At 49.5% G+C, this 102,266-nt stretch overlaps 1 protein-coding gene across 2 annotated transcripts; it reads left to right on the top strand.

Annotated features, from left to right (window-relative positions):
* The first annotated feature begins 35,017 nt into the window (after window positions 1–35,017).
* On the top strand, window positions 35,018–91,878 carry CASQ2 (calsequestrin 2). Of its 2 annotated transcripts, XM_024570440.4 has the most exons (11): window positions 35,018–35,407; window positions 56,126–56,210; window positions 59,282–59,382; window positions 60,819–60,930; window positions 63,553–63,626; window positions 69,050–69,180; window positions 70,678–70,723; window positions 77,342–77,396; window positions 86,666–86,766; window positions 88,651–88,725; window positions 90,538–91,878. In XM_024570440.4, the coding sequence occupies exons 1-11, from the start codon at window positions 35,174–35,176 to the stop codon at window positions 90,742–90,744; spliced, it is 1,221 nt and encodes a 406-aa protein (XP_024426208.1). In that variant the 5' UTR covers window positions 35,018–35,173; the 3' UTR covers window positions 90,745–91,878. The 2 variants fall into 2 exon arrangements, with proteins under 2 accessions (XP_024426208.1, XP_045059826.1); XM_045203891.3 differs by lacking the exons at window positions 86,666–86,766; window positions 88,651–88,725; window positions 90,538–91,878 and adding an exon at window positions 79,211–80,477.
* Window positions 91,879–102,266: the final 10,388 nt, after the last annotated feature.

The following is a 102,266-nucleotide window of genomic DNA, read 5'->3' as shown; positions in this document are numbered from 1 at the left end:
GATGGGATGGGTGTATAGCTTTTAAAACTATGATTGAAAAAGCTGCAAGGAGATTTTTGTCTTGTGAAAGTTAGAGATGATATATCCATAGACACATACCACTCTTTTAGCCTGGAGAAGCTCTTGGAATAGACATTTAGATACGTACCAGAAAAACAAGCCCACAGTTGGGAAGATTCTAGAGACATTGTAGTCAGAAGCAGAGGAATGTGAGCGAATGGACAAACGTTGTCTAGGTTTCAGGCAGAGGTGCATCTCTGAAGACCATGCTTATTTTGGAAAACTTGTATCCTAAAGAGATTTCAGCTCTGCTGTGCTGGTTTACGGGAACCTGTGTGTGTGTGTGTGTGTGTGTGTGTGTGTGTTTTCTTGGTCAATTAGTTGCATCAGGATCTTTTCCTGAAGGTCTTTGTTCAACTCCGGGCAGAGCTTTGAGGGGCGGCTGCCCAGATGCTTGCAGAGATGAGGAAAGGATGTTTCCTCCACTTTTCCACAACACTCAGCACATCTCTGGCACTTTAAGGGCCGGTGGTGACCAGAGGCATCCTGGAATTGACCTTGGCTCCCCGGCAGAGGAAGGCCACCACCTAGAGAATGGGTAGTACTGCTCTTTCCTGAGGCCTTATGAGCAGCAGACACCAAGGGGGCGGGGCACAAGAGGAAAAGATGGCAGGGCCACGTGGTGGTTTGTGAGCTCCCATAGGGCAACTCCTGAGGGCACTGTCCAAAATATGGGGTTGGGGAAGAGAAGGACTTGGAGAGGTGAGGAAGGTGGATGCAGGTGGGGGCACAAGTAGGAACTTCAGCTGATTGGTAGTAATATAATTTTATTTGTATCCACAGGTTGAGAAAGCTGGCAATTTAGAGTGTACATAGTTCTAAGAAGTGGCAGGGAAGGGATGTTAAAGGAGGGGACTCCCACATGGCATTCACTCTCAGGACCCTCCATGGCTTGTGGCCTTTGCTTAGTGACAGCTGGGCTGGCTCACTGGGCACTCCAGCACCGGGGACCGGGTTTTGCTGCTTCAGAAGTTCTCTTTCCATTTCCCTCCCATCCTGGACTCCCTTCCTCAGGTACAAAGGCAGAGGCAAGTACGTATATGTATATGCAACATATACATTCCTTATAAACTTGAGGAAATTACTTACAGTCTATGGTTTTTCAAAAATTTTTCTGAAGACTAGGGATTAGTAGCTAAAGCGTTAACGCTTGGCCTGTGGTGATGATGATGGAGGTGATGATGATGAAGGTGACGATGACAGTGATGACTTAAGGAGACTGTAATACTCCCAGGAAAAGGCATGAGTGGATAAGACAGCTCTGCTGAAACATCCTCCTGTTTGCAGCCCAGCCTGTCCTGTGCACTTAGCTTGCAGCCTCCCTCACTCGGCCCGGAGAGACAGTCCGCCTAGCCCCTTGCTTTCAGCGGTGGGCGCTGAGCCACATCTGAGGCTGGGCGGGACCCTGGAGACCACCTTTTATTTTGTGGTGAAAGAGCTAAGACTTGAGAGTTTCAGTAACTCTTCAACTCGGTCACCTGGGTTTTCAACCACTGGTGCCAAAACGTTGAAGGAAACTCAGCAACGGCGGAGGCACCACAGCCTTCTGATTTTAAATTTGGCAAAGGTCAAGCCCTCTTCACTTCTTCTGTCAATGGTTAGTCTTGAATGCAAGTGGCCCCGATGCATCCTTGTTAATTGGACTTTGCAGGGACCTTCCTTAACTCTGAATTAGGGAATGTAGGGACCACTTAGAATGAATTAATATGTTGCCCTGACTGGCGTGGCTCAGTTGGTTGGGTGTCTTCCCACAAAGCCAAAGGTCGTCGATTCGACTGGTCAGGGCACATGCCTAGGTTGCTGGTTTGGTCTCTGGCTGGGGTGCATACAGGAGGCAACCAGTTGGTGTTTTTCTTCCTCTTTCTCCCTTCCTTCCCCTCCCTCTAAAAAATAGATATTTTTTTAAAAGAAAGAATTAATATTTTAACCAGATGTTTTCATTTGTTTCATTCACTGCTGTATATATTTCTGTTCTCTTTCCTAAAACACCATGAGATATGAAAAGCAGAGTTTAAACAAAAACACCAAAACATGGAGGGTTCTTGGGGTGGGGATGGGGCAGAGAGTTGGCCAGTAGAAGAGAAACGCAGTCGGGACCTCTGATTTTGCAGACTATCACAGAACTGTTCTTTGGATAACTCAGAAGGAAGAGTCCAAGGAACTGGAGGGTGGGATTTAGGAATTCTGGTGGGAGACATCATTAGGCTGATGGCGCCTAAGAGCTGAGAGTTTGCGCAATTGAATGTGACTATAACTGGAGAATCAAGAAAAATACTGTTTTAAGGTATGGTGTCTTGACCTCAGCCCAACTGAAGTTTGGGAGCAGATACTTCTTGTCCTGGGGCCGTCTGCGCTGTGCAGGGCAGGGTGTTTGGTGCCGACCCATTGGCCTGTATGCACGAGCAGATACTCCACAGTCCCGATGACCAAAGGTATCGCGACACCGATAAACGTCCCCAGGGAGCAAAACGGTCCACAGTGAGAACCGCCGCTTTAAAGTACGGTGTGCGCGCTGGTGTGCAGACTCACATCAATGGAGGCAGTTTCTTCTTTATTCCGAAATACCACAGGCATCTCCATTGGTTAGGGCTCCTCCTACTGGGCATGTTGTTACTAACCCTTCAGCCTCCAAAAGCCAAGCTCTTGCCCCTTGTGCTGGGGTATTCCAGCAACCACTTTGAAAGAACCGTTCCATGTGAGAATCGTTAAGGTCAAAGACTTCTTAAAAGAAGGAAAAAATTCAGTGCAAGCTTCAGTGAACACTCCACTCAAAAAGTGGGTTGTTAGGGTTCAAAAGAGCAAAGAGTCCCATGAGAAATTGTTGCCTGGAATATTCCTTGCTTCCCTCCCAAAGCAGGTACTTCTCTCTGCCCCTGAGTAGGTTGCTGCCTGTGAGTTTTTGTCTCTCGTCCTGAGAGCTATTTCCCTGGTTCAAAGATTGAGAAAGCCCTCTTCCTACTTCCTCTGGGCCCCCGTGGGGCCTGGGAATTCCAGTCAGGGCTTAGATACTCTGTCTCTGAGGTGGCACCAGGCCCCATCGTGACAGAATTACTAGAAGGAATACCTTCAATGCTACCAAGCTTTTGAAAGCCCTGGGCACCTCCAGGAAGAATGTAACTGAAGACTCAGTCTCTGACAGGTGCCCACCGATCTCAGGAGGTGTTAGGGGCAGAGTTCACTCACTCAGTAACAGTTGTTGGGTATATGCCAGCTACTGGGTTAGGTGCTGAAGGCAGAGAGAGAGAGGATCTTGCCCTGAGAAAGTTGGTGAATAAGGTGGCGTGACTGGGAAGCGCAGGATGCTGCAGGGGCACGTCTAAGAGTGCACACGAGGGTTGCCAATGACGGTTAAAACCTCCCTCTAGAGGTTGAGGGAGGACTTCCTAATGGGTGTCCCGGTTAATATCACCTGAGCACAAGCATCGGCCCTCACATCTCTGAAAGTGAAACGCCAGTCTTTGCGGTCCTCCCACTGTGGCGGAGTAGAAAGCACGCAGCACCATTTATGGAGCATTGCTGCAAAAAAAAAAAGTACTGAATCTGTAAGTCTCTGACTTAGCTACCCATTTACAGGAAATACAGGGGTTAAAGGAACATGTTAAATGACAGCAAGAGGGTGCACTCTGACCAATTCGGAGTGAGGGAAATTCTTACAGAGGGAGTAACTTTGTTTCTTTAACGACTAAATGGAATGAAATAGTGAAAAATAATAGGAGGAGATTAAAGGAAAGTTAAGGCACACATCAAACAATGTAATTTGTAGACTTTGATTCAAACAAATCAACCATAAAAAAGACATTGTGGGAACAATGATCTGAAACGAACATGAACTAGATATTAGGTGACATTAAAGGCTTATTATTAACTTTGTGGGGAATACTAACGGTATTGCGGTTCTGCTAGTCTTAAAAGAAGAGAGTGATTATGTTAGAGATAGACACGGGAGAGCTCACAGATTCGAGGATAGGCTGTTGGGCTAGCTAAACTATTTCAGATATACTTACCTACTACATGCTTAACTTGAAAAAGAAAAACTAAACTGTAGGGACCAGATCTTTTTTTCTTTTTTTTTTAGATTTTATTTCTCTCTAGAGAGAGAAGAGGGGAAGGAGAAAGAGAGGGAGAGAGGAACATCAATTGGTTGCCTCTCACACACCCCCAGCTGGGGACCTGGCCTGCAACCCTGGCCTGCACCCCGACCGGGAATCAAATTGGCAACCTTTTGATTTGCAGGCTGGTGCTCAATACACCCAGCCACACTAACCAGGGGTAGGGACCAGATTTTTATTACTCACCATTAACATACAAGAGGGCCGGCCCTCATTTACTCTAGGAGTTGGGTAGAAGGCATGTCTATGGAAACCAGGTTTCAGTGATGCAGGGGAGGTCTTCCAGAGGGGACGCAGAGAACCAGGTAGGATGTGTTGAGAGACTTTGCTACTCAAGGAGTGGTCCGTGGCCCACTGGCCTCTGCTGGGCTATCATAAACACAAAGTCTCAGGCCCACCTCAGACCCAGTGAATTAGAAACTGCCGTTTAACGAGACCCCCGGTGATGCAGATGCACGTTACCATTCGAAACCCACCGGCCCAAGTGCACGCTCATCTTTTAATAAAGTTGCTTCATTAGCCATCTCTGAAAGCTCCTAGTGACCAAATCCAAGATTTCATGCAGAATCCCCCAAGAGCACACATTTGTGTATTAATCTGTTGCAACACCTACACTGGTTGCCTTACTAATGGCTGATCCACCATTTATTCCTGGCCCCCAGCCACACAACATCCTCCCTGCCATGCTTCCTAATTGGTAATCTGCCACCCATGACCTTGACCAGATGGTGTACTGCCTTGGGACCCCTGGCCTCATCAGCTGATTCCACACTCAGCCAGAACCATATTACAAAAGGAGGCTAGTGCCTGGAGCATCCGCCGAGATGAATGGGCCCCCAAAGCTTGTGGCATGCAATTAAAGGGAAAGAACTCTATTAAGTATTTTTATGAGAGGCCACGGCCCTTTACAGATAGGGGTCACCAGCCTTGCTATTAATCTAGGCTTGCTCTGTCCTCCAAACAGAAAACACTTTACATACGAAGAGATAGGAGGAGGGCACAGGGCAGCGGTGGCGTGTTTCAAACCCATTCAGATAAGTGGGACTTTCTTCCCCCAAGACTGCGAGGCAGGATGGTCTCCATTAGTGTTATCTCCCCTCTTGGGCAGAGCCAGAGCCTACGTCTTCTTTGTGATTGACTTTTGTGCAGGCACAGGGCTGTTTAATGATATTAATTCTGGTGATTGCTTTGATGAATAGGGTCTGAGGAATTTCACACTTGACATCCAAGTTGAGATGAAGCATGTGGCAACCGTACCACAGCCTCCTTTATGAAGTGTCTCAAAAGAAATCCTTTCCATATTTCTGAATAGTTGCCATCACATCTGCCCAACACCTTCAGGTCTGACTCCTTTCCGTTTTGCGTCAGCTGCCGGGGGTGGGGGGCGGTCACAAAGGCAGAGCTGAGCGGTGGGACTCTGGGGGTGGTAGCAGTCTAGGATGTGGGCTCTGAAGCCAGTTGCTTGAGTTTAACCCCAAGTTTGCTATCCAGCAGCTGTGCAACGTGGAAATGACTTGCCCTCTCTATGCCTCAGTTTCCCACATGTGAAATGGGGTTGATAATGACTTCTACCTCATAGTCTTGCTGTGAGGATTAGGTGAGGTAACATATGCAAAGCACTCAGAACACAGCCTGGAACAGGGTGAGTGCTCATGGATGTTATTTATTATCACCTGAGCAAATCACTTACAAATTTGTTCCGAAACAAATTCTCCGACAACTGGGTCTCCTACAATTCAGTTCAATTCAATTCTGCCACTAGCTACTCAGAGTCAGCACAGATACCCCTTCCCCCCGCCCCAAATTAAAGGTGAGGCCCTTCAGGCAAGACTTTAGGTCATTAGTGTCATATCCCACAAGGTAAAGGGCAAGGTCCCCAAGGCTTCCCTTACTTCAGATGCCAATCATAAGTAACATCCCCAGGATACCTGCACTTCTCCCTGAGTGTGCTACAAATTTGGGGATGTCCATGACCCTCCCCTTCAGGCCTGATAATTCACTAGAGTGACTAAAGGCTACCACCCGGGAACCACTAGGTGAAAGAGGTGCCTCGGGGAGGTCTCTGGGGAAAGGCACAGCGGGGAGGTCTCTGGGGAAAGGCACAGCGGTGAAAGAGGCGCCTCGGGGAGGTCTCCAGGGAAAGGCACAGCGTGTCCTCACGCTCCCTGGCTGTGCCACCCTCTCAGCACCTCCGTCTCTCCACCAACCAGGAAGCTCTCTGGAGCTCTGTTGCTCAGGTTCGATCTGAGGTTTCATCACGTGGATAGGATGGATTAAATGAGCTCAGTCTCCAGCCCTGCTCTGCTCCCCAGAGGTCAGAGGGTGGGGTTGAAAGTTCCAACCCTCTAATCATACTCACCTGCTATGTTTTTCTGACGTGCTCAGCCTCTCTTTCCCTTGAAACCATTTAAGGGCCCAGCAAGCTGATTATGCTAATCACCTCATTAGCATAAACTCAGGTGTGGTCAAAGGGACTGTGTTGATAATAAAAGACAGTATTCTGGCTCAGGAAAGCCCAAGGAATTTTGAAACTCTGGGCCAGGAACCAGGGACAGAGACCAGCTGTATCTTTATAATAGCGCACTAAACAAATATTCTGAGCTCTTACGTTGGGCCAGGTACCCTGCCGGGCTTTGGGGAATAATCTGTATTTTCAGTGGTTCTCATTAAACCACAAGCCTGGAAGACAGTGCCGTACTCAGGCCACAGGTCCGGACCACTGCCCTTTCTTCAGCACAGCGACCACGGTGGAGAACCCTGTCTTGGGGGTTTGAGGGCTACCACCTCTGTGAGCTGCAGGGTGCCTTAGAGCTCGCTCCACCCCTTTACGGGTGAGGAAAGCAAGAGGCAATCGGTCAAAAGTTATATTCAGCCAGTGACACGTGTCATGACTGCCAACCTGGAGCCCTTGCCACCTTCCATGAGCACAAGTCAGAGACAGCGGCACCTGTGCCAAAGGTGAGAGGTAGACAGTTCCCGCCCTTTGGCCCAAGGGCCTGGTCATCTGTCTTTCTCTGGCCACTTCTATATATAATGGCCCTCAGAGTGGGCTTGGAAGATGTACAGGACATTCCAGGGAGAGCTGGTGGTCTAGGGAATAAACTATAAGAACACATTCCCGAGGGGAGAACCAAGATGGCGGCGTAGGTAGACATACTGCGCCTCCTCGCACAACCAGAACTGACAGAGAATCGAACAGCAAGGGGGACCAACACCAAGAAAATAGAAAATAACCATTCATCCAGACTGGTTGGAGGGGCAGAGACGGGCACCGGGGTGGAGAGGACTCGCGTGGCTGTGGCGGGACTGAGACTGGCGGAGTGTGGGACAAAAGGCGCAGGCAGTCCGAGCACTAGCAGACCCTGCGGCCCCACATCTGCACAGATAAACCGAGAGGGCCGGACTCAGAGTGGCGGAGAGTGGGGCAGGCAGAGCAGCGGGTAGCACCCCGCGGCACCAAATTCGCCCACAGATAAACCTGACGAACGGCGGGCAACGAAGCAGACCGTGCAACCCAGGGCTCCAGCTCCGGGAAATAAAGCCTCAAACCTCTGATTGAAAGTGCCCCGGGGGGTTGGGGCAGCAGCAGGAGAGACTCCCAGCCTCACAGGAGAGGTCGTTGGAGAGACCCACAGGGGCCTAGAGTGTGCACAGGCCCACCCACTCGGGAACCAGCACCAGAGGGGCCCAGTTTGATTGTGGGTAGCTGAGTGAAGGATTGAAATCCGGAGGAGAGTGAGGCAGGCGCCATTGCTCCCACTCGGCCCCTCCCCCTCGTACAGCGTCACAGCTCAGCGACCAGCGTTACCCCGCCCTGGTGAACACCTAAGGCTCCGCCCCTTAAAGTAACAGAAGCGCCAAGACAAAAAAAAAAAATGGCCCAAATGACAGAACACTTCAAAGCTCCAGAAAAAATACAACTAAGCGACGAAGAGATAGCCAACCTATCGGATGCACAGTTCAAAGCACTGGTTATCAATATGCTCACAGACTTGGTTGAATCTATTCGAAAAACAGATGAAAAAATGAAGCCTATGCTAAGAGAAACAAAGGAAAATGTACAGGGAACCAATAGTGATGAGAAGGAAACTGGGACTCAAATCAATGGTGTGGACCAGAAGGAAGAAACAAACATCCAAACAGAAAAGAATGAAGAAACAAGAACTTGGAAAAATGAGGAGAGGCTTAGGAACCTCCCGGACGCCTTGAAACGTTCCAACATCCAAATTATAGGGGTGCCAGAAGGAGAAGAGGAAGAACAAAAAATTGAAAACTTATTTGAACAAATAATGAAGGAGAACTTCCCTAATCTGGCAAAGGAAATAGACTTCCAGGAAGTCCAGGAAGCTCAGAGAGTCCCAAAGAAGCTGGACCCAAGGAGGAACACACCAAGGCACATCATAATTACATTACCCAAGATTAAACGCAAGGACCTACATCCAAGATTACTGTATCCAGCAAAGCTATCACTTAGAATGGAAGGGAAGATCAAGTGCTTCTCAGATAAGGTCAAGTTAAAGAAGTTCATCATCACCAAGCCCTTATTATATGAAATGTTAAAGGGAGTTACCTAAGAAAAAGAAGATCAAAAATTGGAACAGTAAAAATGACAGCAAACTCACAGTTATTAACAGCCACACATAAAACAAAAACGAGAGCAAACTAGGCAAACAACTAGAACATGAGGGTTGTCATTAAGGGAGTGGGAGGGGGAGAGAGGGGGAAATGTACAGAGAATAAGCAGCATAGATGATAGGTGGAAAATAGACAGGGGGAGGGTAAAAATAGTGTAGGAAATGTAGAAGCCAAAGAACTTATAAGTATGACCTATGGACATGAACTATAGGGGGGGAATGTGGGAGGGAGGGGGGTGGGCAGGATGGAGTGGAGTGGGGGGGGAAATGGGACAACTGTAATAGCATAATCAATAAATATATTAAAAAAAAAAAAAAAAAAGAACACATTCCCTTCTCCCCTCCCCTCCACCTAAGTCGGTCAGCTCTCCTACCACCTTCCACCCCTGCAGGAAGGGCCCTAAGACCTCGGCAAGTCCTCTGTACTCACTGTTTGACGGGGGGCGGCCCACTATGTACAACGCACCCTGCTAGCATAGAGCTGAGGAAGACTTGGTTTTGTATGACACCGACATACATAACTGGAATGCAAGAAAAAATGTGTACCAAAGGCAGAGTGAGCTGTGAGCGCGCAGGGGCCGGCAGATTAGTCGTGGCGAGGGGTCCTAGAGCTACCGCGTTCCCAGGCACCGAGGCTTCGGCTGCTCTGAAGGCCACGGAGGACCAAGACCAAGAAACTAAAATATGTGGAGGGCCTGCCCTGCTGTGCAAATACATGTTGTTTTATTTACCTTCAAGCCCCTAAATTAGAGGTTTTGAAGCAATTTTGATAGTGCCTCCTAGTTTAGAAAACATTTTGACTATCTCATAAGTGCATCATATTTAGTTGTTATACAATGTGAACACGTACTGATACATTGTGTGAAACACGCAAAACATAGCAAGACAGTGAAAATGACAAAGGTGGGTGATTGCATTTTCCAAAGATGACCATATCAACATAACTGGCTCCTCCCAAGTTTTTTGCAATGTGTCAGTGACGCTCCTTGGCTGAAGGGTGATGTCTATGTTCCCTCCCCTTGAACCTGGACAGAACCCTGTGACAACCCAGCTACACGAGGCCATGAAAGGAGGTACTGCTCTGCTCGGTGCTTTTTCTCCTGGCACACGTGCCCTGGGAGCCCTGAGCTGACACTTAGCATAGATGGCTCTCATGGGGAGGAGCTGACCGTCAGCATCCACTGTGTGACTTTAGATGACCCTGCTCCTGGCCTTCGAGCTAATCCCACGTGGCACAGGGAGAAGCTATGCCTAGTGACTGTGCCCAAATTGTAAAACAGGGAGCAGACCCAATGTCGTCATTGTTCTGAGTCACTAAATTTGGGATGACTTGTTCTGTAGCCATAGCAACTAGAAAAGTGAGAAATATGAAGTACAAAATATTTCTAAAATTAGTTCACTTCATTAGTGGTACAAAACCCTTTATACTCTTTTAATATTATAACTCAGTGTGATATTTTTAGTGAGAGCGGTGTAGTTGGGCACCCTTCATTAAAAAACTAACAAACAAACTCGGTTTAACATTTTACAGTGCAGCGATTCAAAGTTGTGTTCCACGCCCAGTTAATTTCCCCACTCGATTGTTCAAATTGAGATGTAATTGACATATAACATTATATTAGTATCAGGTGTACAACATAATGAGTTGATATTTGTGTGTATTGCGTCTAGTTAACATCCATCCCCATACATCGTTACAAATATCTTCTTGTGATGAGGACTTTTAAGTTCTACTCTCTTCGCAACTTTCAAATACACAATGTAGCATTATGAACTACGGTCATCATGCTGTATAGCTCCTCCCCAGAACTTATGTATGTTGTAACTGGAAGTGGGTACCTTCTGAGCCCCCAGTTAGATTTTCATAGAGGACTTTGCGAAAATATGATGTACGCACCCTGTAGATGGGACTCTGTGGTTAGTGATCATCTCAGTCTTTCGGCGGCTTGTTATCAGAGCTAATCATGTCCTGTTTGCTCTTACCCCATCCTGTGGCTGGCAGAGAGTCGTGGTCTGGCTCTGCCATCCTCCTGTTGGCTTTGGCCTGCCGGTTCATTACAGGAATCTCTGTATGCCACTCGCTCACTCCGTGAGGCAGAGTTCTGCTGCATCACACACAGACAGAAACCACTACGCTGCCGTGATCTGCTCGCGTCCTCTCTGTTCAGAGCCCCCTCCTCACCCTCGGGACAGGTATCCAAGCCCCGTGCCTGGCAGACCACACCCTCTGCTCCCTCACGTGCGCCTGGGCACCAGCTTCCCCATCACCTGCAGCCTCTGTTCAGTCTCCCATGATGGACGGTCGTGGGATAAATCAGTACATTTGAATTTGCCAAAGGCATGAAAGACAGCAGCTCTTTCAAAAGCATTTGCCCTGGGTTGATGACAGTAGAGAGAGAGGGTCCCATTGGCTTATATGACAACCTTCTTACACAAAACAATGGCAACCACCAACAGAACACTCCCTAATGGTGCCCGAAGCTGCAGGGTTGAGGGCAGAGGCAGGGGAGTCCTTGTCCTCGCCTAGGAGTCTGTACCAACCGCAGCCCATCAGTCTCTGGTGACTTAGCGCCGACAGTAAAACGACAGTCACCCCACAATTAGCCTCAGCCACCTTCCCTTTATACGCACTCCTTTGCCGCTTTATTATCCTTTAAGTACGGTTCTGATGATCCCCCAGAGCAAGGTTTTTCATCTGTTGCACAATTTCAGTTTTCAGATGGGCATCCATCTGAACTCCTCTGTTCTGAAAAGTCGGTGTATTTATATTCCTCTGTCCCTTCGGGGACAGGGGAGAGGCACAGAGTAGGCAAATGCATTCTGCTCACCAGCTACTAATGCTGTGGATTACATCCCCTGTGGATTAGAAGGGGTGTGTTTTTCATTCTGGGCCAACACTGACCGAAGTGCCTGGAGGATAAAAACTCATTTTAGAATTAGCCCAAGCAAAAATAAATAATGAGGAAAGAAGATGCATTGTAAGGAAGAATCATATGATGCAGGTGAAAGCCAGATGATACGATTTTGATCAGTCCCCACTTCGGACTGTCTTCTCCCTGCTTTCTTTCTCTTCGTTTGCACACACAATTGGATGTTGACTACACGACGAGAAGGAACACGTGGGGAAATATGAGAGAAAAACACGTGTGAGAAAATGATCGAGATTTGCTAAATTTGTGCTATTCTAAATTTGAAGGCACCCCTCCCTGCTCAGGAAAACTTTTCCCATTTCCAGAGCCTGTGCCCCCTTAGACTTCAGGATGATTCACCTGTCACAGGTAGCTGATGGGCCTTGTAGGGGACGAGCTCTCGGACCCTGGGATGACATTTCTTAACATGTGTGTTTTCTTTTTCACTTCCTTTCTCCTTTTCATCCTTTGGAAAATATTTTGAGGGTGTGGTCTTCCCCTTTTCCCAAATGGGTCATGACCTGAACATCGTGACTCCTTGGCTATCTGTGGCTCTCTTCTGGGTCCATCTCTTGTCCCAGAGTTAACTCAAGAGGAGACGATAGAATTCATTTTCTACACTTTGAAAAGAACGATAAGGCTGTCCATACACTATGACCGATTTATTCACATGTATGATTTGTAATTCAAATAAAAGAAAGTTCATCGTCGCGGCAAGCTCACTCTCCCCTTCGTGGTGAGAGTGTCCTATAGCTCAGGCCTGAATTAAGCGGAGCAACATCCAGAAAGTCTTTTCTCCTGCCACCTAGGTAAGCAGCCCCAGGCATTCAAGCCAAGCTTGTACAATAACCCCTCGAGGGGGCCCCACAGGTACTCCAGGAGCATCTCTGAGAGCCCGCCAACCCAAGGAACTGCTTCGGCCAAGTTCTTCTGACCTTCCAGACAGTGGCTTGTCTAGCTTCTGTTGACAAGCCATTGACCCGAGGGGCAGAGGGCAACCTGTTTTCTTGTCCACCCCCAGAAATTACAATATTTTCATGGACTCTCCTTAGGAAGAGAGGGAAGTGCCTTCTTTTGTGATAATGCTAATTACCAGGACCTTGAATTTCATGTCGAGTAAGTAAAAATTAGTCTCCCCATTACTTAGTTCTCATTTTTGGATCTAGACTTACAAATGAAGTTGTTGGAAAAAAATTAGTCTTTGGGCCTCATGCTTTATTTTTTTTTAAATAATGTTTTAAAAATAACGGAACCCACATTGGCCCGACTCCCCTTTGTCTGAGTAAAAACCTGCGCACAGTGTAAAGGGGTTGCATATGCCCGAATGTTGCCCAAGGACATGGGTTATTATTCCTCCCCCCTTGACCAGCAGGGTCTCCTCTCTCTTTCCCTTTCAGCCTTTTGTTTGAACAGATGGGATTGGGGAAGCCAGGGAAAGAAAGCCATTCTGTTCTCATTAACTCTCCCCACGCACACACACACAAACCTGGGCTTTGGGGACCCTGGAGAGGGACCGCTCCCACCCCTCTGCCGCCGAGACCTGGTGTACTCAGGTACAAAGAAAGCCCGAGAAGCCAACCAGTAGAATCACGCTTAGAAATGTTTTCATAAATACCCTCTCAAAACGCGTGCCTATATGAGGCACAACACAAGCAAGTAGTGTGTGCATAGAATAAAATCAATCTATCCTACACGCTACACATGCTATGCCATTTTCAGAAATCTTTTATCATGTATAATGATATCTTAAGAGGGCAAATAATACATTTGTGATGAAAGGGAAAGGTATTCTTTTCCCTTTTATAGGTAAGATTCTTTTCTCGTTTATAATATCTTTTCTCTAAGCAAAGGAGTTAAAGTATATTGAGCATGGCTGGGATCCTATTATTTCATGCTCTTTTATTTCATTGTAATGTAAAAATTCTTAACAAGTTTTCCAGTTTGGATGGTCTTGGTTGTGAAACCCACTCTTGACCAAGAAAAATGTCACAAAAATGTAAAAATATGGTCCAAATAGTGAAGGCTCTCTCTTTAGGGGGTTCTTAGAATTAGTATAAGACTTTTTAAAAAGATATTTTGAGAGAAAGTGAAAGGCTTTACAGCACTAGACGTGGGTGTGTCTCCCCAGTGAGCGAGTTCTGGGAAGTGCTGTCTTTTGTTCTAGAGACTGGATTAGGAAGTGGTCTGGGCTGTTTGTTTGACGCATTTGCTTTTAAGTCTCCGTTGTCCTCATTACTATGATGAGGGTACCCAGGCAAAGGCAAACACAGCCTGAAAAGATGTCTTCTCAGGGCCAGATGCCGCCACCTGAGCTTTTGCTTCCACGAGCCCCAAGTCTCGGGAGGGCGAGGCGAAGGAGGAAGCTCTGCCAGGAGCAGATGTGTTTTTATTCCATAGCACAGCCACACATTCAGAACGCGGTCCCAGAGGAGGGACACGCGACTTCTATTCTTCCAGGACGTCTGGAAGTGGGGAACATGCGGAATAAAAACGAAATGGCTAAAACTGTGGAGACAGTAAAAAGATCGGGCTTTGGGGGATCTTTGAGGAGAGGGTGGGATGAATGGGCAGGGCCCAGAGGGTTTCAGGGCAACGAAACATTCTCTCAGCTACCGTAATGGTCGATACATGTTATTCTGCATTTGTCAAAACCCACAGGATGTAAGCCACTGAAAGTAAGCCCTCATGTGACGTACTTTGGATGATGGCGCTGTGTCAATGTACACTCAGCAACTGTAACAAATGCTCCGGTCTGGTGGGGAGGTTGTGGTGCAGAGGGTTACATGGGAAGTCTCTGTACTTGCCCCTCAATTTTGCTGTGAACTTCATACTGCTCTGAAAAATAAAGTCTAGTTTAAAAAAGAAGGAGGAAAGTCTACTTAAAAAAAAATGGATCTCTGTGGCATCTCTCTTGATGGATCCTCAAACACGGGGGGATATTTATGACAAAAGGCAAAAGCATTCCTAGGTGATAAATAATCCTTTCCAATCCTGTCCAATTTTCCTGGCAGTTTGTTGTAAACATAAATTATTCAGTTTGGTTTTCTTTTTAATACCCAAAGCACAACAAGAAATTTAAGCACAACAAGATCCAAGCCTGAGTTTGTGATCAAAAAGAGAAATTGAGTGAAACTGAGTGAAACTTTCACTTTTTTAAAAAAGATTTTATTTATTTATTTTTAGAGAGAGGGGAAGGGAGGGAGAAAGAGAAAGAGAGAAACACCAATGCAAGAGAGAGAAACCCTGAAGCTGAAACCCAGGTATGTGCCCAGACTGGGAATTGAACCCTCGACCCTGGCTTTGTGGAACAACACCCAGCCAACTAAACCACACGGGTAAGGGCGAACATGTTGCTCTTTATTAGCAAGTGTTAGTTCATGAACACAGTATTCCAAAGAACTGGCAGAAATAAAACATTTCATCAACTAGCCAGATCACACCCAAAATATGCTGATATTTAGTATCCTGTTTGGGGAAAAAAATAGACTGTTGTATACCATAATTGTTTCCTGCTGTATAGGAAAAAAATCCCCAAAACATAAATTTGAACTTTAACTAGAAAATCTGGGGATGTCTCTCAACATTTTCATTTTCACAACCGGTTCGGACTGACCAGGAGGAAGGGGATGGCCATACACTGGCCACAAAACTGCAGAAACAAAGGCCAGTGATAAAAGGCAGCCAGTCCCGGTGGGGACTGTCCGGCAGGGCGCCGCCGGGCCGGCCCTGGGTTTAGTCCTGTTTAGTACTTTTATTAACCAATCTGAAGGGGGAGGGGAGACCGCATAGAAATGAAACCTGAAGATGGCTGCTCATTACAGGGGAGGATTGGCAGAGCCGGGAAGAGCTGGCATGAAACCCAGAAGTTCACTTGGAAAGGTGGTTAGAAAGGACAAAGGAGCTGGAAGGCAGGGAAATGGCAAACCCCAGGGCGACGACAGCTCCGGGAAAGGCATCCCCGGCAGGCGTTTCCAGCACAGGCTGGCAGTGGCCACCGACCCAAGCAAGCTTTACCCTTGCTTGTTGGGGAACGCCTACACCACGCCGTCTTTGGGCTGCAAGGCCCAGGTCTATGTGACTGCCTTCAGATTGCTGGGTTTAGCTGTAGGAAGACGAGGGAGTTTACGTTGGGATCTCTGCCTTTGAACCGCAGGTGCCCACGCCGAGGGGTCATGGAGGTTGAAAGGCCAGTCCTGCTCATGGGCAGCCCTGTCCTCAGGGCCTGTCACGCTGTGTGGCTTGGTTCCTTAGCACAGCCAGCCTGCAGCCCGCCAGCCTGGCCTCCCCTTCCCAGTGGCCCACTCGTTGGTTCAAGTGCTGGCCCTGGACGTTCTACAAGTGTGCATTCAGCCTTCCTTGTTTGCTCGACAGAAAAGCCATCGTCACCTGATCAGACCCCCCTTTGCTCCTAATCCCCCATGGCTCCGGGCCGCCTGTAGACACCACCTTCCTGAGCCCAGGATCTGGCTGTGTCCTAAGGACTGGATAAGTCGCCGCTCAGTCACAGGAATCAGACTGGCTGCCAACTGCACGACTCACCAAGTGCCGTCGTTTAAGGCACTTTCAACTCCCTAATGGGGACGATGAGAATATCTGTCTCATTGCGTTGTTCTGCGGGCCGAATGAGGTAAGTGTACAGGAAGAGCTTTTCTCGTGTCTGGTGCTCCGTGAGTGCTCAGGGGTGCCAGCCGCCGCTTTTCGTCTGTCAGGATTATTCACAATCTACCCCTAACACCACCTATAGGAGGGTCTTCTCAAAGCTACCATCCTTGTTTTATTTGTGGTGTGTGTTCTACCTCCCAGAAATTGACATGTCCAAGAAAATATTTAATCTATATAACTATTTCATGTAAATATTTCATGACATTTTCGTTTCACGGCTCGACAACCTGCTCCAAGGCGGAACAGAGGCTGCTGTTTGGAACTTTGCCTGCCTCGCAGTGGCCTGGCCTGTCCAATGACACCCTGTGGCCTCTGATCTCAGCCCACTTTCCAGCCTCGCCTTTCACGCCTCGCCTTCCCTAGGCATCCTGCTAACCTGCCCCCAAGCACATCTGATCACTTTCTTTTTTCCAGTCCTCCATGGACATGGTGGCTCATGCTGTGCCCACCCCTCGCCCACCTTGGGTTTCCAGGTCTGTGTGTTATACTGTTCCCTCTGTCTTTCTATAACTTTCTCACTTGGCGGGGAAAAACCCTGGGTCATTCTCTTTAAGGTCCAAACAAGATGGCACCTCTTCTGGGAAGTGCTCCCAGAACTACGCTGCTCCACCCTTCTCGGAGAAAACGTCTGTTCTTCTGGGTTCCCGCTGTTATACCTCCTAGAATCCTACTTATCTGTCTCCTTCTCTGTTGTGAGAGTTTCTGGGCACAGAACTGTCTCTGAGTCAACCTCCACCCCAAGTTCTTGGCACCGACATCCTCAATAAGCATTTCCCAAGTGTCGTAATTAAACTTGATAAACTCATGAACGGAAGTTGTTCTCGCCAGAGAAAGGAAAAAAAACGCAGGCCATCCAAGGATCGCCTAGGGAAGTGGCAGATCTGAGGCCCGGAGAGACGGCAGTCAGGTCTGCACAGGAGGACACCCCTGCTAGAGAAAGTGGGCACCAGCAGCTTTGAAACTGCCCACAGGAAGGGCAGGGAGTGAGACTCCAAACTGCAGCTTCACAGCGGAAGCTGCGTGCCTCCCCCAGCGTGGGCGGCTGCGGTCTGTCCTGGGACCCGCACGAAGACTGTGTAATCAGGCTCAGCTGGTAATCTGGGAGCTGCCACACAGACGCATGACTGAATTACCTCCCTGTCCCAGACAGAGTGGCCTTCTTGATGAGGGTGAGAGCCAGTGACGGTGGAACAAACAAAGGAAAGTGCCAGCTGCTCCCAACACCTGGCCAGGGGACAGCTCCCAATCCGTCCTTAGTTGCTCGCTGACCCTCTAAAGCCACATTGCTTAATGAGGACCCGGCGTCTCAGACCGAAGGTATTCATTTGATGCCAAAGTCATCATTAGGGAAGGAAAACAAGGCATGACTGCAGGGCCACAGAAGGCAGAACCAATTTCCTGTCAATGGCTCTCACGCTTGCCAGTGGCAGGCTAAGGAAACTTGGGTGGGACAATGTGCCTCAGTTTCCCTCTTTATTCATTGACGGGGTGCCCCCTAATATCCAAGCAGCAGATGATCAGATCTTTTTGTGATAGAAGATTCTATTTCTGTTCCTGCCTGTGTGGCACTGGGGGACCGAAAGGGACCTTGCAGTTACAGTCAGAAGCATACGAGTTCATGAGCTGTGGGGTAAAAAGCATCTCAGAAAGGAAAGAAATCCCAGGAAATCAAATAATTACCTAGGAGAGAGGCACTTCTGGGAGAGGAACAGAGATAAGAGCCTGCTCTGTTTCACCTGATGTTTGGGAAGGGCGCTTCGTGCTCGGTGTGTGCTGGACACTGAGGATGCCGGGCTGAGCAGAAGCACCCGGAAGCTTGTCCTTGCTCCAGGAAGATCACAGTCTGGGAGGCGAACAGATGCTAAACAAATCTGCCCACGAGTCAATGTGAAATTGCACCCCCAAGTGCTGTGAAGAAGCAAAGCGTTATGGGAGTGGTTAGAGTGGGGCTTAATTCAGCTGGGACAAGTCGCCAAGAGCTGAGAGCTGCAGGGTATGAGGCATGCACCCCATCAGGAAGGGAAGGATCAGCATTCCAAGCTGCTGGAACAGCATGGGCAAAAAAGGCCCCTGCAACTGTGGGAGATAGTTGGCCTTACTCGTTGCCACATCAACCATTGGTTCACGCACTGTATGCTGTAGGTCTTCAGTACGGCGGGAAGTTGTGGAAAGCAAGGCTGCATTCTTCTATGGAGGTGGCGATGAGCCAGGGGTTCTTCCTGAGTAGGATGGTGAACTTCCCCTCTTCCCGGGGCTGGAGGGAGGTCCTGGGTTTCACTCGGAGGTCTAGCTAATAGGAACAAGGTCAAGACGTCCTGATGCAGCTCTTGGGTAGCAGATGGTAGGATGGGCAGGATTGCTCCAAGGAAGGGATTTTAGACGGGGGCCTGTGACTTTGCGTCATCTGCACCAGTCACCTATTGTCACAATGGTGCTGCAGACGACGTCAGCCCTGCACTGGGCTTCTGTGTGCGTGCTCATGGTCTGTGGTTTTCCTGAAGCTCAGCTGATCTAGAATGGCCTACTGGGAGGCTCTGGGGCCTCAGGGCAGGGCCCCTGCTTCAGGTTGGGTTCAGGCTGGTTCCAGGGGTCACGCTAGGGGTCCAGGCTGAAGACAGAGTGCCACCCAAGACATGTCCTCATGACAGACCCCTGGATGTAGAAGGAAGACTGTGCAAGCAACTTATGGCCTGTGTTCATGTCATGTTCATTACCATTCCAAGGGTCAAAGCAAGTCACATGGCTCAGGCCAACATCAGTAAGACAGGGGTGTATCCCACCCACAGTGGGGAGAGGTAGGAATGAGTATATGCTGAGCAATAATCCAAATTCTTACACCATTCTTAAGACGAGCATGTGGTTATCTTAGGATCAGAAACCAGTGTTCTGAAAAGTCACTATTATACTGTCCACTCTATTTCCACTTTGCTCTCCCTTAGTATTTAGTTAAATTCTTTTTGAAAGTGTCAGATCGTCTCATCCATGCTGCGAAGACCAAGGGAAACAGCTCTGTCCCTCCTCGAGCCTGAGTTTTCAATGGAAACTAGTGTTCCCTGGGGTGAGACTCCCAAGTGGGAGGCGAGTCTCGGGCACACGGTTTCTAAGAGTCCAGGTTCGGAGGCCCCTCCCCTGGCATGGCTTCTCCTTTCGGCACTCTTCTCTGCTTGCTCCTTGGAGGATTCCGGGGTTGGATCTCATAAGAACACAGTCTGTCTGCAGTTGCCTGATGTGTCAGACCAGAGCATTACAAAGGCAGCGTGCTGTCCACCCTCTACCAAGATGTTCCTGGTTGGGTTGCCACCAGCAAGACAAGACGCGGCGTGCACGGCCAGGAGTGCTCGCCATCAAGCCTGGGCTCCCACGCCAGGGCCAGACCTGTCTTCTTGCCCCACCGAGGCGAGCGAGTGTCACCAGTGCTCTGACTTCAGCAAGTGAATGTTGGAGAGTCACTCCCACTCCCACGCTGTTCCTGAGACAAGATGCTAGAGGTGAGCAGGCTCTGCCACTAAAAGTCAGTCCCCGTCCTCTTCCGTGTGGCAGAGGTCGTCCAGACCCTCTCCCCGGTTCTCGCTTGCAGCCAGTGGTCCCATCCTCAAATGTGCTGAAGTCACTCGGGGGTCTTGGTAACATGCAGATTAGGATTCGCTGGCCCTGAGAGTCCACATTTCTGCTGAGTTCCCAGGTGATGCTGATACTGCTGGTCCACCAGTCACACTCTTATGGAAACCAAGTTCTGTTCCTTCCAGGAAACTTCCCTGCAGAGGGAGACACTGCCACGTTAGGCACATCAAAATGTTAAAGTACAGCGGACCTTTGCTGGGCTTTGGTGAGGACCAGCTGGCTGCTGCGTATGGTTTCAAGTCAGATCAGAGGCAGCAGGGAGAAGTTAGAGAAACGCTGATTTGTGTTCAGTCCCCCACAAACCTGTAACAAGAGTCATCCAGCAATGAAAGGGGCTCTTCCTGACAGACCGAACTTCCTGCTAGTGAAGATGCTGGAGAGGGGGCTAGGCAACCACTGATCAAAAGGGGCAGGAGGGCTTCGGCTGGGGGTAGAATGCAACTGGAGGACCACAGTCTGGTGGCACGCGTGGTTTCTCTGCTAGGCGTGATTGTTTCTCGTTTGTGATTTATGATCATTGCAGTAAAATGCTCAGAAATGAGCAATGCGATCAAGCAGTGCAGTCAAAGGGAACAAATTCTAACCACCCCCGATAGACTCATATTCCTAGGCAATCGCATGCTTCTCAGAAATGGGCAGGGCAGACGTGAGACTCAGTGTTTGCACACTGGCCTCAGAGCGCCAGCTTTGGAAAAAATCACGTGGAGTATTGTGGGAATAAGGCCTGAGAGCCTCAGCAAGTCAGACAGAGAGAGTCCCACCAGGGCCCCAGGGCCTGTGGGCTCCAGGGCCGGGCCTGCCACTTCCGGGCTGCGTGCCTGGGATGAGCCACGGCCCTCCCTCCCCCTATGGGGAATGAAGGAGTTGGACCAGATCCATTTGCTTTGTTTTCTTTTCTTTTCAAGTAGGAAGGCCTCTTGTCAAATTTAACCTAACGTGGAACCCAGTATAAAATGCAAAGCTGCTCTCACTGGGGCAGGGAGCCTGGGACTTTCTGCAGACCCCTGAACACCCCTTGGGGCACCTCCGTGGAGGCCAACAGCCGTGGTGACACAGTTTGCAAAGGACAACAGACCACTGGCTTCGATGACCTCAGAGGTCCCTCCTGTTCAAGGCCTTGGGGTGGCGGTCACCTCACCTGCACAAGTGTCCCTGAGACCGGGTAGAAGGTTGGAATAACCCCCCCCAGAGGGAGGACACTTGGCTGTCTGCAAAGGTGTGGGCCCTTCCCTTCTGCTCTTCTACATGCAAATTCGGGTTTTTAGGGATAAAGAAAGTTGGTTAAAATCCTGAGCATGGTATACTGTTCACAAATCTTCAGTTGCAAGGGACACGAAACAAACCTGGTGAAAGTTTAGCAAAAAGGGAGAATTTATCGGCCTATGCAGCTGACCTCAGACAGGACACGTGACCTGAGACCCCTGGAACCAAAGACTCACACACCTTGTCCTGACTTTTCTCTCAGGGCTGCCTCAGTGATTCAGATCTTTGCTCAGTTACTCCCCGGGTTGTCTGTCTTACTATTGGGTTGTCTGTCTTACTATTGGGTTGTCTTACTATTGGGTTCTCAAGTTACTTACGTAATCTGGATGCAAGTTATCTATTAGACGTGTATTTCTCAAATATGTTTTCCCAGTCTGCGGCTTTCGGTTTCTTAACTTTTTTTTTCTTTGAATAGCAAAAGTTTTTAATTTTAATAAAGTCCCATTTATCAACATTCTTCCTTTTATAGATCTTTCTTTTTGTGTTCCACCTAAGAAATCTTTGTTCATCTGAAAGTCACACATATTTTCTGCCACATCACTGAAACTAATTTTTAGCTCTCATATTTAAATCTACGAGACATTGTTATTAATTTTTATATATGGTAGGAAGTAAGGCCTGAGGTCCACTTTTGTGCATATGAATATCCAATTCTCCTAACATTATATATATTTTAAAGGACTTTTTTTTTTTTTTAGTATTTTAGGCTCACAGCACAGTTGAGAGGAAGGTACAGAGAGTCCCATATATTCCCCGCCCCCACCCCTGCACAGCCTCCCTAATTATCAACGCCCCCCACCAGTTGGTACATTTGTAACAACGGGGGGGACTTACATGCGCATATTGTGATCCCCTCAAGTCTGCAGTTCACGCTAGGGTTCACTTCTGGTGCCGTACAGCCTGTGGGTTTGCACAGACGTACAACACCTGTCCACCGCTACCCTAAAAATTCTCTGTGCTCCCCCTATTCACCCCTCCCTCTCCCCCTCCCCAACACCTGATGCTTTTCTTGCCTTTTCCAAAGTCTAATTGGCTTTTAATCCCATCTAGTGGGTTTGCTAGTGGGGACAGACTCTCGTCGCTTGGATACTTAGACATTTTGACTAGCCCTACCCTGTATTTAATGAGGCCCTGTGGCTTCCTGGAATAACCCAGCAAAGAGGAGGGAGTTGGAAAGAGAGACATGGATCGTCTAGCTTATTAGTTGTGTCGCCTTGGGAAGTCACTCGACTTCTCCGAGCTTAAGGCTCCGCATCCATAAAACTGGAGTAAGTGACAACAATATTAACTGAATGGGCAGGAGTTGCTTGGAGAAGCAAGCAGGTGAAGGAGGTATTTGCGGCCACGAGGCCCCTCCATCAAGTTCTACAGCCTCGCCGCTTGGAGAGCTGGTTTTGGTTATGAGTCAGAGGGAGGATTAGCAGTCCCTTGGTCCCCGAGAGGATGGCACAGGAACGCTTCTGGACATTGCAAAGCCAGGCCGTGTGCTGTACAACACAGTGGCTATTCCTGGACACGGCTGCGTTGATGACCTGAAGGCCGCCCGCAGGTCTGGGGGCACCACTGCCCCAACCCCAACAGTGTCAGCCCCACGCCCCACTTTGGCCCGTGTGGCATGTGCTCCTCAGGCTAGAGAACTCAGCGACAGGACAAAACCTCCCAGGAGCTGGGGCACCTGAGCACCACCAGGCTGGTCATGTGCTGAGGACAGGTAACGAGGGAGTTTCAGAGAGGACCCAGCACATGGGACCGGCAGGAAGAGTGACCACAGCACCCTATGAAAGCCTCGCCCCAGGGCAGGTGAAAGAACCAGCTGTGAATACTGTCCCTGAGCAATGAAGGGTAGGCGTCCTCGGGGTCTAAACGTACCCCGCAGCCCTCACGGGCAAGGAGCTGGAAGGGGCAACAGGCTGCATGGGCCAGTGCCGCCCCCCCAAACAAAGGATGGAGCTGGGTCACATACCCTGCAGGCTCGGGGGGCAGGAGTGCTACTCAGGTCCCAAAGACCAAACCCCGGTAGCACCCAGACAGAATCTCAGTCAGTGCACCCTGTGCTCTGTTTCAGTCTCGCCCAGTGTCCTTCAGCCTCACACCAGCGAGTCTTTGGGATCCAGCAGTTCCTATGTGGGAGCTGTTGGGCACTAGAAAGCTTGGTGCATCACCAGCTTCGGTCCACTAGGTGCCAGTAACACCCAACGCCCTCCGCAGGAGTCGTGACAATCAAAACGCTTCCAGGCAGCACCAAGGGTCTCCTAGGGTGTCGAATCGCCCTGGCTTGAGAACCATTGATCTAGCCTTGGGGTCTCAAGCCTCAGGAAAGCTGAGTGCTCATCATCATTTTCTGAGATCAGAGTTTGGTGTGAAATCCAGGGACCTCTACTGAAAATACAACACTTGCTGTATTTATTTTAGCTGTGAGGCCAAAAGCCATTATTTACGTACAAAATCACCCAAGCAGTTAACAGCAGCGTCCAGCGTGGTGGTTTGTTACACGTGCCCCGGAGCAAGAATCCCAGCTGCTGTGACCCAGCTTCCCCTCTTACTGGTATAGTCGTGGCCTTGGGCACGGGAACTTCGTGCCTCTGCATCTTGGTTTCTTTACCCGTAAACTGTGGACAATCACAGGGACTGCCTCCCTGGATGTCTGAGGACGGACAGTGTGTTCACTTTGCATGTAAAGTGCCCAGCACAGCACTTGGCAAGTGCTGAGCCCTGGAGGTATCCATTGTAGCACCACTGGGGGACTTGGTGGGGGGTGGGGGGGTGTGACCGTGGTGCAAACTCATGACATAATTATGACACTAAGCCTTCGTTTCAATTTTGGGTTTTTGTGACTACTTATAACACTAACTTAAAAAATATCTTGCCACGTAAAATAAAACTGCCTGAGCTCCTCCAATTAAACTCATGCACGCAGCCCTTTGCAGAGCAGGGGTAGGCCAGCTCCCGGCCCAGACACGCAGGCCATCACTCAGCTGCCGCACGGGCTTGGCTCTGACGGGGGGAGGGGTTCAGGCGTCTTTATTCTCAGCCGTCACGTTTTCTAATGTGCGCCGAGGGCACACGATTGTACGAACACAAGAAATCCAAGGAACATCGGTGCTGAAACCCCACGTTAAAAGGTAGCACTATAAAAATTAATTCTGCAAATGCAAGTAACTTCCTAAGTTTAATTTATCAACCCAAATCCTAATGTGCATATGCAGATATATCCTAAGTCAGAATCCAAAAAGTACTGTTATGATTATAGTGAATTTGGCTTTACATTTATAAGAATAAAGAGACCACCCACAGCCACGTTGTGTTATTTGTCTCCGAGTGCTTACAAATGGCCTGCTGCCCACCCAGGTGGACACTGGGGCTACTTCCCCACGTCCCTCTGACTTTTGGTAATGACCTGAGTGTCCTTTGGCATCCCACCCCTTCCTGGTGGCCCAGGGCTGTGGGGGAAGCTGACCCCACCAGAGCCTCATTAAGTTGGTGTAAGTGTGCCCCTGGACTCAAGTGCCCAGAGGTGATGCCCATGACCTGATTTAGCTTAAGGACTGGAGAACATGGCTGCTGGGGTTTTCTGGGGCAAAATACACACACTTTCTTCCCAGACGTAGAAGAGAAGCCATGGAGTCCAAGAGTAGTTTGCTGTCACCCACGGACAACCAGGCCCTGTCCACAGGGTGATGAGGGCCTGAGACAAGAGGAGGCAGGGCGGAGAGATAAAAACAGAAAAGACCCTGACTGTCGAGCAGATGAACCACCCTCCCCCCACAGCCCTCCCGCCTCCACTCGCAGAAGCTAAGCTGCTGACGCTGGTTCACGTTACTCGCATGCTGCCATAATCTTACTGCGGTACCTTCAGCGTTCTAATTATTTAGAAATAAACTTTTGTTGAGAAAGTACAATCTATAAGAATGACCACCATCATATCATAAAATTAGATTTTGTCCATATTTGCTTGTATCATCTGTAGCTAAATTTCAATTTTCTAAGACTTCTGCTTACAGCCAAAATTGAGTAATGGACCAAGTTACCCTGAAACAACCCAAAAGATCCAAAGAAACACTTGAAATGGCAGTTTTTTAAGACCCCGCACACCAGGCAATGAAAGAGGGTGGTCCCCGAGAGACAGGAAACAAACAGGGTGATTTCCACAACTGCCCCAGCCAGCTGCCCCCAGGGCTTCTGGGCGCGGTGCAGGGAGGGGCAGCCACCGAGCAGCCTTCAGGTTGAGGAGGTGCTGAGGGCCCAGGGAGACCAAAGAGACCCAAGTTCCCAGGGCCGTAGCATCCGAGAAGAGAGCTGAACACCGGGCAGAATCCCAGTGAGCGCGCATGTATAAGGAAACTACACGAGACTGGGGGAAAACTCCAGAAAGATCAGACTAGAGGGAACAGAAGCCATCGATAATTAATTTTGGACAAAGTTGTGAAGACAATTAAGTGGAGGGTGGTCTTTTCGAGAAATGGTGCTAAAGCAACTGGACACCCTCTGCAAAACAAAACACAACAAATCTGGTCCTTACTTCGCCCCATATTACAAGATTAACTTGAATGAATCTCAGACCTAAATTTAACGTTCATGGCAGCTTTATGTGTAAAAACAGCCCACCTGTCCACCAATGAAAGTGGGTGAACACGCTGGGTCTATCGATACAACGTAATTCTACGCAGCAGTCAAAACAAATGAACTGAGTACTAATATACTCAGTGACATGACTGAATCTCAAGAAATAATTATGGTGAGTGAAAGAAGCCAGACCTCCTCCCAAGAGGAGATAGTATATGAGTCCACTTACACGGAATTCTAGAAAATGAGAAGTAGCCTATAGCGGAAGGACAGAGAAGAGCGGGGACTTGGTGTGAGTCAGAGGGGAGTGTTGGGGTGGGGTGGGGGCTACAAAGGACACAGACCGTGTGGGCTGTGGAGTAGTCACGACCTTGATGGTTTCCTGGGTGCATGCACGTGTCAAAATTATCAGACTTTATACCTTAAATCTGTGTAATCTATTATGTGGTGATTACACCTCAATTTAAAGACAAATTCAAAAAAGAAAAAATTCAGTTTTTATTTTCTTATATAGTGGGTGGGGCAAAAGTAGGTTTACAGTGGTGAGTATGCAAAACACGGAGTTTATTCTTGTTCTGTTATTGATTAAGTTTCGTATTCTTTTCCACATGAACAACCATAAACCAACACGGGCCCCGCCCTGCATGTGTTCCCCAACCAGATGCCACTGAAACATTTGTCAACAGCTCAGTCTTTCTCTTGAAAACGATTTTCATTCAACTAAACAGAATGAGTCGTTTACAAACTGACAAATTACAACTCACTTTATTCCATATGTCATTACTATTATTAGGAATGATACTGAAACAAACTTTAGAATAGAGTCTGCAATAACGTATCCATCTAGAAATGCTTGAAAATCATTCCTTTTTAAACACATTATGCAAGAATAACAACTTTTTTAATTCTTAAGAAGACATATTGAGAGAGTATATAAAGGTAAGTCAAAAACAATTAAGGAATGCTGGCTCAGTCTATTTCTCTTATTTTAGAGGTCTAGGCAGGTGGAGTGACTGGCCCACCGAGATGCCTGTCCCAGCTCCTTACCCGGATAGGATTCAGAGAACCATCGAGGTAACAGAGTCTGGTCACCTGTGCTGGGCTAACCTGCTCTGCCATCCGGTTATTGCCGGCGATGGGGCTGGGAGAAGGCTCTGGTAACCTATCCAGAGAAAACAGCCGAGGCCATAGGAGAGCCAGCCTTTCTTCATTATGGGAGTCAGTGCTCCCCAGTGTCCCTCAGTATCAGTTAAGTATTGCTGCTGTAACAAACCACCGCAGACTCAGTGGATAAAACAGCACACATTTACTATTTTGCAGTTATGGAGTCTGAAAGTTGCAAATGGTTCAGCAAGGCCGAGCCCCTTCTGGAAGTCCTAGGGGAACATTGGTTCCTGGCCTGGACCACCTTTCAGGCTGCCCACACACCTGGCTGGTGGCTGGTGGCCCCGTCTCATTCAAGCTTTCTCTCTCTTTGACCATCCTGCCTCTCTCTCCAAGGGCCCTGTGATCACATGGGGCCCACCAGGAGGCTAGGCTCCCCATCTCAGGGTCCTTACTCCTTCATTCAATCACATCTGCAAAGCCCCCTTTGCTGTGTGAGGTGACACTTTCACAGGTTTGGGGATGGGACCTGGACACCTTCGGGGAGCGAGAGCATCGTTCTATCAACCACACTCTCTGTTTGGACCCTCCATATAACCTCTTGGTCCGAGTGTTTCTGTTTGTTTACTGCTTTCCCTAAGAAGTCTACACTTCTTCTCTAGATCCAGGACAAATCAACCCCAAACTTTCCACTTATCTGCTCTTCTGCACATTTTCTTCTGAACTAAATTCCTCACTTCTTTTTCTTCCAACCGTTCCTCTTGCTCTTTCCTGTCCAAATATCTGGTTTCCCTTTTTTTTCTTAACCTGTAAAGTCTGGGTAATCTAAGTTTTCCCTGTTTTATTTTTCCCTGAAGGAAACAGAGAAGGCCACCCCTCCCTACACAGAGTAGCCTGGGGTCGTGACAACCCAGAATGACCCTGGTCTGTGTGACTTACCAGCTGTGTGACAGGCAGATGACTTGACTTCACTGAATCTGTTTCATCATCTGCGACCTGGAAGGAATAATAGGATTTTTTAAAAGAGAGAATCTTTTTTTTAAAAAAAATTGATTTGAGAGAGAGAGAGAAATATTGATTTTTTTCTTTTTATCATTGCAGATGCCAGCCATTACCTGAACTAGCCTCCCTGTGACTCCTATACCCTTGCCTGTGTTTACTCATGAAGTAGAAGGGCTTTTGTTATCCAAACAATTTCCTAAGTAACATGGTGGGCACTGTGTGTCCCATCCCAACGTTATTAATGAAAGTGATTTATTGGTATTTCTACTTAACTCTTGGCATTGTTAGAAGTATTGATTTTGGACTTCTGGCCAAGATGGAGGCGTAGGTAGATACACTTTGCCTCCTCGTACAACTGAAAGGACAACAACAAATTTAAAAACAAAAAATAACCAAAACTGCCAGAAAATCAAACTCTATGGAAGTCTGACAACTAAGGAGTTGAAGAAACATTCATCCAGACCGGGAGGAGGGGTGGAGATGGGCAGCCAGATGGTGAGGACTCGAGGCAAGGTGGCCAGTGGCAGAGCAGGCGGTCCCACGTTTGTGTGCAGATAAACTGGGAGAAACAACTGGGGAGCAAGACAGACAGCACAACCCAGGGTTCCAGTGAGGGGTAATAAAGCCTCAAAACCTTTGGCTGAAAAAATCTGTGGGAGTTGAGGCAGGAGGAGAAACTCTCAGCCTCACAGGAGAGTTCGTTGGAGAGACCCACAGGGTCCTAGAATGTACACAAACCTACCCACCTGGGAATCAGCACCAGAAGGGCCCAATTTGCTTGTGGGAATTGGGGGAAGTGACTTAAAGCTGGCAGAGAGTGGAGCAAGCGGCACTGTTCCCTCTCAGACCCACCCCCACAGACAGCACCACAATGCAGCAACATGCATTGCCCCGCCCTGGTGAATACCAAGGCTCCTCCCCTTACTATGTAACAGGTGTGCTGAGACAAAAAAATGGCCCAAATGAAAGGACAGATCAAAGCTCCAGAAAAAATACAACTAAGCAATGAAGAGATAGCCAACCTATTACATGCAGAGTTCAAAACACTGGTAATCAGGATGCTCACAGAAATGGTTGAGTATGGTTGCAAAATAGAGGAAAAAGTGAAGGAGATATTTCACTTTTTTATGAAAAGTGAAATAAAGGAAAATGTACAGGGAACCAACAGTGACAGGAAGGAAACAGGGGCTCAAATCAATGGTTTGGAGCAGAAGGAAGAAATAAACATTGAACTAGAACAGAATGAAGAAACAAGAATTCAAAAAAATGAGTAGAAGCTTAGGAACCTCTGGGACAACTTTAAACATTCCAACACCTGAATCATAGGGGTGCCAGAAGGAGAAAAGGAAGAGCAAGAAATTGAAAACTTATTTGAAAAAATAATGAAGGAGAACTTCCCTAATCTGGCAAAGGAAATAGACTTCCAGGAAGTCCAGGAATCTCAGAGAGTCCCAAACAAGTTGGACTCAAGGAAGCACACACCAAGGCACATCATAATTACATTAGCCAAGATCAAAGATAAGGAGAGAATCTTAAAAGCAGCAAGAGAAAAGGAGACAGTTACCTACAAAGGAGTTCCCATGAGACTATCAGCTGATTTCTCAACAGAGACCTTACAGGCAAGAAGGGGCTGGAAAGAAGTATTCCAAGTCATGAAAGGCAACGACCTACATCCAAGATTACTGTATCCAGCGAAGTTTTAATTTTGAATGGAAGGGCAGATAAAGTGCCTCTCAGATAAGGTCAAGTTAAAGGAGTTCATCATCACCAAGCCCTTCTAATATGAAATGTTAAAGGGACTTATCTAAGAAAAAGAAGATAAAAAATATGAACAGTAAAATGACAACAAACTCACAACTATCAACACCTGAACCTAAAAAAGCAAACAAAAAAAAATGAACTAAGCAAACAACTAGAAGAGGAACAGAATCACAGAAATGGAGATCACATGGAGGGTTATCAGTGGGGAGGGAAAGGGGGAAGAGTCGGGGGCAAAGGTACAGGGAATAAGTAACATAAATGGTAGGTATAAAATAGACAGGGGAGGTTAAGAATAGTATGGGAAATGGAGAAGCCAAAGAACTTATATGTATGACCCATGGACATGAACTAAGGTGGGGGAATGATAGTGGGAGGGGGGTACAGGGCAGAGGGGAATAAAGGGAAGAAAACAATGGGACAAGTGTAATAGCATAACCAATAAAATATACTAAAAAAGAGAGAAAAGGAGTGTTTTTGTTCCAATTATTTATGCATCCATTGGTTGATTGTTATATGTGCCCTAACTGGGGATGCGTCCTGCAACCCTGGCATATGGGAACAATGCTCTAACCCACTGAGCTACCCAGCCAGGGCCCAGCTGGGTAGGATTTAAACAAGATGAGGTATAGAATCCCATGAGCTCAGCAACTGGCTTGTAGTGAGCACTGAAGACATTAGTCCCCTTCTTCCCTCTCCTGCTGCACACTCAGAAGGCCAGGCAGTGAATGTGTGCAGAGCCAAAGCCCAGGCCGCTTCCACGGAGGAGCAGTCTCCCACTGTGGATGCCATGCATCGCTCCGAAGCAATTCCTGGCTTGCTCCAGTGCCTCTACCAGCCCCCTGTGAGAGGCATCTAGTTGGTGGTTACCAGTGGTAGAAAACAGACACAAGTGGGTTCAAATCCCAGCTCCACTGTTACTAGACATGTGACCCTAGGCAGGTTAGTTAACCTCTCTGTGACTCAGTTTGCCCATCTGTTAAGTGGGGATGCTAAAATTAGCAGCTTCATAGGATTGCTAAGAATAAATGAGTTAACGTTTTAAAATGCTTAAAAGAAGGCCTGGCACAAAGCAAGTGCTTCAAATTTATTCAATAAATATTTAATGAGAACTACTATAGGCAGAACTTGTGAGTGGATGCTGTCTACACCCCAATCAGGCTCAGTCCCCTGGGGAAAAGCCGTCCCCAGTGGGAGAGTGTCTCCAAGGAAAAGTGTGGTGTGTAAGGGGAGTGAACATCAGCCCCTGGCCCACACCCAGGGCCTCCTGGAGGAAGTGACATTTGTGAAAATCTGGAATTCTTATTGGTAGGGCTGAGGGGCTCTTTTTCAACTGAGCATTGATTTTTTTTTTTTTTTCCTGCCTGGTTCTGTGGAGGCAGCTCCTTAAGCAGAGGAGCGGGGAAGCTCCCCATGTCCAGAGTAAAAAGGAACAGAGGCCTTGGGATGGCGGACAGGCCTGTTCTGAGCTGAGCAGAGGAAGCCTGACTGCAAACACAAGCGTTTCTAAGACACTGCCTGGCGAACAAGCTCTATTTCCCTGGCCAGTGGTCGGGCCTGAAGGAGGGAGAGAGGATCAAACAAAGAAAGGTGCCATACACCGTGTTGTCCACTGGGTGGAGTATGTGAGCCAATGAAGGGACCTTTGGACCCATTGACGACTAGCTCTCTGCTTTGGAGAAGACAGATGCCAAGTTGGACTTGCGGAGAGGCACGCCCATCAAAACCTTTCTCCGCAATGGAAATGGGACGGCCCAGAGGAGAGGAGACTGGACCAAGGTCGCACAGGCAGGCCAGGCCGTGTCAGGCCAGCCAGCACGGTATGAGCCTACATATTTCACTACCAGATGAAAAAGTCTGAGAAAACTGATGCTGAGAGAGGAGGAAGAGGTGGGTACAGCTCCCTCTAGTGGTGGAGTCCACTAGGTCTCCTCCTCCCTGGGACCAGGCGCCTCTCCACTTGCTTCTCTGCTCCCTTCTGCTCCCGTGTTCCCTCCTCAAAGACGCTTTCAGGACCTCTGGTTCAAAAGGGGCACTCCTCCCCCACTCTCACAGGCTCTCCCTTGACCTTCTCAATTGTTCTTCCAAGCAGGTGTGTCTGCTTGACGTCATATTGCACACACACACAGCATTTTGTTTGATTATTGTCTGCCTCCCTCTAGGATGGCCCTCAGTGAGTTCAGGTTTACAATGTATCTATCCCCAGTGCCCAGAAAAGTGTCTGGTACCTAGAAGCTGCTCAGTACAAATTTGTTTAATTAACAAATTGATGAAAGACCACGATTTCAAATCTTCATCTATCTATAAAATGGATTCTTGCGCAGATTAAATTAAGTAGTACATAAGACAACTTGGCTGCCTGTCAAGAATAAATGAACGCAAGGGTGCTCACTCGGAGTGATGGGCTGAAAATTGTTAGCAACAGCAAGGGCCCTATGTCATGTATTGTGACAATAATTAACATGTATTTGTGCTGACTTGTTTTTTTAGTTTTATCTCGTCTTGTTCCAAAACAAAGCAAAACAATACCTGCTAACAGCACATCTAGGCCTCACACAATCCAGCACAGCCAGTGAGCTAGGCCTTGCCTTGCCTTAGGCAGCAGCTCAGCCTGGAACGAAACCGCTGATCTGCGAGATGCAAAGTTGACTCAGAAATGTCAGAAGCATTTTCTGTTTACAAAAATAAATTAAAGTTGGTGAGCAAGAAGGCAAAGTAAAACAAAATTAGGAAAATAAAAGGCAGCCAGACAAAAGGCTGATCCATTAAAAGCAGACCATGAAAACCTATCGGTACCATGAGTGGGACACAAATTTAGGTCCTCGAACCCACGGTGGAGGGACAGTGGGAAACCTGATCGCCACAGCAAATGGCAGTGGCTGGCCGCCCGCAGGGCTGGGCTGGGCGGCCCCACCTAGAGTCCAGGATCCGGGGACAGGGACTTTCCACATCGGGGCTTTTTTCTGTTCATACCCAGCTGGTCGTAAGCCGGACTGGAGAGCCAAGCCAAAATTTAAAAGATTATCCCTTTGCCTTGGTACTTTTCATCTCTTGTAAGTCGGTAGGAAGTTCAAAGACTCTGACTTTAAATATCTCCCAGTTTTTCAGTAACATTAAAAAAACCATATATTAAGAAAAGTGGAGCAAACTCTAAATAAAGATAAGACGATGAGTTTGAGACAACTGGGAACAGTCTGGGAAGCTGACCTCAAAAAGACAAGACATACAATGTTTCACTCGGAAATCTTTCCCCCATGACTGACCTGAAGAAAGCAGGGACCCCTTGTGCTTGACAATGGCCTGGAGAGCTGACCACGCCTTGGAGTGGCCATTCTGGCTCCAGCTTTAAAAGCATAGAGCATTTACCATCGGAAGGAAGTGAGTGCTGTCATGGGTTTTAATGGTGTCCTGGCTTCCTGGACATGAAAAGTAACGACTCCTCGTCAGCCTGACTCCCAGCACGAGGCCCTGTGGCTGCACTAGAGACCCGGTGTCACTCGCACAGGCTGCTGAACTTCCCTTTGCCTTCTGTCCCCTGCAAACCCTGTGAGTGACAAGGTCCTCGCTACTTCCAAAACTGGCTTCTAAACGGAAGTCGGCTTGGCCCGAATCATAAGAGCCAGAGACCACTCTAAAGAGACATGCCCGGACTGTCATTTGACCAGAAGACGTGGTCGAGGGGCCACTTAAGCAGAACGGTGTCTGCAGGGGGATTGTCCTGACTCAGAATCAAAGCAGCCAGCAGCCCAGGCCCCGAGGCAGAGCTGAGTCCTTATGCTGGCAGGGAGAGACCATCTCAGACATGTTGCCAGTTTCTCTGAATCTCAGTTCGCTCACCTGTGCAATGGGCACTGATCACGTCTGCCCGACTGCCTGCTGGGATCAAGGAGAAAATGGACAGGGAAGGGTTCACGGCCATTACTACCAGAGACTAACAAGTGCTTGTTGTAATAACCCACGTCCCAGCGTCTCCAGTGAGAAGGAAATACGTAGAACAGCTGCCGTGCTGAACACCTGCTTTGTATCGTGGTTCTCCATCTACATGGGCCAAACCCTACAATGTGGGTGTAATTACCCCCATTGAACTTGGGGGCAGCTGAGACCCAGAGAGGGGCAGGGACCCTCCAAAGTTCACTCAGCTATTGAAAGGCAGAGTGGGCCCTGGCCAGTGTGGCTTGGTTGGTTGGAGCACTGTCCTGTAAGCAGAAGGCCACGGGTTCGATTCCCAGTCAGGGCACATATGTAGGTTACAGGTTCCATGCCTAGTTGGGGCCCATATGGAGGCCCACTCTCCCTCTCTCTCCCTCTCTCTTTCTTTCTCTCTCTCTCTCTCTCTCCCCCTCTCTCTCTCCCTCTCATGAGGAAAAAAAAATAAACCTTCAAAAAAAGGCAGAGTGGGGATTTGAATTCTCATCTGTCTGGCTTCTAGACCCTCTGCATCACTCCGTGCCTAGTCAAGGGGCAAAAGTGCTAGAGATTAATGTAAAAAGAAAAATATGACAGCTGAAAACCTGAGAAGATTCCTGAGGAAGACTGTTGAACTTTTATTTAGTTTTAAAATGGGGATGGGTCCTCCTGGCGCAGGGGAGTTCAGCGGTGTAGGGTGGAGAGAGGGAACTGTGGTCCTGCACAGGCTGGTGCCCCTGGAGCCCTTTGGTGTGGAGGGCTGGTGGGGAAGGGCGTCCCGGTACCCTTCACCCGTGACTGGCAGGGCCATGTGGGCATGGCGAGGGGCCAGCCAGCGCCGGGTTTCTAAGAAGAGAGGGCAGGAGGCAGGCTGAGCAGAACGTGAAGTGCACTGCGGGGCTCCCTCCTGTTGTGTCAGCAGTGAGTGGTCAGGGGATGGACAAGCCGTGCCCAGGAAGGGGCCGGCTGGATCACCTCCTAGATAACCAGATGGTTCGATAATGTCCGAGTGGCACTGCGCACGTCCTACCTCTCCCCTCGCTTACGGGTGCCACCGTCCCCCGTTCTCCTCTCGTTCCCTCCCTCCCTCCAAGTTCATCCCTCATCTGTGACCTTCCGGCCTCCTTACTGCTGGTGCAATCGCCCTCCGCTGCCCCTGCCCTCCCCCCCACCCCCGACAGACGGTATCAGCGAATCCCTCCGCTGTGGCACAGAGAACTTTTTTATTCATTGCATGATTTATTTTTAGCCTGAAACAAGTGCATCCTAAAAATGGAGTTCCTGATGGGACAGGGGCCGGGCAGAGCTATGCGAGGTATCTGGGGCTTGGCCGCCCAGCCTGGCTCTCAGTCCACACGTGTGCATGCATGCGCCTGTGTGTGTGTGTGTGTGTGTGCGCGCGCGCCTCCACTCTCTTCTTCCTGAGCCCACGACTACAGACAGGGGCTGGAGCCGAGGAGGTGAAGAGTCGGTCCCGGGGCCCAGGAAGGGCAGGAAGGACAAACTCAGCCTCTCCTGAGAGTGTTACCTCCTTTTGCCTGCACTCAGTATTTCTGGGCAAGAAAAGCTAAACTTCACCCAGATGAAGAGGACTTGCCTGTTTGTCTTGGGGGTCTACCTCCTGTCCTCCTGCAGGGCAGAAGAGGGGCTGAACTTCCCCACCTACGATGGCAAGGACCGCGTGGTGAGTCTCACCGAGAAGAACTTCAAGCAGATCTTGAAGAAATATGACCTGCTCTGCCTGTATTACCACGAGCCGGTGTCTGCAGATAAGGTGGCTCAGAAACAGTTCCAGCTGAAAGAGATTGTGCTGGAGGTAAGCAGGGGCTCGGACCCCCATGCCAGTGCGCTCTGGCCAGCGGGGGGATGTGGGCAGCGGGGCGCAGAGCCCCTACCCTGAAACCCCGCTGCATTCCAGTCTCTGGTAAATCTGAAGATGTTCTTGTTGCAAAGCTGGGGCGTGTGAACAAGCGTGGGCCGAGACGCCGAAAATGGGGACGATGGAATGCATCTGACTTAAAGTCCGTTTCATGGTGGTCCTCTGGGTTTTTCAAGGGCAAGAGCCCCAGCCACTATTTTTCGGAGAGATTAAAACTATTGTTAATCTGGCTGATCTGAAACCCCCACGGGCATTGGTGGGTGTGACCTTGCCTGTCCTGGTCACTGAGTGGTCCTCTTTCCTGGTGGTTTGGTTGCAGTTGGTGTTACAAGTGTGGGTGTGTGAAGACCTCAGCCGCACACTCAGTAACGGGGATTTTTGTCTTCCTCAGAAAGTTCTCGGTGTGAGTTCAGGGCTGGCCCTGAAGTCAGTTCTTATTTTATCTGCATTACGTGGCCTGTGTGTAAACCTGGCGCTGGGGCCCATTCTCGAAACCTGGGTGAGGGCCCCAGAACTCCTCCTGTAGCTCCCCTTGCCCAGTCTAAGGTCACTTACACCACGAGCGCCGAGAACCCCAGTAGTCACCCGGGTCCCTCGCCAGTCCCCATGCCCAGCCCAGTCCAGGCACAAACCTATGGAAAGGACTATTTGAGAACGACAGTGGTTTATTAACCATCGGAAAGCTCCATTTAATCAAATACTTTGATCAACAGATTTAACATACAAAGCCCACATGGATTGGAATTCTCAAAAAACAAAAGACTGATAAAATTTAGGAAAACCATCCCAAGCACATCAAAATATCTTTGACAGTTTAAAGAGCATTTCAGAATCCTAGTGTCACCGGCAAACACCTGTTTTTCAGAGGGCTGTGTGGTCAGCAGGGGAGCTCTGGTCGACAAAAAGTTAAGTGTCTTTAAAACGCCATCACCACCCTCCTATTTTCCCTCAGGCTCCTCCACGAGAGGGCGATGCGAAATTCCATTCCCTCTGTGGGTTGCCAGCAAGAGAAAGCAGGGATGCTTAGGTCTTTGTAGTACAGACATGGGAAAATCGCAGGCTGGAAAAACCAGGCCATCCAGCCGAGCTGCTCGTAAAGTCCTCACTGTCTCCATCTCAAACTGCCCTACTCAGTTACTGAGAGATATTTTTATGAAAAATTTAATTGAAGGTCTAAGGATTCTACTTATATGCTCATCACTGTCTGGTTTGCCTAGAACTGAAAAAAAAAAAAAAAAAAAAAAAAAAAAGCCAGTGCCCCGCGGAGACTGACGAGGGGCGGGGAGGTTCGGCAGAGGGAACAGAGGCCCCAGTGGCACCTGCGGTTGGAGTGGGTGCCCGCAGAGGGAAAAGAACACAGAACTTGGGGTCGGGAGGTGGGGATTTGTATTGCATCACATTTACATGATAATAATCACCGTACATGTTTATGAGATCGTTAGATAGAAATAACGAACGTTTTGAACGCTTACCATGTACAGGGACTACTTCAAGCACTTTGCACGTGTTAGCTGGTTCCGTCCTTACAGTATTTCTGTGGTGTAGGTACGGTTACTATCCCCGTTTTACATACAGGGAAACTGAGGCACGGAGAGGCTAAGTTGCCCAAGGGCACTGACCTACTGCAGGTGAGGCAGGCCTGGCCCCTCTACCACACTGCTGCTCGAATCAGTGAGACAGGTCCAAGGAGCTGCCGGTAGCCTGTGCAGCGGCGTTTCCAGTCTCCTTGAAATAGAGTCGCTCAGCCCGGGAGCCTGGGTCTGATGATGAAGCTGCATCCCCCCCAGGGCTGAGCAGCACAGAGCCCTGAAGCTACGGCTGATGCAAATGCCCAAACCAGGGAGGAGGCTGGGTGGGCGCAGGCCTTTCTCAAGATGCCTGTCAGGTATAGGCTGTTTCTCAGCACCCAGGACAAAAATGGCTCCAGGAGACCCACGGGTGGGAAGGGGGTGGGTGTGAGCCTCTCAATATTCTTCTTGGGCAAGCAACTATTTTGTCCTCTTAACTCGCTGGACCCCAAAGCTGCACTAAGGAAAGTCTGATTTGGAAGCCCACGCTGGAGCATGCCACCTCTCAGGCATTTCAACCGGAGAGGGGTGGTGATGTCGGAGGGCTTGCTGGCAGCGTCCGTGGAGCAGGAACGCTGTCTGCCAGCTCCGGCAGGGATGCCAGGGGAGGAGGAGGAGGAGGGGCGTCTCAGCCACTGCAGACCTCGGGGTGGGGGCAGCGGGAGGGCCAGGTTCCTTTCCTCCAAGGAGTGTCAGAAGGAGGCTTTTGATGGGTTTTTTATCGTAACTCACACCGACACATACGTACACAAATGAAACAAAATGTCATAAAACAATCCTTATCATAGTCTGTTCTATTTCACCTAAAAATGTTTGATCCAAACCAATGAAATCGGTTTCCCTCTCCCGTGGCGAGATGCCACCCCCAGCTTTAAAAATCTGAGGACTTGCAGGGGTCAGGAGGTTAGGGATTCAAAGTTCATGGCTTGTCACATAAAGCTATCCCATGCTGACAAAAATCCCAAGAGTCTGTGGTCAGTTGTGTATGTCTTGCCTGCTCCTGTGAGGCAGCGATTTTCAACCTTTTCCACCTCGTGGCACACATAAACCCATTCCTAAAATTCCACGGCACACACAAAATACATATATATATTTTTGCTGATCTGACCAAAAATATAGGTATAATTTTGATTCATTCACACTGATGGCTGTTGATGTGTTGGTTGCTGTCATTTTTTTATGAGACAGTCTGAGGGAGCAGAGGTCAGTGCCCCTGACCCAACAGTCAGGGACTGCATGTTTTAAAAATTCTTGCGGCACCAGCTGAAACCACTGCTCTCAGGGAGGACAGTAAAGACACCCAGAAGCAGGCCCTCTACGGGGCCAGGAGGGCACTGCTGGACTCGGGGCCTTGAAATGTCCTTCAGTTAGTACCACATCTGTCACTTACTCTGGTTGGGCCTTGGGGTGGACGCTGTGATATGGGGAACAGGGGATACTCAGGTGGCTCACAGCCTGATGCGAAAGAAGACAAGCAAATGGGAAGGCACACAGTGATGCAGCCACTGTCACAGCAGAGCAGCCCACAGGGTCCTCTGGGAGTGCAGAGGGGAGAGGGAGCTCCCCCACCCTTCACCTGCGACCCCTGCCCCCACTCCGGGGGGGAATGAGGGAGCTGTGATACAGAACTGGATTGTGCAAACCAGCACAATTTACCAGGCAGGCAAGCAAGGGTGGGGCAGGGAACCCCAAGGGCAAAAATTCTGACAGTTCCCAATATTTTCCCACCTGCTAGCTTTTTCCTAAAACGGGCTATGAGGGCCTCATGTCTTCAGAGGAAGATTTTACCCCTACTTTGTCAATCCCCCTTAGGAGGTCCTTCTTGAAGAGGCTGCCAGTCATTTAGACCTCGCTCTGACCGAGTGTGAGTTCTGAGGGAGAACAGGGCTTGATAAGGGGAAGAAGGGAAGGCCACTAAGAGCTTCAGGAAAAATGTAAGTGGCAAATAATTTTTCGTAGTGGCCACTATAAGGCCACTAAGAGCTTCAGCAGAGAAAGGGCCAGTAAAATGGCACCAGGAGGCACCGAACACAAACTTTCTCTCCAGTTTGGCCAGGGGTCTAGCTCTGGAGTGCCCCAGGGTGGGTGCATGGTACATAGTTCTATACAGATGTTCTGCAAACCCTTATGGAATGAATGATCGAAATGTTTCAGCTCAAAAGACCCAGGGGAAGCATCTCTGTTGTTCCGAACCTCTCATTTCACAGGTGTGGCCTTGTGGGGTTGTGACCAAACAGCGGGTAATACTGATTCCCGCTCGGGCGCTCTTCATCTGCAAAGTACCATACGCTCGTCTAGAAGTGTTAGGATATGTAGAAAAAGAAAAAGAAAGCTATAGAAGTTGCCACCCAGACATAAACATTGTTGGTGTTTGGATAGATTCCTTTCTAGTATTTTTTTTCTACTCATAAACACACATTTTTTTCAGTTGGGTTTATATCATTTATACAGTTTTGTTTTCTCATTTTTTTTAAAAAAGATTTCATTTATTCTTTAGAGAGGGGAAGGGAGGGAGAAAGAGAGGGAGAGAAACATCAGTGTGTGGTTGCCTCTCCCGTGTCCCCTGATGGGGACCTGGCCCGAAACCCAGGCCTGTGCCCTGACGGGGAACCGAACCAGCGATGCTTTGGTTCTCAGGCTGGTGCTCAACCACTGAGCAACACCAGACAGGGCATTGTTCTCTCATTTTCATTTCACTATATTGTGAGTGTTCCTAGGGCATTACATAGTTTTACATTCTTTACAAACGTAATGTCAACACCAGCATAACATTCCATTATATGATTATATGTGCTTTTTAAGTAATTTCTCTGTCTTTGGATACTGACATTTTTCAGGATCCTTAAAAACTTTGTCTATTTAGATTATCATTGCTGTTTTAATGAACATTCTTTGATTTCTAGCCAGACCAAAGTTTTTCATAAAATTATTTGCCACTTACATTTTTCCTCCCATGCATCATTCCGTGCCTTCCCCATCTTTCTGGTGGGGCGCCAACACAGTTACAAAGGGAGCTGCGGCCTTGTATGCTGTTCCCTTCAGCTTTGGCCAAGACAGCAGATTCAGTCAACACCACAGTGGCCACGCTGTTATCAGCACCGCAGGGCTCAGGGACCCGAGCGGAAGATATGGGCAATGAACTCAGCTCCTTCTTGCTCCTTTGTTGCCCTCTCTGCTTCCCTCTTGAACCTGTGGTGCAAAGCCCTGCTTCTAGCATGTTCTATAAATACCGCCAGAAAAGCTGCAGAAATACCGCTTATTCATAGCCAGCTGAGCCCCAGACGGGTGGAGTGACTTGCCCGTGGTCACAGACTCTGGATATCCCCACGTTCAGCCCTCCCTCTGATCTCTAAGGCTTTGCTGAGTCTGCGTCTGATATATTCAGCGACCTTATCGACACCATTAATTAATTAGCCCCTTCCACATGTTCAGTCCCAGTACAGCCTCCATCCCTTTGAAAAGTGCTTCCACTCTTATCTTCTAGCTTGCTCTTTCTCCATGGAGTTACATGTTGGAATTCTTCTAGATTGGAAGCCTCCTGAGGGCCACCTGAATCCAAAGCAAACGTGGTGCTAGGGGAAGTGACAGCAATGGACTCAAGTTCATATGCACAAGGATCAAAAAACTGCTCATGAGTCAGAAACACAACTAAATGAATGAACAGGCCATGCGACAGTGTTGCAAAGGACACCTTGGTGTAAGAGTCTGGGTTTGCATCACACCGTGAGTGTCTGAGCTCACGGGAACAATGTCATCGTTCTGCCAAGCACTAAGCCAGGCGCCGGGCATCACTTCCTTCTCCCTCTTCCCCTCCTGCCTTCACACCGGTCTTATCCCAGAGTCCAAGGCCCGTTTCCTTTCTTCTACACCTCTCCACTTTTAGGAAACCAGCAGTCCAACCTGAAAACGAAGAAAGGAAAGGACAAAAGCTCTTTCCTGGTGAGCTTCATGCTTATGTGGAAACAATTTCGTGGCCACGTACACGTCTGCAAAGGCAGGACAAAGGAGGCAGGCACGGGCCCAGTTTCAGGGTCTCTGGGCACATTCGTGTTCAAAGCTGGGGCTGTTAACTGCACATGTGTGTTTTGTGGGGGTAACTGTGGGCCAACCTGCAACAAACACAGTGGTCCCCGTTACCTGCTTTCTGTGGTTCCAGTTAGCCATGTCACCTACGGTCCAAAAATATTAGATGGAAATTTCCAGAAATGGACAATTCCTGACTTCTAAATTGCTCGCCCTTCTGCATAGTATGATGAAATCCCACACCATCCGGTGTCCCCACACCGTACACACCACCTGCCTGATGGCCACTTAGGCAGCTCCGTGAACGGGTCAATTGTCATGGTATCACAGTGTTTGTGTTCAAGCCACCCTGATATTACTTAGGAGTGATGCCCAAGCCATTCACATGTGTCATTACAGTCTGTTGTTATAGCTGTTCTATTTTATTCGTAGTCATTGTTAATCTCTTACTGTACCTATTAAGTTAAACTATCATAGGCATGTATGAATAGAAAAAATAGTATGTATAGAGTTTGCTACTATCCACAGTTTCAGGCATTCACTGGCAGTCTTGGGACGCATCCCCTGTGGATAAGGAGGGACTACTGTATACCTTTATTGGATTGGGAGAAACTAGGGAGGGTCTTCTCAGGCATGTTCGTGAGTGGTTAAGAGCATGAAAATTAGTATTGTGAATCCCTGACTAGAAATACTGATTCATCAAATATCCATTGATCAGAGTAGACTCAGTAATCTTTGCATTAATAAATGAGTGAAAGAGCCAATGAATGGATGATGAATGAGCGATGCTTTTCATATTGTCAACAGTAAAAATTGGTTCATTTGTTTAGGGTGAACTAGGTCCCTTGCACTGGCAGGCAAGCTGGGGTCTTGGCACAGAAATGGTCGCATCACCCAGGCGGCTGCACGCCAGGTTGACCCACAGCTCCCGTTGATTTTCAGCAGGGTTCAGCTCGGGTGGGAGGTGCGAGGCTGCCCCTCGGTGTCCTCACCTCAGGGTCTTAGCTCCCCAAACAGAAGCTGCTGCCATTTACACAGGACGCTCCCAGCAGCTTCCTCCCAAGCCCTCTTGGATATTAAATGGCAGGGTCGTCACGTAAAGATTATTGGAAGTGGCCTGTCTCCCAGCAGGGAGGATTATCGTGATGACCAATGTTTCGGGGCCGGCAAGCAGATCACTTTCCGATAATTTCTAGAGGGTGATTCCAGCATAGATTATCCATCAGGCCCTCTGGGTGAGGGGGAGGCGGGTTCCATCAGCTATGCAGAATCAAAAATCAGAATCCTGTGCAATGTAGGCATCTGGGTTCTGCTGCTGTTCAGGGAAGTCTCTTGATGCCATTGCTCTCAGTCTACAACAGCCCCTAATAGACTGAGAGCCCGTCTATATTCAGGTCACAGTCTTTTTTGTATATTAGTGAAAAAGTCTTTGGCTGGGAGTGATACAACCTCCTCAAGCCCTGCAGTTACCCAGTGTAATTGGCATGACTCTTGCGTGCGCTTGATGCATGTGGCCAACTGGTATACCCAGCCTCAGCTGCGGGAGCGGTGCTTGGGACAGGCAGTCACCTGGGGGTCAGAGTGCCTGGACTTCTCTTATGTGTAATGCCCTATTGAATCCACGGCAGGTCTCAAATATGCCCCCCATTTTACTCACTTACAAAACCAATCATAGAGTTTCTATCTCAGTGAATTAAAAGAATGATAGGAAAGCAGGTGATAAGAATTTCTTATAGAATTCTAAGAAGCTGTGCAAGTGCCAGGTATTATTATTTTGTTACACGGGCTCCTATTTAGGAAATTAATCCATGTGGAATGCCTGAGTGCCTGAAATATAGCCAGTGCTTTTCAAACGCTAATTCCCTTCACCGGCCGGTGGAAATTCAGAACAAGTTCTTGGCCAATTGCAATAGTTCTCAACCTTGGCTGCATGTTGGAATCAGCTAAGGAGTGTTTTAGAGTACTGGTGCCTGGATCTTATCCCCCAGGTGCTCATTTAATTGGTCATGGGGTAAGGGATGCTATCCAGACACTACAGTTTTTAAAAGCTCCATGGGTGATTCAAGCGTGCAGCCAAGTTTGTGGACCCCTTGAGCCTTGGTGCTCAAAATGTGGGCCCCAGAGCAATGTCAAGGGCCTCACCTGGGTGCTTGTTGCATTTAAATGGAATCCCTAGGTGATTTGCAGCCATGTTTAAGTTCGCAGAGCGCTGTACCCGTCTCTTGGGCTGGATAACCAGAATCACGTTGCACTTGCTTGGCCTTTGGTCTGTTGACTCCCGGGGAGGATGCTGCGCTGTCAGCACACCTCTGCTTTGGAGAACTGCTGGGGTGTTAGGTTGGACCTGGGGCTACAAAGATTCGGGTCTGCTCTGGGATGCAGCCAGGCCTCCCAGGACTCCCCCACTATCCCCTCACACAGTAAGTGATTAATGCTTCGGACCTCCTTACAAGGGGATGATCTGGGCTCATGGGAAGCCTTCCCCTACTTGGGAGGTTTCAAGTTGAATTGTGGGGTTTTCTAAGAAATCAGAAGATGTCTTTCTAAGTAATCTTCCTTCAGGGTCCAAGAATTACCTTCAGAAAGAGAGGGAAAGCATCTATTTGGTTGCTGTGTCACATTGCATTTTCCCCCAAAGAAATGAAAATCTGAGAACTCTGGAGGTATATGAATATGGAATGTTAAGATGTGAATGTGTGTAACAGGGAACCATGGGAAAACTTCTTAGCGCAAACTGGTGAGTGTTGTACAAGATGAAACTAAGTCTTGCGAACACCCAAAGAGAAATATTCATCATTTCATCTATTCCTCAACTCTTCAGGTTCTGCTTACTTAAAAAGTGCAGAAAACATAGCCCCTGACATCTGAGAGATGTTCTTCTTATATTGATAAGAACTCACTTCCTTTAGCTCCGTGCGGCACGTCACCTTATCAAAGAAGTATTCTCCCTGACCACTTGTATAAATCACACTTCCTGATTGCTCCTTTTATCCTCTCTATTGGTCTGTCTGTCTCATTGCATAGCGTCCAGCACCCCTACAGAACGTAAAATCCAGAGGCAAAGACTTTATTCTCTCCGTTGCTGTACCCCAGCACCAAAACCAGTGTCTGACTCAGTGGGCACTTAGTGGTGTTTGTGGAATAAATGTGTAATGAATAGAAGGAAGAGAAGGGAAATAGCACTAATTACAAACTTACCCTAGATCCTACCTAATACGGGTGCTTTACATCTGTTATTTTATTGAATTCTTACAACATATTCTCACATTACATTCACAGAAAAGATCTCGTAAAATTAAGTAGAAATTGCCCAAAGTCACAAAGCTAGAAAATTGCAGACATGAAGCAGGACTTGAACCCACATCTACTTGGTTCCAAATGTCATGTTCCTGCTACCGCACCAAGGAACAGCTGCGTGCCCGCTCACAAGCGGACAGGTGTTTTAGTTTGTGTTCTGGATTTTCACCTGCACTTGAGCAGTATTTAATGGTACAGCTTGTCTATGTGTTGAACCAAAGCAACCAGCGTGAGTAAAGAGACCAAGGCTTAGCACCTACTTGGTATTAAATCAATGTTTGCTGGATGGGTGGATGGATGGATGGATGGATGGATGGAAAAAAGCATAGAAAAGGAAAAGGCAAGGAATTATGGATACATTGCCTATATGGCAAATATATTTCTCCTTGATTTCTTTTTAAATTAAATTATGCTCAATTTTAAAAAGAATTGAGCATAATAGTAAAAAATAATAGATTGAACCGGTCAGATTCAAGGACCTGTTTGTCACCCTCGCTTAATCCTGCTAAAATATGGTTTAGGCTGATTTTCTTTAAACCCTGGGGCTCTGAGTCCTCTGTGTATGCAGCACAGGCAGATCGCTCTGGGCGCTGCAGGGCTGACCCCACCTTCAAACCTATTCGGCCCTGGCAGACGTCCCAGAGGTTGCCTCTGCTACCCCCAAGAGAGGAGGGCAAAACGAAGCTGCCGGACTCAAGTAAATCTACAGCTGGAATGATGTGGGAACTCTGGGCAGAGAATAGCAACACATACAAGATTCAGGCATTTCTTCCCACTGTCCCCTGCCCAAAGATGGCCTTCTCCCTTCTTGCACCTGCCACACTCTGAAAAATCCGATGAGGTCAGGCTTATTTTGGCTTGGCTTTGGGAACGAATCCTCACCCAGAGCCAGCATTCTCTTGGGAGGTGTGTACGCATGCTCACTCTTCAATTGCGATCTCCTTCAAGCCCAAGGGCCCCCGAACCATTCAGTGAGAGTCTGCTGTGCACGTCTCGGCAGTAAAACGGGGGCTTGGGTGGGATGGTGGAGCCATGAGAGGCGCTATGGTGAGAGCGAGGAGCGAACTAATTACAGGTAAATTCTCCCTCCCACGTACAGAATTAACAGGGAAACAGACTTTACAAAATGGTGAGCACACTGTTGATTCAGAAGATCTTAGACCAGTGGGACCTTCCTTTCCCACTACTGTCTCTCCAAAAGCCCTCAATACTGGAGCTCAAATAGGATGTCTAGTCGTCATATCCCGGAGGGAGACCTCCTCCCAAAGTTATACATTTTTAATTTTATTTGTAAGTTACAGCTCACGTTCAGTATCATTTTGTACTAGTTTCAGGTGTATGGCATAGTGGTTAGACAATCATTATGTGACAATGTGGTCCCCCCAACACTTCCAGCACCCACCTGGCACCAGACATAGTTATTACGATATTATTAACTGTGTTCCCTATGCTGTACTTTACATCCTCATGACTGTTCATAACCACCAATTTCTACTTCTTAATCTCTTCACCTCTTTCACCCAGCCCTCCAACCCCCGCCCCTCTGGCAACCATCACAAGTTATAAGTTTTTAATTAAAGACATGAGATGCCATGATTATAATGTAAAGCCGTAAAATAAGAAGGAAGACAATCTATCTGAATCACCAGACTCTTCTTTCAAAGCAGCAGCCCTGCTCTTTTGCAATGTGAGCCTCACCATTTGGTGTGGAGGATTTCTGTGTAACAAACAGCCCAGCCTTAGCATTTAAAATGACTTGTTCCACTAAGAAGGCCAGCCCCTCAAAGTGCCGAGTCTGTACACTGGATGTGGTTTTATCCACATGAGCTGTTTCTGTTTGCACAGCCTTGCAGGAAGACGGCCAGTGCGCTATCTTGCAGCGTGTGGGGCCAGGCAGGCCTCTGAGTGCCGGGAGCCTGTTCCAGGAGCGCCCGCCCGCCCGCCAGCTGCTCCGTGCCCCATACCAGGCAGGCCTGTCCTCACCATCTGCTATGTGCTGGGCAGGGAGCTGGGGTGACAGGTACTCCCTCACACACTCACCTGCCTCTGCCTTACAGTGACACACGGCCACCCTGGCTCAGGACACCCAACGAATATGACCTGCTCAGAGTCTCACCGCTGATAAGTAGCAGAGCCCACATTTGGGCCCAGGTGCCTGTGAGGTCCCGGTGTAAGGGACATGAATGTGATGGATGAGAGCATGGGCCCTGGGACCAGAGTGTCACCCATTTATTTGTAAAGTAAATGACAGTAACCCCTACTCAAAAGCAAAGTGAATATTCCCTGGTTGAGGGGCTCAGTTGGTTGGAGCATCATCTCATTCACTGAAAGGTTGAGGGTTCAATTCCCAGTCAAGGCACATCCCAGGTTGCAGGTTCAATTCCCAGTTGGGTTGCATACAGAAGGCAGTTGATGGGTGTTTCTCCCTCACATCAATGTTTCTCTCTCTCTCTCTCTCTCTCAAATCAATGAATATATCCTTGGGTGAGGACTTAGAAAAAAAGTGAATACAACGCATAAGCAGCAGCTGACAATATCGCCTGGCATTGTCAAAAACGCAGGCTTTGAAGTTAGAGCCACCTGGGTTTGAGGCCTTGTACGGTCAAGTCCTTGAACCGGACACCTGACCACAGGCCGGTGACTCAACTTCTCAAGGCTGAGCGCCTCCCTGTGTAAAACAAACCACACTACCCTCGTCGCAGGCTTCTTACGAAGAGGAAGGAGGCGACGTGTGAAATGCCCAGCGTGTTTGGTGCCCGGTAAAGGACTCTCCTTGGAATGACTGTGTCTGTGACAACTCAGCTCTCTGCTTCGCTCTCTGCAATATTTGTTGTCATTAGCAGATGTCATCAAAATAAATACTGGTGAGCCACTTCACAGAGTTCAGCCAAGCAGTACTGCTCCTCCGTGTGCACGGTGGGGAGGCAAACCGAGGGCCTCTGCTTGCAGACTTTACTTCACAGTCAGGAAGTCCCTCCAGCCGCCGAAGCCCTCTCTCTACCATCTTCTTTTTATGGGAGTATCAACCCACGGAAGGGTTAGTTCTGAGAGGGATGACCTGTCCCTGGCTGCAGGACTGCAGGGACGGCCTTGTGGGCCGCTGCTGCGGCAGGGCGGGGAGGGGGCTGCTCTCACAGGCTCTGGGGCACAGAGCTCGGCCGAGAGCCACCGGAAGGGGGCATGGCCTAGCCCGGTGTCACTCAAGTGTATTTTCTAAAAATCCCACTTGGACAATACTTTTAGTATGAAAAGAGAGAGCCTGGCCTCCAAAGGTAGCCTCCCTCATTCAGTCAGTGTGGCCAGCACTAAACGCTCCACATTGACACTGTGACTATGTTGGAGCTGGTTGTGGAGCAAGATTCTCTGTGTGTGGGCCCAGGACCAGCGTCGGCATCACCTGGGACCTTGTCAGAAATGCAGATTCCTGGGTCCCCTCCCAGACTCGCTGAATCGGAAACTCTGGGGTGGGCCCAGCTTTTTGCGTCTGCACAGGGCTTCGCTCCGGGTGACGCTGACGCGGCTCAGGGTCCAAACAGAAGGCTGGTGTCATGGGGCTGCTTGTAGCGAATTTATAGGGAATGCACATCCGCCAAGCGCTTGCACCCGTGTTCCTCCTGCAGGTTTTGGTCCTATTTTTTATATCAGAAAATTGAAATCGGGGAGGTTGTGACCTGTGAGGCCCCAGGGTAGGAACACGATGTGATGGATGACCGCGTGGGCCCCGGCGCCGGAGTGCTGGGTTTGAAATCCCTGCTGTGCCACTTCAGTGCTCTGTGGTCCTGAGCAAGTTGGTTGACCTCTCTGCACCTGCATTTCCTCATCGGCAAACCCATTTCCTGTGGGTTTTGGGAAGATTCAACAAGATCATTCATTTTAGGTGTTGGAGCAGTACCTGGCAGGTAGTAGACACCTGTTGCCGCTGTTGTTGTTACAGTGTTCTCTATATGGTGGAGTGGAAAGAACACACATTGACCCTTGGGTCTTCACTTTGGCATTGACCAAGGTGATAGCCCAAAATAGAACATTGGACAGCCTCCCTCGACCCCAAGGCCATTTCTGAGGCCACCCAGTCCAGCCCCCAGAGTCCCCAGGATTCACCTGAATCTCACAAAATAGCTGCTCCACTCCTCCCCGCCCCCTGCAAGGGCACACCACGTGCCTGCCCCCAGCTATACATAGAGCTGGCCTCACCCGAGTGGAAAGCGACGGGAGATTACCGGGAGATAAGCGTCAGCTCTAGGGTTTCGGGAGGACACGCAGTTGTTGAATTGCTTGACATGTGGCCAGATGGTATCAGGGACAGTGGGTGAGAACAGCCGCTGGCTCTTAGCTTCCATGGACAGAGCGGGAGTACAGCCAGGGTATTTTTAATGACTGGCCTGAGGGACATTCCCCCGGAGCAAAGACCTATGACATTTTCCTCAGGCTCCTCAAGCCTCAGATGGGTTTTTCAGATTCTGGGCCCTGCAGGAGGGTCCGCAGAGCTTCCTTCAGTGAGTCGCCCCTCCCTTTCCCTCCTGCCCACCTTCCCTACCTTCTCTCTGACCTCGAAGCAAACGCGTCCTCCTCCCCCATGAAGACAGCTCTTGGGAAGGGGCACAAATGCAGCTTTCTTCCTGTCTGTCCCTGGTTTGAGGCTCAGAAGTGCTACGAAGGGACAGACTTGGGACATAGGCAGACATAGAGGCCCCTGGCACATTGCATCGCTGTCCTCTGAGGCCCAGGGAGCCTCACGCAGCCCGGGGAGCTTGTCCTTGGGTGCTTCTGGAATTAGCTTCCCCCGGCTTTCAGGGGCAAACTTCTGGAACGAGTGATCCACACCCGCTCCAGCACATCCCTGCCACCCACTCACCTGCCCAACACCCAGGGCTCTGGCTGTGTCTCAGCTCCTCACTAAAAGGTCACGGGTGACTTACCAGTCCTGAAAGGAGAGACCTCATAGGGGTCCCACCCCTGTGACTCCTGCAACATTTGATCCGACCACCTACTCCTTCTCAAGGTCTTCTCTTCCCATGATTTTGGAGTCACGACACAGTGTTCCTGTCCGCCTGCTTCCCACAGTCCTCTCTGCCTCTTCTTGCTCTTGCCTCCTACGAGATGGCCAGTCCCTGAAGATGTTACCCACCCACCCCCACTCACGCCTTCACCTCTCCCCTCCACAGCTCCATTCGGGATCTCTCCCCTGAGCTCTAGGTTGGCACCTCCAGTTCTTGGTTGGACTTCCACAGCCATGAACTCATTGAGTCTCAATCCAGGCTGAGAACCGGACCCTGGTTCTGGCGTGCTCTCCCCCATCACTGTACTGTCCTTCACTCTGTTCCCTGGCTGGAGACCCTGTAATCATCTTGCCTCCTCCTCCCCTCTGCTCTCCCTCCCTTCTCTCTCCAAAGCCATGGAAGAGTTACTGGGTCTCCCTGACTCTCCACTAGTAACATCACCTCACAAGCTACACCTTCTCCATCGACCACCACCGCCTCCATCAGAGACCCGTCACACCCCACTTAACTGTGGCGTCGGCCTCCCAGCTGGTCGCCTTCCCTCTTCAGTCTGCTTTCCGTCTGCCTGGTCTGTGCCCTTGGATCACCGCCCCCCAAACTCACAGCCATATCGCTCTTTCCTTCAGACATCTCCCAAATCAGGCCCACTAGCGCTAATATGCAGAGCCCTTCACACTCTTTCTCACGTGCCTTGAACACACGACTCCTTTGAGGGTCCCCAAAAGAAGCCTTCTGCTCAGGTAAGTCAGCCTGTCCTCCCACCCTCCCCCCACCAGCCCTCCGAGCCTTTGCCTGTGCCGTTTCTTCCTCCGGACGCCCGGCGCTCTCCTCTGCCCACCCGCACGCTCCTCCCTGGTCAAGGCCCAGCAGTGCCCTCGTTCGCGCATTCATTTATTTAAGAAACTTATTTATTTATTTGTGGCAAAGTAGTGAGCGATGTGAGCCCATCTCTTCCGACTTCTCACAGAAAGCCAAAAATGTCTAAAAGGGCACCCGCTTCAGACTGGGAGTCACAGAATGCCTTTTGAGCCGACATTTATGAGTAGACTTCAAGGATAACAGGAGTTGGTGGAGAATGGAGGGAAGGGGCTTCAGAGAGAGGGAAGGGCAAAGGTCAGAGAAGAGCTTGTTTAGCGCCTTTGCGTCAGTCAGGACACGCGCCCCCTGCAGGCAGCTGCAGCATATGACTGGCCTAGGGCTTGGGAGCACCCCTGACAAGGGGATCCTGCCCAAAGAGGCAGAGTGGCCCCAGATGAGACTGAGAGGAAGCCAGGCCATGCCGTGCAGGGCATGGAAATTAAATCTGTATGGTTTATAGCCCTGCCCATGAATCCTCCCCCACCCCGTCTCTCTCCATGGCCTTTATTTTCTAGTTCTTTAGCACCTACTTAATTTTCCTTTAGCTTCCTCCTTAATGAAGTCACAAGGTCTGTGACGGTGAAATATGTCTTACACACTTTTGTTTAGCACAAACCTCGATCGTAGTAGGTCCTCAATGAACAGCCGTGTTCTCTTTCCATTTCAGTACATCAGGCTTTGGTATCTTTGAATCAGCCCAAGGTCCAGAGCCCTACCCAGCTGTCATGGCATTAAGAAGAAATTCTGACATTGATTAAGCACTTGCTGCATGCCAAGAACTGTGTCAAACACTTTTCCCGCTTTATCTCATGTAGCCTTCCCAGCAGCCTTATGAAATAGATACTGTTATTGTCCACGTTTTACAGCAGAGTCGCAGCGGTTGCGACCTAGTCAGTAATCCAGGGCTCTGACTCCAAGCCCTGTGTCCTTAGTCACTGGGATTTACTACCCCTGGTCACTTAGTTATTTAAAGATGAGGTCTAGTCTGACCCCATCACTGCAGAGGTATCAGTGGTACAATACATACCTACACAATCGATGTGGAGACAGAGAGAGAGGGGGAAAGGGCATACTATGGGTGCCAGCTTCATTATTGAATGATGCCTATTATTTAATAGAACTTTTCCATAAAGTTATTTTTGTACTCAAAGGAATCAGCAATGGCCAAAGCAAATCCTAATGTTTCTGGAAAGAATGCGAACTATGCTGGTGCCCAGGGGCTACCTGCAGCCCCCGGTAAGAGACAGCCCGCTTCTCTAGGGTGGACAAGAGGTGAGATGCTCCGAGTAGGAACCAGCCAACCAGACAAACAAAGCCTGCCGAGGAAAAATGTTTAGTCAGCAAGAGAAAACTGCCGTCGGGCCCAAAGAGTGACCCAGTTTTCCGGAGTTTAGGCGACACAGTCCCTTGTCTTTTCTCCTCCTCATGTTTGTCACTAATCACTGTAATTGGTGACGATGGTGTCTTTCTCTTTGGCTTGAACGTCCCTTGAATTTGTGATATGCTTGGGCTAGTCCATCCTTTCATGTGAAGTCTGAGTGTCTCTAAAGAACTATACGGGACACAAAGCAGGCCCAATGCAGGGTCCTTCTCTGCAGGGAGGGACGATTCACGACACAGAAGAGCCGAACGCACAGCTCTCATGATTGTGAAGTAAGTGTCGGAGCGTCGAGTCTCTGCGATAGGCTATTGGAATTCACGGAAAGGAGGCTGGAGTGAAATATGACCCTGGAGCTGGGCTTGGCAGCCAAGGGTGGCCAAGGCTGGCAGCAACCTGAATGAGCGGTGGGAATGGGCTGTGGCAGAGTGGGGAAAGGAACATGTCAGCTAGAGATTCGGGGCCAGAGCAAAGGTGGAGGTGAGATCCAGCCATGTGTGAGAGGCAGACAGCCCCGGCCTCATCCACCAGCCCAGCAGCAGTGGGCTTCTGATGGACTTCTTGGTCCTGGGGAAAATGGGTCAGTCTGGAGTCAGCACAGAAGGCCCTGCCCGGGCTTTCACCATAGCCACCCTCCTACCCCTGCCCTCCCCCACCAGTCTCACTGCTCTCTCTTGGGTTACAGCCAGCCCTGGTTACCCTTGGCTTAGGCTCATGAAAGGTGCTTGCTAGGGCTGACGGAAGTGATGACAGAGCTCAAGTGGGCAGGCTTTGGGGCTAATCACGGTGTGAGGTGAGAGTGATGAGGCACCGCAGGGGTTGTGCGTGAGCATGATACGGAGGAGGTGAGCGGGTCTCTGTTAGCAAGGTTTTCTGGCGCATCTGTGACTGCCGCCTCCACCTATGCACCATGCCTGGGACAGCGAGGGGCTATGCTTCGCGAAACGGGAAAGGAGGAGAACAGAGCTGAGTTTGTCTGAGGTAGCGCCTTCCCCTTCCACTCACACGTACAGAGCAGTGAGGGAACTAGAAGGCCATGATCGACACGCCTGGGAGAGGCACACGTTTGCATCCACCGAAAACCAACAAAACGTGGTGGCATAAGCCTAGGAGAGGTCAGAGTTAAATTCTATGTTTAATTTTCAGAGTTAATTTCTTATGTTCTTGGCAATGTTAATATTTCTCTTCTACGCCTAAGGTAGAGGAGCCCACAAGGCCAGGCACAGGCCCGGGGGCCACAGTTGGAAACGCTCCGCATGTCACTTTTGGATGAACTGGCAATTTCTAACAGTGTTTTCCGAACTGCGACGTGAGATTGGCTGCATCAGAATCGTGGGGTGTGGTGCGTGATTTATGAAAAGGTAGCTTCCTGAGCCCCAGCCCAGAGCTTTTCTCTGCCTGCTGGTGCCGAAGCCCAGGAAGCCTCATTGTAACCAGAGCACTGGGTGATTCTCGTGCTCACTGAAGGTTAAGAACCACTGTCAGAGGCTCATGCTCTAGGAATAGGTAAACATATCAGCATCACAAAGACATTAGGTCTTATCATGATTAACCCCAAATAATAGACATAGATACATGTAAGTTGAAGTTTGGACAGCGTGAAATAGAACAGAATGGCTTACACTGAAAACCATAAAACTCATTCAAAAACGGCTTTGTCTAGCAAACTGAATGCAATAGACTGAAGCCAAATGACTTTGCTGAATGGCTTGTTCATTGAACATTGTGGGAAGGTTCGCGATGAGTCATAACGTAAACACTGACGTGGACGTCTTTCATCCTACCCTCCCTCTAGTCCCAGGCAAAGCCCAAGAAAGGAGAGAAAACTGCATGAGGGGTGGGGGATGCCATTTGTTACCTGGCCCTCCAGCCCCAGCCACCAGGGCCACTCCACAGAGCAGCTCTCTGTGCTTATGCCCAACAGCCTTAGCCTCAGAGGAACAGGAGTGGTCAGGAGCCAGAGAGAAAGAAAGAGAATGGGACCATATGAGAAGGTCATGGAAGGAAGAATAAACAGACAAAGAAAGCCCTAGAGATGTTATAACAGCAGAGGAAATCTGAGGGAGAAACCACAGATGCTGAGCAAAGTGGAGACATAGAAATAAAGGGAGGAACGAGAGAAGCAACCCTAGGAGAGAAAGGGAGGGGTTTCGAGCCCAAGTTGTAGAGCCAAGTAGATCCAGGGTCAGCCCACGAAGAAAACAAGAAATCCTAAAGGTATATGAACCAAAGAGTAAAACGGCAAAGTATGTGAAGCAAACCTGATGCACCTCAAAGGAAAAGTGGACAAACCCCTAAGGTCGAGGAGAAGGTCCAGATGTTCACTCTTACCACGTTCATTCAACACACAGCTGGACGTTCCTGCCAGTGCAACGAGAACACACAAGGAAGTAAGAAGCCGTACCTACTGGAAAGAGAGAAATTAAGTGTTCCTAAATGCAGTTCACCTGATCGCCTGCATAGAAAATCCCAAGGAATCTACCCCCGGAAAAAAAACCCTTAGAATTAATAACAGTTTAGCAGGGTTGCCAGATGCAAGATAAACATACAAAAACCAATTATATATGTATATATTAGCAGTAAATACAGGGACAGCAAAATTTAAAATCCAGTACTATTTACAACCACTCAAAAATTTAAATACTGAGATATAAAAGTAACAAAACGTGCATAAGACTTGTCTGCTAAAAGCCACACAAGCTGACGAAAGAGATCAAAGGAGACCTAAATAAGTGGAGTACGGTTTTGCAAGATGTTACTATTTGGGGGAAACTGGGTAGAATGTACGTGAGATCTGGCTGTGTTATTAATTTTTATACGTACGTAAGTTTCTCATAGATTTTACTGGTATAAAAGATGTGTAGCACACAGTTTACAAATAATAATAAAATATACTCTATTGGAAATTCCTGATATGACCAATTGATTCTCACGGAAAGTTTCTCTTGATTTCTGCTAAACGCTTGTACTGGTGGCCAACCTGTGGTCTCAAGTCAACCAGGATTTGACAAACGCAACTGCCTCTCTTTTACTTGAAAGGGTTAGAAGAAAATAAAAATGGAAACGAAAGCAAAAATCAAAAACAGTGTTTTAGCAGAAAAGAATGATAGCTCTTACAGTCTTTATCCTCCTCCTCCTTCCCCCGTTTCCAGGCCCAGAAGCAATTCCTGTCAAAAATTTCCTTCCAGGCATTTTTTCCCTATTTTTTCTTTACATTTATTTTACTTTTTTAATTTTATTTTTAATTACACTTTACATTCACCATAATTTTGTAGTAGTTTCCGGTTACAGCAGGTTAGACAGTCATATGCTTTACAAAGCAGTCCCCCCTGATATTTCCAGTGCCCACCCTGGAGCATCCTTGTCACAAAATTGTTGTCTACGGACAGACCACCCTGAAAGCCCCTGATCTCTCTGTGTTATTTCTTAAAACTGCATGTTAATCTACAGTCATCTTTTTTTTTAAGTTTAACCAAAGAAAAGTAATACTAATATTTCATGACATCTCCAGGAGCTTCTTCATTCTATCTCTTGTTCAAGCCCCCACTCAGCCAGATGGCAGGAGTTCGATCTCAGTCACTGGAGGGTCTCCCTACTTCCTTGCATCTAAGTTTCGGGAGCTTACCCAAGCTTGCATTTGGTGTCACCTGTGTCCATTGCCACTCAGAATAGTATTCAGCCATCTGCCCACCTAGATCGCTGCTGCCTCCTCGTCACCCCCAGTTTCCACCAGTTCTTTCTCTCCATGGGCTGCAGGCAAACTTCGGAGCCCGTCTCAGGTCTGTTTGCCAGATACAGCCAACAGACATCTCTACTCCCCAAGTGGGGAGACTCAGGAACTATGCTTAGATGTCAAGGACACAGGTCTCCTTTATTCTACAGTCCTTCAGCCCATCTGGTGTCCTCTGGTGTCCTCACCCCATCCCAGGTTCATTTCATGGCTGGGGAAGGGCTCAGGTTCCCTTGCCAGGTACCTATGGGCATTTCAAGTACCTTTCTTTAAAAAGAAACACAACAACCCTTTTTTCTTTTATTGAATCTAGAGAGAGGGGAAGGGAGGGAGAAAGAGAGCAAGAGAAACATTGATGTTGCTCATGCCCCGACTGGGGACTGAACCCGCAACCCAGTCGTGTGCTCTGTCTGGGAACCAAACTGGCAACCCTTAGGTTTGCAGGACGATGCTCAATCCGCTGAGCCACACCAGTCAAGGCTCTGCTTCCTTTCTGATTCTCTTTCCTCCCAATTCAAATTTTATCTACCCTGCGGGCACAGAAGAGTATGTGGGAGTGGATGTATTCTTCCAAACTTTGTATCTTAGGTCCAGTCCTTGGTTTTCTCTCCTCAGTTCAGCACTCTCTGCTGAATCATCCTTCCCCTGAGGGGATGAGCAAGGAATCCCTTCACTGCCCCTTCACTTGGTCACCATAACTGGAAGTGGAGGAAAACCCTCCTGAGAACCTCAGAATATGACCCTGTGACGTAGTTGACCTCTCCCTGCCTCGGGCTCACTTACTCTCCCTGTCTTTCCCTTCAGCTTGTGGCCCAAATCCTGGAACACAAAGATATAGGCTTTGCGATGGTCGATTCCAAGAAAGAGGCCAAGCTTGCCAAGAAACTGGGTAAGTGTGGTTTTCTTTAGATCTATCAGGAAGAATGAAGTGTCTTGCAAAAAAAGAATCGTTTCATTTATTCTTGCATGATAACTGGGCTTTATGTTTCTTTTCATTATGATGATCTCATATACCCTAGTCTTGAGTTGTAAAAGAGTTTCATTAAATACTGGCCTGAATTGAATGGTTTTACATTAATCATCAGATACATTTTTGTAATAGGTGCAATGAAGAGGGTTTCTTCCTGGGGAAACAGGCTTTCCAGATTTAAACCTTTATTTTTAGATCCTAGAGTTAAAAGGCCAGCTTCTCTATCTCTCTACCACGGTGGTCTCTCTGAGGGACATGAAATCTCTCCTTTTATCACCTCGTATTGCCTTACCTCTTGGTTTCTAAATTAAAGGCTAAACCGCAGCTGGGCATTACCAAGGATGAGCGGGAGAGTTCAGAGGAGGTATGCTTAAATGCCTACACAGCGCGAGTTGTGATCTCTTGCGTCAGTGTGTCAAGCTGAAGCGCAGTGTGCTTTCAGACCCTTACAGCTCTCATCCCGACGAGAAAGCGAGCAGGTACCTTCTCCGGTTTTCAAACGTGCCACACGTGTACTGCCCATTTCACTTTTTCCGCATGACCAGCGAGCAATGGCCGTAGCAAGAGGTTGTAAAACAGCACTGTTGAAGAAAGGTTAATTGGATTTGGAGTAGTAAGCACAGGGAAAACCAAAAAAGGTTAGTGGTTGTTCAATAAATACCTTCAGGTACATGAAAAGTTCATTATCTCTGAGAATTACAAACAAATGTTTTCTATTGTCTTTTCAAGAAGGCCAGCCTTGTGGGTTGTTTTTTTTTTTAACATTTAAATTGCAGGAGGCCGTGTTTAGGTCAGACACAAGGAAGAACTCATCACTGTAAAATGATAATAAGTTATTAAGAATGGCTGGGATATCTCTTTCTCTAGAGACAAATTAAGGAACATTTTTCCTCTTGAGCAGGAAAGCAAAGTATGTTGAACTCTTTGCTTCGTCAAAAGCTATTTAATGAGTTCTTTCTCCTCCCCAGCACCTGTTGATTCCCGAGGCTTCTCCCTTCCCATCGTTAATGAGAAGCTGGATTTCTGGTGAATTTAGTTTGAGGAAAACACTAGTGTTCCAGCGATCTAAGAAACGTAGGGAAGCCCTGACTGGTGTGGCTCAGTGGGTTGGGCGGCGTCCCACAGACTGACCGGTCACCGGTTCAATTCCCTGTTGGGGCTCATGTCTGGGCTGTGGGTTCAGTCCCCGGTCTGTGCATGTACAGAAGGCAACCAGTCAGCATTTCTCTCTCACACTGATGTTTCTGTCCCTCTTTTTCCCTCCCTTCCCCTCTCTATAAAAAATTTTTAAAAATTAAATAACAAAAAAAATTAAAATTTAGGGACGACAAGCTGGGCAAGCATTTGTAAGAATGGCCCAGTGAATATTCTCCCAGGGGAGGACGTGATGGGGCCTAAAAGTCTAAAGAAGCCTTTCCCCAAGCTCAGCCTGGAGGAATTATTGGAGGAGGTTTGTTCTTTGGTCCTCAGAGTTTGCAGGACAGTGGTGTTTTATGAACCTGCTCCTTCACCTCCAGCCTGTCTTCCACTTGTCTGAACTGGGGCAATAACCTCCTAAGTGTTTTCACTCAGAGTGAAATCCAAGAGCAGGACACTGGCTGGTATTCCTCTGGCACCCTTGTGATCAGTCTCTGCCAGGTTCAAGGATACAGGACACACGGCTTGTTTAGATTTAGAAATGGTGCTCCATGGTATGCCTGGGGATCTTCAGATGCACCTTGGGACACAGCATGCAGCGGGTTACCAGCCTCCTTCCCCTAGAGGCTTGCAAAGGAGTTCATTTGGAGAAAGCACTCTCCAGCTAACAGAGAGTTTGAAAACAATTAATCTACAGAACGAAGGAGGCCTAAAGTCGGACTAAATGCCAGCCTCAGCTGCTTGGCCTCTCTGGGGGGAAGTCTTCCAGCAAGTGTTTATTCAAGCGCATGGCCTTGAGCCAAGAGCGATGGAGGGAAGAGAGAAGATGCGCACCCTGCCCTGCAGCATTTTCAGTTCACGGGGGAGCGAGGACGTGCAGAATTCAGCTCCTCTAGAAAAGCAAGCTGTTCGTCCTGGCCACAGACGTTTATGGGGTGCCTGGGGTGCCTGGCGTGCCCAGGCTCTGTGTGACGCCTGAGCTACCAAGACAACAATGGCCCTACCGTTACAGAGCTCGCTGCTGTCGCGAGTGCATGCACATGGAGCTCAGGGAAGATCCATTGAGGCAGGAGAGAGGGGAGTGGCCTTCCCAGGGGAAATGAGTCCTAAGCTGAAACCTGAAGCTGCTGACCAAGACGGCAGAGGGAGGTGGGGGTCGCCCAGACTCGAGGAGCAAGGAGAAGCAGGGGTGTCCAGCCTGCAGCCCGCAGGCCACATGTGGCCCAGGATGGCTATGAATGTGGCCCATCACAAAATCGTAAAGTTACTTAAAACCTTTTTTTTTTTTTTTTGCTCATCGGTTTTCGTTAGTGTTTGCGTATTTAATGTGTGGTCCAAGACAACTCTTCTTCTTCCAGTGGGGCCCAGAGACACCAAAAGTTTGGTCACCCTTGATAGAGAACCATGCTCTGTGACTTTTCGGTTACACACCCTTTCATATCAGCTTGTGGGCAAGAAGTTACAGGGGCTAAGAGAACGGTACTCAAAGGAGCACAGGCCTTCCTTCCTTAGGGCGAATGTAAAGGGTAGGGTTGCATGAGATTGTGGAAGGACTTGAATTGAGGCTAAGGAGTCAGGTGGGCCATGGGCCTTAAAACTGTTTGATAAGGGGAATGGGGTCACAGGATTTTTGGAAATTAAAGCAGTAGTGGGGTAGAGAATAGATTTTTTTAAAGTTAAAATCCAGGTGGAATTGTTGGTTCTTGACTACTTTGATTTAAATTTCCACTTTGGCAGCACTTCAGAGGGAACCAGTCCTAGGATTAATGCTGGTTCCACTCCTCCTGACCCCGAACAGGACGGTTTTCCTGCATCCGGATGATCTTGTCCTGGGGACTCTCGCTTTCTTCCAGGTTTCACTGAAGAAGGAAGCCTGTACGTTCTGAAGGGCGATCGCGTGATTGAGTTTGATGGGGAGTTTGCAGCGGACGTCCTGGTGGAGTTCCTCCTGGATGTAAGTGTTCGTGCACAGCGGCCCTGCGTGGGGTCGGTTGGGTTCAAATGTAGGGGAAGTCAAACCTTAAAATAAGAAAGAACACAGAAGCTGGGTAGCCCCTCTTGGTCTAAGACAGATTTCTGAGGCTTCACAAAAAAACTAAGGAGTGCCTACATCACAGGGCTATTTATTTCTCCTGGGGAGCCGGGCCTTAAGTCACGTTAGAAACTGTCTTATTCATCAGAGGTCACAGATTGGAACTGTGTAGTGGTAACATGTTATTTCTCTTAGCAGTTACACACCCATATCCCCTGAAATCCCCCTGGTCTTGCCCCAGTGCTCCGAACAGGAGATGGGGGTCTGAGGAAGAGGTGGATAGCCACCTGAGGATGCGTAGGGAGAGGAGTAATGATCAGCTGAGCTACCCCGAGTTACCCTCAGTGCAGACTGAAAAAGGGGCGGGACTAATGAGCCCCAGTGTCACCCTTCCTCTCAGCCATGGAGGTATACATGCTCAGGCAAGTAGAGGAACAAACACTATAAACATATTTTATCCATAGATAAACTCACACTTTCAATAACAGCTGTGAGGTCAGGTTTGAGCTGCTTTGAACACAGAGTCCTGTATGGACAAAGAACATCCACCCTTACTGATGATTCTTTAGCTACCAGCCCGTCCACTGTGGTCTCTCCCCTTTTCTCCACAAAAACCCAGAGCGAATGTCAAAGTGAATGGAAGTCACCTCCTACAAAAACGTGCCCGTAGATTGTCCTTGGCGCTTTCATTGACCCATAACCACAAGCCCTGAAAATGTTGAGGGCAGCAACTGAACGACTCTGGCGAGGCCAAGGCTTCCGGAAGTTCGTGACAGAAACCACTCTAGCCATCTTAACCAATAAGCAGCGTGACTGACCCTCACAAATGGAAGTCCCGAGTCAGGGCAAGCTTTAGACTTGATCAGATCAGGGCTCTAGTTCCATTTTTCTCTGTAAATCACAGATGAGGCATCAGTGTGTTGGCTTTGTCCCCCAGCTGACTGTTCCCAAGTTGGTTCTAAGGTAGCCAGCAGCCGGAGCTAATACGTCACATTTCCTCATTAATACTTAGTGAGAAGCAGGGGGGACATCCGGCTTCCCATTGTTGCCTTGAAGAGAAAGCACAACTTCCCTGACAGTTTCAGCAAATCTGCCCTGGACATTCATTGACCAGAATTGGGTTTCATGCCATTCCTGAATCAATAACTGGCAAGAGAAATAGAATTTCCCAGACCAACCAGTCTACCCCTTGAGTTAAAGTCAATTCCTTAAAAGGCGCTGCTGCTGTACTCACTGGGGGAGGGTGGGGTGGATGCTGAGGCACCAACCAAAGCCCACAACTTCCCTGCAAAGGCCTCTGCCTATGTGCCTGATTCCTGGGGAAGGGACCAATGTCGTGTGTGTGTGTGTCCTTTCAGCTCATTGAAGACCCAGTGGAGGTCATCAGCAACAAACTGGAAGTCCAAGCCTTTGAACGCATTGAGGACCAGATCAAACTCATTGGCTTTTTCAAGAGTGAGGACTCAGAATGTAAGTTGCCTGTCTACCCCAGCCTGTCAGTCTAAAGACTAGATTCCCAACGAGATATGTCAAATTACCCATAAAGAGGAGGGGCCATCGGCAAGTCCTCTGGGTAGCAGAGAACCTTCCCTTGCAATGGGACACCTGAGTCAATTATGCAAAGCAGGCAGGGGAGCTGAAAGGACACTAAGGCTGGGCCAAGTTCTCTGGCCTTGAAGGGGCCGGGAGTGCTGGAGTGTTTTACAGAAGAGAAAAGCCCTTCCTCCACTTTTCCACCTGCCCACCCACCGGTTGGATTCTCCCCTACAACGGGGCAAATGGTAGGCTGTCTCCCTGGCATCAGCAGCTCCCGTGGTCACCAGCTGGAGAGCTTCTCGGTCACTTGGACAGCATGAGAGGAAAACTGGGGTAGGGCTGGCCTTAGCAGCTGCAGCACAATGTGGAAAATTGCTGGCCAGCCCAGCTGACCACCAAGGCCGCCTGCAATCGCGCACCACACCCTTGGGTGTGTTCCCTTTGAAAGCTTTGTGGCCAGGTTTTGGGTGGGCACAGGACATCTCACAGCATCAGCACAAGCCATCCGGGGGGCGAGGGTGTAAGTGGGGCCAGGAAGAATCGGACAGGGAAGGAACCAGCAAGATGAACTACCTGAGTACCTTGTCTTAAGCTGCTTTGGCAGCATTAGCCCAATGAGTTAAGCCTTTTTCTGGTATCTGAGCATAACTACGAAAGAGATTCCAGTAGCATTAGTACGAGAGGGAAATGCAAATAAGGGCTGCTTCAGGCTATTTCTGGGAACTCCAAAATATTATGAAATTATCTGTGAAGCTGTGTCTCTACCCCATCTGCCAGCTGGCCTCCTTAGTCATCTCAGCAACCCACCAATTTTCTCTCCCCCATGACCCAACAGGGTGGTCTCCTCATTTGCTACATAAAAGCCTCTATTCACCCTCCTTAGGAGAGTGTTGGGGGAAGGTGGCTGGCCAGGGAGTTTTGCCCCAGTTCTCTAGGTGACTTTATTTCAGTTTTCACATTTCTGGATAGATGCCGACCACTCTCTGGGGTGCTTCTCATGAGGTCAGAGTAGAAAACTGGACCACGTTCCTTGAAGACAGCTACTGTATGCAAGAGGCGAAGGGTTCAACCCTAGCTTGAAGCACCAACCCGAGATTACCTTGCCCCACCCTTTTCCATTGTAATAAAGATATAGACTGGCTCCCCAAGAGAAATGTGTCAGTTCTCCTGACACAGGTCTGGGCCATGCTTTCTATCAGAGCAGGAGTTCGGGAGGCCGAGAGAGGTTCCTCAGCAACAAGAGAATTCTGATGGAGCCCACTGCTGCCTTAAACAGATATAAATGGCTTAGCTATGGCTCTAACCCCTTCCCTTTCTGTACTCACCCGCTTCCCTCTATCATTCTCCAAATCTCCCACCCATCTTCTTCCCTCCAGTCAATCCTCCACCCCTGCTGTCAGACTGCGCACTGCATGTTGTGACAACATCATCACTTTTACGAGGACGAGTGTGTATGAACGTGGATCAGTATGTACGGGTCTCTTGTACATTTTTCAACCCCTCTCTCAGCTGCACTTATTGTGCTTGCCTCTGCTCAGCAGCTGTCCCACTGCTCTGTGGTTCTATAAGGGTCCGAGCCCTCGCTGGGCGGCGAGCCTTTGCTCCCTGTCCTTGTCTTACTCATCTCGGTGTCGCCTGAGCCAGCATTATTCCTGAAATGTTTCTGAGTGAATATTAGAAAAGTCTGCATGCTCCTGGAATTCTAGCAAAAACTTGTGCCTCCAATAATGAAAGGATATAGAATTCCATGAAATGGAAAAAGTTAATCTCATTAAGAATGAATCATAGGATCACTGACTCTCAGGATTATGGAATTTTTGTAGAACAACCACCAGCCTCACCACCAGCATCATTATCATCACCCTGCCATCCAAGGCTTGAAAACCAATGTCTCTGCCCAGTCTGGGTGTAGGAGGCGCATGCAGCCACAGCCCCGTGGCCTCATGCCTCTCCACCAGTGTGGACTCCAGTTCGGGACCAGAGTCAAGCGTGGTCTTTATTCATTGTAAGGGATCAGAATAAAACAAGAAAACTTAAAAAGAGGGAGAGAAAAACTAGGATTTACCCTAGAGAGTATACCTGCTAAGAGGTTTAAAATACTTCTGTGGTGTCGTTTTTGATCGAGTTGCTTGGCACGGTGAGGTGCGTTTCTCACACCGTGCTCGTTCATACAGTGGGGTGCACTCTGTCTCGGGGGCACATTTGTAACCAGCAGTGAGTCTGAGCCAAAGAACTTTTTCTTTTGGTCTGGAGCCTGACAATTCCTCTCCTTGCCCTTGTTCTCTCTAGGTTTTCTCCTTTCCACCTACCAATGTCGTAAAACACGCAAAAGTGTGGCCAAGAGTTCTTGTGGGGGATTGAACGCCAGTCAGTTCAAACTCCTTGGGAAATTGTGGGTTTAACTCATACGAAAGAATTATCTATCTGAATAAGATCTACTTAATAATTATCCGATCAGGATTAATTGGCTTCCCACCCTCTCTGCATTGTTTAAAATGAGAAATGTCTGCCGTGTGCATCTGGAAAATGTCTCTCCCTTCTGTCTTTCCTTCTTAGATTACAAGGCATTTGAAGAGGCAGCTGAACACTTTCAGCCTTACATCAAATTTTTCGCGACCTTCGACAAAGGGGTGAGTGCCTATGAGCCCCAATTGGAGCACTTCATACACACGATGTATTCGAGTTTGAACTTTCCCCCACCCTTTCTTTTCTTTTGGCAACATTAACCACCCTCCACCCATTCATTCTTTTCCCGAAGTGTTAGAACTATGGCAGTAAGTCACTACCGACTGAGAGATGAGTGTGAAGATGTTTAATGCAGAAGATGTAGGGGAATTTCTGAAAACACCCAATGAGAAGCCATGCACCAACCACTCCGGGTCACCTTCAGCACTAAGAACAGCGAGTGTGTGGGCCCAGAGTGTGCGGGACACTAATCACTGTTTCCTGTTCTTACAGACCCCATCCCCCTCCCTGGTTGCATGCTTTCCCTCTTCTGGGCTAGGATGGGGGATGGAATGGGGAGGGGAATGGGCCTCTGAAGCCCTGGGTGCTTTGTCTTCAGGAGAAGTCACTGATGTGCTTCTCTGTGATTCAATTGCTCTTCATTTCCTGGATGTGGAAGGAAGGTGCCTTTATAAGCCAAACAACAGCAGAGATAGAGGGACCTTGAATCAAGAGGTAATTTATTTGGGGTCTACTGAACTTGGAGTATGTTACCCTGGCTCCAGGCACTACTACAATGGCTGCCCTTTGCCCAGGACCTTCTGGGCGGGGGGCACAATTTGATATATTGCACTAATACAACCTCTAATCCTTTAAACAACTTCGAAAGTGAACCCCCCCCCTTCCCACATGAGAAAAAGAAATTTAGCAAGGTTAAGTAATATCCAAGGTCTCCAGTGAATTAATGGTGGTGCGGAGATCCCAGTCTAGGACAATGTGCGCCCCAATCCATGTCCTCTGCTCTGTACCGCACCATTAAGTAGGAGACCCTGTACCCAGCCTTAGAGTCAAGGTGCGCACTCACACACTCACACCCACCTAACACACAGCACACACACATGCAGCACACACAACACACATGCAGAACATACCCCAACCTAACACATCTCCTCACACATACCCACACTCACACACACATAGACACACACACACCCAACACACGCACTCAGAATACTCCAAGTACTCTGCGAACAACAAGTACTCTGGAAAACGAGGACGCCTGTAGGTGCTGAAGCAGGAAAGGTATGGTGATAAGAGACTGTGTTCCGTTCAGACATATATTGAGCCACTTCTACGGCTGTCACCCCAGTTTACAAGCCTATGATCCAGAAGAGAGGTCTCAGATCCAAACTATGTCATCTAAACTTGACGAAAGTTTACCTAATTGGTTGGATTAGAGTTGGGAGAGATCTGGAGCAGGAATAGCAAAAAGAGTAATAATTATCACTCATAAAGTAATTTTTACACGTATACGCCAGGCTCTGTGCTAAGAGCTTTTACAGGTTTCCCCATTTCATCTTCTCAATGCCCCTGTAAGACAGGGGTTGTGTTTACAGTCCACAGAGGTGGAACGGAGGCACCGAGAGACTGCGATTTGCTCATGGTCACTCAGGGAGCAGTGAAGCCTGAGGTAATCTCGGGTCAGCCCGACTCCAACGTCAATGCCCCCTCCGGAGAAAGAACCCGTGCATGTAAAATGCACCGGGCACACAGTGAGCCCGCAGCTTCTGTCAGCTTGCTGTGAGAGCCATTGCTAATAAAGCTAGTCCTTCAGGCCTGGGAGGACGGAGCTTGCGAGGGGATATTAGCAGAGAAGGGGAGGGACAGAAAAGCTAAAACTGAGTCCATCACTGACGGCTCATTCCGATTGGTCAGGAGTGACCAGTGCTGGCTAGGAACTCACCCCAGGAAAGAGAAAGTCAGGTAGACCGTGGCCAAGCAACAGAGCCTCAGTTCTTAGAAGGGTGGTTCAATGCCGAGTTCAGGGTGGGGTCAGCCCTCAGATGTGCCTCTCTGCCCGACCATATGGCTTCATGTCTGCGGCCCGTGAAGAAGGTGAGGCAGGCTATAATTAAAAATGCAGAAGACTCTTTACTAAAAGCTCTATAAGACACTGAGTCATAAGCACCACCATGGGTGTAGCCTTGTGGGACTTCCTGCCATTCAAAAAGGGAAAGACGAAGGGTCTCTCCCTCTGTGCAGAACACGGAGGGCAGAGCTTCCCCACTGGAAGGACTCACTGCCGTTTGGGACGTAAGAGCTTGCGCCCATCAATTAGGGGTGTGGGTGACAGTGCCCAGCAGAGAGGCGGGGCCCAGAAGGCATGGTTGCACCCACCGCGTCTCTCAGGATGGCACACAATTTAACTTTACGGATTGTATATTTCTGGGTTTTTCCTTTTAATATTTTCAGACTGTGGTTGATTGTGGATAACATGGGTTGATGGCGGATAAGGGGGTTGCTGCTGTAGATGAGTTGGAGAAACCTAACGAGGGCGAGATGTCAGGGCAGCTGATGTAGGTTTGGGAATTAGTAGTTTCCAAACACCACCCACATGGGTATGCCCCAGGGAGCTTTAAAACCATGGATTCCTGGACTCTAGCCCTGGAAATTTGGAATCTTTTTTTTTTTTAGGATTTTGACAGGGCCCAGGAATATGCATATGCAAAAAGCGTATTTTGAAAACCAGGGGATTTTACCAGGCACACTGGTTGGGGACCAGAATGAGTCTATGGATCCTGAGCCGAAATCAAGCCCCCCAAGGGAGCAAGAGAGGGTCAGAGGGCTAAGGACGGCGTCCACTCTGCTGCAACTCACAGACTGCCATCTGTCAGTTCTAATTACCCCCATGAGACCTGTCCCTTTCTTGGAGTGAACACTGACAAGCAAAAGCATTTTTTGAACCACATTTCAAGGACAAAAAGAAGCGGTGATTATCCAAACAGAGTTGATAGAGGAGATAGATATCGAAAAGGCTTCAATTCACTGGATTGGTTTCATTTGCAACAACTGAAACGGCTTGCTAATGTGTTAGAAAAACATCTGCATCAAAATTCATACACTTGCAAATGTCAAAAATTGGCCATTGTGCTTTGTAGTCTTCTTGCCTTTGGCAAAATGTATTCCAAGGAGTTTTTTAAAAAGGCACAAAAGAACTCATTATATGGACCTCCTAGGCTTTCGGTAGTAAAATCCATTCTCATACCATTGTTCCCGCCCATGAGCCAGGTCTGGTCCCAGAAGAGTGCCTGGGATGCAGTCAGCCCCATTAAATATTTATTGAACTGATGAATGAATCAATGCCTCAATCAATCAAATCTCCTTCAGTCCTTATCGCCCAAAATACAAATAAAAGAATGAGAAAAGGGACTCTCTGAGACACCAGATGAGGGCACTCCATGGTGGTGGTGGGCATGGAGGGAACAGGCCTCTGGAAAGGTTTGCTCAGCAGTCCCCAGAATTAGACTAAAGAATGTCCCAGGCCCTCCTTACATCCATGAGCTTCCCAATGCATACCGGACACTGACATCCAAGGACCAGAGACCCCCTGCAACACACATGTAATGCACATGTGCACGTACCCGCACACACGTGGGGCCCCGCGAGCTCCTGATGAGCGCCTTCTCACCTGCAGGAAGCCTGGATCCTAGCAGATGGTGACGGGGTGAGGTGATGAGGGAGGAACAGGGGACATCTCACTGGCCATGTGCAGCACCAGTGGAATAGCTACCGGGACAGACTTCGTTAGTTCGCTGCAGTGTCAAGGAGAAAGTGACTTCCTAATGAGGGAAGTTGGTGTCCTGGCAAACTGGGTTTGAACTCTGGCTCTCTCTTCTGTGGGTAGATGATCTTGACAAATTGCCTACTCAGATTGTGCCTCGGGCTCATCATTTGTAAAATAAGTACAATACTAGCTTTTACCTGCTACAATCAGGGTGAGGATTCAGAAAGGAATCAGCCTAACGCACTTGGTAACAATGCCCGGCATGTAGCAAGCACTCTGTGTGCTCACTATTATTACTCTTTTGTTCATCTGATCACTTCCCACTTCACATAAGCAGTGTCCTGGGTTTTAAAATAAGCAGTAAGTGAACTCACAGAACCAGAATCTAGCGTCATTTTCAAGCCCCTCCAAGGATGCGCCCAGCTTTGCGAAGAGCTGTGGGTGAACCCAGACACTGGGCGCACAGTTGCTATTGCCCTGCCCCTCTGGCCCCCACCCATCACCCATACCACCCCCTGCCCCATGGGAGAGGAAAAATGTAAGAAAAAACCCCGTATCTCCCTGTCCCTTAAAACGAAGTAGCATGACCATAAAATCTCCTTTGACCGACTGTCACTCTTAACATGGCCCGTTTTCTCTCCCTCTGAGTTGAAGGCTAGTGTCTTTGTTGAGCACTGTAAGAACTGTCTTTTGGAATACAGTGACCTGACTTAATAGCAGTCAATGACAATCCATGGGGATGCCAGTGTTTCCTCAGAATGGGCCTCCTTGTGTAACAGCTCACACAGCATCCAGTTCCTCCCCCTCCGAGATTAGTCCCAGCTGCCCTGGGGCCCTTGAGCTGTCAGTGTTCCCCGCAGGGCGTCAGCGCCCAGGCAGCTCCTCTTCAGTTTCAAGGGAACCACTGTTCATCCCGAGCTTTCTGGGGCCACAGCTCTGAACTAGAAAAGAATGGCATTTGGTTTTCTCCGGAGCGTGGCACATTCCAGGCCTCTCAAGTCATTTCACAGCAAGAGTTCCGAGTTCAGCAGGTCTGCGGGCGAACACAGCAGCCATTCTGCCTGGATGACACAGTGCAGCCGCTTGAACTGAGAGAGGAGATGCCCTCCGGGCCACTTCGGGCTCCCTGAGCTTTTTGTCTGGTACAGGGGAGCAGCTGGGCCTCGCTGGCTGGGTCCCACCCAGTTTTAGCGCTGAGTCTGAATCCAGGGAAAAGCCTCCACTCCAGACAAACCAGGACAGCTGGTCACCTTCTGACTGCCGACCAAGTAGGCAGTTCCCTGAGCCTGAGAAACCATCACACCAGCCCGGCACTGAGAGATAAGCCTAGGGCCAGGCTTCAACCTGAATAACAAGTAGAGTTCATGAGCTGATCAAGGGTTAATGAGTCAGCCTCTGGTTCTGAGTACCTATATGCTTTAAATGGTTCCCATCAATTGCCTGTTCTATCAAAATTGATTCAATTAAATCAATTCATCCAAGGACACGGGAGCATCTGGGGTGGCCTTTGCTTCCTCCTCCAGCCTGGCAAATATGGTGGTGTGATGGTGGCTGTAGGATTAGATTCCCTGCTTTTCATTCCTTCTGCCCTGACCCCTGCTTGGACCTCCTGGCCAGAGGGGTTTCTTCCTCCCTATCTGTGCTTTGATTGGTCCAGCCAGGCCTTAGGTGATGAGCTCCTGTCACTGCGACATTTAAGTTGATACTGTGCACATACTCTCAAATCTTTGCCAGAGAACATACACACGCCCTAGAGACGGACCACCCGCTGCTACTCTAGACTAGCAGTCAAGGAACCTGTTGTCCTATTTCTAATTGCTACAGGTGGCAAAGAAATTATCCTTGAAGATGAATGAGGTTGACTTCTACGAGCCATTTATGGATGAGCCCATCGCCATCCCCGACAAACCTTACACAGAAGAAGAGCTTGTAGAGTTTGTAAAGGAGCACCAAAGGTACCCAAGATGGCGTGCAAGGGGTGGGGGGGCAGAGTCTGGGGAATGGAGAACTGCCCCTCAGTCCTAACATTTCAGACCCCAAGAGCAACACCCTGGAAGAACTGAACTCAGTGGAATGGCCCTGCAGGTCATGGATCAGTGGTAGGGATGTTGCTATATTTTCTCTTTTTTTTAAATTTTTTTAAAAAAGATTTTCTTTATTAGAGAGAGGGGAAGAGAGGGAGAGAAATATCAATGTGTGGTTGCCTCTCACATGGCCCCCACTGAGGACCTGGCTGAAACCTAGGCATGTGCTCTAACTGGGAATTGAACCAGCAACCCTTTGGTCTGTGGCCCATGCTTAATCCACTGAGCTACACACCAGCTACATTTTCTAAATATGGTTCTACAGTTGCAGACAGGGTTAGACTACCTCCCCTCAGTCAGCAAATGCCCTTAGAGTCAGAATAAGATTTCAGTAAAATTCTACAATCATAGCAATAGTGATATAGGGACAGCCTCTTATATGCCACATACCATGGTAGGAACTTATGGGAGCTATTTCATCTAACATAACTGGGTCATTATCATTATCCCCATTTTATACATTAAGGAATTGGACTGAGAACAGTTCAGCTACTTAACCCTCAGATGAACATGCTATACACACAATTTCCGGGAGAGGAATGTTTGACACCGCTCAGCCCTAGCGTGGATGAGTAAACTTTTCTATAAAGGGCCAGATAATAAATATTTCAGGCTCTGCGGGCCAAATGGGCGCTGTTGCAATGCTCAAGTCCGCTGCTCTTGTGTGAAAGCGGCCATGAACAATGCCCAAACAGCTGAGTGTGGCTGTGCCTCAGTAAGAGGTTTATTTATAAGCACAGGCGGCCCTGCTGGATGTGGCCCGCCAGCTGTAGTTTGCTGAGCCCTGCTCTTGAGGGAGGGACGATATGGAACATGGAACACGGAGCCGAGTTCACCACCTCGCCCCACCCTCTCCAAAACATGCTCGTGTATGTTCCTTGGACCGGAAACAGCATGATTTTATCAACCAGTCGGTCCTGGTCTCTACAGCAAGGCAGTACTTAGAGGAGCAGAGATCATTGTGGCTACTAGCACTATTTGCCAACATTCAGAAATAAATGAAACCGTGGGCAAATGTAGATCCCACCTGCTCTTCCAAACGTCCCTTAGAGGGCCTTTGATGGACCACCCTGATGATAAAGCAAAATCAAGACTTCCTGTTTTCTCTCCCAGGTCTCCTTATTCTGGGTCTCCTCTGGGCTCTCTGGGAGGAGGGAGATGGCTCCTTGCCCTGGGAACGAGCTGACCCTGCACCCTCTGACCCACTGTTTATAATGGGCTGTGTAATCCTTGGGTCAAACCAGTGCATGGAAAGGCCGAGAGCTTTAGGCCCAGTTCTCTGTGTGACGCAGCAGGGTTGCTGTGGTGGCCCCGTGTCTGCTGTGGTGACCTCTACTTGAGGAAGCTCGTCTTTTTTCTTTCTTTCAGACCCACCCTGCGTCGCCTGCGCCCAGAAGATATGTTTGAAACATGGGTAAGAACGTGGCAAACTCCTTCTGCCTTGTAGAGACTGGTAGATTCCCGAAGAGGAATGCCTCTTTGAGTCTCATAACTCAAACCAAGTTTCAGTTGGCTGGAGTGGATGTCTAGGTGGTAGAGTATTTGAAATGTGAACAACAGCACGCTCAAGTAAAGCCCAGTTTTTGTGGATCCAATTTATGCCTCTCTAGTGTTCCCCACTAGGCAAGATTACACTAGCTCTGAGTTCATTTTCCACGGTGACTGCTGACCACCAGGGGCTCAGGGTAAGTAGGGGAAGAAGCCCAGGCTATGCAGTCATAGACTTGGGTTCAAGTCTAGAATCTGACACCTAGTAGCTTTGCGTCCTTCATCAGGTCATGTGATCTTTCTGAGCTTTAGTTTCTGCATCTAAAATCAGGGCTAAAGGTGAATGGTGGGAAAAGCCCAGAACATGGTAGGTGCTTGATTAAAGAACGGTAGCTGTTTTTGTAAATATCAGCTCAAGGCACCGGAAAACACTGAGTCAGAATATCCTCTAGGTCAAGGTCATAGACAACGTGTCAGGCGGGTCAATCATCATCAGAAAAAGGGCCCTAGAGGTACAACCTCCCACCCACCTTAGCTTTATACAAAGTTCTGTAAACGATAACCTCCAAAGTCTGTGGAGCGTTTCCCAAAGCATTTCATGTTACCTTCAGCAACTGTAGAACGTGATGAAAAACAAGAATTATTTTAACCCCATTTTACATAAAAGGAAAGTGATCATATGGATTAAGTTAATTAGTCAAGAATACATAACTAGTAAGCTCTAGAACTTAGATTCAGATCTTCGGGAGCCAAATCTCCTGTTCTCTCCAGTACACCCCCCTGGAGTGGGCCATGTCCCCACACGGCACCATTTTGCAGTGGGGGTGTGGGTGGGAGGGGAAAGGGATTAACATGGAAGCATGTATGTATTTATTTATTTATTCTTTAATTCAGAGTTTAAAGTGGCAGGTGAAGGGAGCCACAGAGTAACTTGGCACTTTCTGTCTGCCTGGCATGTAACGTATTTGGATGTTTGAACATAGAACAAACATTGCGTTAGACACGGAGGGTAGATGACCCGGTGTGCAGGAGTGGACTGTGTAAGCAGCACCACGCAACAGAAACATGCTCTCCCGACACTTCGTACTTTCAAAAATGTAATGTTCAAAATGTTTTGTTATTGGATTTAAATGGTATAACAGTGCTTTAAAAATAATATGCCTTTAAAAATATTTTTACTTAAAATAATTTCAGACTTATAAAAAATAGTGCAAAGAATTCCACGATCTTTTTACCCAGATTCCCCAAGTGTTAACATTTTATCACCTTTGCTTTATCGTCCTCTTGATGGATACACAGATAGAGAGATGGAAGATGGTAGATTTCTTTCCTGAACCGTTCGAGACTGAGGGGCAGACACAATTCCCTTTTACCTTTGTGAACTTCAGAAGTTTTCTAAAACAGGACTTTCTCTCGCATAACCACAGTGCACTTACCAAAATCAGGAAATCAATACGATTCTATTATTTTATCTATCGACCCTATTCAAATTGATGAGTTGTCCCACTAATGTCCTTTATAGCACAAGAAAAAACTATTTTTTCCCTGGCGCGGGATCCAGCCCTGGATTTCACACTGCCATTGCGATGTTAGTTCTTGATCTTCCTTGGTCTTTTGTGATAGGAGGAGTGACCATTCCTATTCTGCTAGGTCTTTACCCTTAGGTCTTATTGGATTTCCTTCATCCCTAATAAATAAGTCTCAATTATCTAGGCTCCTGGGAGGGAGAGACTACAGAATTGTCGAACCCTCTCTTCTCAGGCCTTCCCTCACTGACACAGCTGCGTCATGCCCATGCCTGCCCCCACCCACCGCATCTCCTCCCCCGACCACAGACACAGAACCCCCAAACCCCTGCACCACCCCAGAAACACTCCCTCTTACCGCATCACATTTGAGAAAGAAAGTTCGCTGTCTCGCTTCGTTCGAACTCACTCTCTGCTTTCTTTTCACTTAATGAATGAGATAAGTCACAGCCTTTTGCTACAATGTAAAATGCAATAACAAGGATGGCTCACATTTTCTACATTATGTATTTAATTGCTTTCTAATTAGGAAGGGCTGTGTGTGAAATTTAACCTGGTAGACTACAGGGATGTCACACTCATTTTCACTGGGGGCCACATCAGCCTCGCAGTTGCCTTCAAAGGGCCAAATGCAATTTTAGGACTGTGTAAATGTAACTACTCCTTAATTAGGGGCAAGGAGCTCGGTGCTGCTGCCGGGTAGAAACAAGGTTCCGGACCGGATAAAACCAGGTGGAGGGCCGGATTTGGCCCACGGGCCTTGTGTTTGCCACCTGTGTAGAGAAACGGGCACTCGACTGCGTTACTCCTCTCCAACATCACAGCATACCCATGTGACGAGGACCCAGCAGCCTAGCCAGACCCAGCCAGCCCCTCATCCCAACCTCCACCTCGGGAGGGGGGCAGGATGGGTCCTGCAGCATTATCTCCGCATCCTAAGAGGAGAAGCGGAAGTCCATCTGTCAGAAGGCTCCCTATGGAGCCTCTCCCTGCCCCTCTTCCCCATCCACCTAGGTGAGCGCTACCTCAAAGAGCATGCCCACGGGCCACTTGGCCGCAGAAACTTGAACCACAGATGTTGGGGAAAGTGACCAGTTAATGACCTTAGAAGTCTTTAGCTTCAATACCCACTTTCCCAGACATTGCAAAATATTTTAATAAGCTAGGAAAACTAGGAGGGGCTAAAGCAACTATTGACTTTTTCTCTCTCCTCCATTGTGTAGGATTTAAAAGCAGCAAACCATAGAAACACATAACTTATTATTGCTAAAGAAATTGGTGCCTAGTAATATCTGCTTGTGTAAATCAGGTAGCCATTTATTTATTTAGAATAGTCAAAGAATGTCAAGGTGGGACAGGGTGGTCCAGACCCAGGGCTGCCCAGTCCTTCCCCTTTGAGACTCCACCTTCCACTGGCCCTCCATCCTGGCACATGGTCGGCCAGAGTCCTGGGACAAAGCCTGCAGGGACAGGAGTCAGCAGTTCCTTCTAGAAGAATCCTCTCTCTGTTGCAATAACAAAGTAGTTCCATGAGGGAGCCAGAAACCCCCAGCTGGGCCCCCAGGACGCCCCATCACACCAGGGAGTCTGCTGCTCTGAACCACGTTTGTCTTCTCTGCGTCTCTTCATCCAACGTAAGAACAAACATTCAGCAGAGACTGGGAGGAAACCACGAAACCTGAACAGTGATAATCTGTCTGCTTGGTGGGTGATTAATTTCTCCTTGTTCTCTCTAATGTTTTCTTCAACCAGTATGGAAGATTTTTATCGCCATACTCCTTTTTAAATTCAGTAGGCATGAATAAGAACCTGTTGTCTTGTGCTAAGCACAGAGATTATAAAAATACGCATCGCTGTCCTGTCCCTAAGGAGTCCACGGGTGAGTTGATGGAACAGTCTCCAAACATGTGACTCCAGTCCCCATGCTCCCTGCTATGGCAGAGGGACAAACCAGGTGCTGGGGAGTCCAGAGAAAGGTATTCACCAACGTAACTCCCAAACATCCATTTTGGGGCGGGGACAGATCTGATGTTCAGTCATGTAATATATTAGAAAGTCCCCGTCTCAGCCTTTTTTCAGCTGAAGTAAGAGCCGCTGGCCTGAGGTTGCAACCTCTGCAAACCCTGGAGAGGGGATGGCAGACTCAGGGAGCTCATCCTAGCTGTTGGTGACGTCAAGGAGCAAACACTCGTTCCTCTACCCTCCTCGGTTCAGTGTGAGGGGCCTGCAAATCAAATGAACAAAAGACAGATTAGTACGAGGGGAAAAAATAGATTTAATTACCTTTTTATGCGCCGGAGTTCACAAAAATGCCACTCAAGGAGGGGCTTATATACCGTCTAAAAGAGAAATGGGTCCTTAGGAGAAGAGATGAAAACTATGATTATTTGTGACGATGTCCGTTTGAGAAGAGATGAGAGTTGCACCCCAGGAAAGGATTTATTGACAACTGAGTTCTTTTGAGAGGCTCTGTATTTAGGCAAAGGAGAGATCTCAGAAATTCAAATGCCTTCAGCTCAGGGTAATTTCTGGGCCACACTGGCTTAGTCTGGGCTCCTCCAGTGAGCTAGGAAGGGCGTGGGCTTTGGGTGGGTCCAGACAGAGCTGGGTTGAACCCCAGGTACATCACAGAAGGGCTCTGTGGCTTCAGTAAGTCACTTCAAACCTTTAAGCCTTGAACAGGAATAAGACTTTCATTAAAGATTTAGAAATAATGTACTTACAAAGTACTGACTCAAAGGCAAATGGCAGGTATGAATAAACCATTTTAATCATCATTGTTATAGGAAGGTGTAATCCCTTCCTTCAGCCAGCTTGCCACCTGGGTAAGAAGGGAAGATTTATGAAGTAAAGAGATCATTTCCAAGACAATGTGATCGGTAGACCAAATGGGTGGTCTGGGCGGCAACGGTGAGGGGTTCGGAGGAAGCCCCAGGGCCGTCCATCCTGCAGATGGCCCTCGGCGCTCCCTCACCTGTGCACATGGGGTACTCCCTGAGTAACCCTGACCTACAGGCTTGCCCACGGGGTCTCGCTCTGTGAGTTTAATCCTGAAAAGGCTTGGTGCAGGCCTGCATGCTGACCCTCTGCGCCCACAGAGACAGAGGCCCATGGGAAACGTGGTCACACAGCTCTCCATCCAGGGACGATCTGAGGCCCGCAGAGGGACAGCCACGTTATGAGCCATCTCTCAGCAAATAAATACGGATTCTTAATTCTAAAACCTATTTCCAAGTCCATTCTGGAAGGGCAGGCAGAAAGACAGCTGCTTCTAGCGCCAGCGCGGCTGCCTTCCTGCTGGTGGCGGGGGCCGGGGACTCGGGGCGGCCTAGTGAGAACCGATCAGGATGTTCTGACCGGTGATGACAGCAAATGCAAAACAGTGAGACCTCACCCCCTTCCAGTTGCTGTCAGATTTGTGTAATAAACCTGCACGCACACATACAGATCTGTAAAATTCAATTGCCCGGGGACTCTGACCACAGCAGTGCCCACTCGCTTGTTTTTAATAATGAGATTTTCCATTTACTCTCACTGAGAAGTTTTGGAGGTTTTGTCCATTCCAAACTCAAAGGAAAAGAATTAGCATTTAGATGGGATTGCACCAGCATTAAAGTCGATTGAAATGGAGACGGGACCACGGGAGGGCTGAGATGACTGGGGTACTTTTTCCACGGGGTGATTGTGATGTGACATCCAGGGTGCCCAGTGAGCCCCTCTCTCCATGTCGGTGACAATCAGTATTCACTCAGAGTCGTCCCCTGGCCTCATTCTCGCACAGCTTTCTGTCCAAGTCTTGTGAGGACCACATTTCTTTCTTTCTTTCTTTCTTTCGAGAGAGAGAGAGGGGAAGGAAGGGAGAGAGGGAGTGAAACATTGATGTGTGACAGATACATCGATCGTGTTGCCTCTCATATGTCCTCACCTTGGGACCTGGTCCGAAACTCAGGCATGTGCCCTGACTGGGAATCGAACTAGCAACTTTTCGGTTCAGAGGCCGGCACTCAATCCACTGAGCCACACCAGCCAGGGCGGATCACATTTCTTATAAAGGAAGAGCCTCCAAGCCCTTACTCGTTCTTCTGCAGAAATAATCAGTGCAAAGGAGACAGGAGCCCTGTGGTCCTTTCTGTCCAGGACATAGGAACGTGGAATGCCACTGGCTTGTCCCATAGATCTGGAATTCCCTCTCTAGGCTCTTGGCCACGTTCTGGCCTGCACAGCTGTACCCACTTGTCACCACCACACCCTCAACCTTCCCTAGCCCCCGTTTCCAGACTCTTCTGTAGCATCCTACACTTAGGCATCCGTTAGAGGCCTATGTCGCTTCTGCAAGCTCTGGTGCCACAGAGCCAAATGGAACCCCCATGAACACCCCAGAAGTGACAGTCGGCAAAGCGCCCCCTGCTGACCACACAGGTTCTTCACTAAGCGGTGTCTTAACAGAGAAGCACACGACACTTGTGTGAACACTACCGACCCAGATTCTAATTTGCCTCAAGGATTTCCTGTCTGCTGCCTGTTTGGGGTCAGCTTCAGGATCTGCCAGCAGCATCCAGAAGTTTCCATAACCTGGCCTGCCACTGACTACATTCTCTGGTGGCGACTTCTTGAAACACAGATTAACATTCACTGAGCTGCATTCAGAGTGCTTGTTGCCCTCTGCGTTCTTGGTGAACCAGACTCACGTTCTTCCTCTTTTGCCTCTTCCTGCTGCCCTCCTGGACCCGCCAGACCATGGGAGTGAAGCCCACTCAGTGCTACATCTTGTGTATAGCCGGTGTTTTCCCGCCTCACACACCCATTCATCAATCAAATGCCAAGCCCTCCTCCCAGCTGCTCATCAGTATTCCCCTCCTCGATGTGCACACTGCTCTGTCCCCCTGTGCCTCTGTCCCCTGAGCTTCTGCCCCCTGTGCCTCTGTGTCGCCTCTCCCTCAGCCACCCTCCCCTTCTCATTTTCATCTCGTCCTGTCTCTCCACCTGGGAGTGTAATCTTTGGTTCTTTTCTCCCACAGGAAGATGACTTGAATGGGATCCACATCGTGGCCTTTGCAGAGAAGAGTGACCCAGGTAGGAACCCTCCCCACCCCATCCCTGCATCTGCTCTCTGGTACCTTCAGCAAGAACTGGCTTCTCACCTTGGTCAGCCCTCACCTTGTCTCTTCCCTCACTTCCCGCCTCAATGCAGTGGAAAGACACTGGGCACCCCCTGGTGGTCGCCTGCTCGGCACCTTTCCTTCCTGAGCAGCCTCATCCACTGCCCAGACTGGGACTATCTTGGGAGAGTGAAAGCACAGCCTAGCTTTACGGACCGTGTGTGTGTGTGTGTGTGTGTGTGTGTGTGTGTGAACTGTTCACAGTAAAAGTTCACGTATGTAGTTTATATAGATAACAGTCCTACCTTAAATAGCAGTACAGGCACCCTTTGGTCCCTCAAATACTCTCCATACCTAGGAAGCATAATGAAAAATATTCCCCCAAATAATGAGAACTGGGCCAAAAGAGCAGCTGCTTTGTAAAGTGTAAAATGACCCTAAAATGGAGGAGTAACTTTGTTCTATTTTGGAGCGTGGACAACTTTTCCCTGGTTTCACTCTTCGTAACATCAGTGGAGAGTGAAGTGCAGGAAAAATTAATTTTGCAGGTGGGAAAATGCTGAGTCCCCTGGGCAGTGCCCCAAGAGACCAACAGCCCCCAAAGGGAAAGGGGAAGTGGAGATTCTGAGGTGTGTTTTGGGAGCCTGGAACAATCCAGAATGCAGCTGGAGAAGGTGGGGGACTTCATTTCTGATGGCTAGGCAGCCGGGCCTTGGGCTCTGAGGCACCTGGGCAGGGGTTCCAACACCTGACAGGTACCCACACTGCCAAGGGCTGACTGACATGGAACCTTCAGGAACCAGTGATTTCATGAAGCGCCGAGGCAAGTTCTCAGGCGCCATAGGGTCTGGGAACCATGGCTCCAGGGCCTGAGGAGCTTTATGGTGTGTGCCGGGTACCTAGGCCTCTTGTACCTTCCTAAGGATGGAGGAGGAAACAGAGGCTCAGGGAAGAGAAACTGCCCGAGAGGGCCCAGGGAGTTAGCAGGGTTTCCCGAAGGAGGAACAATTGTCTCACACATGCAGGGACATGCAGTAGGTGCTCAATAAACACCCGCCAGGCAGATGATGAGACAGGCGGCTCCCTGACCAAGCCCGAGCCCGGCTCGTCCCGGTGGGACCACTTCTCTTTGTTGTTGTCCGGACACCATCAGCTGCCACTGTTTGCTGCAGACCAAAACTCCAAGTGTGTTTGTCATGCAGCTTAAAAAATGGAGATACAATCCACATGCCGTAACAGTCACCTTTTAAAGTGTGCAGTTTGGTGGGTTTTAGTACATACACAGAGCTGGGCAAATACCACCACCATCTAATTCCGGAACATTTCATCCCTCAGAAGGAAATTCTGTGGGGTTAGCAGTCTCTCCCCGGCCCCTCCCCAAGCCCCTGGCAACCACTCGGCCAATTTCTGTCTCTATGGATCAGACGGTTCTGGACATTTAAATGGGATCATGTAATATGTGGCCTCTCGGGGCCGGCACCTTTCACGTAGCGTAACGTTTTCAAGGTTCATCCTTCATGTGACATGCATCTGTACTTCATTCCTTTTGGGGGCTAAATAATATTCCGCTGCACAGTATCGCAACCACCTCTGTGCTCCAGATTCTCGGACAGCTTCCTCCTCCCAACCCCTTATTTTTATTAGAATTTTTGAATGTCCATTGATATTCCAGATTCTGCATCCAGTTTTCCAGTTTCCAGTTGGAAAAACTCTTCAAAGATATCTAGTCCTTGTCCAGGAAAAAAAAAAAAAAAAAAGAGCCAGCATGGTTCCGGCTTCCTTCCACAGATTCTGGCCACGCCTCTGCCCCTGGAGGAGAAAACAGCAAAGGAGGCCCGGTGCCCCAGGTTGAGAAGCTACAATCAAACAGAATCGGATCCTTGGTGCGTGAACAGAGATGCCACCGCCTGCTGGCCAGACTCCAGGGGGCTTTCCTCCCGCCCCACCAGCCCCCTTCCAGGCTGTGGGGAGGCCTGTCTGGCTCTTGGGAACAATGGAACAAAGAGGCCTCGGAGAAGTTGCAGGAACCTGTTTGACCGAGATTGCCCGCTAATGAATCAAGCTCCTGAAACTATTTCCACCTCCTCCCTGCACAAATATCCCTGGGCCCAAAGCCGAGCCTTTTCCCAAGCTAGGGCTTGTTACTGGGAAGCTGGAAGAAAGGTGCTTGGTGGGGGAGGGAGGAGGGAGGGGCTCAAAGCATCTTTTTTCATGGAGGGAGGGCCTGGCCTGCTCAGGGCTGAGAAAGGGAAAGGCTTTTCTGCCAGGCTTCCCTGACTCCGTGGCAAGTCAGTCATTACTCACAGGTCATTGATGTGTGACCTGCGGTGGGGAGGCCTGGCTGTGGACAGGGCATTTTATTCCTGCCCAGACGGCAGGTCCCCCTCTACCTTTGCTCTTGCTACAAAGGGACACATGGCCAGTTGCTCCAACCAAACCCCTGCCCACTCTCCAAAGGAAGGTTCAGTAGCAAGAGTAGCAATGCGGCTGTCCTCCCCAAAGAGCGGCCAGTCGTGAGGAAGTGTGTCGTGAGCCCCCCGGAGACCATCTCGTGGGTCCCTAAAGCCGCTCTGTGACATATGCATGGTGATGAGGAAGACAATGATGATCACTTACTGTGTGCTTACGTGACATGACAACCTCATGTGGGAGGTGCTGGTTTCATTCCCATTTTGCACCAGAGCGAGCTGAGGCCGGAGTGGTGGACTGGTTGGGATGCAGCAGAACCGGAATTAGGCTGAGGACTATCTGGCTTCCCAGCCACACCGGTACCCACAAGGCTCTGATGCAGGCTTGTCCACCCCTTGGAGTTAATACCCCTGATGTCATCCAAGTGTCAGTCAGCCCGCCTGCCTTCCTCTCTGCCATCCTTCACTGCCCCCTGCCCACCTCCAACACCAGAGAGACCCAGAGAAGTTCAGCGGCACACTCAAGATCACACGGTTAGAGGCCGAGCAGACACACAAGCTTGGATTTCTTGGCAGCTCCTCTGGATCCCGGCCACCAGACCACACTGCCTGCCCCCCTCTGCCTGAGCCTGCTTCAGGCTAGACACTGCTGCAACCTGCTTGGGGAGGGGGAGGGAGAGAGTGGGCAGAAGAAAGAGGGAAGTGAGAAGAGAGCCTAATTATGAACAAAAGTCCAACTTCCCCTTGCCCACTGATGTCCCCAGACTTGGAATCTGTGCTTATACAGCAGCAACAACAAACGTCATCCGAGGGACCTGGGTCCTCCAAGGACTCCCCCTTCCCCCGGCGTTCCAGCTTTCCCAGCAGAGGGTTGTGTTCAAGGCCTGTAGACAGGTCTGCCCTGCAGGCCCTGGGGCTATGGGCCTTCCTGCAGCGAGCTCTCCTCCCCACTGCCTGCGGAGGACAGGCCTGGCTGAGGGGGGGGCGCATGAAGCTGTGGGCTCCTGCCCGGGGCCCTGCCTGCTGCCCCGCTTCCTCCTCCAGAGTCTCCCCTCAGCTGCAGTGCCCAGAATGACGCCTGAGCTGCTGTCTGACGGGTTTGCAAACGGACGTCTCTCCTCTCCCACCCCCAGAGGAGTCAGCAGCAGGCTGACATCTTCATAACACATGAAAGGTTTGCAAAGTGGCATTTCTACATGAGCGCGTGCTGATGGGTCCCCTCCCAGGGTGCCGGGAGTGTTAGCGCTAACAAGCTGGAAGGCAGGACAGGCTGCTGTCGGCGCCAGTGGGACAACTGGTGACAGGCCCTGATGGTCCTCTCCGAGCCCCGTTCCAACCAAGCGGCAACCGCCTTGGGTGCGTGTCAGGTGGTTTGGAGACCAATCATCTCAAATAGGAAAGCTGACTGCTTATTTGAGCCCCCAAATTCAAATGTGGTTTATCAAAGCTAACCTTTGGTTTCTGCTCGGTGCTAAACGGTGTTCTAAGCGCTTGGCAAAGGTTGGTACGTGTAATGTTCCCAAGGACCCATTGCGGTAGGAACCGTCACGATCATCTTCCCCTGGCACAGACAGGAGTCAGATAACCTCCCCAGGTCATGTGGCTAGAAAGGGGTGCAGCTGGGATTCAAACCCGGGCAGTCCAGCCCCAAGCCCCAGCTCTGTAAGCACCACCTTCTGCTCCTCTCCATCACGGAAACCTTACCATTTCACCGTCTCCCCGTGGACCAGGACCGACAGCAGAGCGGAGGGCTGTGGTAGGGAGCTGAGGGTGTCCAGATGTCTTAAGTGCCATCTCAGGGCTGTAGAGCCCACACAATGTCCCCCATTTCTGCCAGGTGACTGGATGACTCTGCCATGTCAGGGGACCTCCTGACCATGTCCTCGAGAGGCTCCCCAAAGCGCCCAGGTTCAGGGATCACGATGCTGCTTTTTGAGAATCCCACACTCACTGAGTGGGCTCTGGCCAGAGGATGGTCACCTGCCCTGATCCACCGTTGTGTCCCAGCACCTGGCCCTGGGCGGGATATTTTGAGTACACTCAGAATATACCTTCCTGATGACAAAATGAATTCTTCCCATTGATGGAGGATAAAAGTAGTGAAAAAGAAAACCTAAATATGAATGTAAGGTTGATGGAGCAGAGAGGGAAAGAAAGAAGACAGAAAACCTGTACAGTCTAATCTGCAGTGTCCCGCATGAGAACAACAGCACCGTGTTACCAAGGAGCCCCCAGGTAAGGGGGCAGCTGTTTTCTCCATCCAGAGAGGAAATAGTCCCAGAGAGGTGAAGATCCCCGGGCAAGGTCACCAAACACCAGACACATTCTCCAAGCTGTGTGAAGCCCGCCCCTACCTGCTTACCTGGGTCACCTGCCACATGAGCAACAGCGGGCCCCTCCCTAACAGCCTGACTCCCTAAGTCTAGGTGTCTATCCAGGAGCAAGACCCTGAGTCCCATAACCATGTGATGCGGCATCAGGGAGGGTCCTTTGTGGTGAGCATGGCCAGATGCCCAAGCACAGGGTCACAAGGACAGGTTCAGGGCGGGCATTACTCCTGGGCTATTGCTTGGTCTCAGACCCCCATATCTCTGCCAAATGGAGCCCTGGCTCCTGACGTGGCTGTGACTGGCCTGCAACTGGTCCCTGGGGCCTGGTGCAGTCTCGTTCCCACCAGCCCCTCTCTGCCTGGGAAGGAGGAGAGCATAGTCGCCGGGTTCCCCTCCACAAAGATGTGATTCCCAAGGCCTTGAGCTTGCCGTGGGAAACCTGGCTCAATAGGAGCCCTCTGCCCGGGTCGTGGGACCTCAGGGCACAGGCCGTGTGGCAGGAAGGAGTCACAGCCCCCACTCTTCTTTATTTAGGTCCGTCTCTGAGTCTCCAGGCTCACTCAGGGACATTGCTGAGTGGACCAGCCAAACGGGCTGTGGCTGTGTGAGCATGGGACTCAGCCACAGGTCAGGAGGAGGGGAAGGGACAGTCCGGCTGCTCCAGGGGAAGGCAGAGCCCCCACCAGCCCCATGGTGTACCCCTGGCTGTCTCCTCAGGGCCCGGCCCTTGATCCTGCCCCCAGCCCCCCGGCCTGACACTTTTACCCCCTCAAGCCGCTCAAGCACCAGCTGGAGGAAGGAAGAGGGCAGAGCTTTGCTAGGAGTTCCCAGACCCCAGGGGGAAGCTGATGGTGGAAAGGGCTCTAGACAACGTGCAGACTACGGACCTGAGTCAGAATCCTGCCTCTGCTGCCTGCTGGCACATGACACTGGGCAAGTCACACACCTTCCCTGTCATCTCAATTCCACCCTCTTCAAGATGGAAATAATAACGTCCTCCTAACTGGCATCAGGACTGAATGCGAAGATTAAATGCAAAAGTACCCAGTAAGTGCTCAGTAAATACTCCTAAAATAACAGACTGGACAGTTTAACAACTTTAAAACAAATGAATTAGCCCGTGCCCTAACCCACACGAGGCACGGTCTTGTAGACACGCTGGCCGGTACAGCCACCGCAGGAACCTTTAGTCGCAGAATCAGAAACAGAGGGGCAGAAGGAGCTGCCCCTGTCGTTCTCTCGTGGTGTGACTTCCTGTGAGCATGCCTTCTCTCCTGTACGGGCCAAGAGCGTATGTGACCCACCCCTTGTTCACTGAACACGAACTTACCGAATGAACAGGTGAATGGTCGGATCACTTTAAAATAATGGCTAAAACTAACTGTGTGCCAGGCACCGTCTCAGTGCCTTAGAGACACTAACTCATTGAACTCACAACCATCATTAGTTGCCATTATTATCATCACCCCCATATACTGATGAGATAACTTGCCCTAAGTCACACTCTCAATGGCAGAACCTGTACTCCAATCGAGGTCGTTCAACCCGAGCGACCGAGTGTCTGAGCCTCATGCTGGGCTCCCTCCCTGAAGCACAGGCTCTGTTCTGTCCCCCAGCGTTTCCGTGGATGCAGAAGGACTATGCTCATCACAGGACTCATCATCCTGAAGGCCAAAGGGGTGTCCTTGGTTCTGGATGAAGCCTCTCTGGCTGTAATGGCAACCTCATTTGTTAATTTACTCTTTGCATGTTTGGGTTTTTTGTTTTTTTTGTTTTTTTTGAGATTTCCATGCTTCTCTGTGGACCCCAAACCATTTGCATTCTTAAAAATAGCCCTAAGCCCCAACTTTGCCTTCTCTTGTTTATGTAAAAACTCCAACCCACTTGATTTTTCTTGCAGAAACCAATTATTATTCCTTCAATCTTGAAATCCCCAAACCTCTAGAATGCAAAATAGGAAAGTTCTTGTATGTAGCATTTTTTTTTAATGATTAATCCCTCCATTCTGGGATTTTTCCGACAGAAAACTGCGGCGCGGTCCTGCGTGTGTTCAGCGTTAGTTCTGATAGTGAGCTTCTCCTCAGCAACGTATGCGCCTCCCCAGCTCCTCCCTGTCCTTCCCAGGGGCCTTTTGCACCTCAGGTGTGCTTTCAACTGGAATGTGGGTCTGCGTTTGAATTTCCTCCTCTTTGTGAATTTCTGATTTGTCAAGGTCACTTTTAACCTCGATTCTCGCCTTCCAGACTACTGTCAACGTCACCTCCTTTATCATCATCATCCCTTTCTCCTCAGCTGGCGACAGTAGTCACTGAAAGTGTTTTGGAGGAACCCCCCCTTGTGGCCTCTGTATTCTGATCCATAAATCCACAGGCGACCCAGGTGGCACCGTATTCCCTGACCTGAGACAGAGCAACATGTCCAGAAGAGTGGGACCCATCGTGTCCGCATGGTGGCAGCCAGTGGCACTCTCTTGGCCTTCTCAGCCACACCTGCAGGCCGCAGGAGGGAGAACCCCCGGCCCCACCTCCACCCCAGTCCCCAGAGTGGTAGATAATCAACTCTAAAGCACATGACCCCATGGACCTCGCGTCTCTGTCATAGACGGAAAGGACACCCAGGCCACCCTCATCTCTGCAGGAAGGGCTGAAAGCTATAACGATCCTCTTCTCCACTAGCAGGAGCTGTGCTTTCCAGGTAACACGGCCTAAGGGGGCCCAGTCCGACTCTTGTGAATTAACCACCTTGAAGCCACTACACCCACTCAGTGCTGCTAAGAACAGTGTGCATTTTGCCTGGAATGTATTAGGAAATGAGCAAGTGCTGAGAAAAACCTTTACCAGGAGGCCTGGACCAGCCAAACAAAGGCTGGGGGGTCTGGAGAGAGGAGAGGCTTGTTAAACAGAGGCTGCAGAGAGGGGCTCAGACTGGCTGCACCCCCCCCCCCAAAAGAAGACAACCTTTACAAAGAAAAGGCAGTGGCCATACTGAATTCCTAGGCAGCTGGTGAGTGGCTCGTAAAGAAGGTGTGCATTTCAGGCCACAGATTCAGCTGCTGAAGAACCATAACTTTATAGTCTAGAGCTGAACCTGAATGTCACCACAGGGTGACAAAAACTGGGCCTGACAATTAACCACGCCCCCACCCCTGCCCACCCTCCCTAGGGGTCCGGGATCTCGCTGGTTCCCAGGCACAGACAGGTAAAGTGTACATATCTGGTCAGTCACTGTCATCATCACCAAGTCACAGTGGCATCTGCAGAGAAGTCTGTCATTCGGTCTGGCCTCTAGCTTTGTTCCCCAGCCACCCGTGGTTCCCTCCATCCTGTCCCTGGATCTGTGTGGCCTGTCACCGTCGTCTGTGATCCTCAGAAGCACAGAAAAGACAGTGGGCCTCCTGCCCTGGTGTTTCCGCACGGAGGTTCTCTAAGAGCTTCTGGGTCTTTCCCTGCTCCTTAGTTTCATCCTAGAACAGAGCATGGGCATCCTATATTCTAGGGTTCCCTGACATGCTATCATTGCTGTGTGTGGGCACCTGGGATCTCATGGGCCTGCATTCATGCACACGGACGTGTACAGACGTGCACACAGGCACCGAGCTTATTCTCAGGGACTTTCCTGAATCTAAACTCTGTTTCTAGTTGGGAGCCAGGGAGGGAGTTTTGCTGAGGGTTTAGTGTAAGCTTTCTCTTGCTAAACATTTGGGAAGAATGTTTGTTTATGGCATAAATTTTATGTCATTCCCAGTCCTTCAAGATTTAAACTTTTAGAGCCAAAAAGAAAGAAAGAAAGAAAGAAAGAAAGAAAGAAAGAAAGAAAGAAAGAAAGAAAGAAAGAAAGAAAAGCAGTGTTCTTGAAACTCACAAGGCTTGTCTCTACTTTCCTTATGAATCATCCCTCCCCTGGGGGTGAGGAACACTGCCGACAAAATAGGGTGAGGGCAGAGCACACTCGGAAGGAGGGAGGGCGGGACACCCCATTTACTATCTCGAAACTATGAAACAAACTGCAAATCAGAAGCTCACTTAGTATGAAGGTTTTAGCAATTCCACGTTGCAGAAGACTAGGGGTCGAGACCAAATGTTCCCGGTCCCTAGAGCAAATGCTATGGGGCACGTGGAGGGATAGCCGAGCATTGGTGCCAAGAGAGGGCACCGAGCACTTGGTTCTGAAGACGGGGCACGGGTTCCTCTGCTCTGTTCCTGAACTTTCTGACTCCAGGTGGTCAACTGTCACATTCAGGATAGCCATCGGAGCTCGGCCTCGCCTTAGGCATCAGCCACTTCCCTGTGAACTTCTCATCCTTTACCCAAACATTGTATTGTTTTCTTGGAGTGAGCTGTTTTGTGGCTGGAGTTCTCATCTGACTCATTTTATAGAGTAATCCTATAATTGAGGGTGCGTACCCGATGGCTTAAGAAACCCCGTGGAAAGACCGCAGCCTCGGCTCTCCACGCTGGAAGCCAGGCAAGCGCAGGCGTCACTCAACCTTCTCGGTCCTGCTGCAGATGGCTACGAGTTCCTGGAGATCCTGAAACAGGTTGCCCGGGACAACACCGACAACCCTGACCTGAGCATCGTATGGATCGACCCAGACGACTTTCCTCTGGTGAGTGGCTCAGACGGGGCCCCATCCTTGGTCACCTTCGCAGCCTCGTGTTTGTGTTGGTGTGAGAGCCTGTCACACGAAGGAGGACGTGAAATATGAGGGGCACTTGCAGAAACCCGGTGGCCGCCCTATCCAGCATAGATCTTGGCCATGGGGGCAACATTGAACTTGGGGCCTGGTACTGCCCCTGATGTGGCTAGACTTCTTGTTCTCACTCCCTGGAGACCAGAAGTCCCTCTCTGGGGCCCACTCAGGTGGCTGCCAGCAGCCCCACCCATAGCTGCTCTTATCCATCACCACCCACTTGCTATAGCCTCTTTCATTCTCTGACAGGAGGCAGTAGTTCTGAGGCAACCTGAGTTACTCAGTAATGAAAGCCAGACATGAACATGTTGCATAGAGTTAAGAACTTCATGGAGAGAAGCAGCAGTTTCTTGGAGGGAGAGACCCTGCCTGTTTCGTGGCGTCCCCCCGGGTCCTAGTGTGGTGTCCAGCACTGGACTGCAATGTGTAAGAGCCTTAAACTCTCGCTGGCGTCGGCGATCAAGGATCAGAGAGGCTTGGTTAGGCTTAGTTTAAAGAGAATTGCAGCATTTGTCCAATGCACGAGCCTGGTGGGGGTGATCACGAGTGGAGCCGGTAGACGGTACTGGATGCCTGGAACTGTGGCAAGTTCTCTACATGCGTCATCTCTTCTGATCCTGTCAACAGCCCTGGGAAGTGGGGACTGTGGCGATCCCTGTGTTACAGATGAAAGGAATGACAGCTGGAGAGGCTAGAGCAGTAAGGGGTGGATGTGATGTTCCAGCCCAGGCCTGCGTGAGGCCAAACTTATCTACCAGTCAGTAGACTTGAGCTTGAGCTCACTGCTGGCAATCAAGACAAGTTTAATTATCATGAGGCTATAAATGGTAACTCCAGCTTCTTCCAGGAATTATCATTTGGTACACAGGTCACCACTGGTCAAACTATGATTAAACAGACAAAAGTGAGGGGTTTTCGTGATCGCACGGGTCCTGAAACCCAGTCCTGTATGCAGTCCGAGCGAGTCGAAGGCAGAGGCTTCCGTGACATCTGAGGTCAATGTCGGGCTATCACAACAAAGCCTTATAAGTCACGGTGTGTTATAAATTTGACCGCTGCCTGACTGTGTTCTAGTTTATCTGGACTATTAAGCTGGCCAGTGGTCTGCGGTTCCCCTGGACTGTTCTGTGTGTTTGCCTCGCTTTGGCAAAGGAGAAATCTTCACACTATTCTGATTTCCAGGTTCCTGACTATCCCCATGCCCCATCAGGCTACATATGTGCTTGGGGGGCTTTCTGCACTGAACACCTCCACTTTTTAGCCCCCTGGCCCATACTTCTTTAGTCTCGCCCCAGTCAGAGATCAGTCCCCATAGAACCCATGCCTGACAGGATGAAGAAGCCCCACTCTCACTTACATGCCAACTTAGGGCTCACCGCTGTGTGCCCAGCCACCTCCTGAGGCAGAGAGGCATGACGTAAGGGATTTTTAAGTGGCACATTGAAAGGAGGGTGGAGGGAAATGTCTCTGCCGCCACACATAAACTACAAAAGAGCCCCAAGCAATTTGGGGCCGGACTTTGGCCCACCTCCGTAATACTCACCCTTACAGCTGTAGAAGCTTTCACATTACACGTCCTCGTAGTTTGTGTTAGGACATCCTTTTTTTCCAGGCTTATTCAAAGGGCTTGAGGGCTGGAGCTAGTCTTCAATTTTCTAAGTGCCCACAGCTGTTTGGGAGCCCATTAACCAATGGTGGCCTAGTTTCTGTGATGGGATGGCAGGTGGGTTCACCACAGAAAGTGATTTTAGCAGGGAATGCCCTCTACCCACGGTCTAATTTTATTTTTTGTTGCCACAGCTTGTTGCCTATTGGGAAAAGACTTTCAAGATTGACCTATTCAAGCCGCAGATTGGGGTGGTGAATGTGACGGACGTGAGTACGCCCCATGAAAGCTGTCTCAGGCCCCCGCAGCCTGCCCATTTTCCACCATGCAGGCTGGTGGTGAGGTCAGGCAAGAAGTCCAGTCCCTCCTACAGTGAGCAGGACCCGGGGCCCTGCCCAAGCTCAGGAAACTGGTAGGGTGGCCCCAGCCTCGTCTCTGAGGCAGTCCCAAACCATGGCTCCACGGTTCCCTTCCACAGGCGCAAGTCCTCACTCATGGGGCCAGCCTGGCCTGGTTCACTGTGTATTTGGACATTTCCACCCAAGTAAACTCTCCTGTGTTTTCTTCCAATGCCCCGAAACAAGGTCTCTTTGCAGGACGGAACCCTTGTTTGAAGCTGCCATTGTACAATGGGTGGTGATAGCCCATCACCCAGCAGCGAGGACTGCAGACAGGGGACAGGGGTCCCAGAAAGTCAGGGAGAGAGCCATGTGGATGGTGGGCTTCTCCCCGCCACCCAGGCACCACTGCGCCGAGGGCGGGAAAGGCTGGGGAGGTGGACCGGCCGCACGTGAGGAATTTTAGACCTCAGTCCAGACACCTGAGGCAACTCCACCATAACAACACAGAAAGGGGGCAGACACAAGGGCAAAGAATGGACAGGAAGGGATAGTCACAGGGGACCCTAGAGCCGTAACTGTGGTGGAGCCTCTTGTGAACGGGCCAGTTAGCCATGTCCCTTCACCTTCTCGGTGGCTGTGCAGTTACCCGAGGAATTCTTCGCTTACGTATTTTGTAAACTATTGTTATATTAATAATAATATTAATAGTGATACTTTAAAAAATTTGCTCAAATTAAAACATTTCGCAACAGAACAGGACATAAGGTGAAAAGCAAGAGCGTCCCGCACGGCCCTGCCCCCGTCCCTGGTCTCATCCCTGTGGGAGCCGTTGGTGGTAGTTCGATGGCTATCCTACCAGACATTTCATATACGTATAAAATAGAACATATAAGTAAGGAGTACAAGTAGGCAGACAGAACAGTCCCAGGGCCGCAGAGTGCAGCCCAGGGGATACAGTCCACGATGTTGCAGCGACTGTGGGCGGTGCCAGGTGGGCACTGCAAACACCAGGGGACCACTTCGTCAAGTGTGACCTGTCTACCCATGCTGTGCACTGAAACCAGTGCGCAGTATTGTTACAACAATAAAGACCAAGAACCAAATGTTACCAGTAGTATCAACTTATGAATAGCACTGGATTTCCTTAATAAAGTTGTTTAAAAAATGGAATATATGTATTGTGATACGGGTACCTTGTATAGAGTCAGAGGGAAAAAACAATGCAAGTACAATTACCATTCATAAAAATACTGACTTGCGATGCCCCTGGGGACTGCACTGCTCCTGGGCTCCCTCCCCACCCCCAGCACTTCCCCTCAGTATCAACCTCATGCAAGGAGGGCGGGCAGATTTGGGAGGGGAGTGGGCCCTGCTAAGGCAGTGCTGGTGACCTGGAGGGGCTCTATAGGGTGGGCGGCAAGGCACAAACAAGGGGTGGGGGTGGGGGAACTGGCATCGCTAAGGAGGGAGGGGTGGCAGATCCAGGAGCTGTCAGTCTCTGCTCACTCCCCATGGCCCCGCCTCCCAACCTACTCCGCTCCCCCAGCCTTTGCACATATCACACACACATCCTTTGATATCACACACAAGGGAGACTGCATGGGCCGTTCTGCAACCTGGACTTCCCATGGAACAATGTGCACACATTCTGAGAAGCATGAGTAACACAGGGCCCACCCAGCAGAGCCCCTGAAACCCTCCAGTTCTGCCTCCACTCACTCACTCTTCCTGTCCCCGCAGGCCGACAGTGTCTGGATGGACATTCCAGATGATGACGACCTGCCCACAGCTGAGGAGCTGGAAGACTGGATCGAAGACGTGCTTTCTGGGAAGATAAACACTGAAGATGATGACATTGAAGATGACGATGAAGATGACGACGACGATGACGACAATGATAATTCTGATGAGGAGGACACTGATGACAGCGACGAGGATGATGAGTAGTCCAGACTCCACCTGGCTTTGATGGAAACGAAACCACAGCTGCCACTTCCATACGGACAGCCCAGCCAGCCTTCCCTCCCTTCCCCAGCGTCTCTGCCCAGCCGCTCCGCACCAGGAGTGGTACAACTCAGCAAATGCCTCTCCAAACCCGGTCACCCCACTCAGCAGGGACAAGTGGGGACCTATCCCCAGGTTGACTGCCTTGACTGTCACGGAGAAGCCCCCGTGCCTTGTCTGACCGTCAGCAGTCAGGGTAGTGCCAGAATCTGGCAGTCCGGGGAGAACTACTGCCCAACGCCTCTGCTCAAGTGTCCTTGTCGCCCTTGACTCTGACGGCCACAGAACTGACAGCTGGCTAACTCGCAAGTGTGGACTGACCTTATTACCGTCAGAGCCCAGGGAAGACACACAGCGGATGCACATAGCCCCGTGCCTGGGACCTCAGTCAGGAGCCCTGTCCCGGAAGGCTCAGCCCTGGAAACAAGTGTGTCCATCAGCTCCTCGTGGCTCTATTACACTGATTCTTTGAAGTGCAGGCCAGACCTCATGAACGCAGACCCGAGCTTTTGGAGGCGGCCGGGAGGCTTTGATGCCCACAGACGTCATCATCATTTCTAGATGTTAGGAGACGGGGACAGAAGCTTCCTTTGCTCCTGAACGTCCCTTTGGGTGGCAAGTCTCGCCTATACACCTGGGAGTGGGGAGAGCAGAAAAACGAAAGGGTTCTCTGTATGTGGAGGGGTTTGTGTCCCTGATTGGGTCGGCTGGCTTCCTAGCCTGGGTTCGGGTCTGGACACCCCTTCTCTGCCTTCCCGTTTGGAGTTGGTCCAGAGGTTGGTCTACCTACATGTCAACTAACTCTCCACTCATCCAGGACTCTCCCACAGCTGACCAGGACAACAATAAACAGAGGTCACAGCGGTGCCCTGAGGCACTGAAAAAAAAAAACCCCAAGTGCCTTCTGAACTCTGAAAATTACATTGTGCTCCGTAGTTTTAGCGTTCAGTGTGAATTATGTTTTAATTTATTTTCTCAATCTTTTAACATGAGTAAGACACTGCAAATTCTTTGAAAATGGGGCAATCCTTTTATGGAATACTAGCTAACTAACTCATTAAAGTCATATTTTGGAAATATTAAGACTGTCTTGAAAATCCCCTGTTGATTTCTCTGATCTTGCTCCCACTCTGGGTTTCTTCAGTTTTCCTTTCTGTTCTCCCTCAGGCCTCCCTTTCAATGTGAGTGTTTCATAGTATCCTTACCCTCCAACATTTTTCCAGGATAGTATCATCCCTGCCCATCAGCTGTCGCCTGTGTGCTAATGACCTCCACGTCTGAGTCTCTAACCACGTCTGGGTCTCCACGTCTTTAGACCTATTCATTCAACTGCTTCTGGAAGTCTTGGTTTGGATGTTGCATAAGCACTTCAAACAATGTAACAAAACCGGAGAGCATGACCTTCTCCCCTAAGTCTCCCCTCCTCTTCTCAGGGGAGCCCCAGTTTGGATGAGTGATATCACCAGCTATCCAACTGCCTAGGGGACCTGCAGGAGCCTCCTTCCCCTCGGTTGCCATGGCATTTTGTGCATGCCCCGATTCACAGTGCTTATTTAAATTGCAACACATCTGTCCATATCTGTCCTTTCACTACACTGTAGGTAAGGAATTCATTCATTTTTTGTATTGCCAGCACCAATTACATATTCCTTTATTGAATTGATGGCTGAATAATTGATTAACCAGAATACCTCTAATTCCCCAGGACTGCTGGATACCAATGCGTAAGGGCCTCCTTTCTTTCCCTTCTCCCCCTCACAATACGAGGCCGGCACGTCCCGAGCTGGCCTGCATTGCCATCCAGCCAAGCATACCTACCTCGAGTAACCTCTTGGGGAGGTAAGTTTTCCAAGCCGTCTGTGAAGCTAATCTTTCCAACAGTCAAGGAATGTGGTCGGTCATGAAAGTGGTCTGTTTCCCAGCCCGGAAACTCCTCATTCTCAGAGGGAGAACACGAGTGATGTGCATGAAGTTCAAACTGTGCCGTGGCACTCCCGTGTCAGAAGCTCTGAGGGTCATGCTGGCACCGTCCGGAAGGAGCTGTCGAAGTTGGTATTTCCTGACTGCTCGCCCTGTGCCCGGAGCACCATGCTACTGCTTTATGTGAACGATCGCACTTAATGTTGATAGAGTTCCTAGAAGATGGGCCTGGTTATTGCCCCCCTTTCACAGATAAGGAAACTGAGTGAGACCCGAGGTCCCACAAATGCTTTAAAAGAGTGTAAATGTAATCCCTGTTTTATGCTTAAATCAAGGATTTAAAGTACATTAAATCCCCCATATTAAGGAATCAAAGGATTCCATTTTTCTCAGATAGTGTCCAAAGGTGAACTCAATTGAATTTCCCATAATCCTTTTTACTGATTACACCAAGAGGCCCCTTCTCATTTCATTTTGGAGGTCAGAGCAATTTGAACAGTATTGGAAAATGTCAGATAGTTAGAACTGCAAGGTTCATCCTATTAGGAAAAAATAATTTATTGTGTTATCAAGAATGCACAATTATTTTCAATATGTTTCTTGAAAATGTTATCTCCTCGGCTGAAATGAGCTTGACTCTTTATAACAAGGTTGCGTATTGTCTGGCACGATGGTACTGCCTGGGAGCCCTGCACTGCTAATGATCTCACCAGCCATAGGCCAATACGTCAGACAGTCCTGACACGCCCACACACACCTCCCTCTTCAGTGCTGGTGGGTTCTGGGGCTCTGTCCTTGAACTTGCTCCTGCTGGGTTTTCTCAGCCCTGATCAGCAAGCATCAGAAGCGTAAACTTATTTTAGAAAACACAGATGCCTGTCACCAGCCCTGAACACCATCCCAGGCTGGGGCCTGGCCACCCACATTTTAAAAAGGGTCACTGGGGACTGACCTGAGCCAGGATGGGGAACCGTCACTCTTCACACACCCCTGGGTCATCTCAGCCAGTCCGTGGCTTCCCGCGCTGTCTGTCTCCAGCCAGGCCTCTCCTGGGTCCTAAGCCTCTCACTCCAACCATCTCCCAGGTACAGCTTCATCTGGATGTCCCACCGGCACCTGAGAGCAACACGGCTTTGGGGCTCTAAAGGGGCCCCTTAAATAGTAACCCTCTTTCCCTGACTGAGATCTGAACCAACGGAGAGATTGGGTCAAACAGTCAGCAGTCCCAAAAGGCACCATTTTTACAGAAAAGCAGTCATTCGTAAATGAGAGCTTAGGAGGCTGTGTTTCCCAGTCCCCCACCTCCAAGTGCAGGCCACGCAAGGGAATCAGATGTGTGAAGAGGACCGAGGCCATTGCCTCTCAGTGGTCAAGGATGGAGAGAGAGGAGAAAAAGACTGGTCACCCTGCCCCCCCAACATGAACTTCACCCGAAGGACATCACCCTAAGAAACGTGGACCAGTGGCTGTTTCCCATAACCAGGCGACAATCTCCACCTCAGAACAGGACTAAGGGCTGGGCAGAGGGCCGGCAGCACGGAGCGGAAGGTCCTTCACAGAAGCAGAAGAGCAGGCAACAGGCCTCTCCCTCTGACAGTATTCGAGCCAGAAACCTTCCTGCCATTTCCGTGCCTCCCTTCCCGCATCTAATGGGGAGCAGGTCCCGCCTCCTCTCTTCACCCAGTCCTCCTGTGCACCTGAGGCTTTTACAGCACCTCTCGGCTCCTGCAGGTGCGACGGCTCTCCCATCCCCAACCCAGCCGGCACACTGCAATCGAGCGATCTTTCTAAAACGAGTGGCTGAGCTTGCCACGAACATGCTTAAGGCTCTTCGATGGCTCTCTAGTCCCGAGAGGTGTTAAAAATAATTTTTTTAAAGACTGAGGTCAACAGAGCAAGCCACAAATGGAAAAGGTTTCAACTGGCAAACATACAGTCTAGGGCTGTGGGGCAGGAGGCTCCACGGGAGAAACAGGATGGGGCTTGCAAAACCAGAAGTCCTCGAGGTGTGCCCCTCCACACTAGGAAAGCACCGTCGGAGCAGTGCTGCCGCTGGTGGCTAACCCCTGGGCCCTGGGACTGGGAGCACAGGGCCGGCTGGCTCCCAGCGGCGTGCATGGGGCGTCCACCTTGGGATGATGGCAGCCAGTTGGTATTTCAGCAGAAGTCAGGTCAGCACCACTGGCAAGGAGCCCAGGGGTCAGGTCCAGCTTTGTCATGGGGTCAAAGCCAATTTCCTTTGCAAGGCCTGTGTGAGCTGCCTTTGCTCGGCCTCGTTAGCCTCTCCACCACCTGGCCCCTCTGCTCTTCGAGCCTGAAGTTGGCGGGAGCCGCCTAACAGCTTAACACCTCCCAGCTTTGGCTGTTCCATCTACTGGAATGCCCGTCCTTCCCCAGCTGCACCTCCCGACAAATCCCCGGCTGTCTTACCTTAAGTGCAAGGTAAGAGACACCCCAGCACTTCCCGGGAGCTGAGCAAGGGCTGGAACAGGAAGAGGGTTTAAAGCGAGCGCCTCAGGTCATTTCTACAAATGCATCATCATTTTGTCTGATAAAGAGCACGAATTCTCAGAACCACAGGAATACATTCAGATGGAAATACAGACAACACACCCAAAGGTCAACCAGAGATTTGCTTGTCCGCGTCAGCACCAGACTGTATAATTAGAAAATGCTTGCATGACACTCTGACCCCACTAGGGAATTACCAAGTTTCCCCTACAGCAGAGACCCTGCCGTTCCCACGCTGCTGTGAGTGGGCCTTGTCTCTGGCCCGCTGTATCTGATGCCGCCCTCATTCCCTCACTTCACTTCCATAATCTGAGTTTAGCATCTGACATTCTCAAAACCCTTCCAAAGTTCTACCGCTGTACCGTGGGCAACGAATGAGAAAGAAAGAATCTTTGTTCGAGCCTGCACAGAGCTTCCATCCTTTCTGCAGCAGAGTTTGCTCGTGGGGCTGTAAATTCTGCCCACGGCGGCGGGCGGCTCAGAGAAAAGTTATCCATAATCTGTACAGGGAATGTCCTCATGTCACTTGCGTTCTCCACTTCCTGTCCGTGTCCAGATAAGGATGCGCGTGCCATCGGCGCGCTGCACAGGTAAAAAGAAAACTGAGTGGAGCACAAGGCAAGCTCTAACATCTCCTTGTCAAACAATCACGTTCCCTTTAAATAGACCTATCTAAAGTAAGTCATTAATTTAAATTGAATTCCCCAGCCTCTCACACAAACAATCCACTATGGACACTCCCCAAACCCCCGACCCCCAAAATCCAGAGTCTGACACTTTTCTCACTCTTGAATCTAAGATCTGTTTTCACTTGTTGTTTTACTCAAAAAGGCCCATTTCATCTCCAGGTTTTAGGACCCAAGATTTTAATTTTCAGTAGTCTATTCATTTAAAAATATACCCTGGACCATGAAATGATTGCCGGCAGTAGTTTTTGTTACAATGGCGATTCTACTTTCTCTTCCAGTCTAAAGACAAGTTGTCTTTAAGAGGGTATCCACGTGAGCAAGAGTGAAAAAGTTCCCTATAAGGTAAAACTCCAGATCGGAAAAAGAAACAAATTACAACTTGGGTTTTCTGTTTATTTTCCAAGTTTTACAGTATTAAAAAGATGTAACACGCCAAGTGTTTTACAGCTCATTGGGATGGGGGACTCAAAACAGGAACACAATGACTCGGATGCCAGGTACACGGGCCCCTCCCCTGGACGCACTGCCATAGTTACCGATGCCACAGAGAGAGGGTCCTCGGCATAACCTGTGAACGCGCGTCAGCGTGCCCGCGCAGATGCCGCTGCTGGGGAACTCACTCACTGGCACATCGGAAGCCGCTGAGTAGAGCCCACCCCTCGGTTTGCGCAGGAAATCACACTTTGTCATACACACAGGCTGGCGAGTACAGTTGGCCCTCCTGGTTACACGTGCCATGTCGACTAATGAGCAAGAACACACAAGCCCCCGGCCACATTGTTGCACAAACAGTTAAGGCGCCATCAGGTAGACAAACTTTGCCACTGAACTTTTCGGGCGGATGCTGGATTCTAAAATCTAGAAATGTATAATTCGTTCAACAAAAATGTGATGGTCAAATAAACCCTGAAGGAGGCCTGGCCCAGCCCTCTCTGGCCCTCTCCCCAGCACGCTTGCTGAGAAAGTGGCCCTCCAGCAGGCCGACGACGTCCACCCTGCAGGGGCCCGGGACCCACCCTGCCGCCAGCCTGGCTGCACACGCTACGCAAGAGCTGTCAACAGCCGCTTGGAAATCGACTTTGGTTAATCACGTCGTAACGCCGGGGTCCACAGGAGTCTGGTTTAAGTGAAGCCCGCAGTGAAGCTATCATCAAAATAAGGAGCGATCACCAGCATTTGGATTTTGTTTCCTTTAAAAAATGTATCAGAGAGATGCTCAACATCAAGTGAAATATAGAAATGTTTCGTTATTTCTATAACTCAGGAGCACCAGCAGGTAAAAAGCAAGTGTGCCCTCTTCCCACCTGGGCCCTGGAGAGGTGACGAGGTGAAGCTGTCTAACTTCAGCACGCACGACGCGAGCTGAACTAGACCTGTCACCCACAGACCAGATTTTACTGGGGGTGCGGGGGTAAGGGGTTAAGGGCTTGACACCTGGGTCCCTTCCCTGACCGATACCCTGAGCAACAGTCTCTGGTCCTCAGAGGTGAGGCTCCCCCGGCTCTGGGCCTGAGGGGGTTCAAACTCTCCTCCGTGACAAGCTCCTTCGGAACACAGCTCACGCTCCCCCTGGGAAGCTCAGGTAGATAGAAGCACATATGAGACCACACAACTGTACATTCACAATATTTTGACCCACATATTATTTCAGGGCCAAAAGAAACACCAAAGACGTTCAAGATGAAAGCCCAGGGATTTGTCACATTTGTCCCCAAGGCTTAAGTGTGTTTTTATTCCACTAAGGCAAGGACGAAACACTGATGTTTTTGAGCTGAGAGATACATGTGGGAAGTGACCTTTCAGGGGTCGGGAAGCTGCTACGCTGGGGACACTGGCAACAGAGCTTTGCTCTGCAGGTGAAACAACACAGTGGGGTTATCAGAGTAGAAACGGGACAGGCCTGGCCAAAGGGACGCAGAGTCCTGCAGTCTAACTTCATTCAGTAGTTTCAGATTTCTTATCGACCCTTTGAAGGGTGTCCCCATTCCTGGCGAGGACAATGCTGAGGGTGTGGGCACTGTCTCCCCTTCCCCGTCCTTGACCGAAAGCAAACAGCAGGAGAGAAAATGGGAGTTTAGGCACAACGGATCCAAAGCTTAAAGACACTATTTTCGGATGCCTATTTTAATGTCTGTTCTCTAAAACTCCTGAGGGAAACCAGTGGATGCAAAGAGCTTGCTGAGAACACCCGTCAGGGACTGAGGCCAGGCTCCGGCTGCGAACCAGCCTGGCTGGGCCTGTGGGCCGTCCCTCTCCCACCCCGACCAGGGACAGAATGTTGGTAGCACCAGCCAGAGGCTTCCTCAGCTCAGGAGGCCAGGTCAGCCCTCGCACACCTCCCTGCGACCGAAGCCCAAGGTGCACCCCTGCCCAAGCCAGCAGGTTGGGTGGGGAAGGACAGAGGGGCAAAAGCAGGGAGCTGCCCCCGGGTCTCACCCCAGGTGCAACGCCAGCAGGGCTGCTTTTTATGGGGGCAGGAGATTCTCAGGTTCTCTGCATTGAAAATCCAAAGAGATCTGCCTCCAGGTGGGGCCACACCTCTGGGGCAAGCCCAAAGTGAAGGAGCAAAAGCAATTCCATCTCCAACAAAACCCTCATCCCAGGTTCTGGTTCAAGGTCAAGCATCCGCAGGTCCTTCCTCGGCATCCAGAATGCCGGATCACGCGTACATCATACCTCAAGGTGCGTGACCGGGAGACTGGAACCGAACACTAAATGGGAGCTTCCATGAACTATCCACGTGACCGTGGGCAAGTCTCCCCTCTCTGACACCCCTTTTCTCACCTGTGCGATTGAGAGAACCCCCACCATACAGGCGTGTGAGGATCACAAGGCTGTCTAGAACAGGACCTAACATACAAGGCCTGATAAACACGTTAGGGTCCTTCTCTTTCTTCTTGGACCATCACGTCTTGTCGAAAACGTGACCTGAAGTCTAAATTTCCTGAGCACCCGTTTGGTTAAAGACTCAACACAGGGATTTCCATGTGGCGTCTGGCTAGCTCAATTCATCGCTACACCGAATACCATTCAAGAACTGTGTATGGGCTTAAGAACAATTCATATTTTATTTAACATGGAATATGACCACAAGGTTACATAGTAGTAAATTCACAGTAGTGATTTATTTCTTGTAACAAGATCCACACAGCACAAACACCACCCGGGATACTTACACCACTTCAGAATCGCAAGGGCCCTGCTGCGGGGCTGTTTAAACATCGTGCTAACATTTCCATGCTGCCTTCAGTGATCAATCTTGTTTTTTTGATGGTGCTCAATTTTTAAGCTATATTGGGAAACATATAGTAAGGCTTCCAGGGTAGTGAAGCTGGAGCAATAATTACATTGGGCTCGACCTTCCTTTCTGCTTTCAGGTCGGAGGGGCTGGGACAGGGGTCGACAGACTTGCCTGCAGAACGGCAGGCTTCCTGGAAGATGCCGAAGCCACTTCCTCCCAGGCAGACGACAGTGTAACTAAGGGAAGGGAATAAGGGAGGGGAGGGGGGGCCCTGGCTTTAGAGCAGCCTCCCCAAAGGCGGACACGACTAGGAAATCTCTGAAACCCACAGGCTACGTAGAAGCACATACACCCTCACACACTCATCCACATAAACACACGCACAAGTGACCTACGAAGATACACAGCCATCTACTACGGATCACACAGATGCTCAGATGTGTCACGTATGAACGCGCCAGCCCCCTGGTCATGCACAGTCTGAGAAACGCTCCTGTGTATGGAAATACACAACCACACACAACATGCATCCCCATTCAGGGAGCCTTTCGTAGCGGGTCCCGGGTAGACGACAGTCAACCAAAGACCAGATTGCTTTGGTCTCACTGAATGGCTAGAACGTTCTCTCTCCCAGGGACAGGACTGAGAAGGAGCAGGGCAATCAATTTCTGTCAACCCGATAGGCCCATGGCTCCCCACAGAGCTACAGCCACATCTAAACACATGCACTCAGAAGTGACGATGACATGCAAGACTGGGAGTCCTCGACCATCACCGACTGCAGGGGAGAGAGAGGGGGGCGGGCACCTCATCCCTCCCCAATGCACAGCAGCACCACGACCTTCTCCCCACTGAAGAGGAGGTCCGAGCTCGGGCGACGAGCCGCCACACCACACACAGCACACACACAGGCCACCCGCCCCCTGCCACATGCTGCACCGAGTCTCTCCTGCCCACAGCTCTGAAGAGGACGACAGAAGGGGACAAAGGGAGATGGCGATGGGTGGGCAAAAACCTGGCTGAGCGTTTTCTCTGGGGCTTACTTGCTGACCTTTTGCAAAAGCATTATGTGTTTCGACTTAATGGATAATGCAAAGGATGGATGAACTACAAAACCTCGAAGCCCCTTCCACCTCCTAGAACACAGACTGGAACAGTCAGGTCACGAACGAGCAAAACTTGTCATTATCTTCCCCAGGACACACTGAGGGATGAAAGGTATCTACTGGTTCGAGCGCTGCCAGGAGGAGAGCGCTCTCAGACCGGCTCTGCCTGATACCGCCTTCCGCTCCTCAACACGGCCATTCACATTTAATACCTTCGGCGAAAGTTACAGAAAAACCTACACACATTTAAGGCAAATGAAATCCTGTCTCTCCTAATGTGGATGTATCTAGATTCCACTAGTTGGCCCCAGGGCACAGTTCACCCCCTTTTAAAAAGAATAGCCTATCGGTTCCAAGAACTAAAATAAGACCGCGTTGTGTTCAATTGTGCGATGTAGCTTTCCGAAAACTTACATGTTTTTTAATAGCATTTACATTGTTCCCACGGCACCGGTAACTCAAGCTATTAAGAGTTTGGATGTGCAAAGGCTGTATACAAAGATTCTGCATTTTATTTTGGTATTCTTTCAAAAAAGGACTCCATACAAAGTCAGTGTAAAAAAAATCAATACTCAATTTAAAACAGAAACAATAATCTCAGAAAGTCTGACATTGTCCTGTGCCAAGACTGAGGGAGAGAGAGAGAAACGGGTAGATAGAAAATAGATTCCTTAATTTAAACCTTTCTTCACCCTGCCAGGGTGCGGGAACCAAAGCAACCAATCCGACTTAACCCCTTCTGGAGAGGGAACTTCGGACAGGTCTGGAAGCCTGGGATTTTAGCCTGCTGGTGAGTAGTGTCATTGTGAACTACAAGGAGACACGTGTGGTGGCACTTCCCCTGCTGGGCGCCGCACACAGCAGCCTCCGACACATCTCGTCTGGGACAGTGTAATCCTTCACAGCCAAAATCACAGACATTCAGCATCTCCCATAATACATTTCCTGAGAAAGACGTCATCCTAAGGAATGTCCAGTTTGAAGGGACCTACAGGCAAAAACTAAGAGGAAGAAAAGCACCGCGGTGACACTGGACGCGTTTTTCAGCAGCAGAACCACGCAGTCAAGCGGGACAGCTGGGCTGTGCCACACCAGCTGGTTTCCCCTTGCTTCCTTCCCAGCACATCTTCTCTTTGACCCGGAGGCTGTTGATTCAAGAACACTTGTTTACGTTTTCAGGTACGGATGTATTACAAGTACTCAAAGCCAATTTTGCTTTAAAGAGTGATACACAAATACTGTACCACCCGTGGAATGCGTAAACCAGGAAGGGTGCATGGGGCACACACACAAAGGGCACTTGGATGGTGTCGTCCCTTACCAAAGCCAGCAGACGGTACCCTGAGTACCTGGGAAAAGCAAGAGTGAGCTGCTTTGTAAAGGCTTGCTGTGGATACAGGAGGGCCAAGGGTGGCAGAACCCGGATATGGCTCCTCCCAGAATTCCCCTGCTCTGGGCTCTGCCAGGAAGGCCCCCCCACGCCCAACCCAAGCCTCGGGAAAGCCCCCTGGAACCTGCTGCATTTAAGAAGCAGATTGTGGACAGATCATCCTGGACCCCAGACTGGCTCCCCACTCTCCTTTCTCTAAGCTCTGCAGCCAGCCCCTCCCTTCTCCTTGCATGGCCAAGCCCGACAAGCCAGGTCAACACCAGGGGCTAAGCAGCCCTTCCCCGATAGTAAGCGGCAGAGGTGACGAGTTAGTCAGTGGCACAGTGACAGCGGTCAGAAATCAGGGACTGGACGGCAGCCGCTGTCACTATGGGGGGCATCATTTGGTCTCCCAGGAAACTAGAGGCTCCAAGCCGAAGCTGCCAGCACCAGAGCCACAGTGTCAATGCCCTCTGTTTGGTGGGAAGCAGGGGGGAGGAGTGGCAGGAGGGGCGGGGCTCCCACTGCAGCCCCAAAGGGACATTCTAGCTGGCTCGCTCTCCCTGTGATCTACCTGGTGGGCCATCCACGCTTCCTGCACAAACAATCCATGGGACCACCTGAGGCTG

This window comes from Desmodus rotundus, chromosome 12 (assembly GCF_022682495.2).
Source record: "Desmodus rotundus isolate HL8 chromosome 12, HLdesRot8A.1, whole genome shotgun sequence".
Lineage (NCBI taxonomy): Eukaryota > Metazoa > Chordata > Mammalia > Chiroptera > Phyllostomidae > Desmodus > Desmodus rotundus.
The sequence above is the reverse complement of the archived record's forward strand: the minus strand, read 5'-3'. Positions and strand labels throughout refer to the sequence as shown.

Coding starts and splice junctions, on each gene's coding strand:
- CASQ2 (XM_024570440.4), top strand. CDS start 35,174: ATGAAGAGGACTTGCCTGTTTGTCTTGGGGGTCTACCTCCTGTCCTCC. Junction 56,211..59,281: donor CAAGCTTGCCAAGAAACTGG/GTAAGTGTGGTT, acceptor GCTTTCTTCCAG/GTTTCACTGAAGAAGGAAGC. Junction 59,383..60,818: donor TGGTGGAGTTCCTCCTGGAT/GTAAGTGTTCGT, acceptor GTGTCCTTTCAG/CTCATTGAAGACCCAGTGGA.